The sequence below is a fragment of the Vanessa atalanta genome, chromosome 4, assembly GCF_905147765.1.
Source record: "Vanessa atalanta chromosome 4, ilVanAtal1.2, whole genome shotgun sequence".
Lineage (NCBI taxonomy): Eukaryota > Metazoa > Arthropoda > Insecta > Lepidoptera > Nymphalidae > Vanessa > Vanessa atalanta.
In genome coordinates this window covers 12,252,573-12,396,751 of record NC_061874.1, presented here as the reverse complement: position 1 = coordinate 12,396,751, position 144,179 = coordinate 12,252,573, and the positions used below count along the sequence as shown (strand labels likewise).

The 144,179-nt window shown below is 31.7% G+C and overlaps 2 protein-coding genes across 2 annotated transcripts; one reads left to right on the top strand and one right to left on the bottom strand.

The window, feature by feature from the left end:
• Positions 1-2,166: 2,166 nt before the first annotated feature.
• LOC125077651 (sucrose-6-phosphate hydrolase-like) lies at positions 2,167-3,769 on the bottom strand. Its single transcript, XM_047689639.1, has one exon. The coding sequence runs from the start codon at positions 3,695-3,697 to the stop codon at positions 2,249-2,251; it is 1,449 nt and encodes a 482-aa protein (XP_047545595.1). The 5' UTR covers positions 3,698-3,769; the 3' UTR covers positions 2,167-2,248.
• Positions 3,770-36,694: 32,925 nt separating this feature from the next.
• LOC125077997 (cholecystokinin receptor type A-like) lies at positions 36,695-133,495 on the top strand. Its single transcript, XM_047690131.1, has 11 exons — positions 36,695-36,748; positions 37,298-37,546; positions 43,744-43,858; positions 59,622-59,822; positions 67,308-67,490; positions 96,185-96,300; positions 115,963-116,091; positions 123,200-123,271; positions 129,400-129,572; positions 131,081-131,187; positions 133,461-133,495. Exons 1-11 carry the CDS (start codon positions 36,695-36,697, stop codon positions 133,493-133,495), a joined length of 1,434 nt encoding a protein of 477 aa, XP_047546087.1.
• The last annotated feature ends 10,684 nt before the right edge of the window (positions 133,496-144,179 follow it).

Here is a 144,179-nt window from a genome sequence, read left to right as displayed (position 1 = left end):
TTCCACTACTTTAATCGTATTTTAGTATTTGGACGTCAGGCGTTAGGCATAAAAATTAGGCTATGTCCTTTCTTGGTTTAAAGTTCAAGCTTGCTTCATACCAAATTTAATTAAATTCAGTCCAGGTTTGGCTATCGAAAGAGCAACAGATCCACAGAGTTGCTTTCGCATTTGTAATATTAGATAGATTTCGTGTATTTTAATTATTGAGGAGTTTCTTCGGATCTACCTCATTCTGGAAGAATCAAGTCACGCTTAATGTAAACATTACATAGTCATATGTAGCTATACCCACATGTAAAATTTCGACTTCGCAGTTCGCAGAGGACGGGATTCTGAATAAGTTTTTCAAAGGCTTTATCTAAACAAACAAACAAACATTGCAAGTTGCAATAAAAGCTTGTAATGTTGCTTAACAAAGTTCATAAAATAAGACCAGATAATATTTGTTAAAGTTCTTTTCTAACTCTCTATTGCTCACTCTCAGAGATGTGAATTCGAACTCTTACGTTTTCCCAATTTTATCATCTAGATTGAGTTATCAAAATATTTTGGGAAATTTTCTGTAACTTTAGCCAAATATTTAGCCAAAGAATGACACGCGCATTGAAAGAAATAATACAACTTATTAGTTTACTTAAAACTTTATTGCATACTACAAAAAATATATCGTACCTTAGGAAGTACCAGAAAAAAACCTTTCATTTTTATTTATCTAAAAAAATATTTATATAAAGATATTACTTTATAACAAAAACGTATTTTCTTAACTATTACGTATTTAGAAAAAAAAAAAACAATAGTATAGTATACATACCAAGCTTCAGATGAAGAATTGACCACAATCAGTTTTAAGCTATAGAAAAGAATAACTACAAGATTTTTTTCACTTTTAAAATAGGTTTACAATCTTTTTCCTCTTCGTAGTTAAAATAAAATAAGACGGATTCCCAGGTAAAATATTGTTTTAAAAAATAATAAAGTCAGCATTGCTGAGGTCAGTATTGCTCTATCCTGTTCGGCTACTCGTCACAGATGCCCCAGTGCGACAACTATAAGCAATATAATAACTAAAAGCAATATAATTGAAATTATTTATAAATAACGCTTATAATTACTAACAGTATTTAAAACGGGATATTTACCATGTTTTTTATTTTTATTTGTTGGAGCTCGATATTTCGACATTATCTACGAATGTCTTGTTCACGAGACTGACGTTTGCGGGTAGATGTTGACGGCATTAGAAGTGTCCATATCAGACTACCTCTTTTCTCGTACGTTTGCTGCGTAAACACTGATTACCACTACCACTGTCACTTTCACCCTTACTATATGTTTTATTTGCACTCGAAACTCGATCCCATGTTTTACAAACGAAACTCACCGTATCGATTCGCGAATTTCGTTTACGAATATATTTCATCATCTACATCATACGTTTCAACATCTACCCGCAAACGTCAGTCTCGTGAACAAGACATTCGTAGATAATGTCGAAATATCGAGCTCCAACAAATAAAAATAAAAAACATGGTAAATATCCCGTTTTAAATACTGTTAGTAATAAAAATAACCATGTTAATTTAAAAACGCTTATAATTATTTAATATAACATAAATAACGCTGTTGGGCCGTTAAATATAATATGATTATTGTATCAATCATAATTTTATAATGGCAATGTTAATCAAACTTTACTTAATCTTTCATTGCTATAAGTTCGGTAGATTAGTCGTGATGAGCTTACAACCAAACAGGCCGGTGAGTTACTTTTGCTTGTAAATTATTATCATCGATCGTATTTCGTTTCTATATTATTGAATATTACCTTTATAGTACCATTTTATATTATTGCTTAAATCTAAATTAGATATATTTACATCGTGAAGCTGCCAAGGCACGAAAAACATGTTTGTGTTCAAATACAATAAAATAAATGATCTAATTTCTGTTATTTATATGCTATTACAGCTATCTGAGAAATATAATATTTAATAATATATAATTAGGTAAATTATTGTGAATTAAAAGGCTTCTGTCCAATATTTTTCAAATCATAAAATGCAATGAATATTTATATCTGAATTATTTTCTAACTATTAACTATTTTCATTACCTTACTTTTCGTTTAAATGTTTATACAAACTAAATAAAACGCTTATACTTTATGATATGATATATTAATATATTTGTGGACACCGTTTATCTGTATGCTTTAATTTCACATGTTTTTAGTCGGTCGAAACTACTTCTTATTTACAAAAACAGTACGATTCAAATTTGTTACACGCATATGTTTAACTGAGCTTTTGTCACCTAAACGCACTTGTACTGGCCCGTCAGGAAAGAATCGGCTGGAGATTGTAACTTCACCTTTGCCACAAAATATTTCGATAGAACTGGCGTCGATGTAAATCTTAATTTTCAAATCTCTTCTCGGTTGCCATTCTGTGCGGCGAAGTCCATCGTTTCCTCCACGGTCAAGACTTATTGTACGATGCCGAGAGTCATAATTAATACTAACTGTTGATTTCGAGGAATTTTGTGACTCGATAAACAACTCCAGATTCTTTGAACTTCTTGCGGTAATGCTAATTTCAGCGGCGTTATCATTAAGTGGAACAGTCGTACCACCTGCAGACTTTCCTATGTGAACTGTTTCTCCACGGATTGATTTAATTTCAGGAACAGGTTTTTGAATTATACGACCCCCTTTAGAAAGAGACAAAACTCTAGGTATTGTCATTTGTCCATTAAAACCGTCAAGCTGTTCAGGATAATTTTGGTCCCACATATCGAACCAAGCTATAACTATTCTACGTCCTAAATCATCAATGACGGTCTGAGTTGCATAAACATCATGGCCGTGGTCCAATTCTTGAAATTTAGCTATTGGCTTAAAAGTATTTGTTGAATAATCAAAATCTCCAACGATGTAACCAGTTTGATAAAGATTTCTGTATTTGTCGCCTTCAGGTTTTACTCCTTGGGGTGAAAATAGTAAAATAAAATGACCGTCAAGCTCAAAGAAATCAGGACATTCCCACATGTACCCGAGAAAACCATCAGATTCATCAATAATCGATACTTGATTCCATGTAATTTTGTCCTTCGAGGTGTACAAAAGGACACGTCCAAGAGTATTATTATTAAAAGAATTACCTAATACCATGTAATAAGTATCAAGATGCTTCCAAACTTTTGGGTCTCTGATATCAGGTTGATGTTCTGTGCCCATCAGAACTGGATTATTTGGGTGTTTTGTAACAGTAATCCCATCTGTGCTAGTAGCTAGGCATTGGTGCTCCTCGTGGTCAGGTGATTGTCCGGGATGATTTACATGTCCCGTATAGAACAGATACATGGTTTCATTTTCAACAATAGCACTACCAGAAAACACTCCAGATCGATCATAGTCTTGATCAGGATCCATGGCTATAGGTAGATGTTCCCAGTGGAAAAGATCTTTGCTCTTTGCATGCCCCCAATGAATAGTTCCTGGGGCCAAACTGCTATTAGGATTGTGTTGATAAAATAGATGGTATTCATTTTTAAATTCACAAAAACCGTTGGGATCATTCATCCATCCCTGTGGAGGAGCCAAATGATATCGAGGATAGTACCGATCATTTACTTCAGCGTATATTCTGGAAAGAAACAGAAGAACTGTTAGAGTAGCGTACAAATTTCGCATATTTTCGGTTGAAGATAGTTGGTTAATTTGGAATTTAATGAAAGTTGAATCATGAATAATGTTAGTCCACTAGTCTGCGTGCTTTATATAGAGGCGAAGTCGTGCTTCATTTATATTATCCGTTCTATTAATCTTTTGTTGAATACATATATGTGTTATGCAAATTAGAGATACTTTGCAAATCTGAATCATTCAGATCATGATATCAATAGTAGACTAATGGAAACTTTCCGTCACATGCAGTTGGCATGTTTTAGTGCAGAAATCATGTTTTGATCGTTGATTATCATGCACTCTAGTTCAGTCAATTGTTACAATTGACTTTTAATTATACCTTCATCTGCGAAATTTTATTCTTAGATACACATTGCATTTGCATTTAGATATACTTTACATTACATTTGCATTGTTTAAAAACAGCCGTTGATGTTCTTATGTATTCAAAGAGACATCATAAAAATGTAGTTTAAGCATTAATAAGTAGTTGCATTTCAAAACCTTTAAATATTATTTAGGAGAAAAAAAAACAAAGTTAAAGATACGTTAATCATCTTATTATATAAAGGATAACTATTATTTTATCTAGAATGATCTATGATTTTTATTTTTATTCATATATTATATTGGCCCAAAATTCAGTTGTAAAATTTGACATAATTATTGGTAACAGTCAAAATAAATAAACGCCTGAAAAGGCGATTTCATGCAACAATCATCATGATTTTCAATTTAAATTTTAAAGCTTACAAATAAAAGTGAATGTGAAAAATGATTTTTTTTTTAAAGCTATTATTTTTATTAAATGGTCGTTTCACAATATAATTAACAGTTATGTCCCTTAGGAGTTCCTTTACCGAAGGCCAATCGTGGGGGTATTTAGATCCTCCCCAAAAAAATAATGTCAGATTCATTGAATAAGTGTAAGTGGTCCTAAATCTGCTTGCAAGATTTGACCTAAGCAAACTAACGCATTGGCATTGAAAACATTGCAGGTTAAATAAAAGCTTTTAACTAAAGAAAATTGCTTGTTCGCAACATACATCGTTAATAAAAAAAGTTCACAACATCGCTTGCTTTATTTTTATTTTTTTATGGTGGAGCCGAAATGGCCCTGTGGTTAGAACGCGTTCATCTTAACCGATGATTTCGGGTTTAAACCCAGGCAGGCACCACTGAATTTTCATGTGCTTAATTTGTGTTTATAATTAATCTCGTGCTCGGCGGTGAAGGAAAACATTGTGAGGAAACCTGCATGTGTCTAATTTCAACGAAATTCTGCCACATGTGTATTCCACCAACCCGCATTGGAGCAGCGTGGTGGAATATGCTCCAAACCTTCTCCTCAAGGGAGAGGAGACCTTTAGCCTAGCAGTGGGAAATTTACAGGCTGCTAATGTAATGGTGTAAGTGGTAAACACATATTTTAGTGGGTATTCAGGCGCCTTCAGCGCCAGCGAGCCCCACATGCCTCCCTCCCACATCATGTGGGGGAAACGCGTAATGCGTTTTCCCAGCGGAAAAAAATGGTCGTAAACACATCGATGCGATACAGTAGCATACCTAAGCAATGAAATGTCATCTATTTCAGACGCAGAGTACCCAATGGATTTTTTGGATGGATGAGAGTGCTGTTATTTGGCCGGGAAAGCCCACCTACATTGCCACTTCATATGAGGAATGACCCAAAAAAAGTTTAAAATCCTCTAAATACAGATTTCTTCGACCAACTATCCTCGAAAATCTTTGGAATATTTTTGCTGTTAAACTGTTTTCCTCACACCATACAGAATTAGCCTTATCGGTTAAGTATTACTTGACAACCATAAAAGCATAATTTATAAATTGACTTTTATTTATCAAGTTTTATTAGACATTGGTTTGATTGTTTGTATCTTTTGAAGACATTTAATGTGTCATCTACTGTTTAAAATATATGCATATAATTTACTGTGTACTGCTTAAAATAAAATCTCTTACAATTAATATCATTATTGTTAATCAAATTTAATTAATTATGCAATAAGTAAAAAAATAATTTAAAAAAAAAAAAAAATCATAAGGGAAAATACTCGATGGACGATATTAAAAAAGGGTTAATTCTTATATCAATATTCCCAATTCTTACTACGCATAAAGGAAGATAAATAAAACCAATAAATTCGGAATAATTTAGGTATGTACTTAATAAAGTTTATGTAATTAGATAATACTACTAAGCACTACCTCTTCTCTCTTATTATTTTTATTGAATTAGATAAATTATTTAACACAATGACCATTAATATACTTTTCTTAAACATTACGTATTTGGTGTTAGATTAGGTAAGTGCGTTATGCAAGCTTGTCTGAGCAGGAAACATCCACTCATCAGATGTTCTATTGTTGTGTTCGGCTTAAAGAGTGGGTGAGCCAGTGTAACAAGGTACATAACATCTTAGCTCCTAAGTTTGGTGGCGCATTGGTGGGTTGTAAGGAGTGGTTGTTATTTCTTACAGCGCCAACGCTTATGGGTGTTGGTGACCACTTACCATCAGGAAGTCCATTTGCCTGCCCACCTATTACATAAAAAAAACTTAACACAAGCCCTGCACAATATATTCCTTCATTTACCTTTTTAAAGTTATTGTTAAGTTTTTTTAACTAGCATCTAAAAAACTAACTCTACCTTGTTTAAATGCTAGAGTGAAAAACAAAAAACATCAAAACATCATTATGTAATTGTTTTTTTCTTTCAATAAATTATCATAATCATTAAAGATCTGGTCAAAAGAACAATGTGTAAACGTGTGTTAATATTACAAAACGTATAACCATTCGCACATGTTTAGTATGTTTGTCTTAATTTTTCTAAGCTCGAATGAAATGATAAAAAATTAACGAAATTAGATGAATTTCACCCAATGAGAAATTCTTAAAAAAAAACCATTAAACTCAACTCGATGTTGGTAGTAGTCGATGTGGTACGGTGTGTGAGTAAATTTTTTCAAGATCCATATTTAATGGAGAGATTTTCTATACGTGCCATATTTCAAATCTTATGGTTTCAGTGAACTGGAGAATGAACGATTGGTATTTTGACACATTTTATTACTAGTTACATTGTTATTCATTTGATTTAACGACACTTAACGTTTAGATTAATTATTTTCCTGGAGTTAAAAAAAAATCATAGTACATAGTTGACTTGATGGTACGGCCTCGTGATACGTCTTAGTGCGCACCATTCACTCATCAGATATTTCATCCCTAAACAAAAATACGAAAATACCTACCTATATTATTAATAAAATAGTATCTAAAAAAAAACATTATTATAGTATCCATACTGATATAATTAATGATAAAATAATGAGCACGTGAAAGATTCACATCAATCAGATTACTATTGTTTGCGGGAATCGGGAAAAATAGATAAAAGAAAGTCTAAGCAAAACTTCTATGATTTCTAAAATTGCGATACAAAGGTATCTTTGAGATTTTCTCTATTTATTAATATAGTCAATTAATGAATTATTATTGTAGTTACACGTATGTTTTTATTTAGAAAAAACTATAACAACAAGATAACATTAAAGCCGAGACGGCCCAGTGGTTAGAAAGCGTACATCTTAACCGATGATTGGGGATTCAAACCCAGGCAAGCACCACTGACTTTAATGAGCTTAATTTGTCTTTATAATTCATCTCGAGCTCGACGGTGAAAGAAAACATCGTGAGGAAACCTGCGTGTGTCTAAATTATTTTCTGAATTTCTTAATTATTTTCTTATTTTATTAATTAAATTCTGCCACATGTGAATCCTAAACCACATTGGAGCAACCAGGCTCTATATGCTCTTAACCTTCTCCTCAAAGGGAGAGGAGGCCTTAGCCCAGTAGTGGGCATTTACAGGCTGTTAATGTAAAATTCAATGATAATATATAAAGCTCTTTATAATAGAAAGAGGCAGAGAGAAAGAGAGGATGAGTTCGTCTGGATGGGACATTACGCTTTTTCCTTACGTACCAATTTCTGCTAGAGTTTTTTTTTTTTTTAATAATAATTTTTTTTTTAGTTTAGTTTACTCAACCGTTAAAAAAAACAAATCAAAAATATATCGTTCCAAAAATATATCAATTGATGGGTATTTACATTAAAATAGTGGGTCTCCTGCGAAACTTTGCGTTAATTCAAAAGATTTTTTTAAGAATTTCGTTTCATTGTAAACTGCACGTCACTTATCCAAATTTGGCGCCCAAATGATGAAATCTTTTTCAATTGGAGTTTGTCGACGACAATTCACTTTAAATTTGTTTACGTTTTTCGTTTTTTTCTTATTTACTTCTTTTTCCGCTTTCTAAAATTAATTCATTGTAAAATCGTAACAATTGAGTAAATTGCAATCAATAATCCTCTTTATTTTTCTACACATCTACAGCTGGAGCTCTTCAATATGAGACCATAACCGATTTTTTATGTGCAGCAATGGTTCCATTCCATTTCCAATCACTGGGACAGAAATCGGCTTACGCTATTAATATGTAAGATTACTAGCGACCTGTCCCGGCTTCGCACGGGCGCAATGCTGATACTAAATATAACTACAGAATGTCTTACAACGTGCACAGTTTTTCAGTCATTAGCCAATACAGACCGCTATGTCCCTGCATTTTAAATCAGTAGTATTTGATAATATGCATTTAAATTACTTGCTGTAAAGGCTCATATTAATCTATATTAAATCCACAATTAATGTAAGGTACTTAATTGGATAAGGATTAATTTTGTACTGCTTAAAATCGTTTCGAAAATAAGCCATTACCATTTCTCGTAAAAAGTAAAGGATAAAAAATGGTTATTGTGGGTATCCCTAAGAGATAAACATATACCATCACGGATTTTTTTTAAAAACCTTTATAAGGTGTACAATACTGTTGTACATTATTTTTATCTATCTCGTAGGGTTTAGCCAGTGTTTGCAATGTAAGCGCAAAAAATGTGTTTATTTACGAAATCTATTAAAAAAAGAGCATCAAAATCCCATGTCCAATTTCAAAGATCATACATAGAGACAGACAGCGGTTTGTTAAAATGAAAATTAACGAATACATTCTAAATTTTTTATCATCTATATTAAAAGCTTATTATTATAGTTATAAACTTCTTCATATAGTCAAAAATTTCTTTTCCCTACGAACAAAGCCGGGGCACTGTATTGTGAAATAAGCCACGCTATGAACACGTGTACGAAGTAAACGATGTCTCTTAGCGTTATGTTATATCTATTGTCGTAAGATAACGGGACGTCTGTTTGTTTTATAACAAAAACAATACAATGCGTAACAATTTTCAACAAAAGAAATCGTGTCTGTTATTCGAATCACAAATGAATTGTCATACCGTTATTATATTACATAGATTAAAGATCGATCGGTGGTTTTCTTTGTATGTATGTGTTCAAGCAAGTGTTTGTTATTATGTTAGTTAATGAGCCTGTGTACAAAATTATTATTATTATTAAAATTGTATTTGTTAGGCTCTCCTCTGTGAATTTTTTAATAAGTTTACCCTCTAGTCAAATAATCCTTAAAAAACACAATAAAACCCCTGACTGACTGACATCAATTTTTTTTAATTAATTTTACAAAGACATTATTTCATTTATGTATTATTTACGCGTGACGTATTTTGATGTGATAAATAAAATGTCAGATCTCCTAGACATTATTGTATCATTATTTTATCACTAGGGCTTAAGTGGGTAAGTACACATAACAGTGTTTCGAGAAGCGTAGAGGAAAAACTTCAGAAAGGTTGAATAGCTCATTATAACTTTAATTTTAATTAATGAAATAATTAGATATAATTTTATTTATTTAATACACATTGTTTTAACATGTATTAAAGTCATATGTTTCTAAATAAATGTGAATTATATTATATAAATAGCTGTGCCCGCGACCTCGTGCGCGTTTGAATTTAATAAAAAAGCGCAAATTTATTATTATTTTACATATAATTCTAAAATAAAAGTATCCTAAGTTAGACAACACACTCCAACAACAAGACACTCCAATTTTATTATATGTATGTATAGATGGACTGTCAAAGATAACTTGATATTTTTGGAAGATGTAAAATTTTCTGATTAACATAACTTTGCAATGACGAACACATTATTTTCTTAATTGAATCATTTTAAAAACTGTAAAAATATTACTAATAATACTAATACTTTCTTCTTCTTCCTTCTTCTGGGAAAGAATTTCGGGGGTCCTTTTGGTTGGGGTCTCTTTGGCTAGTGGTTAGGGTCTCTTAAGCTGGTATAACTCGTTTTAGAAAAATAAGTTAAAAAATAATTAATTCTAATTTGAATACGCATTCCATAGTTCCATCGACTGTTATATATGTTATATTTTCTGATTCTCATCACTAGCCAGTCTGTCAAAAAGATCAAGCTAATTTGAACAGGGTATAGTATTATAGGTATTTTGTTTTTTTAGTTTTGCCTTTTCTTGTCCCAAGAGAGCACAGATTATTTCGCCAATGTCACGTGCGAACAGGGTATAGTAAAGTTGTATGACGTTTGGCGAATGTCAAGCGAAACTGTCACGCCGAGATAATAAAGTTGGCCCCTTTTTGTTTTTTTTTTTTGTCGTGCGACACTCTATTTAAATAATTTAAGAGTTAAGGTATAAAAAAGCTTAAAAATAATATATCATATTTTTGTGAAAAGGCTTGTCCAGTTTGTCTTTAGAGCAGTAAAGTTGATTGACATTTATGTCATAAATCCTGTAATATCTCTTAGATGTAACATTCTTTCAACATTTTAATGCTAATTATTTAAATACTCATTACAACTTTAATGAACATTTCTGAGTGCTGCAGCAAGCATGACTTCGACCGAGTTGAGCAAATAATTATCTATCTTAACTTGGTATAATTTAATGTAAAACTTCAATGTGTACTCGCGTATTTGTTCCACTTTACAAGGTTTTAAAGTAATTTGATTCTTCGTTTTCTGACTTAAACTAACATATCATCAGCATAGCAATCTTATTTTAACTCAAGTCAAATATTGTATTTGTATCCTACTTGATTATGCAACCGACCGTCACCATTATTAATTCGTCGCTGGTTTTTTTTTATATTTTCAATAACACTAAACAAAATATTATTATAATTATAGGGGTACCGCAGGGGTAGAACAAGGGTTTATTTTGAAGATTTATATTAAAGGACAAAAATATTAAAAAAGTCTTATTTTTGCGTGCACGCAAAATATAATATAAATCACCGATTATTACAATCGGATGAACAGCTTAGGAACGCAACAAACCTACACACTTTATTTTTTATTTATATTGATAGATAATGCACGACAAAATAGGTACACAAACATACCCCAGATAATATAGCTGACATAGATTACCCTAGACACAAAAAATAATGTGTTCTAAATTGCAATTTAGAAAGAAGATTCTTTCTCACTAAGCTATATAACTTTTTATTTAATAAATATAATATTAGTATATACTCATTTAATACACGTTCTTCAAATATGAAAAGTTAACAGAATGTCGATTTCCGAATATGATTTGATGGAAAATAAAATACACGGTAAAATAATATTCACGCGAAAAAAAATTTGTAGCCTTTGTAGTAACACAAAGATGGCGATATCACAATTTTTTTTCCTAACAATTTCAAATTGTTTTATTGAATAAGCATAGATTAATATAGCACTTATTCATATCTATATTATCAACTATCATTAATTCAGAAATAATACCCTGCCCCAATAAGAACTGGCCGGAAAAATATTGAAAGAAAAGAAGGTTTTATTCTTGTCAAATTTTATAATTGACTAAAAAATTCAATATACAAAAGAAACAAAAACTTGGCAATCATTTCATCTCCAAGATATACGATATGTAATTTATTATCTTTGAACAAACTTTTCAAATTTGTCTTGTCTTTCCTAATTATTAGAAATGATAAGTTCATGTTAATTTTTTTGTATTGATTTTATGATTGTTACAATTTCTCATAAATTCGTTAATGTTATTCCAAATATTTTTAGAGAATATGGACTGTGAACCAATAGTCGATATTTTTCCTTATGGCTTTGTCACCCTAAAGTATGAAGCCGTATCAACCAAAGCAACATCATCGCTAAATAAATACTTTTATATCTTCTGAGATGTTACAATATCTCAGGTCTTATCAGTCAGGGACGTAATTTTTGTTTATGAGGAATAGAATAGCTAGCGTAAAATGAACTTCGAGAGACCTCAATAACAACCGAGGTTGTTATAAGACGCATTTATATAGGACTGAAATGAAGCAATCAACTTAAAATTGTAGAAAATCAAGTCTTAATGACCCGGCGTCATCGTTCACCTTCGTTAGACACAATGGTGCCGCGTTAAATAAGACTATTTGTATATGAACACAATATATCAATTTTATCATTTTCAAAATTTCTTCTTTCTTTTTCTTAAATTTTTAATCCTATTTTACACAACAATTGTTAACACCACAAGCAATTAGTTCCATTTTTTTCCTTGTATTTCTCAATCTATTTTGCAATAAATAAATATCAGCCAAAGGTCATACCCAACTCATAAAGAGTATTGATATTATTTATGTTGCATAAAGAGTGCTCTCAAAAACACCACCAAAATGTTCCTACACCTCCAACCACTAAAACCAATATTGATTACCAATATTGGTTATTGGGTTTATAAGGTAGATTCTAATTCGCCACGTGCAAGTTTCCTCACGATGTTTTCTTAATCAATTTAAAAGTCTCTTATTATTTTAAATACTCTTCAACTGCTGTCAATTAAAATAGAACTTCAACCTAGATAGAATATATCTTGGAAAGAATTGCCAAGTTTTTCAATAAGAAACTCAACAGTTAATATTATCAAGGTGATACTCATACCTTTTTAATATTTGAAAGCACATAAAAACGTCCGATTCACTTTTTCGTCTGACCACTATCCTTTTCAACCGTTGTCAACATAGAAAGCTTATAAATTGGTTTTTGCGTATCGTCTTTGAAATATGTTATAAAATTAAGTATCTTCGCCGTGTATGTCTGTCTAAGCGCACAATATGAAATACGATCAAACAGATTTTCATACATTTTTTTTTAACGAACGATGTGTCTCATGACCTTGGTTTAGGTGAATAATTATTGTGTAAAGTGTAAATTGGCTAAATATGACGATGATTAATGAAGGTAAAAATCACGATAACTTGAAAATAAAAATAGTTTCATATGTCAACCTTAATTGTCAACTTTTGTCGTGATATAAGTCCAAATATCCAATTCAATTTTGACATAGAAAAGTTATTTTATTTAGTCTAAAACAAAATAAATATAGGGTTTATTTTTTGTATGCAAGATATTTTTAAGGCAAAGGCATCTTGAACATAAGATGGAGCCTATATTCTATAACTGAGTGTTGCTTGCCCGAGTTTGAATACACTCAATCACATATCTCTTATGAAAATTAGAGTAACTACAATATATACTTTATGTAATACGACAATAGGTTCATTTTACAATACTGACATGACATATTACATGATGATCCTCCTGGGCGATTCCAGTCATGGCGGCCATTGAAAGGATACTAGCGAACTGATACAGAACATATTATAGTGCACAAATGTGTTAGCAAACATGAGGTGCACTCTCTGTTCTCTCATTTTCATAATTCGATGGGACGGCAAATTCGTCAAGCCACAATAGAGTTCAGGCCCATTTGAAAATTTTGAGAGTGTAGGTACTCATTTACACTCCGGGCTGATAATAAGAATTTTTGCAAAAAAACCCAATACCTCTTCATAAGCCCAACCTGGGTCTTGAACCATGAACCTGCAGCCTCATATCTGGCTACTAGACCAACGAGGCAGTCAAATACACTACATAATATATTAATATGGATTCGTCTGACAATTGACACTTGAATAGAACTCATCAATATAACCTTAACAGCATTGTTGACCTACTTTTTCTTACACGGCTATTAATTCAAGAACGCCCACATCAGTTCGAAGTTCGGGAGTTCGCAATATTACACTCTACTGCCCTCTAAAGTACGTAAATACATCAACACAATCTCTTTACCGCATCAGAATATCGTGTTATCAGACTAAGACAGTTAAGTAATAAAAAGTTCAATAGTATTTGCTCTTGGTTGTGTTTGTTTTTTTACTACTCAGTATTGCAAAAATGATGTTAGTATTTATTTGTAATGGAGGATACACGTGGCAGATTCTTGTTTACTACGTGTTGGTTTTCGCAAAATATTTTCCTTTACTTCCGAGGACGAGATGATTTACAAATACAAATTAAACATAATAATTCAGTAGTTAGGTTTGATTCACGTCTTGCCTTGGAATGGGTAATATTTTTTAGGAGATATGGAAAAACATAGTAGTTATATTATACACGCATAGAAAAACTAATACCGTTGAGTTTTTCATGCAGGTTTTTGTCAGGTCTGATGTATTTTTGTGGATGAATGGACATTTTTAATGGCTCGTTCTTTGATATATATGAAAAAATATGTAAATATATTCTGAACACTTTATTGTGCTGGCTTTTTTCACAAACTTTGTAAATGGTGTAATTTGAAAGATCGAACTAACTTACCCGGTGATGTCCATACTCTATTCGATACTATTTGCTAACTATAAACAAGCTAGATAAGAAATATTTACGTTTTCAATTCCAGAGTATACTATATGAGATTAGTTTCTTTCCCTTTGGACTTTGTACTGCTCAATACTATGTCCTCACAAATACTATGAAACCAGTCTTTGTTCACCTAAACGTTTGTTGTCCGTTATTAATTTGGATGATATTCTTTGCCTTGAAAAGTCCTTACAAAGGTTTCTACTATTTAAAAACGTGAAAACTCATATATGGTGATTCAACCAGATTTTTAAATAGTAGGAATATCTAATTACTTGAAATTGCAACTTACACGTACAGAAATATACACGTGTAGATTTTTTTGAACTGTTTCTTTCTTTTCCCAACGTTGGTGGTGGTTATTATTACACTTGGTGGAAGGGCTTTGTGCAAGCCCGTCTGGGTAGGTACCATCCACTCATCAGATACTCTACCGCCAAACAGCAGTACTCAGTATTGTTGTGTTTCGATTTGAAGGGTGAATGAGCGAGTGTAACTTCAAGCACAAGGAACATAACATCTTAGTTCCCAAGGTTGATGGCGCATTGGCGATGTAAGAAATGGTTAATATTTCTTCACACACACAGTTTCGGAAATAGTGGTTAATTTGACAAACAATATGTAAGTGTAATGCTTAATATTAAATAAAGTAATTTGATTTGATTTATGAGCCTACTCAAAAAGGGATTTTTTTTTTAAATATATATTATAATTTTTTTTCGAAGTTGGTCATTGGCTCTTATGCAGGCTGCATACTACATTGAGCATGTGAGGACGTTATCACTTCAGGCAATTAGTAATCAGTACCTGTATATGTTGCGTAGAAGTATGTAATATAATTGTGTCATCTAGAGGTTTCCCACAATTAAATACAAAGGTTCTTGGACTGAGTAATGTCATAATCAGCATAGCACGAAATATTATTCACAAGAATGTGAAGTTCACGCACACTTAAAGACTAAATATAAAGCGGTTCAATTAAGAAGCTCAGCTGCTTTTATAGTCAAGTCTGACGATATAAATTAATGCTTTTTCATTATTTATTCCGTATATATTTTCGATGTATTACATTTTCAATCGTCTAGAAAAGAAAATGACATAGGAATCTACAATTACAAGTACAATCAATACATAGAAATTAAAAACTGTGAGCAAAATATTATAATATATTCTCATTCATAGTAAGCGTTAATTTTACGGAGCATGCTCTCGAGTAATTTTATTATCAAATTTTACTCTAAAAACTTATAATCTAACTTTTGTATCATTCGAAAATTATATTACACACAAAACATTATACTATAATAACCTATAACAACACTGGTAGTCTTAATATAAATGGCAACTAAATTATGAATCCATAAATAAATACAAGGACTAATAGATACGATTTTTTTTTTTTTAATTTAAGTTAGATGATAATTAAAATAACAATAATAAAAAAATAAAAAAACGAATGGGGACCTCCTTTTTTTGAAATCGGTCAAAATGTATTGTCATCAGATAATTAAATATTAAAGCTGAAAAGTTTTTATTAGTCTAAATAAAAACATAAGTCTATCTATCTGTACCGAGAGACTGTTTACGTAGGAAATATCTATGAGTATGTTTGTGGCACGCCGATATGTGTTCCTTTTATGCAAATTGCGTTTCAATGTATTTTTTTTCTTATAGTTATTACTTATATAACAGCACATTCAGGGTTATTGGTAATTCGACGTATTCCCGCTAGGTAATAGGAGAGATTATTTGTGATAATTTTAACCCCCATATGAATAATGCAAAAGTGAACCATTTTTGAGTTATCACGTTTTTAGCATTTTCCAAAATAAGTCAAAAATGCACTTGCAAAAAAAAAAGTATCAATTAAAATCATTTTTATTCTGATTTATAAAAAAGATTAAACAATGGTTGTTTTCCAATATCAAAACAATAACTATCGGTCCAAATTTAAAAAAGCAAGACAGAAAACAACATTATTTCAATATTTTTTTACCTTTTTTTTCCACAAAAATCCATATGAAACTTAGGACAAGCAGATTATTTTAAAAACATAACCGTTTCCTTAGCTCTCCAAATATGTATAACAGCTACGAACTTATTTAAAAACAACCGAAATAAAATGACCACAAAGGACACTGGCAAACAATTCGTTAAACACAATACCCAATTAATTAAAAACAATAACCAATATAAATAAAACTAAAATACAAATTTAAAATAAAATTTAGAAACAGAAACAGTTCAATAGCTAAGTTATAAGGAAGACATTTTGTAATTTAGCCTAATTAAATTTCTTGCTCGAAGTGACTTCCTCTATTACGCTCGCATTATTTTCCTAAGCTGAGACTCAACCACCGACTTTTATTCCGCATCATATTAAATGCGTTTTTTTAATTCTTATTTTGCCGTGTTCCGACCGATAAATATTTGGGTCACAATCCTTTTAAGAAAACTCGTGAAAACGGCTAATCCAACATAATTGCTCTTATGAGATATTTATCAATTTATGTTCATAATATCCACTTCACAGCCACCGGATGGCTATTTAAGCAAAAAGTAGTTGTTCAAGAATGTTAAATGACATTACCTTATATAATAACATAACCTAAATTATGCATATATAAAAAAAATCAATCTCTTAAAACATAAATAAACAACAAAATGTAGATTAATAGTTTAGACCTTCGGGTAATGGTTTGGTTTGGATTTAAAATAATAATTGGAATAACTTCCATTGCCAAACGTTTTACGTTATTCCAAACACGAGCTGGAACTGTTAAAGATCTACTAATGAAATATAAGGAATGCGAAGGAATCTCGAGAATCTTCTATCGTTAAAACGACGGCAGTCTTGTAGAAATCACTAAAGAATTTAAATCAGATGTTTTAGAATTAAGAACGGATAAAAAAAAGGATATGGGTACCCTTAAAGGTGAAAGTAAAAAAAACCAGCCTGCGAATGTCGCATCACTGCAAATGCGGGTATACATACGTGTTATAATTTTTAGGAACTCAGTAGTTACTATTTATTTTCAATCCTGTACTATACCAAACAAACAATCACAATTAAATGTATGCATGGACAAATATATCTATTTAAATAATATGCAAGATATCGACGTACTAAATAAACATATAGTTTGTGTAAACTATTGACTTTGTTATAATAGTCTCCAATTTTACTTTATACGAAGATAAATAGCTCAATATATTTTAATATTAGAAACGCAAGTGTGGACGCAGCCTTATTTATCTATACGGCACAAGGTGCAAGATTTCAACATCAATTCGGGTGAAATATTGGAGTCTACGGAATACGACCACCACAGCGCCGGCCCCGACCTTGGAAACCGTTCTCTTACTTCAGTAGGGAATCACCTTTAGTTATGTAAATTTATTTAATAAAATTTATATATATATTATAAGTAAATTGACTTTTTTTGGCATCTGCGGCTGCAACAATCGTAACTAATTCAAAAATCATATCAATCGTGACTTTTTCGTATTTCGGAAAAAAAACAAAAACAGATCTTTTATCTCTTTTATAATATCGTTCTTCTTCTTCGTTGGTCTAGCGGCTAGTTACAAGTACATAGATCCGAAGATGCTGTTTTCATACCCAAGGTCGGGCATATAAAAAGTTATTGGGTTCTTCTTTCGAAAATTTATCTGCAAACGCCTTAAGTTGGAAGTCTGGAAGTGAAAAGTTTGTACACTCCCGTACCTTGATATCCAAGTTAACCTGATCGTGTTTTTAAAAAAAAATAATAGAGAATTACTGATCTTCCTATTTACCCCCTTTTAAGCTTATCACTTGTGATAGGAGTGGGGACGACAATAGCCCAAGGGGTCAGGATCGATCCTGCGACTTTTGACGCTTTAGACACTAACCTAGTGCACCGTAGCACGTCCTGATTAGTTGCCTGATCTCCCTTGAGATTGGCCGCACTGGCCGAGATCTATCAGGATGATGTTATACATAAATAAGAGACTATTTTCTATTTTTATTAAATACCTCACCACAATGTTTCTATATAATTTATTAAGCTAAACCAATTGTTTTTTAATAAACATAAATAGAAGCATATTTTAATCGCAGCAATATAAGAACTAGTGGGTTGCGCGCTAAACTTCGCGCTTATTCATCTGATTTTTAGGAATTTCGAAACCTATGACAGGTTTTCTTTTGATCTAGACACGCGGCAGCGTGTCAGCCAAGTTCTAGTAACAGAACTGGCGTGCAGCACCGTGTGTAATATTACACGAACCATTTGGAGCCACTTTTGACCTCCTCATAACTCAAAAACTATTTGACATAAATGTGTCAAATTTGGCTCATATATTGAGACTCGCGAGATACATATGTGTTCCAAATTTCATAAACGCATCTCAAATGGTTGTTTAGATATTAACGTCAAAAAATCGACATTTTTATCACTGACTGACCTATAGATCAAAACTATAACCTACTTCCAGGTGACCTAGAAAGTTGAAATTTGGCATTCAGGTAGATAATTAGGCCAATATAAAGGAAAAAATCTGAAACTGGTAATTTTTTATCATTTTATTATAATTTTTCATTTTATTGGGTCTATAGGAACAGTTATATACTTAAGTTCCTGTAATAAAAAAAATAATGTAAGAACCAGCAATCAAAACTTATGACAGCCGATCTTAATGTGGATTTTAAGGTCTTCACGTGCATATATAACAAGTTGAATACCACCCTTAAGTTTTTTAAATCCAAATATTTCCGTTTTATTACTTATTAGTATAGCCGATTTTGGTATTTATTACGTTATTAACTACCATTTAGCGCACATCAATGGTGCAAAATCTATATATATTCTTTAAAAAAAAAAATAATAGGCATTTCGGTACACGGCGCGCGACGTGACGCCGAAGCAGCGGGATAGAAGCGTTGCGATTAAACCTTAACGCGGACGTGTCTGAGCGAGTGGCAACCGCGCTCATAAGAATTATTTCAATGCCTTTCGATGGAAGCTGCCTAGTCTATTCGACTGCATATTTTTTGTTTGAGTATACTAGTATACAACAATAAAATAGGTTTCGTGAGACTGTAGTAGAGTATGTATATCGTAACAGGAATGATTTAAGTTTGTACTCTAGCGCTACAAACGGGGATCCTTATTGCTTGGAAGAACAGTATCGAGCGAGCATGCTGATGTCAGCAAAGGACTGATGAATGGGTCCAATGGAAAAATAGAGAAAGCACATTGAGGACGTCGACAACAGCAAAAGCGCACGTAAAATAACAATTCAATTTAAACATAATTTTATTTGCGAACTAGAAGCCAAACCAAGTTACAGATATTAAGTAATGTACATATATGTTCAAAGGAAACAATTCTCTATTTGCTTAGCATATTCTACTACTATAAACAAATCACAAGGCCTTCGCCTTGACGGTGCTCTTTTCGACATAGGCTCCTCTATATTAAGTAAAGAGCAGGCTTACGTTGGCCGCTCTAGAGTTAAAAACTTAGATGGAGTACATCTTATCAATTTAGGTCCAAGTCAAATCAAGACACAAGAAAGCTCTATTGTAGAGTACAATCGTCTGCGGGCATTATACCACCCCTACTTGGGCAAATTAAGTATAAACAGAAAACGCCTAAAAAATATCCGGACACTGAATGGGCAATTCACTCGAACATTTCAGAGGTACCTACAAGAAAAATAAGAACGTATCAAAAAAAAGACAATTATACCCCGTAAACATAAGAAAATAGAATAGCTTAACAAAAACCATTTGGTATTAATTTTGTTATTAATAAGTACCTACTAATAATTTATATACAAAAAGTAGTGATATCCCATCAAAAACATAAATGTAAAAATAAGAGCCAAGTTAAATATTATGATATATATACCTTGGTTGTTGTCTTCAACGACAAAAGAAGTGAGATCTAAATTTGTGCCAAGTTAAATAGTCCTTTCTGAAATTTATTTATAACTACATAAAATATCATTTCTTCTTATAACTTGGGATAATATATTGTTGCCTAAGGTCTGACTTGGCTAGTTCTTATATGTTTATAAACATAAATTGTAGTTTGTGTTTAGAATAACAAATTATAACTCAGAACATCTAAGAAGAATGGAGGACAGCTCAGTATTGCTTAATTAGTATTAACGTACATTAAGAGCTGCGATGGTCCAGTCACTAGAAAACATGAATCTTAACCAGATATTGCGAGTTGATATCCAGACAAGTACCATTGAATATTTGCGTGCTTAATTTGTGTTTATAATTCATTTGTAACAGGCTTAGAACTTACGAAGGCTATAATATAATTTGTATATGAGAACTAGCCAAGTCAGACCTTAGGCAACAATATATTATCCCAAGTTATAAGAAGAAATGATATTTTATGTAGTTATAAATAAATTTCAGAAAGGACTATTTAACTTGGCACAAATTTAGATCTCACTTCTTTTGTCGTTGAAGACAACAACCAAGGTATATATATCATAATATTTAACTTGGCTCTTATTTTTACATTTATGTTTTTGATGGGATTTAATTTAATTCTAAATTGATGACGTTTGTTCGCACGTTTTAAAATAGTATTTTCTTTTTATACAGACAGCGCCGCTCTCTACCTGGCCAGTATTTTTTTCCGATCTCTTAAATAAATTGTTTGTTAAATCGTATCTATTAAGTAAATTGCAATCAAGAATTCTCTTTAATTTTCTGCGCATCTACGGTTGGAATTCTTGAAAATAAGACCACAACCGACATTACCATCTTTACAATAGGGCACATGGGGCACGTGCCCAGTGCCCCCATCCTGAGAGAGCCCCGAAGAACCAACAATTTCCTTCACACGTTTCTGATCACGTTGACTGTTGAATGTATATTTTCGAAAGTAATATATTTGTAAGAAATAACTAACATATTTATCAAAAAAGGCTATTAAATAGCCATAACATTGTACAACCAATCAGATTCCTACGAATTTACGAAAATTACTGCACCGTTTATTTGAAACTATACTCAAGGCTTGGCCATAAGCAAATTATTTGTACTTGGTAGTAAATAACTAAGTAACCAAAAGTGCCCCAAATTCATGGGTGCCCAAGGGCCTCAGGATATCTTGAGACGCCTTTGACAACCGATCTTCTACGTGCAGCTATCGTACCATAATCACTGGGACAAACAGCTTACGCTATATGAGATTTATTATTTGATTACCTAAGCTACTTCACCGAGCGTGATATACGTAATTATAAATATATTAGCTATTGAGTTTATTTTGGTACAACCCTTAAGACAGCGTTCTTGTATTTGGAATTCGAGCTTGCTCTAACCAAAATTTCATTAATTTTGGTTCTGTGGTTTGGCCTTGAAAAAATATAGAATACGAGGTAATAGTCATAGGTTCAATCTTTATTTCTTGGTTGTTGACCCAACTCCTATCTCAAGCTTTAAGCTTAATTGGAGGGATCAATAGAAATATTAGTGATACCATATTAAAGTATCTTAATTAATATTTTTAAATAAACATTTGTTGGTGTTGGTTACTGATTTTGTAATTTTTTCGTTTTTCTTCCATACAATACTAATAACTATAATTTTTGTCAAAAGTCACGATATCGCGTCCTATACAGCCGATAAAGTCTAGCAGATTTGGATTATAAGTACCAATAATACCTTTGAATTTCACCTCTGATCAGTTCACTTAGAAGGAAGACGTCGTAAGGTAACTTGCATGTATAAAATTCAGATTTTCGATAAACCACGGCACAACAGCATAGTGGAGTAAACTTGAAAGTTTAATAGATTCTACATGTACAAAAAATTATGATATTATTAAAAAAAAATTGGATTACATTGGAAGCTTAACAAAAACAGACCTGGTAAACCTACTTAAACTTTTTTTAATACATAAATTTACTTCTAGTATCCTGTACCGTAACTTATTGGTTGATTAGAAAAATATATGTATGAAAATAGTAAATAACAAGAAAAATGTTTCTATAATAATGTATTGACACGCATGCGTACGGTGCCAACAACGCCACACAGCTCCACAAGCCAGTTGCTCTTAAACTGTCGAGTCCCGCGTTCCCTCAAACGTTCAACGAGTCGGAAAAGTTTGAAACTCCGGGCGTTTAGATAAGTTTCAAAGTAAAATTTGGAATGTTTCGTGTGTATGAAAAGTTTTTTATAATTTTGTGAATATACTTGTGTTAAAAATAAAGTGATGTGTAAAAATTTATAGTGTGTATAAAAGGTTTTTTTTTATTAATTCGAAAACAATGCATACAACAATGTACGAATTAATAAAAATATGTATGACAAAATAAAGCGCTGTGCCGAAATTAATGTTTAAATATTTAAAGTATTAAACATATATTTAAAGGTAAGAAGTTTTTAACATAAATTTTATAAATCAAATCACACTTAATTTTGCATGATTTTAAGTTTTAATGTCTAAAAAAATGTCTTTATTAACTCGACTATCTTATAAATAATAAATAATAATAATTAAATCACGTGTTACATCAACATATCTAAAATAGTATATTCCTAACTAAAAATATATATAACTGGAACTGTTATGTATTGTAACATTTTTACACAGATTAATTGAATACCTTCAAACTTTTATTAATAATTCTTAATTAAGTATTTTTATTGTATTTAAGTCACTGAACTATTATTATTTTATAAGCTTGTATGTTTTTAAGATATATGTGAATTTGACAAATATTTGCTTCATATTTAGTAAGTCAGTCGCAAATCAACAATTAAATCATCAACGCCTCTATCTTACTAGTTAACACTTTGACAGTAACAATATTTATACTTTAATCTTTTCCAATGTAAATACTAGTATATCATAGTCGTATGTTAATCATATTGTTTGATAAATATTTGAAAAAAATTAAAACTATCACCGCTGCTAAAATCTCCGCGGAGTATTTAATAACTACTACACACAATATATAAATATGTTAAATTATGTTATGTCTAATAATGTAGATTATGTATGATAGTTTTATGAATTATCATGGATATAAAGTATTGAAAATGGACTGTTACTTGAAAGTTACGTTGTACGTATGAAATATATTTTGAAATCATACAAGTTTAAAAAAGTAATGATTGCAACCTGTTATTAAACTGTTAACATATATATATATTATATTATGAAATTTGAAATTCTTTAATTCAATTAAAAAGAGTTAACTAAATATTAACAACCTTTTGATACCTACTGCAAATATTTGTATCGTTGACAAATAATATATAGCACTGTTTGGTTCGTTATGTACAATCAACATATATGTATATTATCTACACGCGTTTGTGTACACACCGACACAACCACAACCCCTGTAAATCTATTTGTGCTATAAATGTATTATGTTATAAAAATTTTTTTGGGGGTTTTATATTGGTATAACACTTCGTACGTACTATGAATATAAAAATAAATAAACAATAGATATGTTATATACTATATTTAATACCTAAAAATAGACGGACAAGAGGTTAAAGATACATCAAATTAGTTTTTACTGTCCCGAGTGTGTAAAATAACAAGATTTACAAACAAAACAGTTTTTTATAAAAAATATTAATAATTAATATATTATTATTATTATAAATAAATCATAAACAAGGCAAACGCTAATTGGCTCAGCTAATATCTTTTAATGGCTAATATCTAAGAACACTCTTGTTTAAGGACACAATTTGAAAATATCTTAATAAACCGAAGATCTGATCTGAGATGTGATTCAAATATTTTTGCCTCAAGCATTTAACTTATTGATAAGTAGAGTTAAAAATAATTTTGGATTTCTATATAGTGCCGGAACCTATCTGATCTCGGATAATATATTCCCTGTACATAAAATTACACTGACTAACTTCACCCTTAAAATCTGAGTTATTAATGCAAAGTATGAGAGTCTGGGCGCCATAGCCTTTCAATGGTTTAATTATATGTCGATTTACTGAAATTCTTAAAGTTTCTCTTCCCGAAACAATTTCAAAATTAAGCAACAGTTTTATGAAGTCCGTTTCATAAAGTATACTTTTATAAAGAATACATTAATGTTCAGCTAGAGGAGTCGAGATGACCCAGTGACTAGAACGCGTACATCTTAACCGATGATTTCGGGTTCAAACCCAAGCAAGCACTACTGAAATTTCATGTGCTTAATTTGTGTTTATAATTCATCTCGTACTCGCAAAACATCGTGAGAAAACCTGCATATGTCTAATTTCAACGAAATTCTGCCACATGTGTATTCCACCAACCCGGATTGGAGCAGTGTGGTGAAATATGATCCAAGCTCCTCTCCTCAAAGGGAGATGAGGCCTTAGCCCAGTAGTGAGAAACTTACAGGCTGTTAATGTATAAAAATGTATGTATGGGGAGTCGATAATAATAATAATTCCCGCTCCTTAGCTGAGCTAATTAATGCAATCTGACAAAGTCTAATCAATCAATTGATTTCATTTTCGGTCTTTGAAAACAGCCAAGTTACATAACATACATTTTCTTTGAAGTATTCCACTTAATAGCAGGTGGTTCGCTTGCCAGTCCTCATATCTATTTGAAATAAAAAGGTATCCGCGTATGACGATATTGTTTCTCAAACATATATTTTACGATTGTTCCTTTAAGTTCAAGTGAGTTGTTCAAGATGAAAGAACTTCAAATGGCGTGTGAAAAAAAATCCTCGCTTTACTTAACTTTGATGTTATGAAAGCTTTTTATTCAACTTAAGTGTTACGAGATACGTAACTATAATTCATTAATATACTTAAGTTAGTAACCGAAAAGGCTCTATTGTTCATTTTGAGCTGCGCATATTTATGTTACCTTTGCACTTATTTTTAACCTTTATAATGAGGTGAAAAAATATACGCCACGATAGTCCGGGAGTTACAGCAAGTGAATCTTAATCGAAGGTTGCGAGTTCAAGTCCGGACAAGGATCATTGAAACTCATAAGCTTAATTTGTGCTTGTAATTAATCTCGACAATCTGTCACACGTGTCACCAAACCGAATTAGATCCAAAACCATCTTCCCAAAATGTATTGTTATTTGGTAAGCTCATAAAATATGCATTTATTCTTAACACAGATCTTGTACCAGCAACATTTCCGGTTTTTGTTTTTAGAACGTATACCCTGTTTCTGCTTTCCATTTAACGTACTGATAATTGTTCTACATACTTTATTTGATGTAACGCTGTCGTGTTATTGGCTCAATTAAAGAAAGCTTGTTTAGCTGTTTGACGATGCTTAACTCTTATCTAGTTCTTTAAGGAATGTGAGCAACTTCTACTACTTCGATCGATTTATAATTAAGTAGCCGTGACTTTAGTGATGCTTCAGCAGCATCTGAAATTAGTGGAAAACCAACTTACTTGAGCTCGTTGGATGGTCTCAATGAATTAGGTTATATGTCCTCTATGGATAATCGCGGGTTAATAATCTTTTGCCTACATTTGCTTTGTAAAATTTAGAAATGAAATAAATAATATTTCGTGAATTAATATTTAATAATCAAATCATTTGAAAGCATTAAATTTCAATGAAATTCGATCGCAATAATATGACCCAATAGAGTAATTGAAGGGTGCTGCTTCTTTTATTCTTTGTAATATTATTAACCCAATTGAAAAGGCCATCTTCTTATTCCAGTGACCCTTACACTTAACTGTAGATGAACCTTTCACGTTAGGGAATAATATCTCATTAAAATGCGATGAATAGTAAGCCATGTCAAATAACATATGAATTAAGGTAATGAAAAATCTAATTTAAAATATACTTTTTTCTAAGTAAACTCAACAACAAGATGTTATAACACCAAACAGTAGTACTGATTGCTGTGTTCCGGCTTAAAATATGAGTGAACCAGGCGTTAATGTCTATTAACAGTGTTGATCACTGACCACTTGACGGTAACAGGTGGCTAATTTGACCGTCCGCCTGCATATATCATAAAAAATATATTTTACAAATATATCCAACCTCCTAATGTCATCGATTTTTATCTCACTAAAAAAATACAGCTTACGCGCTTGTACCATTATTTCCTGCGGTACTTGCCCCGACAACGCTTATGGCCAGTTAAAATGCTCATCGGTCATCTTCGATGGGGTGGAACAGCGGAATCATCCTCCTCTCGCTGTCGCTCCCTAACTTCTATTGCTATGTCACACGTTCGCAGAATCAAACCATATCCTACCAGGATCAAATTATTAAAAATAACATTTCCAATTCGAATTTAACAACAAAATAATTATGTTCATTATATAATTGCGTGTGGAATTAATTTGGAATCAATAATAGCACGAATCAAATGCTGCGCTGGCACCCTTGGAGTCTAACTACTTATTTAAAAAATAAATTTAACGGATATAATGGACTTAATCATTCAGCCATGGATGTACTCCAAACTGAACTTGAACCTGGAACATAATAGAAATAAATAGTTCCCATTTGAGTTCAAGCGAATGCTGAGCGGTCTTGCAAATAAAAGACCGATTTGGAATATTTATGCAATATTGCATATATTTTTATTTGTACTGCGGAATAGGATTTTAATATAAATTAAAATGTAGACGACCTTAGGAGGATCCAATGTTAATGTAGTTATTTCTTATAAAAGCGATATATTGGTTTGGTTTGACTTACTCTGCGGGAGATTTTACTTAATAATAAAACGATTTGAAAGCATTAATACTATGTGGATTGCAATTATATGGCTGTATCGAATAACTGAAGAGTATTCTTCTTTCAATCATTGTCATATTTAACTTGAAAAATATTAGATTGTTAAAAGTATGAACATCCTCTATCATGGATTCAGCGCCTCAGCCCAATAGGAGATATTGGGGATTGCTTTAAAGAATAATTATTTTAATGTAGATTAGTTGCTGTATTTGTACTCTGTTTTAAGCAACTGTTACGATATAAATAGATGGACATGTAATTGGATAATACCTATTGGTAAGTGGTCAACTCTATTGTTAAAAATATTAACCATTCCTTACGGAAATGTGTCGCTATATCCTATATCCACAAAAAAAATATCTCAGGTACCTATAGTACTGGCTCCCTGTTCAAGCTTGAAGAATATCTGATAGTTGGATGGTACCTACCCAGCCGTATGAGTTCAGTTATTTTATCAACAGGTACATCTACAGGTTCGATATATTTCACACCGCTCATAATTCGCTATGACAGAATATATAAATTTTTAGCCCTCAACGCAAAAAAGAGTGTTATTAGTTAGTTAGTGTTTGTGTCTATCTGTGACACCAATCCTTTACATAAAAATTGAAAACGGGTTTCCTTGTTTACCCTCATGAATTATTATATTTCTTCTACCATCAATATTTGCAGTAACATTGATCATTCCTAATAGGTTCTCCTTACTACTTGGTGGTTGGGCTTTGTGCAAACTCGCTTGCGTAGATTCTCTCAACGCATCACGTATTCTACCGCAAAGCAATCTACTTGTAGTTGTATTATTGTGCTCCGATTTTAAGGATGAGTTCGCCAGTGTTATAAAAAAATACCAAGCCCTTGTAACGATACAATACAATAAAATACGTTTGTAAAGCGAATCTAGATAAAATGGAATCTTACTTTGCAGCTGGTAAACAAAGAATAACACCAGTGTTGCTGGTACTTAATGGTAAACTATATTATACTAGATGAAAACCCAGCTTCGCTCGGTTAATATACTTACTTTACTTACGTTAATATCCTTTACTTGTCATATAACATATAACTTTTTCATAAGCGTTGATCTTAAATTTATTGCGGGTCAGGTTCCATCGAGTTTACGGTAACCCTGCACGAAATTATTATTTGGAACACATAAACATCATCCAAATCCAAACATGGCCACCCGTTGAACTATCATGCCCTTCAATTTTATGGACGTAATACGATTGTATTGATTACAAGAATTTTGTGTCGACTAAAAAATCATTATTTTTTAACGATCATTAATTGTATGATAGGTTTCGATTGGGTCTTTTGTAGACGTGCACGAAATTATTAATATAGAAGATATATATACTATTTTACAATCAAATTTCTGATGTTTTTTTTTTCTTAACATTAAGCTGAAAATAATTAAACTGAAGTTTTGATCTCGAGTATTTAAAGTCCGTTGAGTTTAATTGTGATTTTAAATGTCTATGCGAATTTGTTATTACTCTCCTTACGTATCCTTTCAACACAATTTTCATCCAATCTTAACGATTTATTCAAATACTTAAATTTCAATAAAGATTTATATAATATTTTTTGAAGTTAATATAATATTTATCTACGGAATGTTGTTTTAAGAAACGAATACCTAGTCAAGTTTCGGCAGCTTTAAATGGATTTTTTTATGTATAAAATTATTCAAAAAATTAATTAAATTGACTAAAATTACAACTTAATTCTAAAAATGTGGCAGAATTGGATGCCAATCATGTAATGAATTAATAAACTTAAAAATTGTACAAGATAAATTTTGATAAAATCAGTAAGTATACTGGAAACTCACGGGAGGTCTGGTTCCCATAGATTTCTTGGTTGGCAGAAACTGTGTACTGCCCAACATAAACTACCTTACCCCGAGAAGAATTTATTGAACGTTAAGTCGGACTAAGTGTTCAAAACACCTACTATTTACTTTATCTTGCAAACTACACTGCCGTATCACTCGTGTCTATTCAAAGTTGAATGTGTATAAGGTTTAAGAAACATAATTACTGTGTACCAACATAAGCTGCACATTATCCAATAAATGGCCTACTCGTTGTAAATAAAATATCATATTCTAAGTACTCTCTGGCGAAGAATATACCTTGGAATTAATAGAGCTATTGTACCTTTTAAATAACCCTTCAGCTCGCTTGGGTCTTATACGGGTCGTGTTATCGTATATCTAACCTATGCCTTTGACCTTTTGGTCAATTTTCATATATGTTTACTGTAACTATTCCTGATTCATACTTATTTAATATTATAGATATAAAAATGATGTTATTGTTTTATTCCTCTTTTTTTTTCTTTTACTCAAAAACTCTCTGGGATCTGAGTGTTGGATACTGAGAGGCAAAAAAGTTATATAAGCCATTATTTATCCCGAAAATTTCTAGAAGTATTGTAGTTTGAAGTTGTGATTTAAAGCTTTTTGGTTATTGATGGATTTCGTACGAAGGACAGAAATAATCTTCCAGATTAACAAACTGTTTTTTTTAATATTTTGATTCAAGCCGACGATCTTCAAGTAAACTGACGGTTAATCTTGGTTTTATTTGGTCACGTCTAGGATAATTACATAGAGGAATCAAGACAGCTTGTTTTTTTATTTTCATTAAATTTAACGCACTATTTGTTTATTCATAAAACAAGAATATCGGTAAAAAAATTCTGCGTATGTGCACTTATTGACTTTTGGAATATTTGTCAACGTCTATGACACCTATGATCGGCATTTTTGGCAGGATGTGAATCCATTCAACTATTGCTTTCAACCGTCAATATTTTATTTTATATCACAAAGAAAAAATTTGGAGGGTGAGTAAGGAAGTGTTATAAAAATTGACACAAAATAGTAATATATTTCATTGAAGTAAATTTGAATAGTTATTTTACAATCCTATATTTAATGTAAAAAATACTTCAGCTACTGCATCCAATTACAAAATATATGTCAAGTAACTCAAAACCGGCAGATCACTCTTTTCCATACCTTAAATAAAATAAGTTTATATATATCATATGAACGTAAAACTTAACAGCCTGTATACATTCCACTGGTTAATAAGGCCTCCTCTCCTTTTCAAGGGGTAGATTTTGAGCTCCACCACGCTATTCCTACGTGGATTGATGGATTCATCTGTGAAAGATTTTCATCTAAAACACGAGGCTTACCACGAGATATTTTATTTTAAATTAATGTATGAAATATAAACGTAAAGTAAATGAGAAGTCGGTGGCGCTTGTTCGTCCTTGAACACGTAATCTTGGCTTGTCTCGGCAATGTCGACTCTTTCAAATTACCTCGACACTTTTTAATGATCTATATCTCTAATTATTTTCTTTTGTTTTAATTTTTCAGGCAGTATTACAATCTAAATTTGTAATATTAGAATATATTTTTATTTTGAATTTTAGAATTAAAATTTTTCACCAAAGTAAAAAAATATAGATTAAATTTATGAAATATGGCTTAAGATTCCCCAGATGTCTCCAATCGTATCTGCGTACATTGAAGTACTAGTCTATAGGAGATTGCCCCGCCCATTTTGTATATGTGATCTAAAAATGTAATGTGTCAAATTTATGTTGTTACTTCAATCTGTGCGTGAAAAGTTTTTAAATGCGGCGAATTGATATTTTTATTGTAGTAGTTACTTAGGCGGAAATATAGCGAAGTCCGAGTCCACTCATACTAATTTGCTATGATAGATTCTCTCGTATATCTAAGCGGCAAAACGATTTCCTGAAATATTTTAAGAATAATTTTTAAAGAAACAAAAGTTTACGCACGGATACGTTTTTCTACGAAATTTTTAATCTATCTATGTATAAGTTTTACACAAAACTTTATTCTTTGAATTTAAAAATTTATTGAGTGCAAATCATAATTCTCGGAAAGTAATAATTTAATTATGGATAACTGTCTGGATCAATCACTGTTACTCTAATTTATATTATTAGCTAACCCGCTTCTTCCAAAATGTAACTTCATAATTTCAAGGACATTTCAATAAAAAAAATACTCTTAGGTAAATGTCAAAAATAAAATCTCATATTTTACCTCACACACTTTCTTTTTTTTTTATGGTATTGGTTGGCGGACGAGCATATGGGCTACCTGATGGTAAGTGGTCACCACCGCCCATAGACAAAGGCACTGTAAGAAATATTAACCATTCCTTACTTTTTCCACAAAATTATTACATGGTGTGCAAGACAAAATATACATACACAGATTTACGTTCGTACACACTATGTATACACGAACACACACACACTCAAAACTTGAATATTTAACAACTAAACCTATTTTTATAAATAAAAAGAAAAATTACGTATTTAGTTAATTTTTTCACCTCACAGTAACTAGTAACCATCGCCCATAAACATTGGCGCTATAGAAAATATTATCATTTTTTTTATCATTATCAGCCTGTAAATTTTCCCACTACTGGGCTAAAGGCCTCCTCTCCCTTTGAGGAGAAGGTTTGGAGCATATTCCACCACGCTGCTCCAATGCGGGTTGGCGGGATACAAATGTGGCAGAATTTCGTTGAAATTAGACACATGCAGGTTTCCTCAAGATGTTTTCCTTCACCGCCGAGCACGAGATGAATTATATACAGAAATTAAGCACATGAAAATTCAAACCTGCCTGGGCTTGAACCCGAAATCATCGGTTAAGATGCACGCGTTCTAACCACTGGACCATGTCGGCTCTATAGAAAATATGTGATGTTAAATTCGAAAGTGCATTATTGGAATTTGATAAATAATTTAATGTAGAAGTTTATTTTGGCAAAGTTCATGAATCTGAGTATTCAATGATACACAGGATTGCTCTTTATCTAAAACTTAGACCACGTCTATTCACAATACCAATTTTACTGTAGATAACAATTCTCTATAGTTTTGACAATAATTGCAAATTCTTCGTTTCACTTTGTCCAACTATGTTATTAAGATAGCCCTTAGCGTATTTTGAATGTTAAAACAATTAACTATTTCGTCGAAAATGACCTAACTACTTTTTTACTGATGTTATTAATACTTTATCACAATTTTTTAATTTTTCTTTTTAATTATACAAAGGGCGTGGTGGCATTCACCAAAACGTCATGTTTATGGTATTTTTTTTTATGATATAAGGGCCACCGGATGGTAGTAGTGGTATGGAGTGGTCACCACCACCCATAGACAAAGGCGTTCTAAGAAATATTGACCATTCATTACATCACCAATGCGCCACCAATCTTGGGAACTAAACTAGATGTTACGTCCCTTGTGCTTGTAGTTACACTGACTCATCCTTCAAGCCGGAACACAACAATACTGATTACTGTTGTTTGGCGGTAGAATATCTGCTGAGTGGGTGGTACCAACCCAGACGGGCTTGCACAAAACCCTACCACCATGTAAATAAAATAAATATGTAGGCAAATAATAAAAATCTCTTATATTCTTACACTACATTATAACAAAGCTTATTAACCAAAATATAAAATCTTCTAATAATTAAAATGTAGATAGCGAATTGTTTTGACATAGTGTACTTATGAAATTGCTTTAGGTATCCCCTTTAACAATATGAAATGGCTGCCTTTTTCATACACATAGACACGCCGTTTTATACAAGTTGTCGCCCGTAGCTCCGCTCGTTTTAGGCGTTCGTCAGGTATTAGGCATAAAAGTATGCTTTTCTTGAAGTTCAAGCTTGCTTGCAATACAAAATTTCCTCAAATTCGGTTCAGTGGTTTCGTTAAAGAGTTACAGACAGACAGATAGAAAAAGTTTCGCACTTATAATAATATTAATATAGATTAGTAAAATACATTAAATATATTTTTTTTATAATTGTATCGTATTTAAATAATTTATATAATCGTAACTCACAAAGTAATCCTAGTAAGATTATATCAGATCCTATTTCTACTAACAATGTATATTGTGTTAACTACATAATATTAGGAGGACTTGATTGTATAAGGTTGATGTTCTATAACAATAGTGTGTTCCGTCTTCGTTTATTAGTTGATAAAGAGTTTGATACAAGCTTAAAGCTGGTTCACAAAGTTTTTGCTATGAACAACTACTCTTTCTATTTGAGGCAGGTCCATCAAAAATATTTGCGAATCGGCTTCCACTAACATCGCATCCGTGGATTGGATGTGGAAGTTAATTTGTTCGCTTGTTCTAGATATGTCTCGATTTGGCAATGGTGAACGATGCATACATTTTTTTAAATTATATATATCCAGTCGAACATGACCCAATAGATCTAATTCAAACTAGAACTATCGGTAAATATGTTTTGCCAATAATTTTATCGATTTTCATTTAAATGTACAAACCATAAAGATTTGACAATTATTTATCACTTATTAATAGATATGTTAGTCTGTTTATTGCGAACTAAATGCCTCATGTCTACATTTTACGATTTAACTGTTTAAAATGTCTTTGTATATCACTTGAGTTTTCGCACACACAGCACATCCTACTGACTAGTAACTTTTGAGAAAGGCCGTATTAACCGAAATTGGTCAATCGGACACCGTTATCAATATCTCTTATTTATTGTTTATTTTGAGTCGAGATGGCCCAGTGGTTAGAAAACGTGCATCTTAACCGATGATTTCGGGTTCAAACCCAGGCAAGCGTCACTGAATTTTCATGTGCTTAATTTGTATTTATAATTCATCTCGTGCTCGGCGGTGAAGGAAAACATCGTGAGGAAGCCTGCATGTGTCTAATTTCAACGAAATTCTGCCACATGTGTATTCCACCAACCCGCATTGGAGCAGCGTGGTGGAATATGCTCCAAACCTTCTCCTCTAAGGAGAGGAGGCCTTTATCCCAGCAGTGGGACATTTACGGGCTGCTAATGCTAATTATATATGTTTAAATATAACAATATAGATATACCTACGACACAGCACTCCCCTCCATAATAAATTATTGGTGTGCAATAGTATGAGTGAAGCTTGTGCTTACGAGATGTCGTAGTGTGCGTGAGATGAGATTTATTAATGAACGTTCACCCTCTTGAGGGAACCGATCTATTAATGACTTTAGTGGACTATTACAAATTTTACAGCACGGTAATTTAACTATTTACACGACTGCTCAAGAAAGCAGTGTAACGTTCTTAGTATTCCATTCGTTAATTTTTTTTTTTAATATAATGACGAAGAATTTTTTTTGAATATATTTTTAAAGGCATTGTAAAGTTCAAAGCTATGTCCGCGCTTCATAATGTTGGATTAATTAAAAGAATAATTATTAAAGTCTATATCAAACATTAAAACAGCTTATGAAATGATACCCTCATTTGTGTTTATATTGTTGATGTTCACGTCTCAACAATCTATACTAATATTATAAATGTGAAACTCTCTGTCTGTCTGTCTTTCACTGCCAAACCAATGAACCGAATTTGACGAAATTTGGCATGAAGCAAACTTGAACTCCAAGGAAGGACATAGGCTACTTTCTTACCTAACACATGACAACCAACCCCAAAACGCGAGCGAAGCCGCGGGCGAGTATAAGTTAAACATATCATTGTGAAAGACGAAATCAATTGTTATTAAGAACGATATATTTATATGTATTTGTGTAAATTATTTGGAAACTGTGAGCTATTGTACTAACTTATAACGATAACGATACGTTCCCGATTCTATTCCTAGTTAGCCTAATCGTAACAGAACCAAGTTGCTCATTTATATAGAGAATTATAGCTTTGATCGATCGTTGCGTTTGTAGAACATGTAAACGGCTGAACGTCAACGACTATGATTCGATTCGATTGCGACGAACTGTCAATTTGTTAGTAGAATTTGGGCCCAGTAAAGATGGAAGCTCTGAGAGCTCTGTGAGTTCATTATAATAAAACTTTTTCAACTGTTCAAAGATAATTTACAACTCTTTTAAATTTTTAAATCTTCGAGCTAAGTTATCGATGTTGAAATTTGAACTCTTCTGATAAAGTCATGTATACTTAAATTTTTAAGGGATTCGTTTTGCATTTAATCTTCAAGTTTTTAAGTTGAGAAAAAATCTTGGTAAGATTCTATCGCAGTTTTTTTTAAGGCTATGTTTTTCTTTTCGATACTATTGCTTTAGAATATTGGATTTATGTCTCGTATTTACTTAGGTTTTTTGGTATATTACCTTTGCCGTCATAAAAAAGTCAATAATATCATAGAATATAAAATGAGAAGTTTAAATCATTTTTTTCTATAAATACGTTAAATTTTGTTTTTCGACTAGGTTTGATATTTTTTTTTAACTGTATGTCTATGTCGAATAGTGCTTAAACGATAAAGTATCACATGTGTAAACTATTTCAAATTAAAACAGGCTCTCATAAATAATTAATTTTAAAAGATTAAATGCAACGTAAAGTTAGTTACAATTTATATAATTATATACAAATTTACGACCTTGTCAAACTTTTATCATTTCAATCATGTTTTCACTCTGGCGATTTCGCAGCGCGCAATGTATGAAGATAATATATCAAGTGTTATAAGTTATATTTGAACCACTTCCTCTAATTCTACGCAGTTGAAATTTTATAAGTTTCTTCAGTTCCTATATATATATATATAATATTTTTTTATAAATAAATTTACAACATGTTTTTTGGATTATTTTTTATTCGTTTGCAAAACAACACATAATAGTCACTTTCTCTCATTTAATTAGTTAATAACGGATTCAGATGTTGAATTCGAAACGTGTGTTTTCCTCGCGCACTCGCTGCGAATTCATGGCGAGTACTCTTGCTTCGCTTAAAACTCACTTGCAAATAACATAATAACAGCCTTAAGGCTTTTCTTAATTGGGATATTTAAATGCGAAATATCATTGATTTTATAAATGCGGACGTGTGTTCATTGGTTTATTTAAGACCTCCTTGTTGACATTTAATTAGCAAACACGAAACGTTGTTCACCCACGTTTCAACAACCCCTTAAGGTGTAGACAACAGACACGTTATAATGGATGAGGCGTTATAGCAAGTGTCTGTTAATTTGTCATTGTCGCCTATAATTAAGCTGACATGGCTCAGTGGTTAGGACACGTGAATCTCAGCAGAAGATTCAAATCCGACCAAGTATTGAATTTTCAACAAACCAAACCTCATCGTGTTTTTCGATTTAGTATGATTGTTGCCGAAGCATAAACCTATCGCAATATGTAAATCATAATGTGAATATGCTATAATATGCAAATGGCTTTAAGTGTCACTGTACTTTGACGTCTATGTTGTCTACAAAGACAGATAGATAATTAGTTGACAACAAGGCATGAAGTGCTACACGTCTGAAGAACGTGGAATAATTTTTACTGCATATTTGCCCTCTAGTCGGTCTCGACCATTTTAGCTTCCAGAATTTCTAAAATCGAATTCATATTACTTTACTTAGGATATTACTTTTTCGCCAACTCGTACTATATATATCTTATATATATTTTAAGTGAACCTATGAAATAAAAAAATAATAAAATGCTCACAAAATGAGAATTGATTGGGCGGAGGATATGTTATACGCGCAGCATTTTTGTCTTCCAGTTAGTTCATTTGTTTTGTTACTTTGGCTGTTAAGTGGGATAATCGGTTAAAATTGAATTCTGAGAACCCGAGTGTAAGCGTTCCTAGCATTCGTTCATAATATAAGACGTAGACGTAGACGAAAGTGTAGTGTGGGCGAACTTATATTTGAAAGGAGACACCCTAAACTTGAAATTCCGAAAACCGATGGTGTGCTGTATGAATTTGAAATAAATATTTTATATTTGAAGCATTATTAAATTAATTAACCAGATTATGATATGATAAAATTTGATAGAGATTAATATCACTGTGTAGTTTTAATTGTTTTTTTTTTATAACTTCAGTAATATTGTTTTTGTTTTACTCAGTTTTAAAAATGTCATCTCAATGTGTTAATTATAAATAATTTATTCTTTCGTGTTGCATGAATACCTCATATTCACCTTAATAGGTAATGCATCTAGTTTTAGAGTATAATTTTTTTACTAATGTTTACTTTATGTCATTCCCGGATGAATCTAAATAAATCATAACACAAATTTCAATAAAAATATTTTCTGTTCTAGATTTCAAAAATGGAATCCAACATAACTCTGTACAACGCCAGTTCGTTAGTAAGGAAAGCAACTTCGAGCGTCACAAATGTCACCGTTCGGAACGTCAGTATCGTGAGCAACGCATATGAATGGCGTTTCGTGCTACCTCCATATTTCCTGATCTTCATGCTCTCGATATCTGGAAACTGCCTCGTGATAGCAACACTGGCGAGCAATAGACGAATGAGGACCGTCACGAACGTGTATTTGTTGAATTTGGTAAGTATTAAGCGTTGAGTAAAAATAATAATTCGAATACAAGTTTTGCAAATGACATTGAGACATTGGTTTATGATCAAGTGATCATAAGCCTATACTCACACTCTTGTCACATAATATGTTCATGTAAATGTTTAACTTTTAGGCAAGGCTTCTCTTCCCTTGAGGAGAAGATTTGCAGCATTTTCGTGGTAGAATATCATCCTACAAGTAATAAATTTCTTCGTGATGTTTTCTTCACCGCGCACGGGATGACATACAATTTATAAATAAAATACTGATATTCAATATTAACTAGGAAAATTATTAGAAGAAAAAAAACTAAAATTGAGAACATAACTAGTTTCTAAAATATAATGTTATTTATGTTGCATACAAGAGAAAATCGTAAGTTTTATATCATATGAACCGGTTTTAGCTTTGCATTTCATTAATCTTCATAGGCATATAGTGAAACATAAAATAGAGTTTATATTTAATTTATTAATAAACAAAATATTATGATGTAAACACAATTTATTCCCTTTAGCAATGAGGAATAATTTCGTTTTCTAGCAGTGAAAAATTGTGGGATTTGGTATAGATAACAGTATACCCTTTACAAAAATAAATATCAATAAGCTTATATATACAACTCGTATTACTGAGAGCATTCACAATTTACTTTAACAGTTTTGTTTTAGTGTCCCATAAATTACCTTTAAATCTAACACTAAAGGAATTTGTTGTTAAAGTTTAATTCTTATGTGCAAAAATATTAATTAACGACGCAATAATATAGTACAAAGAACTGAAATAACCAAAAATACCTAAGATTTTTCTACACAGTCTTATTTACAAAAGAAAATCTGTTGATTTTAACAATTATTAAAAATTAAATTATCATTTTATGCAAAATATCAAAGCTTTTGTTTATAAAGCAACCAACAGTCCCATGCTTATATTGGATATAAGTACCATATTATAATTTAAAAATGACCTTTATTTTCCTAATACTTAAATCGTGATGCCTGACAATGAAACCGTGTAGGCACACGTAAAGAAAAAAGCCAATTAAAAATAAAATACACCAAAGGCATGGACAACATAAGTCGGTGGAGATATAAAAATAATAATAATAATAATAATCCAGGATGGAAAATGTATCTGAGATAAACTTAAACATAACCTATTAATATTGTAAGAATAATATTAAACGTTAATAGGTAAAAAATATAAAAAGTTATGATCCCATGAAGGTTTTATTCGTGAATACATAGCGTTTTGCGTTTTAGTACTAGTAACATTAACTTATAAGGTACCGGTTTCGTGGAACAAAAAATGAGCCCTAATAGGTTCACAAATACCATTAAGGAACTTCAAACGTAAACCTAACGCTATAACATATCAAAAGTATTATTCAAACATGCCCTTTAAATACTAACTAAAAATATTCACGGAATATTACTAAGATTCACTTCGCTAAATGATAGGAAATTCTACAATTAATTCGGTGGTTTTAATATAATTAATTGTTAAAAAAAAAACATATCTACCACTGTTTCGGAAAGAAGCACCACAGATCTAAGAATAACTAACGAAAGAGACTCAGCGAGACTTTTTAATTTTTAATATATATATTTTTCGACAATTGCATTTACAATGCATTTTTGCATATTTCTATTTGAAACAGCCGAGGCAATCGTTTGGTTTCCAAGGTATGTCCTCATCTAACAATTCATTAGTTTTGTAATATTATTTAACACACTAAGGTTCTTCACGATTTTTTTGAATTCTGCAATTGAATAATTTTTTGTTTCTTGAGATGCTAAGAGATTAAGTTTCTTCAAAAGTATTTTATGTTTTAAAGAACATACTTCGCAATATTATCAAATATATATTGAGAAACGACATAAGAGCGAATTTAAGGAAATTCAAATAGAATACTTGATTTTTTACATTCTTTAAATTGTCAGAATATGGCTTGGCTTCTTTTTACTTTAAAAATCAAAAAAAAATCATTGGCACACAATACGATCTTGTGCATGTCATCCAAATATAAGGATGTCTTGTTAAATCTTTAAGTTCAATTTAATTTTTTTAATAATGGATATAGTATTTTTATTATTTCTACTAATAGCATGTCACGTGTAAATTTATATTTTTTACTCTTTATCGAAATTGATAGCATCACTATACCTATTAGATATTAAAGTGTCATCTGTACTAAAATAGTTCGAAAGTGTATTTCTTTTATTCACCAAACGAGTTTTTTTGACAGCTTGATTGACCTAAAATTATTTGAAAATTATAAATTTTATCACCAGCACAATTGGGACGCATAGAAAAAAACAACCGATCCCAGTAGCCAGGGGCACACGTAAGCTTTAATAAATAAACTGACCTAAAATTTGTCCTTGCAAACATTGCTAGATCACGTACCATTAAGCGACACGAGTACTTTTATTAAAAACAAATAACGATTAATAAAAATTAAATAAGAGTTTTTTTTTTATATATTTTGTGTTTAATGTTGGCCTTTAGGATTTTGGTAGGATGCACTCTATAATTAGGAACATCGTAGGTGTGAAATAAATCCGTGGAAAATGCAAGCTATTTTATCCGTAGAAAATTCACGGCCCTGTTATTACATTTTCATAAATCAGGTTAGGCTTGTAAGTTCATTATATAAGTTAATGTAAAAAAGCAAAGATGGCCTAGTGGCTAAAATACTTAAATCTCAATCGGAGATTGTAAGTTCAAGCCAGAGCAAGCACCGTTAAAATTTGTGTGCCTAATTTGATTTTATAATTCATCTCATGATTGGCGTTTGGAGGTAAACCTAAGGAAGCCTGTATGAATTGTATGAATTAGCAGCTTATTTCAGCATATCAGGTCCTAAATGAAACTTAAATGTAGAGGAAGCCTTAGCCCAGCTATGGGTATTATAGGCTCATAATTACACATTTTTTCGTTTTTATTATTAAATCAGTAGCAAACCAAGCTATCTATATACCATACACCCATTAAAAATAAATATTTTTGATACTATCTTATTCTTGTTATTTAAAAGTGGTGTTTTTTTATTCAAATATCTTGGAATATATCTGTAAGATTCGGTGTACACGCTCGCATAAATAAGTGCGCACTGGGTATTAACTGTCAAAGTATTCCTTCCGCCATTGTTAGACCACAGCTAACTCCATTCGAAATTAATCAATCTAGATTTTACTCTCGATTAAATTCTAAATCATAAACTATTACGATTAAAACTAAAATCATCAATCACTACTCCTTGACGCTCCTTTATATAATATAATATACATTTTTTTCATTTTGATTAATTTTGTAACGTGAATATTTTTTTTGGTTATTCATATTTTTTACAGTAGGTTTCCCACGCTGGTGACTAATTAACTCAATCGTTGATAGTGTTATACTGCAGGATTCGTGGTCCACTAATTATAACCAAACGTGTTTTAAATTAAACGCAGCTTAGTTAAAATGATATCATCGTCATATTATTTATCACGCTTCTGAGATATAAAATAAAATGCATGTTAATTATATACTAGGGAGAATTTAATTTAATTTTAGAAAACGTTTAATTAGATTCATCAATCCATAACAAAGCGACTTGGTCTGCGTATCGGTACATAGCAATTCTTCAACTTTTATCTGTTTTTATTTTTGATAGCCTTAAAAATTTTTAAGCAATCATTTTTCCTTTCTGGGATAAAAATCTTCATAGACGCCTTTGTAATAAGCTTTCTCTGTGTGCGTAAATGATGATGTGTGAATGAAGTTTTATTTATAGTGCTCATACACTGCGTACCCCTTATTAAAAGTCTTTGAGTCTCGTACAAGACAAGTATTTGCATCTGTACAATTAACTTCATCCGGCTACTAAACTATATTTGATATATCGTAATATAAATATGTTATAGCTTGGTTTTTTGTCTTTTAATTCATGTTTCTTTGCACCTTTTATGCTCAAAGATAAAATAAATGTAATGCAATATAGCAAATTTTAAATGGTCATTTTGATTATGAATTCAGTGAAGGTTGGTCGTGTCGTCTAAAATTATGCGCATTTTTCTGCAGATTTTCCGTAACGTGTGTTTATTTTTCTACACATCGCTATAAAGGTGACTTGAATTTATTACAGCTGTGTTACATAGTCTTCGTAAAGGTAGTGCACATTCGTGTTGTTAATACAACTTTCCATTTCTCACTCAGTTTATAAGTTGTATTTATTTCTGTTTGTAACAAATCCAATAAAATTTCGCTCTTTTGTTATATAGTTAATGTACCTTTACAAAGTTTATTGTGAACTTAAACCTTAACGAGAAAAGTGAAATGCTTAAAGAAACTAATTTAGACTTTTTTTTTTATGAGAGTAAGCCATTATAAACCTTAAATGAATTTATTACGTGATAAAAACTCTTATTAAATTGTTATGTTACTAATAATTGATATAAGATCGAAATTGTTTTAACGACTTATATTTCTTTTACTTTGTCTTTTCTTTATTCTATTACGTAATTAAGTTCCAAACCACATAAAAAATTCCAAACGTAATGTAGAATGTAAAGTTACGGACAATTAGTTTATCAGGTAACATTTATTTATTTTTTAATTACTATGTATTTTATAAGGCGCCTTAAGGCTAACAGCATTCCCTCCCAACTTAAAGACGACAACAAATTCCCTGACATATTTAAAAAGTTATATAATATAATAATTATTTACTCATAATATAACGTACAAAAATATATGGGAATATCAATTCTAATTAAAAATTATTGTTTAATACGTCGTTTAAATACGTTATGAACACTGGTTATGTGTCACATAAAAAATTAGACCGAATGAATGCTGAGTAGCAGGTTTTATTGCCGTGTTGGTTGATATTTGTAACTGTAGACACGTTTGAATTTACATGATACAAAAGCGGATTTCAGGCAGGTATATTCACGCACGAAGGTGCGCCATTCCATTTAAATTATTACCGTCGGCGTGCATTAGTAGGTACGACGTACTGACGATAGTGCTTACAAGATATCTTAGTACGCGTGAGACAACTAAGAGCAAAAACAGAAAAAAATAATCATTTCTGTATTTTTTTTTATTTAATAAAATTGACATATTGCCCACTTGGTTTTGTCTATCATATTGACGTGCTCTTCAACTAATTATTCCTCAATTGTTTCATTGCTTATATTATATGAATTGTAATTTGTTGAAATATAGAGTTTAAATACTTATTATAGTTCAAATTTATAAATTTAAAGTGGCTTATCCGTCTAAGCATGACAAACAGATAGATGGACAGACACAATTACTTTCGCATTTATAATATTTGTATAGATAATATATTAATGGTTATTTTAAAAAAAATACACAGGCTCACTCACTCTTCAAAGATGTTAGCGATAGAATATTTGATGAGTGGATGGTACCTACGCAGACGGGCTTGCACAAAATGGAACACTGTTGGAACAAGGTCCGGGAATTAAGGTGGATGTTGCAGACATTCCAATTGTAGCTTATCTAACTTAGCTGATGTTTGTTGTGCAGTGTGAGGTCTTGCGTTGTCGTAAAACCGCAGTGGCAGCCGCAGACCAATCTCGGTTATTTAGCATCTAGTGCTTCCTTCATGGTTTGCAGTTGCTGACAACATATATCAGCCGTAATCATTGTGTCAAAAATTTTACGTCCCCGATTTGCTTTAAGTGGATAATTACAGTTTTATCACTTACCCCGAAGCCTGCTGCTATCTCTGAAGTGCTTTGTGATGAATCCACTTCCATAATAGCTATTATTTCTTCATATTCCACTTTGGTATCCGACCGGCCACGGGGTTGGTTCCGAAGGTCGAAATTTACAGAACGAAAACTTTGAAACCAAATACCTACCATGCTTTCTTTTGCAACACCAGTACCGTACACATCATTAATCCCTCGAGCTGTTTCTGCAGCACTGATACCACGGTAGAACTCGTACTCGTAAATATATAGTGAGTTTTCCATTGTACGGTAATAAGTGACGCCAAAGAAAAAAGTAATGAAAAAATCAAACGAATGACTGTTTTCAAAACTCAAATATACCAGCTAGCTATCTAAATGAATTTATAAATTTGAATTTGGAATTCTTAACCAAAGAGGTCTTTAGGTTTCTCGTACCATAAATACTAATATATTTTTATTTATTTACAGGCAATATCAGATTTCCTGCTGGGAGTATTCTGCCTCCCTTTCACACTCGTCGGACAAATATACAGGCGTTTTCTGTTTGGCGCCGCGCTTTGCAAGTTAATACCTTTCCTACAAGGTAAGTTTTTTCTACAGTTTTGTTGGAATATATAGTTCTATTTTAATAGTTTTATATGAATACATTCATTCGCCTTAACAATTTCAGAGTCAACGTATTTATCGAGAGACATCCCTAATTGGGACACGTCAATACTGAACGTGCCTCCCACATGTGCTCTCTTTTACGATTGATTCTTGTTATATCATAATTCCTAACCCCTGTCGACGAAAATTCAATGGCTCGTTACATCTTTGATCAGAGTTAGATTAGTTCTTTTGTTACTAATTATCTACGAATCGTACGAAACATATACCTTATATATATAGGTGTTAAGTATAAAACTAATACATCAATAAATAGCAACAATATTTGTCAGGTTTTATTTATTTTTAATAGGTAGACAGACTATCCATGAGCAGTTACGTGAAATTAGAAAAATTAAAAGTTCCTTACTTTACCAATCTTGGGAACTAAGACATCTGTTTTATAGTGAGTGAGTGAGTGAGTGTTTTATAAAACTGGTCTATGCTCTATTCAAACCGTAATAAAATTACATTTAATATTATTTAGCAGTCAAATAATAAATAAATGGGTGGTACCTTCTCTGAAGAGCTTGCACAGAACCCTATTACCAAGGCAAACTACTATGAACGAAAATCATGATTAGGTATAAGTAATCAATTACTTTACTCAGCCGTACCAGTTAAGAATTGCATTAGCAGCCCGTAAATGTCCCACTGCTGGGATAAAGGCCTCCTCTCCCTTTGAGGAGAAGGTTTGGAGCAGAATACACATGTGGCAGAATTTCGTTGAAATTAGACACATGCAGGTTTCCTCACGATGTTTTCCTTCACCGCCGAGCACGAGATGAATTATAAACATAGAGAATGAGATGGCCCAGTGGTTAGAACGCGTGCATCTTAACCGATGATTTCGGGTTCAAACCCAGGCAGGCACTACTGAATTTTCATGTGCTTAATTTGTGTTTATGAGTTAAGAATTGATTTTGATACAAATCTTATTTTATCTTTACTCCTTGCGTCCTTAAGACTTACACATACAATTAACTAAATATAAATATTGTAATGTAAAAATTGCGAAAAATTTAAGATTTTTTCTTATCATTAAAAGTTACACATTTTGGTTAAAAAAATAACCCACGATGTTGTATCCATAATATTTATTGATTTATATACAAAATATATAACTACTAATAAATGTCCTACAAAATAATAATAAAAAATAATATTGTATCGTAATTTTATACAATTATATTATAAAATGTAAAACTAACCTCGGATCGGAATATAGATTCTACCGAAAAACCGGAGTGTATTCTTATTAGTAAATTCAATGCTAGAGTTACTCGTCAAATTTTGAACCACGGATGACAAGGTACAGACGGAATAAAATATGACTGATGTACTATGAAAGAGTATGAATAGAAATTTGATACGCTTGAGTGAGGAAAGCAGAAAGTAATGTCAAAAAATACCAAAAAAATCTAAATGTGTAGTTGTAACGTAACATTGAATAGAACTAATCTTAGTATCTTTACATTTGAAACTCGAATGGAATCTTCATTATGAATGAATCGTCTCTAGATGCTTCTGTAACGAACAACCCAAACAAACGGAAGCCTCAGATCCACAGAATGCGGCTGTTATAGTTAGTCAACTAACTGATATTGATACTGCTGAAGCAGAACATTTCGATATGTATGTAGACAACAACAAACTAAAACCTAAACCACCTACCTACCTAAATATTTAAATTATATGCAAATATAGTCGTACTAGTTATCGCTAGTGGCTTTGCTACTGTTTTTAGTCTTGATCATCAGGTGCAGGTATTATACCTATGCCTTATAGGTCTAAGACTTTCAGGATTAATCAGTCTTGATCCTGAGGAATCTCAGTGCGTTGATATTGGTGTATCTGAAACAATTTTGCTCAAATAGTCAGCTTTTTAGGTATAAAAGAGAATACTTAAAAAAATATTTAATAATAAATAAAACACTAAAATGTATGAAAATATTTTTAAAATTAGTCATAGGAAATAGAAAAAATATAAGAACAGAATATAACAAGCGCGACGAGTTGAGGCTTAGGGTCGAGCAAATTTATTTGCGATAAATATGTTCGAGTACTACAATGTAAACATAATAGATTTTTCATTTATTCTAAGATACACGGAACACACAAAATACAATAATATAATTATTATGAGCTTTTAATTACAACGGCAGGTTCTGTTTGTACGAGATTAGTAGAATCCTCTGAAAATGACATTCAAACTGGCGTTACTCTGAACGTATTAATTTACTATTTAGACTTAGGTGATCTCGCCCATGGAGTGTCCTCGTTAAAGTGTAGGGCACGAGGCCTTCCTAGCTGCTTTCTTATTCAAGGCGTCTGAAACAGAACGCGTGAGTCCCCACCTGCCGCGTCTACACCCCTAGGGGTGATAAGATAAGACTCATAGTCTTATCTTTTAGCCCTGGGTTGTAGATTTTTTGAGACAACGCCTTTATTGTTCCTCTTCGGATCGGATATTTCCCGTTCCCGCTCCGCCGTCTACTTCTGGAACAAGACCTTACAAAATGTAACTACAGCCCTCCACGCTGTTCCCTGTTCCGGAGCGTCGCCAACATTAATAACCGTGGACTAACATGTCTAATTTTAATGAAAAACTTAATTTCTACTTTATTAACAGACGCTTCAACTTAACATTTAATAGAAAACAATAATAATCACAATTCCAGTTAAGATAACTAGTATTACTTTGATCGACAGACAAGCAGTCTTTCTAATTTCATTTAAAATTGTTATTTACGAGTAAAAATTCTGTAAAAGATATTTGCTCTTGAAAAACATAATTGACGTTTTTTGTTTTTGTTAAAAGAACTGGAGTATTTCGATTTAAGAATCATCCAGAAAAATCCTCTGCATTCATGCCTGGTCGGTGTAAAGGCCAGAAGTGCCGGCGATGAATTGTTTGCAGTTTTATCGGATTACTCGTCCCATCGAAAAATGCAGATACACCAATAGAAGATTAATTATGAACACAAATCAAACACTCGAAATATCAGTGTTTTCTCGTGTATATGTTATTATTGGCTAAGATGCAGGTGATTTATCCAACATCCATCTCAATTCAGTGATAAAATTTTAATAATGTGTTATTTACCTGGATTATCTATTAAATATATTAGTTAGAGAAGATGAGTTAAGCAATGCTGAGTATATTATTTACATATATATATTTTTTTCATAATAATATTTATAAAATGATGAATAACTTTTTATGGTCTCTGTTACCGGATTGGCTTTGTACGATCGTATAGTAAGAAAAAAAAAACACAAAACCTAAAAGAAACGTAAACGTCTCTCACATTAATTCCCGTAATATGAGTAATTTCTTTTATACCAGATTATATAGAACGCAAGTGGGAAAAAATTCCATTATATCGAGATAATCATTGTTATACATCACTGTCAGTATTCAAATAAAAGATTTAAACATATGCCACGATAGTTGCCCTCAGTTAAATCGAAAAACAAAGAATTTTACTTGTGCTTAATTCTAATTTTATGGTTTATCTTATTGGTTTTATTAATTATCATTCAATATATAATAGTTAAAAAATATATTATACTTCTTATTATTAATTTTATTGCTGGTGTTATATTTGTATTTTCAATACATACATTGTGTAATATGATATTGCATGGTGAGACTACCTGTAAGTAGTAGAACTTTTGCCTAGATAATTTTGAAATGTAATTTATTTTTTAAATTAAAAAATATGAGATCATCATTGTCATAGAAATTGTATTAAATTTTAATAGTTTCTTACATAACGAATTCGCCACTAACCATGGATACTGACATATCATGTTCCTTGTGCATATAGTTACATTGGCTTCCTAACTGTTCAAACCAGAACCCAACAGAACTAAGAATTATTGCTTAGCGGTAGAATATGCTACAATAAATGATTGGTACCTACCCAAACGGGCTTGCACAAAGCCAGTAGGCCCAATTAAGTGATTGTAGAAATATTTAGACCACTGAATGTTTTGAAACGAAAAAACACATATACTAAATTTTTATATCAGATACATTTTTATGTCTTATTTATATATTTTTATATATTGTTAGTTTGACGAAAAAAAGCTGAGTTTCTTTCCCCGGTTCTTCTCAGGTCAGGTTCATTTTCCGAACTGGTGGTAGTGTTTAATTTGACTGTGGTAGCTTTACTTTGATAATTTGTTAAATGACCATTCAAAAGTGCTTGGAAAAGACTACTTGAATAAAGTATATTTAGATTTGATTTGATTTTACTATCAATAAGTAATTGTAATGCTTCTATATTGTATAAAGGAATTTGAGTTTAAGTTTATCGAAATTATTATGCAATATTAAACAAAGCACCAAGTTACCTGTTACATGTGTTTCAAGAAAATAGGTTTAAACATAATCAAATAAAACGTAGAATTAAATAAAAACATAGGTGTCATATAATTTATATAATCAATAATGTACTAATGAAGTGCCAATTAATTAACAAGTATCTAGAACAATTAACATTGATATTATAGTTAATAATTTATAAATTGTACAATATCTAATTCATCAAGGATTGTTAATTCTAAAACCAATTCTATTGTATATCCAGACTATTGACGGATATCAGTAGCTGTTACAAATAATACATCAGACCAGAGACGAGACATCATGCCAGAATATGTATAAGTACATATCGTACATCTAGTATGTCTTTGTGTTGTGTCAAATTTTTTTATAATAATAATTATAGAAGCATTGCTTGCTTGAGTTATCAATTCCGTGTAGTTACGTTACGTTACGTTACGTTTTGTTACCTGAGAATTCTGTATTTTTTTGTTTGTTGTACATCAATCAACAAACATTTTTTTTACAATTGCTATAAACTATGTCTCCTCGCTTAACTTTTATAAGGGCATCATTGTAATTTATCATATATTACGAATAGTGATATAGTGATACGAATACATTATAATGGAGTGCAAATACAGGATTTGTAATTATTAAATTTAAAATTTTACTATAAACTGTTTAACAGGTAAAGGTATTTAGTTTCATAAGAATTATTAACATTAAATCCTTGCATATAGTCACTAACTATATACAAATAAGAATTAAAAATAGTAGCTGTATAATAGCATGACCGCGTGGAATATGGGCAAGAATGCTAGCAGCATTTTCCCTTTGAATCGCAATTCCGATCCTGTGGGCAAAAAACTAATCAGCCCTCCTGTTACCAGTGGAGGCAATAAGGCGAGATGTTATATACTTTTAATGAATCTTTTTGCACTAATACATGTGTAAGGTTTCGGTAGATGTATTATAAGTAAATTCTCATTGAATTATACGTAATAGTGGTAAGTTCATAATTAAACCAGAGGGTTAAATATTGGACAGATAAGTTTTTGCTGTAGAAATAAATTAAATCCAGATCTCAAATAATATAACAAAATGGTTTTTTTTATTTCAAATTAAATAGAATAGGTGCTTTCATTTTCGTTAAAATCATAACATTGTGATATTATAAAGCATTTAGAATTTGATAAAAAACCAAAGAACACTATACATGCAGGCATAAATCTATATTTTTTGGTGACATGACACTTTTCTAACCTAAAAATTCTGAATGTGAAAAATTCCTATTGTATTCAACAGCAAGCCTTCGAAGCTTATGTTACCGTACGTGAAATCATCGTTCGTGCTTCCATTTACTGTTAACGTGCTTCAGGTATCGCTAATATGTCGATTCTATAATAGTCCCTATTAATATATGGGTAAAATTGATTATAAATTGATAATATATGGGAAAAATATTTTGAAGAGGTAAGTTTTGCTTTTTTTATATCTGGTTTCAAAAAGTATTTTTCCAATGACATAGGCTGTGTAAGATGTTGTGTCGAATATTTTTTGGGATTTAGCTCATTATGTCAAACTAGTTGGAGAGAAAATTGTCAACAAGTCAGTGTCAGTAAGGTGATTTAAAAAATAAAAATACGTGTGCATCTCGAAACGCCCGACATAAGTGATAACTTAAACTGTCCTAAATACGACTAGCGCTGTGGGTTAGAGTGAGAGAGGAGGAACCTGCCTACCGCTACCGTAAGCGTAAAAAAAATTGAATCCAGACAGACTGGCGCCGTAACGCGTTACGTAACGAAGCGGTTTACTCTCCTATAGAAAGTAATTGCTTCAAAAACTACATATTAAGTCAAGGTCATATATGTATATCTGTCAAAAGCAAATTCCAGTAAATATTTTTATTATTGAAAAAATGGGAAAAATAAGTACAACAGCAATTTAGTTTAATTTACACAAAGTATTAATAATGATTAATGCTAATTCAAATAAATAAATAATTTTTAAAAGTTTCGTGGACATAATAATTGATTTTTACACTTCGAAGTTCAAACCGAACTGAAGCTTTCAAAAACTGAATGCACTTGTAATTTCAAAAAAGAAGAAGAATAGAATCAAAACCTTTATGCATCATAAAAGTTTTTCTTTTGAAACGTAATTTATAGAAACTTTGCACTTCAATTCAACTTTGAAAAATTGTTCTAGCTTTGAAAAGGTTAACTTAAAATTAAAATAGTAGTTTTATTTTTAATCTCTTGTCACTTTCATTTTGTAGCGTCAGGATCTTACACATTGAAATAAATTTAAAAAAAAGTAAATAAAATTAAATTTTTAAATGTAATGCAAACAAAATCCAATATAAGCAATAAAAAAATTATAAAAAATATAAAAAAGGTCAAATCAATTTATTATTGTTTGAGCGAGACCGTCTTGGCAAGTTTTATTCGCTCACATATTGTATCGCAATAGTTAGTATTGGTACATACCAATTTCCATCAGGTGAGCCTCCTGCTCGTTTGCCACCTTTTGACATTAAAAATAAGGTGAGCCGCCAGCTCGTTTGCCACCTTTTGACATAAAAAAAAAAGCTATTGCGATACAATATGTGATATGTATGAAACCTAAGTCCTACAAGATTAGTCCTATTATTAATCCGTGGGAACTGGAATGTTCCAGTCCTTTTGATGCGTGCCAGTGTAAATACATTCAAAGAGAGCATAATATTAGTTCTCACGGATTAATAATAGGACTAATCTTGTAGGACTTAGGTTTTATATTTTCCTATACCGCTGAGCATGAGATACAAAACATCACGTGTTGGATAGCTTTCAAAAGTAGCACTAGATTCGAGTTGTGTCATTAAACCGATTATCTAACATGTAGGTCTCTGATATAGCCTTTATTTCAACTTTGGCAGTGCCTCGTAAAGCTCTTTAATCCGTCAATCCGACAACTTATTTTTCGATCGTATTGTACTGCCTTCATTTAAATTATAATAATTCGGGAATAGATAAGTTAACTGTATTTCTGTACGTAGTATAATGTATTCCACATATCTTAGCTAATATTTATTAATCAGTACTATATATATATATCATATATTATTATATATGACCGGATTTGTTACATATTACTATTACTAACAATCAATATTCAAATATCATTTTTAATGGAATTTTAAAATGAAAGTCAATCTTTATTCAATATAAAATCGTTAATCGTTTTTTTTTTTTTTTTACCTTAAATATCATAAGGTTAATAACCTGTTATTTTTATTTGACAAGGTCTGGAGGCGATTGCTTCTTGCCCAAACTGTTTCATCATCTAAAAAGACGTTTGTTTTATAATTTTTTTCAGCAAAAAACGTGCTTTAAGGACATTTTAAATTTGACAGTTTTAATATTCATAAATTAAAAAAGAATTAGGTGTCTCGACTATTACTTTTTTGGTCTACCGTTTTCTTGGAAAAGTAGATAGTATAAGAAGATATTAATTGAAGGTTACGGGTATCATATCATTGCAAGGAACAGTGAATATGGATAGGCGATATTTTTTTTTTATAATTCATATCATGCTCAGTGATTAGGGAAGCATGGAATTCTTGCATTTTTTGGATGAATGTCAAATTGAACAATGGCACAAGAGACACCATCACTTATTAGTATAGGTACTTTTTCGTTTCCATATATTTGTTTGTTGTTTAAAAACTGATTCCGAAATAACTTTTTAATAGAATGGTTGAACGGTTCATTTCAGATAGTTCAACTTGACTTTACTTTGAAAATATAAGCATGTTGATAATATTATTCCTATCTTTGTAGTTGAATATTCCCTGAATCTTTTCATATTCCTAGAATCAAAGAGAATTTTGCTTCATAAACTAATTACAGTGCAGTTCAGAATTATAATTAAATGATAAACGGAAAATCTGTTGTTGTTTAAACACTACCATCACAATTATTTGTCGAACAAAGCTTTATATGATTGAATTTTGAATTGTCTATTGAACGAATATAACTTAAAACAAACACATATAGTTATAAAGTTGCCGTCGTTTGAGTTTATTGACATTTTTTTAATTTATGAAATGAAATTAAATGAAACAATTTCAATCAGATAAACAAACCTATCTGCCTTTCTTTAATGAAAAACAGAACCTGTTTTTGACATTTTTTTTAACAAAAGAATATCAGTGTATATCATATCAGAAATATCACCGTGAGTCCTTATTTTTTTATTTAAAATGAAAGGCGACCGTTAACTTTGTTGTCAATATGTACAGTCATCTCAATATTTTAAAGCTATGATATTTTGTTTAATACGATTCTAAGACTTCCAGCGTCAGCGGTTGATTGATTAAAAAAAAAACATTTACGCGAAATATAAATCACTTGACATAATATATAGAATTATAAATTTATTAAATTACTTGCACGGTGTGAATTAATGGAATCATTTGAATCTTTTTAGAATGAGACGACTATGTTTTTTTTTATACCTTTTGTAAGTTCATTCGTCTTACTTGTACATTCGATTAGCTTGTACACAAATATTTTTCTTTTTTTTTAATGATAAATTAGAACATCATGAATTAAAATTAAGAATAATTATGGAGTACCCGTTAATCCAAGCCTAACATCGATTGAATTGAATAAAAGGTAAAAAAATATACAACCTAGTACATTATCCGTAGTTATTAAGATCATTCTTATGAAATCCTATTGAAATTTCACTGCAATCAAACAAGCTAAACTTTAATAAAATATGCAGCGAATTTTGAAGGAGGTTTTAGTTTATAATATTAATATGGTTATTCAGATATTAGGCATGAAAAGTACCCGTTACTTGGAATTCAAGCTTGCTTCATAGGAAATCATTCATTTCATCAAATTCAGTTCAAAGGTTTTGCCATAAAGGAGCAAGAGTTAGATAGAAACACAGACAGACAAAATTTTAGCTGCGCTTTGCGATTATATACGCTTTAAACTTATACAAATTTCGTGACAAACTTAAATTTAATGTATTTGTATACTAAAAGATATGTTTTCCAAAAATGATTGCAATTTAAACTTTAAACACAATATAACGAAAATGATTGATTTTGACGAGATTGTTGTTGTTTTTTTTTTTAATTTAATGTCAGTGAGTGAATTTGAATTGACAGTGGAATGCATGAATCCAGTCCCGAAATTGGACTAGCTGAACGTCAGTCCAATTTTAGGACTGAGAAATACGTTTTTTATTCAATGCGACGGCGTCACTGGAATCGTGTTAACGGCCGATACGGTATCTAGCGCTGGCGGTAACGTGATGCAGTAGTAGAAAAATCTGTTTTTGTTTCCGTAGATATTGATTTTCATATCATATCTGCTGTTGCATGTTTAATTCACTGAGGGATACTATCATCTCACCCATTATTCGCTATCATACTTAATATTGTTGTAATCTAGTTTGAGTGAGCGTGTAGTACAGGCTCATTAATTCTGCTAAATGTTCTATTTTTAAAATTGGCTGATTAATTAAGTTTCTATTTTTTTTTTTGCGCATTCATACTAAGTCTGAATAGTATAAATAATTGTTACCTTGATCCAAATTTAGGGCTTGTATGTAAATGAAGAGATAAAAACGGAAATTGAATTGAAAATTCATTATACATAAATACTTTTCTACGATTCACGACGTACATAAATTAAGTCTAGACACCTAGCGTGTATACCTCATTAACCCTAACCATTCATCAATGACGAACAATAATCAGGAGGTAAATAACCTAGGAGTTTTTGTTGTTTCATTTTAATCATAGAATAAACAATTAATTTATATAACGAATGTCTATTCCTGTAATTTTAGTGAAATATACCTAATTCTAGAAACACTTATCAAGGGTGAGATGTAGTCATATAAATCACACTAACAATACAAAAAAAAATTAAAGTATCGATCGAGTAAACAAACCGTATTGGCGCATCGTGGTAGAATAAGCTACAAACATTCCCCCAAATAGTAGAATGTTTAGGACACTTACTTCACTTTTATATCAATACTAAAGAAATAAATATTTAAATTTTTAGCATTTATGTTCACTATAAATTGCGATATTGCATTCAGTAAAAAGTTTTAGAAATTTGCTACATTTTCTAGACAATAAATATTTTATTTCCTTGTATTATATATAAGTTTCTGATGTGTGTACGGTCGGAAAAAAAAACTGTCGGATATTGAACCATTCACGTTGAACTTTCTTTATGACTTTAATTTACTAAGTGATCCATACAAAATTTAATTAATTATCTGATTATACAATAATATTTTTTTTTCCTTGTATTATACATAAGATTCTGATGTGTGTACTGTCGGAAAAAAACTCGGATATGGAACCATTTACGTTGAACTTTTTTATGACTTTAATTTACCAAGTGATCCATACAAAATTTAATTAATTATCTGATTTTTTATAGGTTGTTTAAACATTTATAATAATATGTCCAGCATACGCCTACCAGAAACTTCTAGCAACGGGGATACTTCAAGTACTATAATGTGGTTTTGTTTATTGATCGTTGCAATGTTATGAAGTCAAGTTATTTATTCAAGTGTGACGGTTAGGTACTTAATAGCCAATGATGTGTGTAACATTTTTGATAAAATAGATGAAAATGGACGTGGCCTTTAATTACTGAGCATCGATCGTCTTGAAGATAACTCTCCACAACATTAACCTTATTTATTTTATTCCTAATGGTAAATAGTCACTACTGCACATACACATTGGTGCTGTAATAAATAATTGTAGATTAGCAGCCTGTAAATATTCCACCAAGCTGCCCCAATGCGGGTTGGCGGAATACACATGTGGCAGAATTTCGATGAAATGAGATACATGCAGATTTCCTCATGATGTGTCCTTCACCGCCGAGCACGAGATGAATTATAAAGACAAATTAAGCACATGAAAATTCAGTGGTGCCTGCCTGGATTTGAACCCGAAATCATCGGTTGCACGCGTTCTAACCATTGGGCCAACTCAAATCTTATAATATAATAAATATTAGTGATTACTTACAATGCCAATGTGCCAACCAACCTTAGGATGTCCCTTATGCCTGTAGTTACACACAGTTACGACTTAAACACAGTCGCTTTAGTCCTATCAGTTGATTCTTCGAATCCGTTTGAATTCGTTTCGTAAAAATAACTACATAAGTCAGACAATTGTTTTATTTTCAAACCAAAGCAACTAAAATTCAAAAGTTGTAAAACTACCATATTAATGCGGCTTATTGTATGGTATTTAAAATACATCAATATTTATTTATGTAAATAAGAATTATTTACATTAAGGCCAAGAAATATTGTATAATGTCTATCTATCTTCTATCTATATATATATATATATTTATATATATAATAAAATTATAACTCATCGAAATCCGCATATAGAAGATATTTGAGGAAAAAATTGTACTGGGGATATTTATTAATGCAATGGACCACAAAAATATATTATTTAGATTTTTTTTCTGCTTTAACGATTTGTATGCGGTTTTCGCTGATGTACCGTAGTAAACTTCGGGTAACATACAGGCTTTGTTTTATTAAAATCGGTTCACAATAATTATGATATTTTGTAATTTCCAATACTGTCCAATGTAAGTTAAGCTTTCATCAATCTAGTCGATCATATGAAATAGAGTTTAACTTATACTGGACATTCAGTTCGTAGCCGCAAGCGTGTGCACGTATTACGATAATATTTAAAACGCTCGCGGTTACAATACTATTTTTAAAAACCAATGTATTGTGCCTCCGTAATATATTTAATGAGATAGCTTAATACGATCTTCATGGATACTATATATGTATATATATATTACTTGGTAGGGCCTTGTGCAAGACCGCCCGCATAGGTACCACCCACTCATCAGATATTCTACCGCCAAATAGCAGTACTCAGTATTGTTGTGTTCCGGTTTGAAGGGTGAGTGAGCCAGTGTAACTACAGGCACAAGGAACATAACATCTCAAGTCCCAAGGTTGATGGCACATTGGCGATGAAAGAAGGATAAATATTTCTTACAGCGCCATTGTCTACGGGCGATGGTGATCACTTAAATCATCAGGTGGCCCATTTGGTCTTCCGCCAACGTATATCATAAAAAAAAAAGTTGGTTAAACTTTGTGTCTTAGTTTGTTCGTTAATTTGGTTGTTGTCTTATAATTAAAAATATTTTATATGAGTAATATTGTCGTTCATTTGAATATACAAGTAGCCTTAATTATTAAATATAATGTTTGTTAAAAATCTGCGCTAACAATAATTAATTAGTTTAGCCTTATAAAATATTATTTTATTTGGATAGTAGAATATTTTTAGGTTAGGTTAGATTGATATTTAAATATGTAGATACATATAACTTTGCTTGGATATAAATATATTAAAGAATAAATTAAACGTTTCTTTATTAGTTAGTAGTTTTCAAAATCAAAATCAAAATATACTTTATTCAAGTAGTCTTTTACAAGCACTTTTGAATCGTCATTTAACAAACTAAAGTAAAGCTACCGCCGGTTCCGAATGTAGATTCTATCGAGAAGAACCGACAAAAAACTCAGTAGTTTCTTTTTCAACATCTAAAAATACAGTCATGTTAGTTAAATACAATTATATATTACGTATTATTAATTATTTATTAACGCAATAGATCACAAAAATATGATTTTTAGAATTTTTGTCTGTTTGTCTGTTTATCTGTTCGTTTGTTACCGCTAATCTCGGAAACGGCTTTACCGATTTGTTTGCAGTTTTCACTGTTTTATTAAAATCGGTAGCAAAAAAAGAAATGTCTTTTTAATAAATGTACATCTACTTAAATATTCATTGTAAAAATGTCATCAAGTTTATTTGATTGAAAGTTTGGTTAACTATTGTCTAAAAAACCGTATGATTAAAAGTTAGTGCGCACACAAAGTTAAAAAAATGTAGATTTCTGAGATTTAGGAATTACAAAAATATACAAATGTAAGTTGAGCTCTCAATAATGTAGTCGGACATATTGAATAGGGCTCCGCTTAGGCTGATTCTTAGCTAATTCGTGGTTTGGTTGTTTCATATAATAAAATCGTAACTTATCGATCGATCAACTGTAGGTACATGGAAGATATAAAAGAAAAAATATTACTGGGTGTATCTATTAACATAATATGTCACTTACCCATTTTAAATTGCATTTGACAATAAATATACTATAAATAGGTACGACGCAGATTATTTTATTTTTAGACCCCGGTTCCTTTTCATTCCAAAGTCGAGTCCGAGTTTGGAAAGAGATGCAAAGATACACAGATATAATACCCTTGATTTTGAAGCTTAAAATCACGCGAACGGAGCCGCTGACATCAGCTAGTTTATAAATATAATTTAATATTAGCTAAAACAAAACAGTAAAAAAATATCAATATAATCCTAAGCATCAGTTATATACTGTATCTTAATGACAACTTAATATATATAAAGCTGATTTAATATATTATATATTAAAGATATTAATGTGTATAGAGTTCGAATAAAGTAGCAATAATAATTAATTTAATTAAAAATATATCATATTAAATAAACTTTGAATTAATTTCAATTAACATTTTGAGTTTTAAACTGAATTATATAACAGCATTTCATGATTCTATTTAATGACATATATACATATATGTTAATAATTCTTATGCAAGCAAATAGTATTTTATGCTTTTTAAGTGTATTTGTTAAAATTTCCTGTAAAGAACCAAATTAGATATGGATACCCGAAGACAGCCGCCCTTGCTATACCATTTCAAATTTCGATTGAGTATTATTTTAAGCATAGCAACAAGGTTAAGAAAGGCGATTAGTCGGGGCGGCCATTTCTAAAGTCACGTGTCAAATTAATGTATTGTACAAGGTTTATTTCGCAATTCATATTACAAAATCGAAAGCTTAAGTACCTGGTTGTTTGTTTCACAAACACTCCCAAACCATTAAACAGTTTATAATGGGTTGCTAATAGAATTTAATTATTTCCTGAACTAACGAAAACAAATGTTATTTTAATTTACTCGTATCAAATTCAGTACTAGTACATATGAATACATAGAGTTTTTTTTTTTATTAAAAATCACTTTTTACAAATCATAATATTGATGAAACAATAAAAATACAGTAAGCCTTATTCATACTTATGATATTCTACCGCCAAATCACGGTACTCAGTATTGTTGTATTCCTGTTTGAAGGGTGAGTAAGCCAGTGTAATCACAGGCACAAGGGACATAACATCTTAGTTCCCAAGGTTGGTGGCGCATAGGTGATGTAAGGAATGGTTAATATTTCTTACATCGCCTTTGTTTATGGGCGATGGTGACCACTTACCATCAGGTGGCCCATATGCTCGTCCGCCAACCAATGCCATAAAAAAAATTACATTTATCAAGAATTTTAACAACAAGTTTATTGATAACATTTTTTTTCGCTCAACAAATGTTGCGTACGCTTTATAAATTACTAAAAACTTCAATAACTATCAATTTATTGTCAGGAGCATCACTTGGCTGTGTCAGTCTTTTTGTAAATCGATTCAAAACTACTGTAGAAGGCGCATCGGATTTATAATGTTCTAAGTTTCAAAAATATCTTCCTAAAAAAATATGTAAGATTTATACCCTAATTTTATCTGAGGTTAAAAGAGTTTCATTCTCACTAAACTTCAATCATAATATTATCAATCTTTCTAGTCGTGTAGCAGCTGGAATGTCCCATCAGTTAGACATTATTTAGAAAACTTACGAATTTTTGGTAACATACACCCTCATTTTACCTCGGTTACGGTTGGGACACGGACAGATGGTAAATTGAATAATTAAATACTTGTCGGTTAAGTGTATATCTATACTAATATCATAAATGTGAAAGTAACTCTGTCTGTCTGTCGCTCGTTCACTACCAAGCCATTAAACCGAATTTGATGAAATTTGGTATGAAGTAAACTTGAACTCCAAGGAAGGAAATAGGCTTTTTTGCCTAACATATGACAACCAACCCCTAAAACGCAAGCGAAGTCGCGGGCGTCATTTGGCTTATTATATTTTTTTCTCTGTATTCATACAATTTGTCTGCTCTGTATGCTAATAAATACAAAGTACTGAAGCACTCGAATGACCGGTAACTATTGAGACAGCAGACGATTTAACGATTTGTTCTTCAACCTCAAAGGAGTGAAAATCATAGTCCATAATAAAAAGGATGTATCTTTCTTCTTCGAAGTATACACGTTTTGCCTTTGTTATTTTTATCTTATAGTGCAGTAACTGAGTTTTTTTCTTCCAGCTGTATCAGTCTCCGTGGATGTCTGGACTTTAGTAGCCATATCTTTGGAGAGATACTTTGCAATATGCAGACCGTTGAAGTCGAGAAAATGGCAGACACAATGTCACGCGTACAAGATGATTGCAATGGTGTGGGTTTTCTCCGTCGCTTTGAACTCACCGATTCTGATTGTTTCAACTCTACAGCCCATGAGAGGAAACGGTAAGTATCTTAATAATCTGGAAGTACTTCTTTCAAACATCCTTCAAGTCTAATTTTAAGTCACACTTTAATATACAAATATTCTTTAACATAATTCTTTTGAAGTGTTTCTGAATTATTAAATCTGTCATCCTGTCAACATAAAAATACACCACTTTCATTTGGAATGAAGATCACTCTCCCGAGAATAGTCTTGCCACTAGAATAGATACGAAAGTGAGCGTTTAATCCGGCCACATTATGCAAATGAATCCAGTTTAATTTAAACATTCAGCAAGAAAATCAATTTATATTTACTTCATAATTATTTATATATGGATGAATTAGGCGGACTGGTAAATGAGCCATCAGATGGTAAGTGGCCAAACGATAACCAACACTGTGGTAAATGTTAATTCTTACATCGTAATTGATCCATGAGCCTTCTAAACTAAGGTGTCAAGCCCCCAGTACTTGTAGTAACAATCACGCTTTCTATTCCAAGTGGAACACTATAATAATAACAGTTATTTGACGGTGGGAAATGTGATGTGTAGTACAGGTCCTAGAGCTAGGATAAAGTACTTATCACCAAGTACATTTTATTCTATATTTATACTACTAGAGTTTTATTTAGTATTTTCTATATCAGAAAAGTCAAACTGCTTATTATTGTGCTTATGCTTGTTATAGTTCTGTTCCTGGTAAAGGCGCGCCTGTGTCCAAGGGTGCACACTAGTTTTTCCGTTTTAATGCACTCAAGGACAAGTTATTTGTTTCAGATTTGATTACAATGTCTACTTCTGTGCTGATAATTAATTGATAGTGAAAATTGCATAGCGCTTCGCTAGGTATACGTAGGCCCTAATAATTCTTCCCTAATAATCGCACTCTACCAACTTTTGAACTAAGTTATTTGGCAGAAAAAACACAAAATAATATGCAAATATTCATACATAAACTTCAATCAAATTTGTATCGCTTCTCATAAAAGCGTAACTTTATATTGGTGCGATACGGCTTCTTCTGATTTTTTATACAAGTGTCAATCATATCACCGAAATCGAACCACAAGGCTTACAGATTTGTTGTCATTACACTTTGAATTAAATTGCACGCTATGTTTTTCAATCTATTTAATCAGCTAATAGAGCGAGAAATATAAATAACTAAGTGCAATTACTTGAGGTTATTATTCTTCTGAAGTCGTGAAAGCTATGTAGTGTTACTATCAGATACAATTTGTAGATAAATAAAATAACAGACAACTTTAACACGAAGCAACTCACAAACGGATTACTTGTCTATTCTCTCATTACTTTGGAGTGTTAGCGGAATACCGCCAAAACTTTACAGTTTGCCTAAAGTACTCTATAACTTTTCTACGGAAAGACAATTTCTTAGTATATAACCATTATGTACAACGAAGCGTAAGATAAATTTCTTAAACATAAAACTCAGTACGGCTCTGACTAACGAGCGGGCTAAACTTCCGTTAAGAAACGATAGTACCAAACGGTTGTTCTTTAGAGGGTTTCGTATACATAGTTGATAATAAAATTCAGACCAGTGAAGGAAATCCTCTTTTATTCAGTAATTGTCACGACATTTATTAATAAAAAAGAAGAGTTCGAGAACTAAAAGGATATAAGTATATTTGTATACGAGGCCAGTGGTCATCACCAATTGATCAGGCTAAATCCTAGTCTAAGCATCAGTGACAGATGCAGGGCGGTGTAAGGGGTTCACACTCATACTGAAGCGATTGAGTTTTATCGCAGGAGATGTTAAAGTAAAGTTACAGCCTGTAAATTACCCATTGCTGGGCTTAGACCCCTTCTTCCTTCGAGGATAAGTTTCGTTGGAACGTATCCCTCCTATGGAGCTACTTCAATGCAGGTGGATACACATGTGGCAGAATTTAATTGAAATTAGACACATGCAGGTTTTCTCACGATGTTTTCTTCACCGCTGAGCACGAGGTGAATTATAAAACAAAATAAGCACTTGAAAATTCAGTGGTGCTTGTCTGGGTTTCAACTCGCAATCATTTGTTAAGATACACGAATTCTAACCACTCGGCAAAAGTGAACTTCATAATTATTTTTCTGATTTAAAAAATTTAAGCACGCATTACACAATCTAAGGCGAAATTAATTATTATGTTGTGTACTTTTTAAGTGTTTACTTTGCGTAAAACCCCGAACCGGGGTTAAGCCTCTCCCAATGAACAATCCTTGATCCGTCACTTCTGGGCTTAAAATTATATTTATATAACTAGGTAAACATAAAGTGGAGTTTTTCTATTATCATTAACATCATTAATGTCAACATTTAATTTGCTTATCGAACGTATAATTTAAAATTAGAACGAGCTCTCGACATTTCCAAGTAATTTAGATTCGTATATTATTTATTAAATATTATGTTTCACGTTCAAATATGATATAAAACTTCAAAATATTAATGTCAAACACAATATAATATAATGCAAAAATATGAAGCAATTTACATACAAATTAAAGCACACTCTTTAGTTCGTTTGAAGAATACATAAATTACTCTAATATGCTTGATAATATTTGCTTTATTTTTTGTAATATGAACGAGATTACCGCTTGGCATCGTAATAATATCAGAATATAGGTATTTTCTTACTGTCTCTTTCAACATTTTTAACAAAGAACATTTTTGTAGACTGTTTACGTGAAAGTAAGTTATCATGTTCTATTCTTATGAATTATTAGTGTTTTTTTTACATTAGATATTTTATATAATATATTTTTTTAGGAAATTAAATACAAGTTTTTTTTTGATAAATAATAAAATTTTATTTGCATGATGTAAAAATGTGAAAGCAAAACGAGGTTTTTTCATAGGGGGAGGATGAGGGTCGGTAGATGATGGATACACATTTGGCAGACTTTTAAAATATGCAAAAAATGAATGATAGCCTTAACAACTTCTCTTGGTGGTAGGGCTTTGTGCTAGCCCGTTTGGGTTGTTTCCACCCACTTATCAGATATTTACGTTTATTTGTTATGTTAATAAACCTATATATATATTCTAATATTATAAATGTGAAATAAACTCTGTCTGTCTGTTACTCTTTCACGGCTAAACTACAGCACCGAACCTTTGAAACCTTAAAAGGACATGATTTTTTTTTTTACTAAAACCTGATAAGTAACCGCTTAAAAGTTAGCGAATATTTACTATTGAGTTAATGAACTTCAAATAAATGATGACATCAATGTTAATATGAGCACTTTTATTTTCAAATTTTCGTAGCTTAGTTTAAATAAATTATACAATTATAAATTTAAATTGGAAATGTGTGAGCCCAAAAGCGGGCTCTTTTTGCTTGTGTTTACTTCCTCCATTTGCTCGACAGTGCTTAAATTATATACCTCTTTTCGACGTCGCTTCAATGTTGAAGCAAACTAGACGGCTGTACATTATTCTTTGCCGTTGCGAAAATTACACAGATTAAATGAAAAAAAAACGAAAGTTTTTTTATAACTTGCTGAATTATAATTGTGTTTGACTTTATATATTTTTCTTAGAAATAAGATATTACTTATAAAATTAGAACGACGATGTTGATTACACGAGACTTTTATTAAAAGATTATACTGGTCGTCAACTTTTATCCTTATCTGAGTCTATTATGGTTAGAGCGCTGGGGAAAATTCAAACTCACAATATATAATAACTTTACTCACGTTTCATATTGATAATGATTGCTTTTATATTTATTAAAATAGGGAGGCGAAAGGGCTGTCGGGCGATCTGACCATATAAGATTTCTAATAAGGCTTAAGGGGTATAAGACTTCTATGCATTATTATTAATATTCTAAAAATATACGTTCAAGATGAAACAGGTTCACATCGTTACTTTAAAATATATATATTAAATACTAATAATCAATTGACGCCGATTGAAAAAGGACGCTATTGTTGAACAGAAAAATCCAAACAGTACCTTACACGCCCATGGCTCGTTTTGTGTATAATGGTTTTAATTAACGACACAATCAAAATTAATTGTTACTTTGGCTTTGTGCAAACCCAGTACTACCCACACCGCCAAACAGTAAAATTAAATGTTGTGTTCCGGTCTTTTTTTTAATGTAATAAGTAGGCGATATATGGGCGTCCTGTTGTTAAGTGGTCACCACCGCCCATAGACATTGGCGCTGTTTGAAATATTAACCATCCCTTACTTCGCCAATGCGCCACCAACATTGGGAACTAAAATGTTATGTCCATTGTGTAATTACACTGGCTAACTCACCCTTCTAGCCCAAACACAACAGTACCAAGTATTGTTTGGTGGGCAGAATATCTGATGACTGGGTGGTCCCTACTCAGATGGGCTTGCACAGAGCCCTACCACCAAGAAAGTCTGAAGGGTGAGTGAGTAAATGTAAGTTGTATCTACAGTGTACTTACAAAAGGGACGGTTAATCGTAAAGATTAATAAATTATAAATAATAAATCACATCTTCAATATATTGTTATACATTATGCACAATTTTTTTAAGTATTAACAAATGGATACAAAATCTTAAGGATTATACATACATTTTGAAGTAAGCTTCACAGAACATACATTAGCTGAAATTTACCAAACTTATTTATGTTGAAGAATATTTTAAAAATTCAAAAGAAACTGGACGATATTGAGCAATTTGTCTTTCGTTCTGTGGATTAGTGTCTGGACCTTCATAGTGTTTCTTTGAAGAATAACTAAATGTGATAAAAGAGGGTTCAATAGTATTATTAAAACTGGAGAGTTCACGTCAAGACTACCAATTTACAAAATCATTGGAGTTACGAATATTTTTTGCTTCACAAAAAGTATGTAAAAAATACAAGTTTAATTTGTATATATTATTACTTTACTAAAAATAAAAATTAAGCACGCTTTAGTATCCGGGACAAAATTTGGGTAAAAATCATACTTGAGCAGAAGAGGTTCGGCCTGATCAGAAAGTATTGAGGAATTAAGAAAGAATATTCAAAACCATACAGAATAAAGAATGTCAAAGAGATTTTAACACAGTCAACAGTTGTTTACTAAGTTACTAAGTATTGTTACACACACATTAGAAAAGTAGTATGACGGTTGGCGTGCTGTCACGCACACCAAGATAATAAAGTTAAAGTACACTATAGTTCTCATTCCCCAATAATTGCGAGTAGATCAAAATTATTTTATATAAGCGTGTGTTATTAGGGTACCATTGAAAACCAGCATTAGGTGTCCACGCCTATTAATGGCTGAATGGTACACCTATTTGGGACACGTCATATATGTTTATTGTAATATAGTATTTTTTTTTTGTTTGTTTCTTTTTACCCTTTTTTTGTATCAATTCATTTTTTATTGTTAATTTTTTTTTTTTATGTTCTTTTGTGCAAATGTTTTGTACGGTCCCAAATAAAAGTGTTCTTTCTTTCTTTCTTTCTTTATTACACACTTATGTAAAATAACATGGAATGGATGGAAACAAACCTTTATGGCCACCTTTTTTGGGTATAATATTGTTATCACACACTAAACTTTGCTCAAAACTACCTCTTAAAACGTGAAATATTTTTATCTCGACTTATTATTCCATAGTATTGAATAGTATTTTTTATCAATCATACTAAACCTTTAAATTCACTATTGGATTTAACATCTATTATAATATTTAAATAATAGAAAATTTATTATATTTCAATTTCGATTAACAGAGCATGATTATTGTTTTAAAATGATTTAGATGAGACGAGACGAGAAATGTGTTCTTTATTGGTCTCGGTCCCATCGTGAGAGACATCTGTCAAACATTAAGAAGAGCCAGTGTCTTTTATATAGTTCCTAATATCGATAGAGTGAGGTCATCGTCCTCGTAGGATGTCAATTTATTGTCAAGATTTTCTTTGAGAATTAATTCAGATGAAACTTATTCCAAGTTTATTTCAAGTTTATTTCAAGTTGTGCTGTTATCGTGTTGTATATTTTGGTAAAATAAAAATGAAAACGTATCAAATATATCATTATGAATTTATTTATTTCAAACAATAAAATATAATTAATAATTACATTGCAATCTTATTTCGTTTTAAATCATTAGAATTCACCACGGATACATTCTGCATGCAGAAAACATACGTTGCTCGAACGTTTCATCGAATTAATAGAAGACTGAATATTATTTTTCATAGTAACCTAACTTTTTAATCTTAAAATTCAATAATATGGCAGCAGTATTTTTTTATTATTCCGTTAAATTTTGAATTTGGACTGACCAAAAGAGCCATTAAATTTCATATATTTTTTTAAACTTGCTATTCATTATAACTTTACTTTAAAAAATTATGTTGATGTGTGTGGGTCATAAACTACTATCACTAAAATAATGTGAGTGTTTTTGCTGCTACAAAGAAGTATTTCTATGTAAGCATAAAAGGTAATGTTGTATGGTCCGTGTAATTATAAAAGTCGTTAGTATCATGTAGGATAAAACATATATTTATTTTAAGATGCAGCAAAAACGAGAACGTGCAAAAATGTGAATCATTTATATTTTCAATTTAACGTGAAATTAAACGTTAAAAATATTATATTAACAACATTCATAAAATTATCAATTAGTTTTTTTTTAAACGAGAACTGTGTAAATAGCTTGTGGATACCCATCCACTTTACTGTTTTACTTCATCTTCATCCTTTATAATTGTAGATGCAAGGATGAAATTTGTTTATAAATGCTATATAACAATTCTTACAGTTAAAGCCAGTCTCGGTCCCAAATCCACACTACTAAGCGACTTACTTCATTCAAATTATAACTTTGTTATTACAAATAATATATATATATATATATATATATATATTAATCACTTGTGGTAGGGCCGTGATTGCGTCTATTATTTTCACATACTCATTAGTTCTGATAAACAAACATCAATACGGTCCACTGTGTTCCAGTTAAACCGATAATAATTGATACCGTGTAACTACAAATACGGGCACATTACACAAAGGGCACGTGGTCGGTGGCGAATTAAAGGTGTCAGTTACTAACCATGAAGGTAAAACTTCAACAGGTGGACGTTGCACGTGTGGCTTCCTACAACGTAAAACCTTCCTCTCGTAAGGAGTAAAAACAAATTAAGACTATTTTACAACAAACCATTATCAATTTTAAATTAATTTATTTTATTACGGATAAATTAAACATAATTAAAATAAATAGGAAAATCCAAACGAATTACAAAGAACAAAGAAAAGACAACCGAAGAGCTGTAAAAGATTGTGCAGCTTAGTTGAGTGCAATGTCTGTCTCGTGAATAGCAATTTTAATAAGATTTACTTGACTTATTACTAACTTTGGTTTTATTTTACAACGATAATGTTAACTTAATGTAATTGTATATTAATTGCCACCAGTCACTGTTTTTTTGCGGTTGCTTATACAAGTTCAGTATAGAAAACTTATTTTAACAGCTTACAAATGCAGAGAAGTTTGGACCGGCCTAGAGTTGGAGAGGGCGTTTAATCTGGGTCTCGATGCTGCCTTGCTGCTGGTGCCGTTTTTCATCATGTCCTTCGCGTACTCCCTCATTGTCAAGAAACTGTGGCGAGGGATGAGACATGAAATACAACACAACTTCAACTGGCAGAAACATCGTGAGTAATTTATACTTTTACTTTGAACATAAATCAGGTCAGTGAACCGTATTTAGTTGAGTAAAATAATTGGCGTTTTCATTTCGAAATCCTATCTGTCACTAGACACTATTGTTGGAAATGCTCCCTTTACACAAATGAAGAATAAAGAAAGGCTGAGAGAATTTGTGAAGGGAGAAGTACGGAGTAAAAAGGACCAATTTATTCATGAACACAAAATACACAATAATATTTTTGCCATGCTTTTTATAACACCGACTTCTATGCCGTATTGTATTGGCGTATTATTAGTACGTGGCGCGTATATAAGTTTTCTTCAATGGCAGTTCTTCGAGTTCTTCCAATAAGTAACATTTTTGATGGCTTACATTTGCCGCACTTTTGTCGATTACGTTACTTTACTTCCCACAAATGGTTTTGCGCACATTTTTTTCAAATTAAATCCTTTTTGTTGAAAAGGATTTATGACACGCAGACAAGTTTAGTAAAAGTCACGATGAGTACGAGAGTTCAAGAGAGATTATTTTTAATGATAAAGTGTTTCTGATTTTCAGTTTTTGATGAGATGATAATACGTCATCTTCAGTTATAAATTGTAGTTTCTAGTTACGTATAAATTATATTTTAGAAAATAGCTAATTTATTCTTGTTGAGCACGTTTTTTAAGTTATAGTCTGTGAGATTTATCTAAGTTATTATTTTTATAAAAAGAATAAAGTTTTTAAGTCTAAGTTTTCCGTTGAACAATTTTTATGTCTGCAAATTCACCATTAAATTATAAAAAAATGTTATAAAGAGTAAATACTGAGTTTCTTGTCGGTATTTTTTTGGTAGAATAACCACTGGTAGCTATACATTTAATTCATTAGTGATCTTACTTAAATAAATAATATTTTGATTTTGAAGAATTGGCATCATCATAATCTTCAATGTATCAAAAGATTAATTATTACCAAAATAATATTTGATATAGATGGCCAGATGAAAGGAGTTCAATCGAAAGTTTTGAAACATGAAATATTGAAGCGTTTGAAGGCAGTTTGATAAGCAATATAGACGTGTGTGTAGGGCCGAATGAAGAGCTCGTAACATAATATATATATTTTTTTTTTAATAACATTGAAGATTTATTCTGCGTCGATAAAAAATACCCATATATTTTACCGGCTCATTCCACTGTCTGATAGCAATGTTTTTATTTCTTTTATGATCTGAAAGGTATAGTGTTAGCTGTACCTTACTTAAAGGTAGACACTTGTATCTCAGTTGTCATGCTTGGCCGCGCAATGATGATATTCATTAGAGTGCTTTGTCTAGGTAATGGTGCCTTAATAACAGACGTATTATTTTGCACGACAATAAAGTTTTATTATTGATGTCAAGACCATTAATAAACAACAAATTAAAAGTGAATATCAAATTATTGTTCTATAAAATACAAATTCTCACAACTAAATAACGAAAGTCATTCTCACCTGCCAACCAATTTATGGTTGCGATTGCTACGATAATACAGAAATAATTACTTTTTAATGATAATGATGTTTTCCTGACCGATATCGATCACGGTGGCTAGTCTTAAGGGAGACCAGCCAACGCAGGATATTTTAACGAACAACTTTCCTTTAATCCGGTCTATTTATAATCTTGGAGCTAGAGACTCTCTTCGGGATGTTTTTAACAAAGTAGGAATACCCACTATTGCATCACAATATATTTACAACATTGATCACTTGGATAAAATCAGTGATAATCATTGTATGTGCACAAGAAGTAAGGATAAGCTTATAACGCAAAGTTTCCGACTCCGAAAAGTCAATAAATCATTCTTGGGGCAAAGTATCAATCCGTTTCTATAATAAAATTCCGCAGACATTTTTAACTTTGCCGTTTCATGATTTCAAATCATTTGTAAAAAATACATTCTTAAAGAAGGCATATTATTCGATACAAGATTATATAGATGATAAGAAAGCGTGGAGTTAATGCTTGTTAACTTCCAGGCAGGATATATTACATACATATATAATTTGTATTTAACTAACATGACTGTATTTTTAACTACCTACTGAGTTTCTTCGGTAGAATCAACATTCCGAACCGGGGGTAGCTTCACTTAATATAGTTTGTAAAATGACGATTCAAAAGTGCTTGTTAAAGCCTACTTGAATAAAGTATATTTTGATTGTTTGATTGATTGATAATATCTTTTTATGGGCCCGACCTAAGATTTGAATCCAGGACCTCGAGATCTGCAGCCTTATATCCAGACCAAACAGACCAACGAGGCAGGCGAGCATAATGATTTACAAACAACTCGATGCAACATTAGGTTCTAATGAAGGAATTTCTTAATGGAACTTCCCATAATGAATATAGATTGATGAAGCGATTAGTCAAGTCAACAAGCAATACCATTGATCAGTGTGGGTGATGTAACAGATAACTGAAGCGACACATCTGATGATTCTTTTATACAATAATGAAATGACTGCACAAGAACAAAGTATTATTATATACCTACATATTTAGCTTGATAGAAAATATAATTAAGGTTAAGGTTTTAATTAAACATCAGCGCAATACGACCCATACCCATGCTAAAAATGAGCATTGGTAAGCAATGGTAAGCAAGTATTTATTTACTCGCGACCGACGAACGAACGATTCGCACCTTTTTTTCACACCAGTGCGCTACCAACCTTGGGAACTAACATGTTATATCCCTTGTGACTTTAGTTACACTGGCTTGCACAAAGCCCTACCACAATGTAAAACAAAATTCTGTGATCACATTCATCAACATTACTAGCCCACTATTTAATTATGGTTTTTTTAATATGTGTGTCCAAATATAAACGACACTTGTTTCACGTAGGAACGTCGACTGTTCGGTGGACTGAGTTCTGTATGGGTATAACTCGCTGGACTAGTTGCGTGATAAATCAGACAGCACTCAGTCTATGGAGCACCGCTGGGGTATTGTTTGAAACAAGAAGTCCGTCCTCTCGCGCGTTTGCTTCAATTGTGATTAGTTGAACAATAAATCCGACCTTAAAGTTGAAACGTCCTTTTTCTTTGGAAAGGATAGTGAAAAAACAAGTTCAAGTAGAAACGGAAAACGTTCCAAACTTATTATGGGTGCATCTCGACTAGCGCCATCTATCCTTAAGAAAATTTACTACGGGTTGTTTTATGTATTGTAGGGTATATATAATACATCTTAATTCTAATTTTAAAATTTCATAAAAATGATATTGCAAAATAACTGATAATCATGCCCTTACGTATACATGAACTTGCGTAGAAAAATTTCACACTATTACCATACCTGATGTGTTTTAAGCTGTAAGGCCATCTTATAAAGTTAAATAAAAAGTATAATTTAAAAATTAAATACATGTAAAACAACATTATAATCTAACAAGGGCTGTGTTTGATAATAAACATAAAAGGACAAAATTAACTCTTCACATTAGGGGTTTTTTGTAAATCCCTTTCATTTTATTTTTATAAAAGGCTTGGCGCCTACTAGATTTATTTTCGCTTCAAAACAAATCTCCAGTCGCGCGTCTTGCGTACTTCAAACATAATTATATTCTATTACATACTCTCAATTCCATGCCACCTTAAAATTAAGAATAATGTATTATTTGTACAAAATGAGACGAAGAAGATACTCGACGGTAATGAAATTTGTATAGCAAATAATATTGTAAATTATTCTCTAGTTTACTTGGTGGTATGGCTATGTGCAAGCCCGTCTGAGAAGTTACCACACACTCATCATATATTCTAACGGATTAATGCAACTTCGTATGAATGTGCTCCAGTTTAAAAGGGTTGAGTAAGCCAGTGTAACGACAGGCACAAGGGACATAACATATTAGTTCCCAAGGTTGCTGGCGCATTCATATACGGCGCATCATTGGTATTACGAGGTATGATTAATATTTCTTACAGTAATACTGTGGCTCATTTTTATGAATTAAAAAAAAATGTATGACGTTGTAAGTCAGCGGGTATTGATATTGCTAGATTAGCCTATTCTCATAGAATCTTGTTGTATAATATTGCTTTGGTTTAAGTCTTTAGACGGAATATAAACTGTATCTGTTCGAGCTATTTACAAACTCGGAACTCAACCTCCCGTATATTTGAATTGAAAATTGAAACAGTGACGAGCGTTGGATTTACGAACTAAAAGTAAAGTTAAACATTAATAAATTTATTTATATAAGAATTATCAACATTAAGTCCTTAACTATATACAAATAAGAATTGAATACTTTATAACTCATGACCGCGTGGAATGCTGGCAAGAATGCAAGCAGCCTTTTCCCGTTGAATCGCTATTCCGATCCCCGGGGCTAAAAATGAACATCAATTCTTTGAATAAACTGACAATAAATATGTACAAGTGGGTCTCCCGCGAAACTTAATTCAATAGATATTTTAGGAACTTAGAAACTTATGACGAGTTTTTTTTTTTTTTTCATTTAATTGCAAACTGCAAGTCACTCATTTGGCTCAAAATTGATGTAAACTTTTTAAATGAAATTTTTTGTGTCAAATAGTATACTCGATAACAAACTTTAATTTTGTTTACGTTTTTATTTTATTTTTTCTTATACAGCCGTAGCACCTCTCTCTAATCGGCCAGTAACCTTTTCCGCTCTCTAAAATTAGTTCTTTATTAAATTGTTACAATTTAATAAATTGCTATCAAGAATCCTCTTTATTTTTCTGCACATCTCTGGCTGGAAGTCTTCAAAATATGACCATAACCGATTTTTTATGTGTAGCTATCGTCCCATAATGGGACTGACCTTGACCCACTGGGACAAAAATCGGCTTAAGCTATGAATATATAAGATGGGGTACAAACTTAACAGCAACTTTAAATGTATTCATTCTTGTAACATATAGATTTACAAATACTTGAAAATTAAAATTTTTATTATGTTTTTATATATTTTTTCATTTGGGCAAAATAAACAGTTAACTAAACCATTGCGATGATTGAATGGCAAATACTTTTTGTAGAGAATATCAATTACATTTTGGTTTGTTTTATATTATTGAATAAGTACATTGCTTTACTGCAATAAAATCGGTATTTATTTTTAATAAATTTAAGATTATTCTTACATCATATGTTTTAATTTAGTTTCGTATTTGCTTGTTTAATATCAATCAATGATTCTGAGGGAAATAACGTAGCGCAAAATAAAATTAAATGCCTCCAAAAATAAAAATAAAATCAGTTAAAAGTGATAACGGTTTTGGTATTTTATTAAAAGCTTTTCTATGTATTCGTACAACAAAACTGTGTCAAAATTCAGGTTTAATTCTAGTTCCGTCAGTTTCTGAATCAAATTAAATCAATTTTATTCAAATAAACTTCATAATTAAGCGATTTTGAATCGTCAATATTTAAACACTACCACCGTTTCGGAAAGCCTCCAGCGACAAGAAACGCAAGAAACTCGGATAGTTGCTCTTTTCGAATAAATAGATTTACATTGCTGTTTTTTTATGTGTGATGGAATCCGAGCCTTAATCCAGGCATTTTTTTTTCTTCTAAAAGTATTCTTTTAATTAATAATATGATTTATGTATTAATTTAGTCTTAATAAACTTTTTAATTATTTTTTTAAATGGTAAATTGATTATATTTCCCTGTTTCACATTATATATGAGTATACCATTACCCAAAAACATTCTCTGTACCGTATGCAAACGGAAAGTAGGTGTTACAAGTTTATTCTTATTTCTTGTATTAAAAGTATGTATCTATGTCAGCTTTTATGGAATATTTATGTATATTCTTCTGTATATTCATTACATTATCATAAATTTATTATGAAACAGCCGTTAATACACCTATTTCTTTAAATTTTTCGCGTAATGATGTCCTAGAGCTAATTTTGTACATAGTTCGGATAGCTCTTTTCTCCAGAATAAATATTATTTCAATATCTGCTGCTTTACCCTATACCAAACTAGTCTGGCAGTACTTATGTCCGTGAGTTTTCGAATTGTTTTTATTGCATAAATGGCACTACTTAGTTTCCCTGCTAGGGCATACAAATGGGTGCCCCACTGAAGTTTGGAGTCAAGGGTAATCCCTAGAGAAACCTTCAACTCAACAAACTCAAGTCTTTCACAATTCAAAATAACCGCAGAAGAACTTGACTTAACATTTGGCAGAGAAAACAAAAGAAGTTTACACTTTTTTGCATTTAGGAAATGAATTTTAGGAATTAGGAAATTAATATCATGACTAACGCGATCGAAAGCTTTTGATAAGTCACAAAACACTGCAATAGAATTTTGTGACTTCTCCCACGCATTATAAATGTACTCAATAAATGCTGTATCGGCATCAGTAGCCGAACGACCTTTTGTGAAACCGAACTGTTGAGAAAGCTATAGCTTTTATTCGAGTTGAAGTATAATAAAAATTGATAAAGCATAATTTTTTGAAAAATTGTACTTAATACTGGCAAAATAGAGATTGGTCTAATTAGTATAATTGTTTGGGTCATTTTTATCACCAGACTTAAATAATGAAATTACTTTACTTAATTTTAATATATCTGGAAAAAAACCCGATTGTAAATATTTATTAAAGATGACAGCTAAATAAAAAGTCAACAATTACGTTGTTAATTGTAACTAGATACTTAATAGATACTTGATAGGTAGGTTTTTTTTAAATTGAATGTTTAAAAATCTTTAATACATAGTACGGAGTTATATTCTCAAAAGAAAATTCTACCTTATTCTTGGGAACGTAACATTTAAGGCGTCATTGGGTGACGCATTAAGTCCTTTAGTAGTATTCACTGGAATACTAGAGAAATATTCTTCGAATTCGCTGGGCACATCTAAATCCTCACCTCCAATATTCCCTTTTATATTAAGGGATAATTGCCCTGCAGCAAACTTCATTCTGCCTGTCTCCGAACTTATAATATCCCAATTAGTTTTTATTTTATTTTTAGATTTTAAAATTCTACGTTTTATATGCAAAGAACGAGCTGTTTGACAAACGTGCTTAAATCAATAATCAATATAACAAAATCATATAAATATTTTTTTAACTAATGTGTATACAAAGTAGATTGTTAATTATTATAATTACTAACTTTCTGTCCCGGTTTCACACGGGTACAAAAAAAATCAATTACATTGAAAATCCTTAAAAGGCTTTTCTCTAATATGCAGGTATATCATACATACAAACGTAAGATATTTTATACTACGTAGAGATAATAATTTGAGACTGGCGTCAGGTGAAATGTATGTTTACATAGATACTCTTCAACCTTTTCTTTTAAATTCTCTAACTATTTACTAACAACTACCCGTTATTAGCCGAGATGCTTTAGTGGCTAGAACGCGTGCTTCTCAACCGATATGTCTGCGTGTTGAAACACGGTCAAAAACAACTGAATGTAAGCTTAACAACGCTTCGTGTTTATTTATTAATTGTATTTTTTTCTTTCTATATATATTTGTACTGTGTGCGTTTCTAAACAATTAATCCGAGTTAAGAAACTTTTCTGAGTCGTTGGCAGTAAGCGCTTAAGGCACGGCTTCTAGCACACTATTATACTAATTAACACTACTATATGCCTATGTAATGCGGCATAATACCTAGGCACTACATAGCTGCATTGACATTATCATTTTATATTAATAATCATAGAATTAAATAAAACGGAAATATATTTCCGTTTTATTTTTGTTATTCTCTGCCGATTTCGAAGCCAAAATCTTCCGTTAACATTATCAAGTTCTAACCACTTACGCATCTCAACTCCAAATAATGAAAAGTAAAGTAAGTGACAAAATTGTATGTTTGGAAAATGAGGTTTACTATCTTAACATTAAACCCCATTTCCGAAAAATATCACTTCGGCGCTTACGACTTTCTTCCTTTCCAATGACAATATTTATTGTTAACATTTACTGTTCTTTTTATAATAAAACAAAACATACACAAGTACAATAGGCTTACCTTTAATTTATTTCATTATCAAAGCACCAAACGAACTGAGGACTAACACTCAGCCCTTTTAAAGTCTCTAACTCTACTTACAATTATAATTTGACGACCCTTATTGATATCTTAAATTTTAATAAATATAGTCAAATCAAAACCATATTTATGTACAATATATCTTTCTTATTTTTACATAGCTTACAGTGTGTACCAGTTTATAAGGAACGGTATCAGCTTTCAAACACAATAAATATCACCAAAATCGTTTTGTACTTAAGCATGATTCTCGAGAGAACAAAGATTAAACAGTTTGAGTATAGTAAAGATATTATAAAACATAGTTCCCCACGGCGTCTGGCTGAAGGCAATAAACTCAAAAAAGGATTTAAATGGTCTTTAATAATGAACGAAGTGATTCTCGGGGAAGTTTCATTTGTATAATTCATTATTGTTTTGAGGCAAAACGCTAAAATATGACGACGAATCTTGAAGTTGTTTATAAAATTCATGACGATTGGAATCTTTACTGGTGTGCGCAGTATGAATTTATAGTTATGTGTATTACTATATAAACCTTTTATATGATCTTTATTCTATCCCAAGAAATCGGAACGGATAACCAGTTCATATTAAAGTATTACGTTTTTAGCAAAAAAGCACTGAATCGATTAAAGTGTAATTCTATGTATAGAAATCTTAAATCTTGGAAAATAAGGTAACCTAAATATTTTATATATAAATAACATAAAGCATTTATTCTAATTGAAGTCGTAAGTTAAAGGTACGAAAAAATTCACCTTACTCTTACATAGTTAAATTTAAGAAAGTAGATACATACATATATATACATATTCTAAAATTTAAGAACGTTATTCCATATTTATAATAACATTTTTGTAATATTATATATGAATTATATATAACAAGTTGCTCGTCCTGACGTCATACAGATAAAATTCGTACAATGCAATATTCTTTAAAGTGACAATTTCCGAAAATCCTTTCTTATCAGATACTTACGTTATTAAAAAACCTATGTTCGAAATTAAAGTTTTCCAGACTCAGTACAGTTTTATGTGAAATACATTTACATACATATGAAAAATAATTATTTTCTTTGTGCCAATATCACCTATTTAAATCGAAATTAAAAGTAAATAGTTAACAATAAATAGTCACGTGGAATGGTCACTAGAAGGCTAGCAGCATTTTTCCGCTGTATCGGAATTCCGATTATCGATGAGAAAAATGTACCACGCTTCCTGTTACCGGTGGAGGCAATAAGGCGAGTTCAAATGCGGACACTAAGGTGTTTAAAGGTATTGCAAATAAAATTAAACTATCGATTATTCATTCGTTTTATCAAATATTGGTCGTTCAATATGCCTGTGTTACGAGAGCTAGCTACGTTTCAGAGAAATAATTTTAGGTCAGCTGGTTCTGATATATTTCTCTTCTTGTCAAAGGTTTGTGGTTGGGAAACGCCATTCTGTCTGCTGGGATCAGTTGCGTTTACTGCGCAATCCATTTGTAATAGTACAAATTACGAACTTTAAAATATTTTTTTGTCGAATTTTAATTGTATCGTAATTTTTATTTCCATTTAGGAATACAAAGTTAAATTACCAGACCAATTTTGCTATTTCTAATTTCGTGCCAGACACTATTATAATCATTACAATAATATATATTTACGAATAGTTTTATTAAAGTAGAAATTTTAATATTATAATGATGCTATCAAAGACACTAAAAAGAATTTACGAGACAAAAATACCATTGTCTAAAAGGAGCCGATTTATCTCGAGTAAATAGTCCGGACAAAATAGATATTTTAATCTACACTAATACGCAGAGAGCTGAAAATCGGTACAGATCCTAAGTATCCTGTAAAAACAAATTACAAAAGAACACCACCTACATCTTACATCGGTTAAATAAAATATTCAATGTTAAAGGTCAAAAGTATTGGTTTTATGCATTTTTCTTGCAAACTTGTGACTATGATGACCTTCTTGTTCGTGTAGTGTGTACGCCGGTTTTCATGGGTACACCAATCCGAGGTCCCGGGTTCGATTAAAGGCCGAGACGATGTAGAAAAAGTTAATTAGTTTTCTATGTTGTCTTGGGTCTGGGTGTTTGTGGTACCGTCGTTACTTCTGATTTTCCATAACACAAGTACTTTAGCTACTTACATTGGGATCAGAGTAATGTATGTGATGTTGTCCAATATTTATTTATTTATTTACTATCGTAAAAATACATTAAGCGTAGATTGTAGATCTAGCAATTATTTACAAACAGTGTTCACTTACTTTTTTTCTTAAATATTATCATTTGAGACATTGAATGACCTGGTCACCTACGTCCATGTATGTACATGTCATATATACAGGCCATCCGGTAAATAATGGATACTCGTGCACTTGTAAACTACAAGGAATTATACTTCAGTTAATTAATGTCCTCATTTATTAAATTTAAAGCAACTTCGCAACGTAGATTCTATCGAAATAACCATTATGCATCCATTAAATGTATCCATCCCAAATGAAAATAAACTCTGTATCTAAGGTATTTAAACACAATCTTGTATAAAATAATAGCCACTATTATTTTACGTGTTAGTAAGTACTGTAACATTCGTTCAAATTCATATCTTAATATTTATAATTGCTGTAAAACTGGTTATAATACTGCGAAAAAAAAAACTTTTGAGGACTCCATATTTCCTCAAACATTCAAAACATAGTTCATTATTTAGTACATTGGATTAATTAATTTAATAAGTATTATGATTACATTTTTACTTAATGATAAGTGGTCACTATTGTCCATAGACATTGGCGGCGTCAGAAAATTTAATCATTCCTTACATCTCAAACGCAACACCTATCTTGGGAACTAAGTTATCATGTTCCTTGTGCCTGTAGTTACACTGCTCACTCACCTTTAAAACCGGAATACAACAATACAAAGTATTACTTCTTGGCGGTAGAATATATGATAGGTATCTATCCAGACGGGCTTGCGCAAAGCCCTACCACCAAGAAAATTAAGTTTCAAGAAAAATAGCCAACATAATATATAACTATATATATTCATCTTACAACTGTACAGACAGTTGAACAGTAGACAGTACACAAAACAAGATACTTATGTAAAATTGTGATGATATTTCAGGCAACCATATTATTTTAAAATTGCAATGCGTCTTCGTATCGTACGTTGAATATGAAAGTAAAACATTTATCATTTCCATCGAGAAGGTTTCAATGTATTGAAATAATACTGCGATATAATATAAAATGGAGTTCAAATAAAATTTTATTACCTCTCTATGTTATATTTATTTATCTTTAAACACACAAACCTGTTACAGATTTATTATAATCTATTATAAAAAAGTATTGTACTGGATTCAACCTTACGCACCTCCTGGACCCTTAAAAATGCCGCATCATTGTCAAATTTTTCGAGACACTTTTCTAAATAAATAAAATTACTCATTCATAGAAAATGTACTAAATATTTTTTAACTATTCATATTTTTTAAGGATTTTCGATAAGGTTAAGAACTTTTTTATTTTTTTTTCGCGTCCTTATTTTGGTGCTCCTGCAAATAATCTGAGCTCTGCGCTGACTCAGTTATAAAAGTAGTAATATGGAGACCGATAAAAGTAGTTAATAAAAAAAAAATTTAAGAAAAGCTTTCTATAAGCTTGATAGCAAAATTTCTTTGCTATTGACAGTTCAGGAGTTTCTTCGTTTGGAGCGAATCATGTCTATACAATCAGATCAAACTTAAAACAAAATATATTTATATCAGAACTGAACTAACATGCACAATTTTAATACGGTAGAATACAATTTATTGGTTCAAAATCAGCTTGCAAGATTTGCCTTCAAAACAATCTAACAAACATTGTAAGCTATTGAGAAGTTTGGAAAATAGGAATATAATATAACGTACGCTAAGTAATTTTATAAGAGCATATAAACTGTATTATCCGAATTGTTTCTGAACATATTCTTCAGTCTGCTGAGAAAGAAATTTAGTAGCCGTAATAAACGTCTGAATATTTTTACATAGATTTCGCATTTTCGAGAATAGTCATAAGAGAATGGATTTATAGCTTAAATAGGAAAATTGGGATTCTTATAATATTTTCCAGTCACTTTCATGAATCGAAACATCTACATATTCAACCCCATAATACGCCGAACGATTTGTGTATGGAATTGGTGTAATTCCTATTGTTTACTGTTACCATTGTCTACATAAACAATGCACGTGTTTATGTAGACAATCATAAGATTGTAGTTTAATTGTCATTTTTGAATTATTGTTTGTTTGCTACGGGGACATTGTATTCAATTAAAATATATTGGATTGGGTAATTTTAATAGCTTGTAACTTTATTTAATATCCCTCGCTTTCAATTAATGGGAATACTTTGCTAATTGCTTGTCAAACACTTTCGAAATTTTATAATAAATTGTTAATTTTTTTTCCGAAGCCCTCGTTTTTTGATAGGAAAGTCAGAAGTTTTTTTTTAAAAAAAAACGATGCAAAATAACTTCCACTTAAGAGGTGGAAATATATAGATAGGTCGTAGTGTATATCGATTGGTCGCTCAACTTGCTATATTTGACGACAAACATGCCCCGAAGAAACCTTACATCCCCAATCTCCTGTAATGAGAAAGATATCACACATCCAACACAACATTTCGTTCACCGACTTATTACGTTAACAAACGATAAAAATGTTTAAAAATATATTCTGCATAAAAAGCTCATGGTTCCTTTAGTATTACGTTACGTATCATTCCAATTAAAATCTTGTTATAGAAAACTAATACTCTATTCCAATGGGAATAGGAGAAAACATAAATAAACAGCTTTGACCTTGAATTGACATGACATTTGAGCTACACTAGTGAGGAGAAAATTATTGAGTGAATGGGTAATGAATGCTAAGGTACGATATATTTGATTAACCAATCAATTATCAATAAAAGTAATTTTATGTTATTTTTTAAATAAATTTTATATAAATTGCTGGTAAGGAACATATTAAAATTTTTAGGTAGCTGCATTTTTAGTCTTAAATAAAAATTGGGTCGTTAGTTTTGATTTGGGTCGTGGTGATTCGCAAATAGCCTTATTAACTTATAAAGAGGTAGTTATTTTCATTGATAAGTCATAGAAACACACTCACTATTTTATTTATATTAATAGATTATTCTTCTCACATTAATAAAAAGAAACATTGTATGTTTCAATAATAAAGTGGCATTTTCAAGACATAATATGAGGTTTTGAATAAATAAAAATTTAAATATATTTCGAAGAAAACTCTTACTCTTATATCTAAAACGACTATGAATATTTTTTGAAAAAAAACAAAATCAAATTAAAAGTAACGACTTATCTTAATCTTCAAACTCAAAAAGTAATGATCGATCAGCGTAGTCCGTGTTGAAGGCAAATCAAAAGGCAAAAGCAAAAGGTCGTAAATAAGTACTAAATTGGTTACAACGTCAATTCGTTTAAACAAAGCCAGGTCGTAATAAAAAAACTTTTGATAATTCCGAATAAGCAACCGTGCACATGATACGAAAAATCAGAGACGAATGTTTTATTTTCAAAACTATAAATTAAGTGTTGCTTTGCATAAAACTGATCAATATTTTGAGATCTATTAATTTCTTTAAAATTAATTAATTCTTTAAAAATTTTTGTCGATACCTTACTATATAAAATAATACTTTTTTTTACGAACATCAGGAAACTTTCTAAATTTTTTACAAATATTTAATATTCTATATTATTATAACCAATAAAATAAATATATAATAAAAAACAAAACTAAAATAATATATTTTGTATCCGTATAAATTTATTCATTTTCCATTCGTTTAGCGAACATCCTTAGTGAGGCCTCCATTTTAAATGATCGTTCATTGAAAAATTGCGTTTTGAATGACGTCAAAACTGTTTCCGTTACTTTAGAAGTAAAATTAAAGTGTATTTACGTAGTTAAGTGAAATATTGTTGTATTACAAATGAAGATATATTAATCAAGAACTGTTTGTTGTAAATCATATAGCGGAGTTATCAACAAAACACTTGTGATATTGAAAAGTGGGGTTTGTTATGGTATTTTCCCATTCACATTGGAATAGAATATAAGAAATGCTAATAATAACAAATTCAGAGGGCACTTTTTGTAATTATTTCTATAACCTCTAATTATTGTTATTGTAAGGAAAAGGAAACGTATGAATGATGTAAGTTAACGTATACACATATATTTGTAAGTAATTCCTGTATTATATAATGTAACTCAAATTAATTTTGTTTTCGTATATCCACTCTTTAAATTACGACTGAGGAATAAATTTAATAACAGTATCGTTCATTAAATTAAATATTAACGGCCTTACTTATAAACCTCTTTAAGAGGATATTTATTTTATCAGATTTGTTCTTTCTGTCGTAGTTGATTTCACAATCGTAAGAAATAAACGCAGAATTGTTAAACTAATGACCCTCTCAGCAATATTTATAAAGCCGTGAGTAATTTATCGCTAACACCACAAGCAATGCGAGCGTGAATTTATGTAATTTTCCAATAACAATATCCGTCCAAGCGGAAACTATATCTTACCAGCATCTTAAACGATTTTCTGATTACCTCAGAAACTAATATTACTTTCATTCCTGTTTACTAAGGCAAAATACAAGTAAATAAACAAATTATAATAGCATAGCTGTTACGATTAAATTAGGTAATGTGAACACCCAGTGAGGAAATACTCGAAGGAAATACTGTAAAAGAGGTCAGGAAAATAGACTGCGAAATATACGATCAAAACATAAAGTAGCAATCTCACGTTCTACAATATTTACAATATAAAATGACAAAGACTGAAAATGACAATCGGTAATACATCGACGAAAATAAAAATCCAATTTTTCTATTCCCATTATAGCTTTTGTTCATTTATTTTTGATTTAGGGAATATTCCACGAATTAAATATGAATATTGTAAAATGAACTAAGTTGTAGGGCTTCGTGCAAGCACCTCTTAGTAGTAAGTAGTTACCACCCAATCAGATATTCCACCTGCCAAACAGCAATAAGAAGGCAGGGTAAGTATTTTGGTTAATATTTCTTACAGCGCCAATATGTCGCCCATATATATAATTTAAATCTCTAGTTCTGATATTATAAATATCGGCAACAGCTGTCTTTCCAGAGTGAGAAAAGAGAAAGAACAGTTTCAATATGTGTAAGGGAATGACTAATGGACTTGTGATCAGAGATTTAAAGTCATTTCCAAAAATACTAAGTATAATTACCAAGATTTTTACCAGCGTTCCTTTGTGTAATTTTTGCAACTTAAAAAAATATAATATATGTATTTACTTGGTGGTAGGGCTTTGTGCGTGCCCGTCTGGGTAGGTACCACCCACTCAACAGATATTCTACAGCCAAACAGCAGTACTCAGTATTGTTGTGTTCCGGTTTGAAGGGTGAGTGAGCCAGTGTAACTACAGGCACAAGAGACATAACATCTTAGTTCCCAAGGTTGGTGGCGCATTGGTGATGTAAGGAATGGTTAATATTTCTTACAGCAGCATTGTCTATGGGCGGTGATGACCACTTACCATCAGGTGGCCAATTTGCTCGTCCACCTACCGATAAAAAAAAAAAAATTGTTATATGCCAGTTCTGAACCATATGGAATTTTACATCGTTATAATAACACTGTTTTTATTTTCTATTTTATTTAAAAAGTGTATATCTAAGTATATCTTATATGAATCGTATTGTATTGTTTTACAATATTGCAAATACCTTTAGCATAATATAAATAGTAGTTTTACTTCAAAGAAAAAAAATAAAAGTATCACACAAAGAACAGACACTAAATAATATTATAATAATAAAGAAATTCCTTCATCCTTGTCTAGACACTTATCAAAAGAGATTAAATCGTAAGACAATTTCGTCATCTGTCGGTATTTTATAAGGCAAAAAATATGTAAAAAAAAAAAAACAAAGTTCGTTCCTATCGATGAAATATATAAAGAAAGCATTTCTCTTATAAAAAAGCAGAACACAATGTCGTTGGATATTATTCCGGGTTGGCGTAAGAATGTGACGAATTTTTTTGGCGAGAGAATTTCAATAACAGCTTGAATCAGGAAATATGCAATGATTATTCGACCGAGCTTGGAAAGCAGACTTAATCCTGCGAATGATATTACCTGTAGTTTCAAACTGCCATCTCATTGGATTATGAGATTGCACACGTTCTTGCACACATATTATATATTTCTTGTAATTTCCTGCCATAGACGAAAATGGGACGCTGCAACCGAAACTGGTTAGATCTAATTCAATCTCAGTATAATGAACCGCGGCTTCACTCGCGGAGCAGGAGTTTGGTAACTATTTTCTATACCGCGAATTTATCGTGGACGCAAAATTTCTTAATGATAAGTTAAAAAATATCATATCATAAAACATATCAGAATAGAATAACATTTGTCTTAAAACATGAATCGTTTCCCAAATAACGAAAGAAAGTCTCTATAACAATCTATTAATGTTTCGATACAATTTTATAGGAGATTATAAAATAAATCGCACGATAAAGTGAAATTTTTACTTCAAAGCGATCGAAGTTGTAAGACAATAAGTTTTTAAATAATAAATAGAAACTTTAGTACTGATATATAATATTTAAAAGTAAATGAATGCCATGCATTGTCTTTTCAAATGTGTCTAATTTTATTCGTAATAAGACCATAATTCAATGGTGTTTCTTATTTATTAATATTATTTTATTACGAATAAAATAATGTCAACATCAGCAGAATATTCTATGCCATCTTATATATCTACCATGTCAATATATCTTCGTCCTGAAACTTTTAATGTCGAGCCTGATACGGCGTCTGCAGATTTGCGATGGTCACACTGGCGGTATACACTCATAAATTTTATCCCAGAAGAGGCTTGTAACGAAACTGATAAAATGAAACTCAAACTATTGATAAATCATTTATCTCCTACCGTGTATCCTATATACGCGATAATAAATCCTACAAGCATGCCTTATCGTTATTAGATCACACATATTTAAAGTCTAAAAATGAGATTTTTGCTCGATATACTCTAGTTGCTTGAAAATAAAGACAGGAAGAAACTATTGCAGAATACGTACGCGCACTGAAATTATCAACACATAATTGTAATTTTAAAGCCACGACTCCTGAAGAATATGAGAGTGAATTCATTCGTGACGCGTTTGTTGCTGGGATCACATCCCAAATAATACGACAGAGACTCTTAGAAAACACTACCTTAAGTTTAGAATAGGCTCTAAATCAAGCGATTGCTTTAGAAACTGTCGAACGAAATTCTCAAGTCCTTATAAATAATCATTCTTTTAATCTAAACGCTCTTTCTAAGCAGGAACAAGAAACGCCAACTCAACAAAACTTAGCTGTAGCAAATTATCGAAGAAAGAAACATTGCTTCTTTTGTAGTGGAAGCATTCATCCACGATTTAAGTGTCTTGCTCGTAATGCCATCTGCCAACTTTGCTCCAAAACAAGTCATTTCGCCAAAGTCTGCCGTAGTAACATAGAAACACTTAACAACGTTGAAAACGAAGATGCACCTGTCGAAGTTGCTATGATTTCTGCCGCCTCACCTTCTGGTTTAAAAGAGCTACGGTATCAGTAACAATTAACGATTACAAAGCCAATGCCTGACAAGATATCCAACAAAACGATTGGCGAAAAAAAAAATTACTCCTTTGCAGTGGTATAGCGGCCATAGGGAACTGTCGGAAAAGTATGTCAAGGTGATTTTTGTGGACGGCTACTCGACGATGATTAGCTATGCAAAAATTAGCCTGATACAAATGGTTGAATTGTTTTATTTAAATTAATGTATTCGCGTCGGTATGGCGGGCTATAAGTCACACCCGAGAAGTATGGCATTACGCTATCGCCTACTTCTTTTTTTTTCGACTATCTGAAAATACAAGCATTTTTGTGGAACAAATCGTTCGACATTCGTTATTTATCCGGAGCGTTCGTTTAACGCCCACGCGATTGGGCCGCCGGTGCGAGCGCTATGACCATCATTTTCCTTTTTGCCTTTACGTAATTAGACCCCTGAAGAACCGCCATACTGGTACAAATGACCTAGAATTTTGTATCATCATCTCCGGGTCTAAGATCACTTATTGGTAATAAGCATTTTCCTTTAAACCTCTCTCTTTAAAACTCTTTAAAGTCAGATGTTTATAAATCTACTTTGGTAGTAGTCGACGAAAATGCAACATTTATGGTAGAAAAAGATGCATCAGAATTTGCCATTGCTTCCACACTCTCTCAAAACGGTCGTCCGGTTGCCATTTCTCGCGAACTTTAACTGACTCTGAGTGCAAACAATCTTCTATAGAAAAGGAGGCAAGTGCTATCGTTGAATCTCTGCGTAAATGGCGGTATTATTAAAGGATAGACATTTCTTGCGTTTAACTGATCAACAGTCTATAGTATTCATGTTCAATCAAAAACATTAAAATAAAATATGTATAAAATAAAACTGCAAAAAATTGAAAAATGGAGACTTGAACTTTACAGTTTTAAATTTGAAATTATTTATCGACCTGGTAAGGATAATACGGTTGCTGACACTCTATCAAGAGTATGTGCTCATGTTAATTTTGATAATAGTCAGTTTAAAGAAATTCAATGTACAAGTAACAAGATTAGCACACTGGTTAAGAACGAAAAATTTTCCATACTCTATTAATGACATAAAAATTATAACTACTTCTTGTAGAGCTGAAATCAAGCCTCATTTTAATAAAAATAAATATGAACTCATTAAAGCTACTTCTTAATTTGAACGATTGAAATGTTTAAAGGATCTTTTCTTTATGTTTGGCACTCCGCTTTATGTACACTCACACAGAGGAGCGACATTTATGTCTGAACAATTGAAGCAATTTCTTTACTCTCTTGGGATAGGTTGTTATCGAACAACTCCATATAATCCCCAAGGGATTGGACAAGTTGAAAGACTTGATGGAATTCTTTGGAGAAACATACAATTATACCTCCAATCAAAGATATGGAGATATCAGATTGGGAAAAAGCTTTACCTGTGGCTTTACACTCCATCAAGTCACTTTTATGTACTAGTACTAATGTAACTCCTCATGAAAGAATGTTCAACCATGCACGAAGAACTTCAAGCGGCGAATCATTTCCTTCTTCGATTTTAAATCCAAGACCTGTTTTAATGAAAAAGAACGTGAGAGCTACTAAGTACGATCCTATAGTTGAAGAGGTAGAGTTACTCCAGCCCAACTCGCAATATTCGTATGTTACATTGCCAGACGGAAGAGAAACTACAATTTCTAACAGACAATTGGCTCCACTACCAAAAAATTTAGAAAATTGTAATGAAAACCATGAAATCCAAAATTCTGAAAATATTCAAGATGAAAATCCTATTCCTAATATATGTTGAATACAATCAACCCCGTGAACTCCCTTCCACGACTTCGTCATTCACAGAACGTTTTTCGACACAGCAGCGAAGAATGCCGAACTATTTAAACGATTACGTTATGTCTTAAGGGAGGGGATGAACGACATATAATATTTAAAAGTAAATGAATGTCATGTATTGTCTTTTCAAATGTGTCTAATTTTATTCGCAATAATACCATAATTCAATGGTGTTTCTTATTTATGTATATCAAGTACCTCTTAAAATAATAAAACCTAACAGTTTTTATAATTAATTTATTTTTTACGTAATTTTTTGTTATATCGTAGAATAATGAAGACCGAGTACCCAATATAAACATAGTTTTAGTTATGTTCAGCAATCAGCTTGGTGTATCAATAGCTGTCGTACCAAGTAGCGGATATTCGGTAATATTTCGTTGTCAACTTCTAATAATCGGGACTGTTACCCGGAACTTCTCGAGAGAAAATACCAATAAAGTTATATTGGACCACCCTAGTAGCTAGACCAACGAGGCAATTATAATATTAAACAAGGAAACCACAGACGTGATTAATTAGAGCTTAATTTTGCAATTCACGGTAAACAAATGAGAATTCCCATGATATACCCTCTCCGAATCAGGTGATTCTAAAACTCATATTTCGATTGCAAATGTGGAATTTGTAATGAAAACTCTATTTGGTATTCAGAAACTCGAAATACGTATAAATCAACACCAACGCCACTTAGTAAGGTTGTAAGTAATACGAACTAATTTTTAGTGAGAACTGTATTATTTGACATTAATTGGCATTCTATAACTCGATTTCGAAATTTAAAAATTAAACTAACCTCGACTTAATACGTCAAATTAAAAGTTCATTAAATGTGGCGGAAGGCTCTAGTGAAACTGTAAATCTATGGGATCTATAGGACCAAATAAAGCTATCTTGGCATGATATTATCACTCGGAAAAAGAGTTTTCCTAATGTATGTAAGTAAACATAAGTAAGTAAATTTTACTTTCAATCATAAAGCATATTAAATCATATTTAGCTTTCAGTGACGAATTAATAATAATTCATTGTTGACAATGAATTATTATTAATTAGATCTTCATTGATGAAGATCTAATTCATTGATGAAAATCTAATTGGATATAGAAAATAAACAAAAACCTTTATTAAGTCTTAGGTTTTTCTTTAATATATAATTCTATTTCAGATGAATTACACGCATTTATATAAAGCTAAGGCTTCCAATCAATACCCATCATGTCAACAATATCTAACTAGAATATAAATAGGTATATATATATAATGGGTAAATAGATATAGTTTACTTCAACCAAACACCATGACAAACTACACAGACAAATAAATGCTATATGATAAAGATTTTGGAGCAATATATAAATACTTGAATTGAATCTTCTTTTAAAATTATAATAGATTCTTTCATACTGTCATGTCTAACTCCCTACACTTGGATATTTAATAATCACACAAAACAGCAAACTATTACAAGTATTTCAAGTCAATGGAATATACTTAGTCTAAAAGGAAAAGACAAAATAAAAATACAGATTAAATTAATGCAAAAGTGTGTTATTAATATAAACATAAATAAGTGCCTAGTGAAACCGAAGGTGGTCCAGGACAGCGAAAGAATTGTGGTATTGTTATAAACGATATTTATTAAACCGGCAGAGTAACCACCTTGCTCAAGTTCAACAATAATTATAATCGTTCATTGTAAATACATCGGCATTTATACAAAATTCAAATAATAATTAATATTGGTAGACGGCGGAAGTAAAAATCATATCACGCAATTAAATATAAGGTTCTAAATATAAATACTAAATTATATACGCGTTGGTCGTAGCGCTGATTTTGACACTAGTTAATTGAAAAATAATAATAATATAGGCATTAATAAATTGTTAAATGTTAGTGTACACTATTTTAAAAAGTCTATTATCAATATAAAAATAAATGAAAAATACCTAATTAGAAATGTTTGTATTCCAATTATTTATCTAAATTAAATGTAATTAATTATTATAAGTCAGTTACTTGAAGAATAATATGTATATTATATGTATATACAAAAAATGTGTGGTACATTTTTTGTGTAGCACCTTCAGGATGCTTTCACAGTAGGTTGAAAATTAAAGAGTACAGTGAATCTACATAGGCATCTACATAGCGGCCAAACGTAAAGATTATATAATTACATTTTATCGATTTCATTCGTACTATTGAATTCCGAACATAGAAAATAAATATAGAAAAATGGGTACTTACTCCATCATCAGGGTTTCATAATAAAGGCAAACGGAAGTAATTAAAAGTAGTAAAGAATTAATTTTCATTTCAATTAAAATCTTGGTTTAAAATTATATTGATTGACATGTTAATCATTTATATTGACATTAATACGTTTTTTTTTTTTATAAAATATTACGCAAAAGTAATTTATGTTCAGACGGATATTAATAAAATGTGTCTGATTTTGCGTTACAAATGATTTTAAACTATAACATAAAATATTTATAACATATTTTGCATGAATTGTGACGTTATTGATTCTTTAAATCCTCAGTTTTTTAGAAATTTCCAATCGGATTTTTTTTTTATAATTGTGCTACAAGTTTGGTTGCACTATATATTCTTACGAAATACCGAATATTTTTGAATTCAAGGTCGTATCGAAATGTGTCCAGTAAAACTGTAAAATTTCATACTACAGTTTGGGGTAGTCCGTAGCTAGGTTTCAGTAAATCTTAAAATATGCTTGCTGGACACCAAAGATTTCCCCTGAGTCAGTAGAAAATGATTACAGAAAAGACTCCAGCAAGATGGCTTTACGTACCACTATGAAATATATTTTGCGCAGTAAAAGTACCGGGTGTTCTTAAACATGGATGATCTTCATTATGGTGATGGGGATGTAAGGGGGCGCAAACTACACCTTGGCGCTCCAAGCCAACCTCACCTGCCCGTGGTGCATCCTGCCGATCAGCAAACGAGGCTCTGGCGACCGACTGATGGCGGTATAACCATCAAAAATAGGCGTAGCCAAATACCACAGGCCGGTAACGGGCAGCAGCGTCACCGGTGCGAGAGGTTGCGTCCTGCGATCGCCAACCCGCCTGCCCAGCGTGGCGATTATGGGCAATACCCCTAAATGGTGAAAACAGGTAAGCCACGGCCCCCAGTTCCCGGCGGTCCCGCTATTCCTCGTCATGGTGGCGACGGTGGTAACGGCGGGATGGGGGGTGCTAAGAATCACCGGGCTACGGGAGGCCACCACAACCGACTGACCCTGGCGACGTACAACGGACGCACGCTACGGCTTGACTCGCATCTAGCGCAACTCGAGGTGGAACTTGGGAAAATTAGGTGGCACATATTAGGGCTATGTGAAGTCCGTAGAGAGGGAGAGGACACCGTAACCCTCGAATCAGGCCACCTAATGTACTTCCGAGAGGGAGACCAACAATCCCAAGGAGGCGTTGGGTTTCTGGTTAATAAGTCCCTAGTTGACAACGTTGTGGAAATCTCCAGTGTGTCGAACAGGGTAGCGTACCTAATTGTAAAGCTCACCGATAGGTACAGCCTCAAGGTGGTGCAAGCGTACGCACCGACCTCGACACACTCGGACGATGAAGTGGAGGAAATGTTCGATGATATATCGAGGGCCCTCCACTCCACCACGAAAACCCACTACAACGTTGTCATGGGGGACTTCAACGCTAAAGTGGGAGTACAGAATTGTAGCGAATCGGTAGTAGGAGCCTATGGATTTGGAAGCAGAAATCATAGGGGGCAAATGCTTGTCAACTTCCTCGAACGAGAGGGGCTCTACTTGATGAACTCCTTCTTCAAGAAGCAGCCCCAAAGGAAGTGGACGTGGCAAAGCCCCGACACTATGATCAAAAATGAGATCGATTTCATCATGACGGACAAAAGGCACATATTCAGAGACGTCTCAGTGATCAACAGGTTCAATACCGGTAGTGATCACCGACTTGTCCGAGGCTCTCTGAATATCAATTTTAAGGCCGAGCGCGTCCGTCTGATGAAGTCTACACTCCGACCATCCCTGCTCCAAACCATTACGGGATCTGAAACGTTCCAGTCAAACCTGGAGAACCGATTCGCTGCCGTGGAAACCACAACAGACGTAAACCAGAACCTCAAAAATGTAGTGAGAATTCTCAGGGAAGAAGGCACGAGATTTTGTAGCATGCAGCGTAAGGGCAGAAAGTCCAAACTTTCGGAAGAGACTTTAGGGCTAATGAAGAAACGACGTGAAAACCCACCGGTCACTTCGTCCGAGAAACGGCAACTAAACCAAGAGATTAGCAAGCGCGTACGACACGACCTCCGGTGCTCCAATACTCTTACGATTGAAAGAGCCATCGAGCAGAATTGGGGGTCTAAGGTGTTCGTACAATCTCTTGGAAGAAGCCACCTGACGAAGTTGACCACAGCAAGTGGAGAAGTCGTTTCTTCCAAGCCGGCAGTTCTTTCGGAAGTAGAGGACTTCTACGGCCGGTTATACGCATCGCATGCATCTCGACCTGATCCCGAAAATGAGGATCCTAGAGCTACATTAACACGCCATTTCACCGAAGACCTGCCTGAAGTCAGTATTGGCGAAATCGAGATTTCTCTTAAACAGCTTAAAAATGGAAAAGCCCCTGGAGAGGACGGCGTTACAACAGAGCTATTGAAAGCAGGAGGTAAACCCGTACTGAGGGAGCTCCAGAAGCTGTATAACTCTGTCCTCTTCGAAGGGAGAACTCCGGAGGCGTGGAGTAGGAGTGTGGTCGTCCTGTTCTTCAAAAAGGGAGACAAGACCCTGCTGAAGAACTATCGACCCATATCCCTAATGAGCCACATCTATAAGCTGTTTTCAAGAGTGATCACGAACCGTCTTGCACGAAGATTCGACGAATTCCAACCCCCGGAACAGGCCGGATTTCGGAGCGGATACGGCACCATAGACCACATCCATACAGTGCGGCAGATTATACAGAAGTCCCATGAGTATAATCGGCCCCTGTGTCTTGCATTCGTGGACTATGAGAAGGCCTTTGACTCGGTTGAAATCTGGGCTGTTCTGGAGTCCCTGCAGCGTTGCCAAGTTGATTGGCGATACATCCAAGTGATGAGATGTCTCTACAAGGCCGCCACCATGTCCGTCCAAGTACAGAGTCGGCAAACGAATCCCATACCATTGCATCGAGGAGTGAGACAAGGGGACGTTATTTCCCCCAAATTGTTCACTAATGCAATGGAGGACATGTTCAAGACGCTGAACTGGAAAGGGCGTGGCATCAACATCAATGGCGAGTACATCTCTCACTTGAGATTCGCAGACGGCATCGTAATCATGGCAGAAACGCTGCAGGACCTACAACAGATGCTGAATGAGCTGGCTGATTCTTCTATGCGCATCGGCCTACGGATGAACTTGGATAAAACCAAGGTCATGTTCAATGAACATGTTCTACCGGAACCGATTGCGATACACGGTACCGTCCTCGAAGTTGTTCAAAAATATGTCTACCTCGGGCAGACATTGCGATTAGGTAGAAACAACTTTGAGGATGAGTTGAATAGAAGAATTCAGCTAGGTTGGGCAGCATTTGGGAAGTTACGACGAATCTTCACATCGTCGATCCCACAGTGCCTTAAGACGAAAGTCTTCAACCAGTGCGTCCTACCCGTCATGACATACGGAGCCGAAACGTGGACACTCACGACAAAGCTGGTCCACCGGGTTAAAGTCGCTCAGCGTGCTATGGAAAGGGCTATGCTTGGAGTATCTCTGAGGGATCGCATCAGAAATGAGGTGATCCGTCAGAGAACCAAGGTCATCGACATAGCCCACCGGATTAGTAAGCTGAAGTGGCAGTGGGCTGGCCATATTTGTCGTAGAACCGATAACCGCTGGGGAAAACGTGTTCTAGAGTGGAGACCGCGTCTCGGCAAACGTAGTGTAGGACGTCCTCAGGCATGGTGGAGTGACGATTTGCGCAAGACGGCTGGCAGGAGCTGGATGCGAGTTGCCGAAGAAAGACCACAGTGGCGTGCATTTGGGGAGGCCTATGTCCAGCAGTGGACGAATGCGGGCTGATGTGTATGTGTGATCTTCATTTCGCAAACAAAATATAAGATATCCATTACTTTACAAGGACGCTATTAACTAGTTTATATTTGCAAAATGTTAACTAGTAAAATAGACTGCCTATAAGCTGTGCTGTACCTACCTGTACTTAACGTCACCGTTGTTTCTGCACACAAATTTATTACTGCTCCTTTAAGTCGCATCGTATACTGCGATAATATTCCGGTACCTCGTAATTTTTTGCACCAAAAAATAAAATATAGAAAGATTTCGTGACACGATTTTAAGCGAACGATGTTGTAAGTAAATCTTTCCAGTTTTGCATTTTACGTTTTATACAAACGAAGATTTCGAAAATTAGTGGATATAAATAAATAATAATAAATATTGAAATTTTAGTGGATTATTTTAATCCATTTTATTGAAATAACGTTGCAACTACGGTAAAGGATTACCATAAAATATATCGCTTTACTAGTTAGTAGCGTTACATTCGTGACAAATATTAAAAAAATGACCTAATAATTTGAAGTTGAAAGTTAGTTCATATGAATAATTGGAATCGTATTTACTGAAAATAACGAGTTTTATTCCATAATTAACAGAATTAGTTGATAGCAATAAATAACATAGTTACGAGCTGCTGGTGTTGTGGGGTGGAGCGATAATTATTTTAGTATTAAATTTATTACTTCATTAAAAAAGTATCGAGTACTATTATCAAGATCATTAATCATTAATTTTCGCTTGGATTTAATCCTTTTATTTCTATCAAAATGCCGAGTTTAATAAACATTGCAAGGAAAAATATTTGAGAATCTATCTTCTACTGGTAAATCATCCTTGAAAATGCTTTGCAAGTTGCCTAGTTTTTCGCCATTATAGGGAGTATTGAGGCTTAATGTACTGTTCGGAAGATTTTAGTTGGCGATTACGATATCCACTAGTAAGATGAAGTGGATCAATTCAACCATACCCAAAATCACACAGCAATGATCAAGATCAATCATCATGATCATTTGAACTTTGCCACTGCGAAATTGATACAAACTTAATTAAAAACTTGACAAAAAAATACGACGGCAATTCCACGCGCAATATATAAAACCGCTTTTGTGTAAATTTTGATGTCCAGGTTTACAATATTATACTCATAAATTTGAAAAAACCCTTGTTTTTGTTTCTTTTAGAGTTTCCTGAAAAACTAAGAATGATGTATAAATTACTAGCGACCCGACCCCGCTTCGCACGGGCGCAATGCTGATAGACTTTTTTAAGGTGTACAATAGTGTAGTACATTATTTTGATCTATCTCGTAGGGCTTAGCCAGCGTTTGCAAAGGAAGCGCAAAATAATGTGTTTATTTACGACATCACATTAGAAATTTCTAAAATTATCTGTGTTTTTATACTATATTATGTGTTTATTATGCATATAAACCTTCCTCTTGAATCAATAAATCTTTTAAAAAAAACCGCATCAAAATCCGTTGCGTAGTTTTTAAGATCTAAGCATACATAGGGACAAACAGCGGGGAGCGACTTTGTTTTTTACCATGTCGTGAGAGCCGAGATGGCCCAGTGGTTAGAACGCGTGCATCTTAACCGATGATTTCGGGTTCAAACCCAGGCAGGCACCACTGAAATTTCATGTGCTTAATTTGTGTTTATAATTCATCTCGTGCTCGGCGGTGAAGGAAAACATCGTGAGGAAACCTGCATGTGTCTAATTTCAACGAATTTCAGCCACATGTGTATTCCGCCAACCCGCATTGGAGCAGCGTGGTGGAATATGCTCCAAACCTTCTCCTCAAAGGGAGAGGAGGCCTTTATCCCAGCAGTGGGACATTTACGGGCTGCTTATGTTATGTTATGTATGATAGTTCTCAGGTTTGGGATGGATAGTATGTAAAAAAAAAAACGATTGCACTCATGCTCGCTGGTAATTCCTTTATTCCTTTATCATATAAAAGTATGTCAGAGGTCATAGTCTGCACGTGAATTTTGCTTTATATAACAATAGAAGGTCTTTCAGGATTTATATTTAAAGGGAAATTTCAAACCATTATACCGTCAAAATGAAAAGGTACCTAACTGAAAGTTAAGCAAAACAGGAAGCAAACATTTCCATTATAACGGCACGACTTCTTTATGTTTTTGACGAATCGTACAATTAAAAAAAAAAAAATCTTTTTCGTAATTCATAATTTGAATTAAATTGGCTTTATGCGTAGTAATAGAAGATGTTTCGGACCTGGCTTACAAATGTAAAACAAAAGTCTCTTTTGCATGTATATGTATGGGTAGGTACCGCCCAATCATCACATATTAAATCGCTGAATAGAAATACTTAGTATATTTGTTTTTCGGTTTGAAGAGTGAGAGAGTAAATGAGTATTATTAGTTCCCGTGATTGGTTACGTAATGCTTATAAATATTTTTTACGATGCCAGTTTATATGATCGATGGTGGCCACTATTTTATATAAAAAAATATCTTACGTAAATGAGTTGGAGCATTTTCCAACAGTCGGCACCGCTATTTGTTAGTAATGCATTAATGTGACCGAATTTTATCTCCCGCATGAGGTTTCCTCACAATATTTGTTCCTTTATTTTAATACATTCTACTTAACAAGATAATACTTATTCTAAAAGCCATATGTTATTATGTACGACTGAGTTGCGAGCTACTTTCTTATTTAGTATTAACAGATATACGTCCAAAGACGTCACCTGATGGGGTCAACACCGCCCAATAAATTGTTATGATATATTTTCTATTGTTTTTAATAATATGTTATTACGGGAACTAAGGTGTCGCGTTTCCATAATTTAATTAGCTTAGTCAACCTTCAATCTGGAAGATGTCAACTGCTATTGAATGGTACAATAATGAATGAGCCCAATGTACAGATTGGCATAAAGTTATTGTACTAAATTATGTCAATTGAAAAATTGTTTGTAATTTTTTTTTTCAGTGTCAAGGGACGGATCTTGCAAAGCCAATCACTTACCACCAACAACGCCTATCCTGCAAGGAAACGGAACAGAAATGTGCTGCAGGAATGGGTGCAATACGAAAAAACTAACCAAGGTACGTGTATACATAAACTACGTTCACGATTTTATGATACTACTAATTGTAAAATCCTATTTCATGTATGGAATTTCATAGTGGTACTTAATTTTCTGCATAGCTCGGTTATAGGAAACAGCTACGGTACAACGTGCATATATAGTTCTGTTCTTAATATAATTTGGCATGCATAAGGTTTTTGTCAAAATAAATAACGTTTGATAGAAATATTCTAAATCACCGATTGTGTGTAAGGTAGTAAAGTCTTCGCTAAATAAATATTACAAAATTTATATTATTTAAATATGCGTCGATGGTAAATACCAACTTACCAGGTAATTGAATAAGACACGTTAACGGACATTTTGCGGTAGAGAAGAAAATATATATAACATATAGGTGATGTACCAGATGAATGCTATCGAACGAAAGAACGAGATACAGAATATGGACAGAACGGTATAAATATGAATTCCGTAAAGAAGAATTATATTGAGAAGAACAATGCTCAGAACATTGCTACTGAGGATAGCATTGAAGACAAGTGTACTATAGCGAAGATTGACAACCAAAAACAATACAAAAAAAACAGCTATCAAGGAATGTGGTCGTAAAGGACGCTATAGTGAAAAACTCTGTGAAAAAATCTAAAATTATTGTTACATTTAAATATGCTTAACTGATTACAAAATAGCGTTCAAATAAACATTTATTCTTATTAATTTTATTCAATTATCGTTTTAGTATTAGTACATTGACACCGTAAATTCTATGTGTAAATTAAATACATTTCAGTACATTTGGTACTCGTAGCTGTCGCTTAGATGCGCATCAAACAGATTTCCCATTTTATGTTCATACTTTAATGGGCAAGTAGATTAACAACATAGTGAATTGCATTATTGTAATGGTCTTTAAAAGCGTCTGGGCGCAATTTGTTGCGGCATTAATCAAAGTTAATTACTTATCTGCTTAATCTGGACGAACTACTGAACCCGTCAATTTGCACCGACTTACTTATTTAATGTTTTTTCTTCTTCCCTTATCTTTCTTCTTTTGATTTTATTTATATTCCTAACAAAGATATAAAAATAACAAAGGGTTTCGAGACTATGATTTTTCACCCCATTTTGTTAAAGGTCGGAGTCGGTCGACCTATCTTTTCTCTGCAAATGCTCAGTCCTAACGCTCGGTGCTACATTAAGGTAAAATTTCGTTGAGAAACCTATAACACAAAAAATATTGAAATTCAAGAAGACATTCGACTTGGAACAAATTTTGGTTAAATATTCTTGAATATTTTGTTCGAAAAATATTTTGCCTTTATAGATTTAGCCGTCGAAATTAATATAGCTGCTTTCGTTATTGCGGTAAAATCACGTTTTTAGTTTCAAATTTCTGTATATTTTGTTTTTAATAATATAAATAATTATTTATTAATGGGCATACCTATAGCTTCAGTTGTAATATTAACGTAAGCCGGGCAATTTTAGACGTCCTTCAATGTTGCCAAGCTTTCGTAATTTAGCCAAAAAAGAAATTCGGTGAGGCACTCAAAGCATTATATCATAAATTTATACGATATTGTAAATCTGTTTTATAATATCTATTTTTTTATTAATTAGTTTAGAATATTTACCGACAAATTATTTTACAAAAATAATTATAAGTACATTAACTACTCGGCCCGTTTTTGCAAGCATACAATAAGGGTCTACATTAAATGGTTACATCATATATAATTCTATTGGTTTACGCGGCACATACTAGTAAAATTCCCAATCGACATGATTTTTACCGATATTCTCAATAACGATGTCATTGTTGATTTATATCAACGAATTTACTCAAAACTAAATAATTAAATGAATCAACCTTCATCGTAAATCATTACGTCTATTGATGAAAAGCATATCAAAATCCATTCGTTAGTTTTTGAGTTTATTCTATCCGGAACGACAAATAGACGCAGCATGGAAATTTATTTTATTAATATACTTATACAGTGCCAGATGTTTTCACCGGCTTCAAATCGTGATGTTATTTATTCTTTAATCCTTCTGAATTAATAGGTTATTGAATAAAAATATTTTATTTTCACATACAGACTGGTAGATTACTAGATTAACGTATTCAAACAAGGAGGTTCTGGTTTATATATTCGTATAGTAGCTGATGCTCCGCACGGCTTCATTTGTATTAAACAAACCTGTTTCGCCCCTTTGGATCGCAGTTGTAAATTGTATATATATATATACAATTTACGTTCATATAGTACTTATATCCAGATACAGATTTAAACAAACACATTCTTCAGATTTATACAATTGTATATTTTGAAACTTCCAAAACGTCAAATATCAATGAATAAAAAAAAATTTAAATTCTCTTTACTCTTTAGGCAAAATACGATTGTCGATATACGTAATCGTATATAAAAAGAGGTGTCTGTTTGAGTTTAATAGAATTTGACACTGATCACCCTTAAACACGGCACGGAATAGATACAAAATATGAGGTTTTTATACTATTAGCTTTATAAATTTATCACTAGATGGCGCTGAAATTGCTTTTGTTTAGTTACTTTTTAATTAATTGATTTAATCACACAGACATGAAAAATATTATCATTGGACGCTTAAATTTATATTTATAAATTAATATATAGGACGTCTGCCAGGATTAGCTATATGTAATGTATAAGTTTACTCTATTCTTACCTATATAAAATATCCGATTAATTCCAACTTTATCTGGAACATATAATGTATGTTTGGCTAATACCATCTACTATGTATATATACTATGTATACCTTTAATGATATCATATCAAAATGACTACGCTTAAAATGTGGCCCTCACTGGAGCCCATGGTAACCTCGATTGTTATTGAAATAATTTACACCTAATTATTTCGTAAATTATTTAAATAAATTTGTAGTAAAATAAATATAAATAGCAACGAAGTAGATACATAGTTTACCCGGCGAGAAGACTTGACGAAATAAGAGTCGTACCGTCGCGGCAAGCCAGTCGGTCATACTTCCGCCGCAAATAGGTGCTTCACATCAATTACATCGTATAAATTGTATTCTTATATTAAGATAAGGAACTTGATGGTGTATGAAAAATAAATTACATAAAAAACCGAACATTATTTATTATAATCTTTTCTAGGCCAAAATAGCCTCCAAAAGGTTAATAAATTGGCGTGTATTGCCTTCGTGCTGGCGTCACAGTCACGCGACATAAACAAGGTTTCTCAATAAAATATTGATTGATCTTTAAATAAATTGCCCCATTTCTTATTATTACTAATAAGTTAACGGCATTTTTTATTTGATTTGTAAAAGCAAAAATTGCGTAAATATATACGCATTTATTGACATAAAATGATTTTAGTAAGATGAGCCGAGATGGCCAAGTGGTTAGAACACGTGCATCTTAACCGATGGTTTCGGGTTCAAACCCAGGCAAGCACCACTGAACTTTCATGTGCTTAATTTGTGTTTATAATTCATCTCGTTCTCGTCGGTGAAGGAAAACATCGTGAGGAAACCTGCATGTGTCTAATTTCAACGAAATTCTGCCACATGTGTATTCCATCGAGCCGCATTGGAGCAGCGTGGTGGATTATGCTCCATACCTTCTCGAAGGGAGAGGAGGCCTTAGCCAAGCAGTGGGAAATTTACAAAAGCCAGTAAATATTGCTGGGCAAGGGGCTGCTTTTTGCTATAGAACACGGTTTTGTAGGATAAAATTCTATGCGTGACATGGAGATTTGCTCACGTTTTTTTTCTTCGTCGGCAACAGGCTGAACCATACACTATAACATTCATTAGTATAATAGTTATAACTATTAGTTATCCTGTTAAATAAAACTAGAAACGTATCGCAGAACTCAATCGTGATGTTAAAAAGTGACTTGACATTACATGAAACATATAAATAATTAAATATAATGTTTTAAAGGATATACACACATAGAAAAAGTGTATCAACTTGAGTCGTTTTTCAAATATTCACAAGTGATATACGAATTGAATTCTTACAGAACAGCACTGCAGGTCTTCCTAACGATGTGTCATTCCAAATGTAAAATGTACCCGGAAATTCTTAAAATATTTTCTTGACGAAAATCCACACCTTTTCTAAAAATATTTTCTTATGCCACGTTGACAGACAATCATATGGGCCACCTGTTGGTAAGTGGTCACCATCACCCATAGACAATGGCGCTGTAAGAAATATGAACTATTCCTTACATCGCCAATGCGCCACCAACCTTGGGAACTAAGATGTTATGTCCCTTGTTTCTGTAGTTACACTGGTTCACTCACCCTTCAAACCGGAACACAACAATACTATGGTACCTACTCAGACAGGTTTGCACAAAACCCTACCACCAAGTAAACTTACTTACGTAATCAGTAATATTTATTGTGGAAAAGAACGATATATGACGAAATGAACAAACAAATAGCACTGCGCTTGTATTTAAATAATTACTAATATTAATGTTTTATAAACACTCCTTTTATAAAGTCTCAAGCTTTGGCTAGTAATAGAGATAACAATATCCCAATGGGTCGGGAGACTCCCATCGCTTTCACAAGCTGGGCATCCATTGTGCAATACGCTCAAATCATTTTGTAATAATAAAACATGTATAACAATATTATTTCGACGTGGTACTATAATAATAAAATTAATAATATTATTCATTTATTCATATAAAGAGGGTGGCAACTTAATGGCGTCATTGGCTTCAATATAATCTGACACAGGGACGCAGATTGAAACGCCACATGATGCTTTTGAACATTGCATTTTTAATTTCCTCATTTTCGCTGTACATTTATATGCAACAGTATTTATCATGGCAAATTTCAACCGCTTTTGTCGATAGATTATGAGATACAATTTTTAATTATGCAAATATCAGACCTAATGGAATTATCAACAGATAATTTTCACTATCTGATGATAATTCCAATTACCTTGTGGGACTTCCCCTCTAATGCTTAATATTTAATTATTATATATAACATACATAAACAAATGTCGATGACAAAAAGGATTTTTTTTTGTATGCAAATCAGCATATGAGCATAATTTTATAGGGATTTTTTTTTGTCGGATTTTGTCTACAAACTGAAGCATGGTAATGGTCTTGTAACGTAACGCTCTTCCGATAATCCTATTTGGATCTACGGATGTTTATGGATTATCGCAAGAAATACGTCTCAAGACTATGTTATGGCAATACATCTTTGTGTGAAAACATTATTCACTTCTGAGACTTGCGTTAGATTAACATTGGATTATAATTCTGTTTGAGGGTTACCTCTTTGGGATCAGGTTTTTAGTGGTCACTGATCATGTAAGATGTATTTCTATGTAAAATTGAGGAAGAGGAAATTTTCGTAGGTAGTTGTTGGAGTTTAGTTAGATGGTGGAGGCAATAAATTTAGAGGGTGTTTTCAACAATAAATTTATAAGCATCCTAAGGGTATGAAAACATATATATATATATATATATATATAAAAAAAAAATATATATTATTGTATTTACACCGCCCGCAAAACGTGCCATTCATGCTTGTTCCTATAGTGATCTCGGTTGTTATAATAAGTTTCAAAGCAATTTCAAAACATTAACTCATAAAACTTCATCAAATGATTATCTCCAGAAAAATAATGAAGAAATTACGCTTAGAATTAAAATAAATGATATCAAAAACTCGACTTCGGTTGCTAGAGGTTTATTAAAGAAGGACATAAACAGTTTTAATTAAAATTAGTGATTCTTATAGATCGGTTTATATTCAGTCAGCGTGGCATCAGCGTCATACAATAAAGTCATAAGCCGACCTTTATGACTTTTTTGTATGACATTTGCAATAGAACAATAATAGTTTGCAACAGTGTGAACTCGTAATTTGATAAAATTTAACTGATATAGAAATTTAATAAATTGAAATACAATTGGATAAAATCAGTCCATAATAGTATACTTCGCACAAAAACATAATTTTCTCTACCCACAAACAACTCACATCCCATGGAAACAAACTTTATTGTTTTGAAGTAATATCCATTTAATTGGATTCTAATAAATCGATTGTACTACATCTTATCTATTGTTGTAAAAATATAATAATTCAAATTTTATAATACATAATTTACGATAAAATAATTGAATCTATATATCGGAAATTAAAAATTTCTAAAACAAAAAACATTGCAATTCCGACGAGAAAACAAACAAATACAAGGAAAGTTATTGTATTGTACTATATCTCTTGTTATATGACTTCTTTTCATTATATTTAAAATTGATGATTTACATAAAACATTAAAAGTTATTACGTATTTTCAGAGATAAAATAATTTAATTTGTTTTAATTATTCAATCGCCGGACTGAAAAATATGTTAAACATTTTGGAAAACAATTAGGCCTCTTTATTACAACAGGGCCCTTAAATCCGGTCCTGATGTAATTAGTGAAATAGTATGCTCAGCAGAGTTTCTCATTATACTCTTTATGTTTCGTTTACGAAATTTTCTTTATCCAAAACTGTGTTTAAAAGTTACATTATTATATAATTAATAATATCGGATCTTGGGTTGCGTCAAGCTCTATGGCAAGATTTGATTGGATCTCGAGTGGCGATATATATATATATTGTCCGGGTAGGCATATGATTTCACTCCACCTGAAGTGGAAGTGAAGTCCAAACGCGCATACGACTAGTACAGTCAGCGAGAATGAGCTGTAGTACAGCTCTCGCCATGCCGGCCCGCAATATGCTTTTTTACGCCTCGTTTATAGGCACTCAGGTTATAAGAGGAGGGGCACACGTGTGCTGGTAGATAGTTCTATTTTTTGACGGTGCGACAATGTAAAGAGTTGCCAAATTTCTTTTTGCGCAATGGGATCGATGATATATAATGTCCTATAATTACTTTTACTATATATTTTTTTATCCATAATACGCTAGCGTTTGACTATTATCTTGCCTGATGTTAAGCATCAACAAGGTCTACGATGTAGCACGCTTGCCTAGAAGGTATCAGTTAACTCTAGATTTGAAGTCACGAAAGTTTTACTTATCGGTAAATACAGGCAAGAATACCAGTTACGAGTATAGGCTAGTGCAAAATTTATTATCTAGGGAAGGATAGAAAAAAATCAGGTTTATTATTTTTCTCCTAGTATTAACTAACAGTGCGATCGAAGTTATAGGGTACATAATCATACAAAGTTATTCGACCAAGTATTCTTTAAAATGACGCTTAGGTAAAATAAATTTACAGTTATAATATTATGCAAAGCATATTGACGGAGGAAGACGTTTGATGTGAATGACCTTTTTAATTTATTTTTTTTATAATAATCACAAATCGACGGGGAGTTCCTAAATTTAAAATATTTTACAATCAGTTCACTAAAATTACAATAATTAGGCAGTTATATTTACTTCATAGTCGCAAACACCTATCGAACAAACATCGAAGTAAACTTTGCTACGCAAATGGACCAATCGCTGATCAGTATTCAACACAGTGCGTTTGCATAATAAAGCATAACTTGAGTATTGTTTGCTTAAAAGGAGAACACAGCAAAGTTACGAGAGATGTCTTATTTTAATTCCATACTGACCAAAGTATTGTTGTGTAAGAGATTTAGATATGAAGCAATACTATTACACAACATTTAGATAAAAAAGAAACGAATTACAACTTTTAAAATAGCGGTTTTAAATACGTCTTAATTTACATACTTTCTCGGAAGACGACACCTATTATACATAAATAAGTTTCGGGAGTACATACGAACATGATTTCAACCCATTCATGAATTCAAAATAATCCTTCTTCAACTACAAGTTAAGTTTTTTTAAGTAATAAGTAGACGGAACGGAAAATGGGCCACTAACCTTGGGAACCAACCATTCACCAACCTTGGGAACTAAGATGCATTGTGCCTGTGGTTACACTGCCTCACTCACCCTTCAAGCTGGAACACAACAATACCAAGTATTGCTGCTTGGCACAGAATATCTGATAAGTACTTGTTGGTGGGACTTTGTGATTGGTATCTTCACAGGCAGGCTTGCACAAAGTCCCACCAACAAGTACTTTATATTTACATAGTCAAAGTATCTTTATTCTCATACGAAATGCATTATTTTACTGTGAACATACAAGTATCAACAATGTATATTATGAAGTGACATTTTATGTATTGCCTAACTGAAAAAAATTAACTACTAAACCAATATACATAAAACTTATACAGGAGTTGTGTTCTGGTTTGAAGGGTGATCGACAGTGTAACACATATACACAGGAATACAAAAACGGACAAACGGACAACAGACGCAAGCTATGTTGTGCAAGCGCACAAAAACCTACCACCAAGTCTTTTGATACAGATATTCGATCAACATTGCTATACCAATTTCAATTCTGCTCAAGGAGCTTTGATTTTCAAACAATCAGTTTTCTATAGAAAAAACACCGACTACTCCTATAAATACCTATATAAACGTATATACCTCTTTATTTGAGCTCATATTTAAAAGTCATTCAATTATTCCAGACAAAACTCCTTAATATTCTTACGTTTTTCGAAATACAAGCGAAAAGAAAACTAATGTTAATACAATAGAGCTCAATTTCACGTGACAATATAAAATACCTTTACTTAGAAACAAATGACGTGTATATGATTGATGAGGTTTATATGCATTTGATAAATTCTATAATGTTATATGTTACCAATAATATGCGTTAGAACTCGTCCTCGGTTATGATTACCTATCACGCTACATTCGTTCAAATAACATTTTATTATTGTTGAATAAATAATGATGATATCGCCTTTATCGTTTTTGGCCACGGCAGCCTTTTTCAAGGGAGGCCTGTGACGCTGGACATATTATAGTGCACAAGTGTGTGCTCAAGCACAGGTGCACTCTCTATTTCCTAAATCTCATAACCCGATAGGGCGGCAAATTCAACATGATCGAGTTCAGGCACAGGAATATCGTACTCTACACGGAAAGCGTACACGCTTCCGACTCCGGGCTGGTACTGAGAATTTTTCAACCGAACCACCCAATAACATTTAATCGGCCCGACCTAGGGTTTTTAACCAAGTAAGTACATCAGGATTTGCGGCCTTATATCTTATAATAAATAGCAATTAAGATAACAGGAAAATAAATATTCACTTTCAGAACACTTCAAATCTAATAGCATCTACTGCTGCATACTGTAACCAACCACAAGAGGAGAAAAGCCAAATAAACAACATTTGGCAGCAAATTATCGCGATATCATTGATCGAGAGCTTCATATTCACTAAAAATTTGCGAAAATATGGCGTTTAGAACATCGACGAAATTATTGGAATTTTGGAAATAAAATTGAAGCGTTATAAATAAAGATTATTAATAATATATCGATTAATCATAAACTCTTAATAGTGCACAACATAGCTGAGGTATTAGCAAATCGTATGAAATACGTAAATCCAAGGTTTGTTTATCTTTTTCCCTGCTTTCATTGGAATAGGCTATACGTAATGTGGCTTTAGTACTTAGAGTAGCAATAGTTATATGTACGTCTATCGTAAAATTATTATTCGAACATATTTTTAGCCCACATTATTTTCAATATTAAATAAATAAAAACAAATATATAATTGGAACAAATAGCGTACAATAATTCAACACACATAAAAGACAAATACTAGTAATTAGTAATCGCAAGAGGACTGCTTCATTTTACTAAATACATAATTAGATCGACTCTTAACAACTTACTTTTTGAAATCTTGTAACGGCGTTTCAAATAAATCGAATCACACAGTAATTGAATCACCTCCAACTGTAAAACATCTTATTTAAATAAAATATTATATAAAATACTTTTACACGTGGCAAAAATGTAAGTTAGTAAAAACGGAGCGTACGATTCGTTGGACATCTATACAGCTTTCTCTCTAGTCCCAGAAAATATCATATTCAAAATAGGTTTATTCCAATGTCTCTATCATACATACCGAGTTTTTATGTAAACTTTTCTCGACATTTTTTATCAAACCTCTTTTCAGGTACTCGTTGCTCTGTAATTTACCAAAATAAATAATTTCAACTAATTTATTGAATAAAGATATACAATATATCATTCGATTCAGATATGAAAAATTCGTGCTTCAATAGAAATTGATTAGATTGGGGTAAGATAGGACGTTTGTCCTGAATGTCGAGACACAATATATTATGTGGGGCATGTTTTAAGGATATATTATACTCCCAAACGAGCCCAAGTAGATCAAAGTCTGAAGAAATGTTGTAGAATTTTCTATTATGTAATAAAATTGGAATGTTTCAATACACATACATAATTTAAATTACATATGCTTTGGTTGTAATGAATTCGCTTTATATCAAAGTCAAATGTATGTATTTCAGCGATTGTATCGTTCGGATTGTATCATTTGGCTCATTAGAAACCTCATGAATATGATTTAAATGCATTTTATCAGAAAATTTACTACAAATATAGAATATTTTAAATTCAAATAGACACAAAAGTAGGTTTGAATCATTATGTTACAGTATTGAATTAAATATAATCTTCCTACCGACAGTTTCATGTTGATTTTAGAGAAAAACCGGTAAGAAACATAGCGGTTAGGTTCTCTTTTCCATTATTTTATGTATATACCTTTAAATGTCAATGAAATATAATTATATTTATAAATATTCTGTCTGAAAATCAACAAACAACTTAACCCGTACCGTTGGATCAATGAAAATTATTCGTGTTTTTTTGTAAAACCCTTAAATAATATACAAAAAAGATAAAAATATTTCGTGCTAGAAAACAATGTCTCTGTTGACGTTACAAATAAAACGTATGGGCACACATGCTTCGTGTGCTTATTACTTGCTATGAACACGAAATTATCATCCTACGAAGATTAATTTCCCTAAAGACCGATTATCATATATATTTTTTTAATGAAACCACTTTAAATGAAAATGTAGCAGATATTACCACCTGCTTAAGAAATATGAACTACATATAAAACAGAGGCTTGAAACCGAGACGAGATCTTAGCAAAATTTTGTCCCTTTTAACTGGTAAAATGCCAAAAAATTGTTCGAGTTGATTCATCACTAAAACACATTATACTCTATTACTCCTCATTAAACTACATTACTCCTAAAAAACATACGAGACTTAAATAATATATCAAAGTATTTTTTAATGTATTATAGGTCTGCTGCAGGCTGGAAATACTCATGATGTGGCAGAAGATAAAGACAAAAATATAATAGCATACTCCAGCACTTCAGCTTTTCTCAAATTGGTTGTGCACGTTAAATAATAGTTGCCAAGGTCCTATGATAAAAACCAAGATTTAGAGGTTTCAACCAAATATGGATGGTATCCTTCGATTCGTTTCACGATTATATTATAAACTCCTATTAAATTTCACTTGCTACTGATTCCGGCTTCACTCGGATAGAATAAGAGTCTGCATGATTTTTTTCCGACATCTTCAACAAAAGTCATGTTTCAGACAATTTCTAAAAAAAAATATGAATCACACTTGAACCTTCTTATACATCGCTTCATCAATTTCTGAAATCGTATGAAAATTGGGTTGGTACTTTTTAACCGACTTCAAAAAAGAGGTCCTGTATTTGACTCGTATATATTTGTCCAAGATATTCTCAAAAAACTACTGATTCGATTTGTATAGGATTTCTCTATTACTTGTATATTATTTCGGCGAAAGTTTTAATGAGAGAGGAGATAGACAATGGAACTCATCGTTAAGAACATCAAATGACCCTCAATCGCTGCAAATTTTATTTTAAATAACACCTTACATAATGCGTTGTCATTTACATTTCGGTTGCTTTGAAATAAATTCCTAGTTGTTATAAATTTAAGGAAACGGTAATGTTTTTAAAAATAATCTGCAACACAGGTTTTATAACGTTTTTTTTTTTGTTTTTAAAGAATTTTTGTGACAAAAAAAAATATATATTGAATTAATATCGTTTTCCGTCTCGAATTTTTTAATTTGGACATATAATTATTGTTTTAGAATTGATGAATAACCAGAGTTTAATCGTTTTTATATATCAGAAGAATAAAAAATAATTTTAAATTGATACTTTTTTTTAATAAATTTTTGACTTATTTTGAAAAAAAACTAAAAACGTGTTAACTCAAAAATGGTTCACTTTTGCATGATGGATATGGGGGTTAAAATTAGTATCGCTAATCGTTGCCCCTATTACCTCTTAGCGGGAATACGTCGAATTACCAATAACCTTGTATTTATTTAAGTCAGCGCCATATTTCGTTCCATGCCAGCCAAATATTCAAATCTGAAATATGTCTAAACTAGAAGCATATTAAATATACGTCTGTTACAAATGTACTCACACTATCAACGTGTTATAAGTCTCAACATAAATAGCGCCAACTTCAAATATAAAATTTTAAAGGTAAATTTAAATATAAAATTTGTGTTTTATAATTTTAGTATTCTGTAGACGTAAAATATTGTTTTAATGTTATGACAAGGTGTTATGTAAAATAAAATGTATAACCTATTTTTAAGTTTATAGCAAAGACAGACAGAAAGACAGACAAAAGACAGCGGGGGACTTTGTTTTACAAACGCCGTCATGATATGCTGCCTCGTCGTTTTCAACTGTCTATTGAGTTCTCTACTAAAAGCTTTTGCTACTTGGTCGAATTTGAATCAACTTTTACATTTACAGATACATTCAACTGATTGTTATATAATTCATTGAATATAATTATAGTAACAAGTAATAACATTTAATTGGAAATGTTAGAGTACATCATTTTCGATGCTCAATATTTGATTGGCGAATTTTAATTAAGGCCGAAAAGGTGCTTTGACTTGCTCATATTATATATACGTTTCAATTATAAAAATACTCTCATAAAATTTCTATTAATATTGATAACAAACAGAATTAATCAGCATTTATTTTAGGTTTCATAAATCAAGTTCATTTCAAAGAAATTAAGATAGCGTTAATAGTGATCGCCCACTCGATATCTTTAACAAACTTCTTATAACGAATATTAAATAAAACATATTGTTCGTGTCATCAATGATATACTAAAAATAATTATTATATTTTTCGTTGTTAGTCAACAACGCTGGTACTGACAGAATAAGAATTAATATTATTAATAATATATAAAGAAAATATTGCTAATATTTCAGTGTTTATTTGGTAAGTTTGGTGATTGTGAGCTGAAGTATAAGTAAAATGACGGTAACGGATAAGGCTTTGGTTGGAATCTAATCGACTCCGATAAAAGTTTCTCGTTGATGTTTCTGATGAATATCTACGTGGAACGCTCTTCTAGCACCTATTGATCAAAAGATAAGATCAAAGGCATATTCTATACAAGAATATACCAAAAGGATAGATCTAATCATAATTCTCATCACACAAAACGGTCACTAGGTACAAGACTACTTATTTAAATCATTTATTCCAGATTTACATACCACATACCTTTAGATAGACTTACTTTAGATAATAAATGCGAAAGTAACTCTGTAAGAAATATGAGAGTGAAGGCTTGTGTGCTATATAGATAAAGTTTTATAAATTTCGGGTAAAGAAGCAGGTTCAGCTATATGTGTGTTCACTGATGCTCAGATATTACCACTTCACACAATGGTTTTTTAAGTGTTAATTAATTAAGTTTAAGAATTTGTTTCTTGTTATCTTGTTTCATTTTTAGTATCTACGTAAAATGTAAAACGCTTTATTAAAGTAATAACCCTTTCTTCTTGCTTCACAAAATACCCGGAACAAGTCTTTGTTCAACCCCAACAACGTTACAGATTATACAGTGGAATTGAATTCTTAGAAGATTCATTAAAGCATGCACACTTCTAAGAATATGATGTTTTCCTTAAGTTTCAGTGCTTGAGCTTTTTACAAGAAATGCTTAATTTTAATTAAGATGATCTATACTAAATTTTCATTTTTTTATAACGAAGGAGGTATGAAGGCATGTACACAACTTTGTTATACAATAGTTAATATATATCTAACTTGAATGATCTACGACATTATAAATTGATGAAAATGGCGTTTTGCATGACTGTTTTGACCTAGTGTAACATACACAAGGGACATAACATTTCAGTTGGTCTCCAATTTCTTGCAGTGCTAATGTCCAAGGCAAGTGGTGACTACTTACAATCTATTGGCCCATTTGCCAGTCCGATATAAAAAAGCTACTTAAATGATTAATAATTTTATATAAACCTACGCTTTTCCAACCCCATAAAATTTAAATTGATAGTTGTATTATATCATAAATTTATAATGTCTAACGTGTGTTATTGTTTTTTAACGTTTTCTATGTTTCTATGTATTGTACAGATCATATAAGTATAACCCAGCTGTGGTTTTCATGAAGTACTTAAAAAACCTGAAATTCCAATGCTAATGTTCATTGCACAGCTTCTTTGGAAATCTTACAATTTCTTACAATATTTATTCGCAGAAAATAATAAAATGGTTGCCGGTTAAAAGAAGACCTATTTTATTCGTACAATATTTCCTTTGTGGCTGATAAAAAAAAAATAACTTACTAACCACAAGCGTTTTTTACCTCTCATAACCTTGGCTGCATGCAAACCATTTCTTATATTGCATTTTTAAATGATATCAACAATGCATACTTTTGTAATACGCTTGCTATTTTTACACAATGTGATGGAACGGGAAAATTCTTAAGTTTTATAAATGGCAAATATCACGTAAATGTAAACCGGGAAAATATAGTAAGTACAATCAAATCTTCACCGATAGAGATTTAGGTCACAAATACAATTAATTCGACTGATTCTGAAAAAGGTTTTTCAAATATTAAATAATGTTTATCTTTCCTTTATTCTGGACTTTTTGCCTAATCATGTTGTTTTAGGATTTAAGTTCAATTGCCAACAAATACTGGAACTGTATTGTTCCGATTTGAAGGGTGAGTTAGCCAGTGTAATTACAGACAAAAGGACATAAAATCTAAGTTCCCAAGGTTGGTGGCGCATTAGCGATGTAAGTATTGGTTGTTATTCATTAAAGTGCCATTTTCTATGGGCGGTGGTGACCGCTTATCATCAACATAACTTTTGACGTACGGCTTTACGTAAGTCTACTTTTTGTAATTTGAATAAGAAAACCAAACCTCAAATACATTATTATCGACAAGAAAACTCATATATTTTTTGGGATCAAGATGTTTAATTAACTATGGTATCCTAACTTAAAAACTTCAGCATTTCCAATTTGACATATATGTACATCAAATCGTCGATAGGAATCCAAACAATATAACAATTGAAGAATGAAATTACGATGTCCCAAATTCCTAATATCCTGAAATTCCGAATTACTTTGTTTCACATATTTCTGTCAATACTCAGCTATTGATGTTGGTCCTCCCACATTTCAATGCTCATGAATGAATCATTATTAGTTTTCAACTTTGAGGACGATTTATGGCGTTATAATAATAAATATATGAGATTAACTTATATCTCAACAGATTGAATTTAGAATATATTTGTAGATACAAATATTAATAAGATTTAATTTTGTTTTTTGGTTGCCAAATAATTACAGATCTTTTTTTATGAAATAGTAAGTAATTCGCAATTATAATTCGACTGGTGACTAATCTGTATGCGTGCTTTGCGTGTTTGTCTTTAATCTAATCCCTCTAAACATTCACTTATTACGCAGTAAAAATTTTTAGAATTAGAACTTTTGGAAGACACATCCGAGAGCATCAGTTTTCGCTTAACTATTAACTTTTGGCGTGTAATCTGTGAAGCCGAGCGCTACTTAGAATTCCTGGAAATTGCCATTTACAAAGCTCATGTTGTGCTAACATTTTAAGTACCTTCGAGTGCTGCTGAGAGCTGTATTTATATCAGCACGATTTAATCCTGTGGGTTGTATATATTTTAAATGATAGAGCGCTCACTGAGATTTAAAGGCAGTGATTTCATAATTATTTCTTGACTGTAAACAGGTTATAGGGTTTTTTTTTTGTATTGCAAAAGGCAATTGAAACCATATTAGTAATTAAAAAATAGAATTAAAAATCAAATGGATTTCGAGGATATCGATGGCACTTCTTCCCTTCACTTCCAACCGGGCGATAGAAATCTTAAACAAGAACTTTGTCGTTTCCTCATTTCCCAACTAATAACTATATCTAGTTTTGAGCACTTCAAGTAGTGTTCAAGCTTCACAATTTGAAGATTAAGGTTATTTATCTAATTTGCAATGGAAAGAATAGATAAAAGTATGCAAAGATCCAGCAATCAGATCTGTGCGAAATCCTCTACACTTTACTATAAATGTTAAAACAAAGTTGGATAATATATTTTGTAACTATTTTTAATATACATATAAATTGATTTTTTTAATATTATCCGGGTAAACATATGACTCCAATCCCAGGTGGATTGGAGTCATATGTCTATGGTAAGTGGAAGAGGAGTCCAAACGCGAAGAAAATATAATCAATTATACAATCAATTTAAGTTAACGTATTTAGGAAGTATAGAGAAGGATAATGAAAAAAAGTTAACTACTATGTACTTTGCCACCATCACACCACGTTATTAACAACTAGTCTTATCTGATCTTATTTATTATTATAATATCCAGCATTAAGAGTGCATAGTCATTTTTACTAAAGGCTTTAGCAAAATTCTATATATCATACTTATTAAGCGATATTCCCGCTCATCCGAGCTTGGTTGCGCTCTAATTATAAGTCCTGAGTTTGTCACCATATTGAAAGCCAAAATTTTGAGTAAGAATAAGTATAGGTAGTTTACTGTGGCTCCTCGAACAACGGATATAAATTAAGTGTACCGACATAAGATAATAAACGAACAAAATCGCTATCTTTGCCAGTCTGTCGTACTTTTTTTACTTTTTCCTTGCCAACAACATAGCTGATCCTTTAATTAATGAGCGCTTCTTTCATTAACAACCATTCTTGAACACGTTAGGAATAAATTAAATGAGTGACTATGACATTTTTATTTTTTATTATATTCGGATTTTAACTGTGATCATACCTTGAAAATTAATTATCGCTTTTTAGATTTACCAAAAAATTTTGTACACAATATCCAGCTATCGTATCAAACATAAGTGTATTTTCTTGTTAACTATAGTATCTTCTTCGTAGTTAAGCAGTTGAAGCCTTGACCAAAAAGGCATCATCGTAATAACATAAAATAATATTGTAATAGTGCAAGAAACCTTTTAACCTATTAAAACATTTCCTTTGAATAATTGTGAATTTCTGATAGGATATCTAAATTACAGCAATAATCATAAAAATGGTCCTTATAGAAAAATATGGCTATTAATAAATGTATTATTTACTTTATTATTCTATTCTTTATAATTTAATTCTTTTTTATTCTTTTGTAATCTTTCTTGTAATTAAACTTGATGATACCTTATCGTCCCAATAAATGGGTGGAGCTTTTTACCAAATTATTAATGATGATGTCGTTCGAGTGACCGATTTAGGACAAGTCTGCTATTCTCAAAGGACCGACTGAACTAAAGTAGGGTCGAAATGAGGATGCAATATCTTTGACGATTACTATACTATTATTATATTCTGTTCATTGCATATAAATTATACATTTTTCAACATTATTTAAGGCCATTAATTTTTCAAAATCTTAAAGTTATCGTAGTCAAAAAATATATTTTTTATAAAAAATTATACTAGCAAATACTATTGCGAAAAATTAAACTATTTTATAAATAATAGTTGAATCAATAAATATGTTTAAGTGTATGATTTCGGATTATTAATTTTAATTAAAGTTGTTTCACCTGTCTACTTTTTTTTACGGTGAACTTATCAATATTTAAACGTGTACGGCTAAGTCCTTTAAACGAAAAATTTATATGTGAGATGATGATGTCGTCCTAACCGATTCCGGCTATGATGGCCAATTTCAAGGGAGACCAGCCAACTACGCAAAATATATTATCATGAACAAGTGTATGTGCAAACATGGGTTCAACAACAACATATCCGACACGAACAGAAAGAGCTTAGATGCAGGACCAACGGCTTGATGTACTTTACGAGAGTGTATACACTTCCTAGTCCTAGAAGAGTATCTTTTATTGAGTACCTGATAGCTTTTTATTATGTTAAAGTTGAGAAACGAGTTCTTTATTTGTAGCTACTAGACTAACGAGGCAGTCAAGTGAACAGAATACGTCGTAATATGACAAAGCGTTGAAATTGATAATTGGGCAATTTTTTTTTAATACAAAAATAAAATCTTTCCAAAATACCATTAAAACGATATCTCTAAGGCATATCGTGCTGAACCGTTAATGATAAAAATATAGCAAAAACATATGGCATAAAAATATATTTATATTGTTAAGAATATCTGTTTAATAAAATATAATTTTACGTATTTTTATCGTTTCTTATTTAGATATGCAAAAAGGTCACGCGTTACTAGATTACAATTCGGAGCCAAATCTACTAGCAAGTTATCACTTTATCGTAATCGAATCGAAACATAATCGTTGCCCTTCAGTCGTTATCATATTCCACTAACACAACAATCTAATTGCGGTTCGATCGAAGTTGTACGAAACATAATCCGGATCGTTTCCTAACCTATAATAATCGTAACTAGTAAAACTTGTTACGTGTATGTACACGAGATGCGAGGATGAGCTTATAACGCTAAGTTTCCGACTCCGCAAAATCAATAAATCCTTCAAGGTATCCGTTTCTATAGTAAAATTCCACATATTTATTTAACTGTGCCGATTCATAGTTTCAAATAATTTGTAAAAAAACTTTCATTAAAAAAGCGTTTAGCTGACGCTTTCAGGCAGGATATATAATATATGGCTAACATAACTTTGAATTTTGAATTGTGAAAAATAACTACTGAGTTTCTTGCCGGTTCTCCTCGGTAGAATCTACAATCTGAACCGGTGGTAGCTTCACTTAATATAGTTTGTAAAATGATGATTTTAAAGTGCTTGTAATTGCCTACTTGAATAAAGTATATTTTGATGTTGATTTTACTAAAATTATGTTTCCAGGAATTGTCGAAGTCGTATCGGAATAGAATCGTAAACGTATCCTAGCCGTCATAAGCTTGTATAATCGGTCTCCTGTTTGTGTTCATTTTTCTTTTATTTTCTTTAACTTCGAGGTAAAGTCGAAGTCAAAGCGAGCGAGTTATGTGTGTGTGTGTTTATATTAAGTTGCACCGGGACAAATATCTTAGCAAAATCGTTTGTTTGAAAGGAATACCACTGGTTATGAATGAAATAATTATATTTTAATATGATGATAGAACTGGGTGACGCAGTTAATTAGAATTGCAATATCGGGAAAATGCTACTAGCACTAGAGATATCAATGAACGAGACTATATTATTTGCAGTATTATTAAAAAAAATTAACCGTATTTATAGCATTTAAGCACGTCATTGTAAATTACTTTAGATATATATCTTTATTACGTAAAAAAATATGTATTTTTTTTACAGGACAGTGAACAAAAAATGGAACAAAACTCAGAAAAAAAGACGCAGAACTGTTGTATACACACCGAATTTGAATTCAGGCATGTTGTGAGATCAACTCACATAGACAAAAGCATCGAAGCGAAGCGAAAGGTAGTTATTTCAAATATTTCATTTCAAAGTAAACCTTTTTTTATAAAATATTTCAGATTCAAGGATTAATTATTTAAAAAAAAAACTAAAATCTAAGAAATTCGTCTCACATTCTCTTGTCTTTGTTTTAATTCCAGATTTATTATTTAATTATTTAGTATATTAATTCATTGTTTTAGGACGTATTGTTCTAAATCTTTAAAGTTACAATGCTTTTACAAAATAAAAAAAAATCTCTTCTTGATTTGATAAATATACGTGTAAGATTTACTTAAAAGTGCGCTGTCATTCGCCCAATACAGTGGTAGTAAAGCCCTCTGAAGTCTATTTCTTTTTTTTTGTTGGCGCAGTCGGTGCCAGTAAAATTGACTTGAATGCGTTCTTCCAGCTAGATAAAAAAGCGTTCTTTGATTTTGATCATAATTTGAACATAGGCGTGTCATATTCATTTCTCAACCAAAAATAATTACCTACTAATAAAAATTTTATTTGAAACTAAAACTACCGATGATATACTCGTATACCATGTACAGGAGTTGATGAAAGTAATATTCAATTACTGGCGTTAATCTCAGAGTTATTGTTGTTTTGTTCCACGAGAGAATAAAGAACATCGCAATTTTAGTACAAATGCAATAAGCCAACATGTATATTTATATTTCAAAAGAATAAACGTCAGTTGGAATTTAGTTGGGCTAAAAGAACTAGACTGTCGACGCGTTTACATCTGACATACACAAATGTTTGCGTGTATATGTAATTACACGTGTAAACAGTGTGTGTGAGAAGGCATATTCCAGGAAATATATCATTCATATTTTGATTCGTTATTTACTATTTAAATACTAATAATACCTAACATAATACACATATGTAAATATATATATGTATATTTATTATATTTATTTATAAATACACAATTTATATACATCCACATCTAGGTTCTACTCTATTTTTGTTATATATAAATGATCTTCATTTTTATGTAAAAGGTAATTGTGACATTGTATTGTTTTGCTGATGATTAAATTTGTCAGGAAACCTAATTATCACGATGTAAACAATGCATTATCACTGATACAAAGTTGTTTTACAACAAAAAATAATTTAATTTTAAATGATATAAAGACAAAATACGTTTACTGTTTCACACAACTAATGTAAGAAAGCAAAATTTCAGGCTAACTTTAAACAATGGTAAACTACCCACACTATAGTATTTCTAGGAATCACTTTAGATTCAAAACTTCAGTGGAATCCTCATATAGCGACAGGGAGACCCAGCTCCGCACCATACACTATACTATGGTTACAAAAGTTAAACAACTAACTGATGTTGATACAGCTTGATTAGTAGAGTATATTTGTTTGGGAGTATACTTTGGTTACTTTCATAGCATTAGGTCTTACGACGTTTTGCTTTGGGGTAACACTTAGGATTCAATTCAAAATCAAAAGAAATGCAAATTTATAATTAGTACATTTTCATATTCACACACCTTGACAGATGCACAGAATTTACATATTTATGACTTAAATGTATGTTTATACAATTTGACTCGACATTGTAGCAATGATTTATGTTATTTGACATTAATAAATTAATATATAGATTAGAAGGTGACATGGGGTACTATTTACCTATCGATAAAATCCAGAAAACACATTGCTAATCTAATTGCTTACAATATTAATAATTATTTTATGGCTAATGTTACCAAGGATCATTTGTATAATAAAAATAATAATTTAATTTATACTAACACTGATAAAAGAAATATATTAAAATTCATAGCTTAAACTAAATAAAATGACAAAATCTATACCCTCTTACTTAAATATTATACATCAAAATATGCAGGGCATGGGTGGCAAAGATCATGAAATATAATTATTTTACGTAACATCTTAGTTCCCAAAGTTGGTGGCGCATTGGTGATGTAAGGAATGGTTAATATTTCTTACAACGCTATTGTCTATGGGCGGTGGTGACCAATTACCATCAGGTGGCGCATTTCCTCGTCCGCCTACCGATAAATGAAAAAAAAAAAGTTAAAGTTATTTGTGATATAGTGTTGTTTGCTGACGATACTTCACTGATTTTCAAGGTCGACAGGAAAAAACTGACTATGACGATCTGAACGGTACATTATCGCAGATACACGATTGGTTTACAGTAAATATTTTAGTTTTGAATGCTCAAAAAACAAAATGTGTAGTTTTTACCCTACACAATGTTAGAAAGAAAAATTATAATATATCTGTAAACGGTGGCCGTCTTGATGTAGCCGATACTACGGTGTTCTTAGGAATAGCATTGAATTCGAAACTTACAGGAAGACTTAGCTCCGCAGCATACGCGGTTAGAAAAGTTAGACAACTAACTGATATTGATACCGCTCGTCTAGTATATTTTGGTTATTTTCACAGTATATATCATATATGATATCATATGGCATATTGCTTTGGTTAATGCTGCTGATATTGAATCTGTTTTTATTTTACAAAAGAGAGCAATCCGGTCTATTTATAATCTTGGAGCTAGAGACTCGCTTCGGGATGTTTTTACCAAAGTAGGAATTCTCACTGTTGCGTCACAATATATTTACAACAATATTATTTATATTTACAGTAACATTGATCACTTTGATAAAATCAGTGATAATCATTGTATGTGCACAAGAAGTAAGGATAAGCTTATAACGCCAAGTTTCCAACTCCGCAAAGTCAATCATTCTTGGGGCAATAGTATCCATCCATTTCTATAACAAAATTCCGCAGATATTTTTAACTTTGCCGTTTCATAAATTCAAATCATTGTAAAAATACATTGATAAAGAAGGCATGTTATTCGATACAAGATTATATATATGATAAAAAAAGTGGAGTTAATGCTTGTTGACTTCCAGGCAGGATACATACACATATAATTGTATTTAACTAACATGAGTGTATTTTTAGATGTTGAAAAAGAGGAACTACTGAATTTCTTGCCGATTCTTCTCGATAGAATCTACATTCCGAACCGGTGGTAGCTTTACTTAATATAGTTTGTTAAATGATTATGATTCAAAAATGCTTGTAAAAGCCTACTTGAATAAAGTATATTTTGATTTTGATTTTGGATATTAAGACTGTTTTCATACTGAAAAAAAGAGCTGTTAGGTCTATTTATAATTTTGGAGCTCAAGACTCGCTTCGGGATATTTTTAATAGAGTGGGTATACTTACAGTGGCTTCACAATAATATAGTAACAAAAATATTATGAAGCGGCGACAATCATTGCATGGATACGAGGAGGAAAGGTAAACTAATTACACCTAGTTTCCAACTTCGCAAAGTTCCTGGGGCACTAATGGGTAAATACTCGCCGGCTCACTCGGTAGAATCTACATTACGAACCGGTAGTAGCTTTAAATTTAATTCAACACTGTAACGTTGCTTTTATGAGCCTACTTGAGTAAAGAATATTTTGATTATGATACCTCTACCTTTTAAACTGATTGTCTTACCCTTAGAACTAGATGGCATCACACATAATACCCACAAAGTAAATTTCAATTCTTGATACATTTTTATTTTGCATGCTTATATGCAAGACTTTGAAATGTTCAACATTTTAATTAATTAATTAACTAACGATACTTTCAAGTTAATTATATTTAAATTCTATTTTATTAATAACGAAATTATTAATTACTTACCTACCTGTTCAGATTTTATCCGGGTGAAAAATAATTTTATCCTCTATTGTTTAACGTATCAAATGTAAATATTTGACAAGCGGCTGATTCATACTTACTGTACTTAGCTATTGGTTTAAATTGAAAATCCTGCGAAGCAATCATTATGTACTCAATACGTTTAAAATGATTATATTATTTTAACGTTTGAACTTGATGAGAGATAAAAATAAAACGAAAATCGTCGTAATATTTTTCCACTTTGTAAGCATATGAATGGTGAATCTAAATTATATGTCAATGATAGTTATTTAACCACTGAGCCGAGATGGCCCACTGGTTAGAACGCGTGCATCTTAACCGATGATTTCGGGTTCAAACCCAGGCAGGCACCACTGAATTTTCATGTGCTTAATTTGTGTTTATAATTCATCTCGTGCTCGGCGGTGAAGGAAAACATCGTGAGGAAACCTGCATGTGTCTAATTTCAACGAAATTCTGCCACATGTGTATTCCGCCAACTCGCATTGGAGCAGCGTGGTGGAATATGCTCCAAACCTTCTCCTCAAAGGGAGAGGAGGCCTTTATCCCAGCAGTGGGACATTTACGGGCTGCTAATAAAAAAATGATAGATATTATATACATTTAGGGATTATAAAGACATCTTTTATAGAATTAGTAGCGACCCGCCCGGCTTCTCACGGGTGCAATGCTGATACTAAATATACTACAGAATGTCTTACAACGTTCATAGTTTTTCAGTCATTGGACAATACAAACCACTGTCCCTGCGTTTTAAATCTGTAATATCTTTGAAAATATGTTACATGTTGTAAACGCCCATATTGATCTATATTAAATGCACAATGTATTTAAGGTACTTAACTGAATAAGGATTAATGCTGATAAAAGCTTAAATATTTATCGTAAAAAGTAAAGGATAAAAGATGATTATGTTCGGTTATCCCTAAGAGATAAACATATATCATCGCGGACTTTTTTGAAGACCTTTAAGGTGACCAATAAGGTGTACAATAATGTTCTACATTATTTTGATCTATCTCGTAGGGTTCAGCCAGCGTTTGCAATATAAGCGCAAAAAATGTATTTATTTACGACATCACTTTAGAAACCTCTTAAATTCTCAGTGTTTCTCTACTATAGTGTATTTGTATTATACATATGTACCTTCCTCTTGAATCAATCTATCTATTAAAAAAAACCGCATCAAAATCCGTTGTGTAATTTTAAAGATCTAAGCATACATAGGGACAGATAGCGGTAAGCGACTTTGTTTCATACTATGTAATGATAAAATGATTAGAGTATTTTAATTCGATATCGACGGGATAAGTGTTTCTCCGAAATCATTTATTAAGTTCCTCGAAGTTGCAACATGAAGACTAATATTATAAATGCGAAAGTAAGTGTGATTACCTGTCTGTTGCTCTTACACAGTCAAACCACTGTACTGAATTTGATTAAATTTCCTGATTAAGCAACACTTTAATATAAAAAAAAATAAAAAATAAAAATTAATTTATAAAACTTGCCGAGATGGTCCAGTGGTTGGAACGCGTGCATCTTAGCCGATGATTTCGTGTTCAAACCCAGACAGAACGTGTATATACCACTGAATTATCATGTGCTTAATTTGTGTTTATAATTCATCTCGTGCTCGACGGTGAAGGAAAACATCGTGAGGAAACCTGCATGTGTCTAATTTCAACGAAATTCTGCCACATGTGTATTCCGCCAACCCGCATTGGAGCAGCGCGGTGGAATATGCTACAAACCTTCTCCTCAAAGGGAAATTTACAGACTGCTTATTATTATAAAACTTGAACCTATACCTAACCTAAAACATAGAAATAAAACGTACTCTTATTAATAATAGTACGATTTAATTTAGGTACTCACTTATTACCATAACGTTTATTCAAAACATTAACTAAGGGCGGTGTACTCTATTTCAGACTCATAATAATACCTTTTCAAAGTAACAGGTAAGAATGAAACCCAAAATAAATACTTTCAAAGAGAATAGTTCAACGGCGTAAACAAAACTCATTTGCATAAAACGCTTTTGAAGTAGACCAAAATACAACATAATTACTAACTTAAACATTTAAATTGTATAGACGTCCCAGTGATGCTTACTTGTGTTTAAGCTATAACATATGCGTAAATATTTAATAATAATAATATTAAAAGACTTACAAAATGTATTCTGAAAAACGACATTTAAACGCCGCTAAAAATTTAACGTAAGCTATCACTCGTTCGGAAAGTAAATCAATAATAATCGCCAATGAACTCAATTGTTATGTTTTGAAACATACAATTAAATTTATACATTCTATTAAATCACGGAATACTAACTCGAAGCTTTTTTATTATCTACAGTATCACATTTAACATAAACCTTAAAATATAACGTTAGCCTAAAATTTCGACTGTGATGCTGCTTGGAAGTAGAGGAGCCATGATGATCTATTGGTAAAACAAATAAACCTTAACCGATGATTGCTGGTTCAAATATGGACAAGCATCACAGATGTTTCATGTACTTATTAATTATATATAATTAATTTTGTGGTGAAGGAAAACATTATGAGGAAACCTGTATGTGTCCTGAACCTGCAACGTGTATCCATGTATACAACAAACCGTACCGGAGGAGCATTGAGAAATAAGGTCCAAATCTTCTCCTCAAATTGAGAAGAGGTCTTAACCGAGCACTGGAATATTTAAATACCGTTAATTAATGGATACCGTTTTAATTAATGGATAATAAAAACACGATAACAAAAAATTATAAATAATCAAAAAAGGTACTCCAAAGACTCTATGGAGATGTGTTTGTTAAAGAAAAAAAAAATCAAATTGTTACTTAATAATAAAACATGTTGATTTTATTCTTTTAATGTTTTACTCTCTCAGTAAATATTTCGCCAAACGTAATACAAATTATTATCATTTCTTATATTTTCTTTTGCATCGACTATGAGCACTCAGAATTTGTTCCTTAATGTCATTGGTTCATTTGTTGTTATTCATACTTAAACAAAACATTCGATTGAAGTTGATATTGTTTGTTAGTATAATAACAATTAGAGTGGGTAAAATTTTAAAGTAAAATTCAATATCAAACGCCTACTCAGTTAACATTCAATATGCTTTTAAAATTAAATAGAAATATCTGCAAAAACAACCAAGGCGAAATGGCGTATAAATATAATTTAAAAAGATGATATACAAACATTTGTTATTACGCCTGGTGTAGCTCTATATATTTTTTTACTTTTCTTAGTAGGATTAAGTCTGCTTGTATTTTCATAATCAAAACTAGTGATTTTCTAGGAAATTATTGACTATTTATCAGTGGTTATTTCTAAGTTTAATATGTTATTTTCTTGTACAGGTCATTCGAATGCTGTTCGTGATCATTTTGGAATTCTTCGTTTGTTGGACACCTCTGCACGTCATCAATACGGTAAGTTAATCTTAATTTCAATAAAATAATGCATAGTTAGAACTACGTCTAATTATGTAATATATTCAAAGATTTTCTCACGAACTGGAATTTAATAAGCTTCCAGAGAGTATTCAATCATAAATGAGTTTGTCAAGAGTTGTTATATTATTGGCATTTGAATCTTTAAATGCTTTTAATTAAATAGTTTTAGAATTGGACGATATTTATAAATAATAAACATCAGCGTCTGGTAGAATTTTCATAGTCATATAAAGTTCTGAAGCGCATAAAGATACTTTGGAAAGATGGATGATAGCTATCTGTTGTAAATAAAGCATTATTCTCTTTAAGAACTTATACTTGATTACTAACATATTTAAAAGAACAAGATCTTATAATTGTTCACATATCTTAAGAGTTAAATTATATTGCTATAAATTAAAGAAATGTACATTATTTAAAGCCTTGTAACATGCTTTTAAATTATCAAGACTAAGTATCGAATACCGTATAATTTAACGATTCCTCATCAAACTTATCTGATTATAGTCAAGACAACATATTTTAATCCTTTGAAAGACGCGAACACTCGTATTTATCTAAGCTAAAGCTAGCTAAGCTAAGCGTAGTAAAGACCGATTCTTAGAAGTTTAAATTATTAAACTTCTAAAAATCGGTCTTTAGTACAACTTAATGTGAATTAAAAATAAATGTCCGATTTAATCGGCTTGGAACAAATATTTTATTTTTCATTTTCATTAGCTTGATTTATGAAATTTTCCCAAAATTTTCGTTGATATAACATATTTTCATACAAAATATTATTCAAACCAATTTCAAGTGTTTTAACCGTAGACGCAGTATTTTATTTTTCAAGCTACATGAATTTGCATTCTTGATTAAACGAGGATTCTCACACGGAAAAAAGGATGTACCTTTAGTTTATCCATATAATGCGTCATTGTACAGCTTATTCCAATGGAAGTAGGAAAAAACATAAACAAACCTTAGATTTACGTATTTCATGCAATTTGCTAATAACTCAGCTATGTTGTGCACCACTAAGAGTTTATGATTAATATATCTTTATAATAGAACACTATTACATTTAACCACTTATGTTCACTTCTACTTCCAAAATTCCGATAACAGTTTCGTCGACGTTCAAAACGCACTTTTGTCGCAAATCCATAGTGTATATCATAGACTAATCAAGCTCTCGGCCAATGATATCGCGTCAATTTGCTGTCAAATCTTGTTTATTTAGCCATTTTCCTGTTATGGTTGGAATAGAGTATAGTTGGAATATTTCATTTCAGCGTCATATTTCATGGAATTTCTGTCATTTAATTAATTATTCTGCTACTAGTTGGACCCGTGACTATGTCGGCGTTAGTCTTCTAATCTTGAACTCTGCTGCTATTCGTTTTTTTTTTTGTAGTGTTTCATAAAGACGTTCCTATAATACATACAAACAACATTAACAGTCACTTGAATTAAAAAAAAAATTATCAAATACAATGTATGTAGTTTTATTACTAGAACCCAGAATATAAAAAATAAGTTCCCTCATTTATCAAACCTCTATATTGAAGAACGTCTAGCTGACGGCTGAGCCACCAGATGCTGTTCTAGAATAATGGTATTGCAGACTACTTTTACTTGAGAAGTTTTTGACCTCAAATCTTCATCAGTATTGCCTTAATGTTTTAATATAGCGTCATCTGGCTAAAGATCCCAAATCCTTTTGATTTAATGAAAAACTTTTACCTCACAACCATACATGTGACATTATTAAATATATGTGTGTGTGCGTATATTATATCTTTTTTTTTCTATGCGCGTCAATCACGTGATACTTACTGAAAGTATCGATATGAGACTATGACCAATCAACTAGCTGGTTATTTCATAAATTCCGTTGGTCTTTTCTCCTTACTTATTTAAGGCACAGCGCATCGGGCAGGTACAGTCATATTTAAATTACAATTGCTTTAAAGTTATATCGTTATTAAGATATTTCAATATAATATAAAAAAATTGTTAAGTGTACCTCAAATTTAAGCCAATATTATGATGACAATTAAAACTATGCAAAAATGAATATATACCTAATATATTTTATATGAAATTGTCAATTGTTTTATGAAACTATAACTTAATCGACATTTTTTTGAGCTGAGCTAACTTCTTTCTCAAGTTCAGCGGATTCTAGAAAAATAATTGTCTAAATATCTACTTGAAAACTAAAAAAGCTTTAACGAACGTTTGGTAATGAAGGTTACTACATTTGCAACCAGACAAATTTAAGACAAAATAATTTTTTTTTGTGTCTATTGGGATAAAAATAATGATCAGTAAAATCGGCGTATTATAGAAAAAATCTTTGCTGTTGTAAAGTTGACTGTGATATAGTTACGTGCATAAGACTTCACTTAAAGCAGTTGTCAGTCTTTTTTAGGCCGTGTCAGAATGTCGTCGTATAGTAAATGAAATTGAGGTTATGAAGACTGCACCTGTGTTTCCACTGGGAAATCTGCGTTATAACACATCCTGTGCTAATCTTCGCTGAGAATGGTAATTTAGGCAGTGATTGTAGATTTTAAATAAATATTTTTTGTATGGTTATCTAGAGTTTGGACACCAAACCGCCGAATGTAATAACTTCAGCACAACGACGATAAAAATAACACAATAATCTCATAAAAAAAGAACATACAGACCAGACTATATTTTATATAGTGTATAATAATGAAAAGAAGCAAATTTCTTTGAACGGGTTTCATGTTATATTATTAATTTTATAAATTCTTTTGCATAATATTTTCGGTCATTGTATTTAACTAAAGGTTTATTTTTTTAATAAAATAGTTATTGAGTTTTTTTTACACGAGACATTGTTCGCGCGGACATATTAATGACACTTATTCTTCAAAGCCTTTCCCTATAACCTTTTACTTTATTGTGTGGGTGACGAATATATAAACAGAGATAATGTTACCATATTCCAACATGAAAACGGTTACTGTCTCAGACTTAGAATATGCTAGATACCGCATGTTCATTAGATAGTTTGAAAACTGAGCGTGGCTTCTTTCTTATCACTTCGATGACGTCACCCTATCCACACTTGAACGTCATAACGATTAAAAAATTAGTAACAGATGTTTGAGCAAGAAATTTAAAAAAAGAACAGAGATGGTCCAGTGGTTAGAACGTGTATATACCACTGAATTTTCATGAGCTTAATTTGTGTTTATCATTCATCTCACTTTCGGCGGTGAAGGAAAACATCGTGAGGAAACCTGCATGTATCTAATTTCAACGAAATTCTACCACATGTGTGCCATCTACCCGCATTGGGCCAGTGGATTGGAATATGCTCCTAACCTTCTCCTCAAAGGGAGAGGAGGTCTTAGCCCAGCAGTAGCAAATTTACAGGCTGTTACTGAGCAACTAAATTACTTATAGGTATTATCGCGATTTTTTTTTTTATTGGCTTTGATTGGCGGACGAGCATATGGGCCACCTGATGGTAAGTGGTCACCACCGCCCATAGACAAAGGCGCTGTAAGAAATATTAACCATTCCTTACATCACCTATGCGCCACCAACCTTGAGAACTAAGATGTTATGTCCCTTGTGCCTGTGATTACACTGGCTCACTCTGGTGATTTAGTTTAGTAATATCCTAAAATAGCTAAGCATTTTACAATTTTGCATTTTTATTCTCCACGACACAACTCGCTTCAGTCAAGAAAGAACACAAGTCACAAACAAAAGTAGAATCGCGTCTAGTTTGTGCATAGTACAAACTTGGAACATGCTTGGTTGGAGATAATGCGGTGTCTAGTTTACTATTAATCTATGCTTACTGTTATTTACTTTACTAAAAGTTCTTCGTCCGTTACACTAAAGGGTAGAGACGTTTTTCTGTTTGACTAAGTTAACATGTAGCTAATGTAACTTAGTCATATATATTTATATAACATACATACATGTATGCTTATATGAGCTGTGCGCGTGTATGTCACTGATGGTTTACATTTCATTTGGTAAGTAGCGTTGTGATCGGGTTCCAGGATTTTTTTAGGAATATAATTAAGGTTCTCATTTCACCCGTACGAAGTCGGAGCGGATTAGTATGAAGATGTTGTAAATATCAAATTATGTATTTTGAACAATGATCTTGTCAATGTATAAAAACTATCATATATAATAAAGATTAATCGTGATTATGATTGTACAGTGATATCATGACCATATTTGACTGTTTGTATTTCTATTTTGAGCAAAATTTTGTTTGTAATGATATGCAATCCGACCCGATCGGAGAGGGATTCGGAGGGATTACGCAGAATATAATTTACAATATTTAAAACGATCTTTATTTATTTATTAAATACTAGTTGTGACCTGCAACTACGCTCGCGTTTTATGTGTTCGTTGTCGAGTGTTAGGCAAAACGCATATCCATATAAGCATATTACCCATACCCCTCCCTTGGGGTTTAAGCTTGTTTCATAACAAGTTTCATCAAATTTAGTTCAGTGGCTTGGGCGTGAAAGAGCAACAGACAGACAGACAGGGTTATTTTCGCAGTCGTTATATTAGTATAGATCAAATGTTTTCTTCAGATTAAAAAAAACATAAGATGTGCTTAAGTCTAAGATTAAGTGAATCTTTTCATATCTTTTTACAACAATCATCCCTTATATTATATGAATTTACTTACTATAAAAATTAATAAATAAAATATATCATATAAATTAATGAATACATTAATAATTATTAATTATTTATGTATCCCAAATAATAATAGTAATTAAAAAATAATACATTAAATAATTAAAATTTCAACACGAAACATACAATAATAAAATAAACATAAATGCATATATAAGTTTTTCTTTTATTATAATTCCCGCTACTAACATTAATGTAAAATATCAAATTTTGAAATTGATGGATATATTTTATTTGTAATAAAATATATCCATCAATTTAAATTTCAAAATAGATATATATATCATATACCTATATATGTCGTTTCTTTTCTGTTGTTCACCGATCCCTCAAAAACAGATCGATGAATAGCGTATAGTTTACATCGACCAAATTTAACAATTAGAAATTTATCCTTTCATTCAAATGTTTTGTTCAAACAATCGTTTTCGTTTTGTTTTATTTCTAACAACGTGAGAACCGATTTCGATAACGGGAAATGGCATGAAACTCTCTTATGACGCTACTCCACCGTGTACACCCCGCATATACTATATTCTCAGTATTTATGATAAATTCTTTGAATAACAATCCATTTCGATGATTAATATCTTGGCGCCAACTGGCATCTGAAAATTGTTCCGTTACGCCGCATGATTTTTTTCACTCTACAGATTTTTTAGCCGCGCCTTATTGAGCTTCCTTTTTCAAATTAATTTGTATTATAATATTGGCTGACGCTAACTGAAATTATTTATAAATGGTTATATTACGTATTCACAAAGCTTGCTAGTAATCGATTTTGCCGCGCGGAAACGGGAATTCAAGTGAAATGCCACCTCACTTAATCAATTACTCTTAAAACGTCTCAAGTACAACCATTAGGCACGTATAAATTTTCAGCCTTACCTGTAATATAAATTATCTTTAACTTTTACGAAACTGTTTATTAATAATAAAAGTTACTACGTATAAAGTTTTTAAATTAAGAACGTCACGCATGATTCCACTGAAAGGATAAGTACTAACGAGTTCATTCGTGTTTTCCACGATTTAGTCGTAGTTCACGTTCATGTTGATTAGAATTACAGAATTATAGTAATTTGATCACGCTTTGATGATTTTAATACAATTGCAACTCAAATACATCCACTATTGTAGATGATATAAATTGTAAGCATATCATGATGTGACGATAACCCACTGAATATCTGTCACAAGTATGCCCAGCTAGAGGTATTTCTGACCAACACTGTTGTATAATCTTCTATACTAATATAGGAGAAGACTTTTTTTTTGTCTAACTAAAAAAAGTACCAAACCTCTATACAGGATCGGGACTAGCGTGAATTTGAAGGTCTTGTTTGACAATAAAGTGTGGTATTTCTGAAATGTTTATTTACAAAGATACTTTTTCACAGATTTATCTCTTCTATCCTGAGGAGCTGTACCAGTATATTGGGTCAAAGGGAATCGTGTCACTGCAGCTCCTCGCTTACTGCTCGTCCTGTTGCAACCCAATCACATATTGCTTCATGAATAGAAAGTTTCGTCAAGCCTTCATTTGTCTTTTCAAAAATTGCAAGTTATTGCGGTAAGTATTATCATTTAAATTAGAAAAAAAAAACATCCATAAATGGGCTTGGTGGTAGTGTAAGCCCACCTGGAGCGGTACCACCCACTTATCAACTATTTTACCGCTCGCAAACCTAACCAAAGAGTAGAAAGTACTTAGTATTCGGATTGGAAGGGTGAGTGAGCCAATGTAACTACAGGTGCAAGGGCTTAACATCTCATTATTTTCCGAGGTTGGTGGCGCAATGGCGATGTAAGAAATGGTAAATATTTCTTACAACGCTAATTTTACCACTTACCATCAGGTAGACCAACAGAACTATAAAAAAAATCTATACAGACACAAAAAGTGTTTATGTCGGTACTTCGTTAGATTCAATGAAATTCGTATATTTGAAACTACTATTACTTGTAATAAATATGTTTGCCTCGTTGCTCTAGTGGCTTATAAGATTTCGAGGTTCTGAGTACTAACACAGGGGCGTAAAAATAATCATGTCTCCTTAAGAAGTCGCCAAAATCGGTTAGAATGCCGTTATCCTAAAAAACTACTACACATAGTTAAAATTTCATTGGTACGTTTTTTCAAGAACACGGGGAAAATATTTAATTTTGTTATCGAACCAAGTAGATGTTTTAAACATAATACAACAGGACAATGAATGAAAATCTTAGTAAGGAGAGATATAAAAGGAGCGAAAAGTTCTAGTCAAACTTATGGCTTTTTAAGTACACGTAGCGAACTGTGCAGGAGATATCATTGTATCCAAGAATATTTCGCATTATATAATTTGAAGTTAGTCGTTATAAATTAAAATACATTTACATCACAATATTAACAAACACAGGAGTTAACGAGATTAAAGCAAAGTATTTCAAAAAACTTTGTAATAAGTTATTTATAGTCCTATTTTATTTGATCGTGTTGTTTCAATTGTTATCAATGAAATCGATGCGTTTAAATTACACTGACGAATATATTTATATATTTTTTATTTATTTATTTTGTTATGAGTATGTTATTAATGTGATAAATTATATGAATGCAATCATTAATAATAATATTCATTGCATAATTTTTTAAATAAATTTTAGTATAAAGTATAATTTTTGTATATTGTACATTAAAATGCTAAATGTTATTGCCGTCTTAAAGAGTCATACTGTACATTAAGTTTTAATATGTTTTTATTATTACAATCATGTTGAATTTTTTCTCTTATCGTCATATAAATAAAAAAGAGGAACAATATATTCTCTAAATTTACAATAATTAGGTCATGCCTAAGTATTTTACTGGCAAGACAATAGTGTCATATAGGAAATCTTCCTAAAAAAGTAACTCAGCTCTCACTTCTCATACCAAGGCAATATACTATTCGCACATTTCAAACTCATATTTTCACTATTAATCGCCCGAATATATAATTTAATATATGAAATCTAAATTTCCAGTGACCGCAATGAGAAGAATAATTTCACCAGGATTGTCAAAAATGTATCAATTAAATGTTATCAGTATTTCAGGTGCTGCTTTCCACAGAAATCAGAAAGTGGGAAACAGGTGACTCCGCCGCCGTCGAGCCAGGAGGTTACGGCGTGCGTTATAAGGGGCAGCCACACTGGACGCACAGGTATAATCGTATTGATCGTAATTATCTTTTTAACTACCACTTCGTCCCACTTAGTCTTCTAAACTTGCATATTATATAAGCATTTGCCTTTCCTTGGGGTTCAAGCTTGCATGATACAAATTTTCATCAAAATCAGTTTAGTGGACCAGACACATAGACAGACAGAGTTATTTTCGCATTTATAATATCAGTATAGATGATGCCAGTTGAAATATTCATAAAGCTTTTTATATTTCTATTCTTAAGTTAAAACTCATTGTCAGTAAGATCCCTATCGAGTTGCTTTCGAAAGAGCTTTCTTTATTTTTCCGTTTATATAATTGTTAACAACAGATACGAGTGTAAATTCTTGTATTGTGTAGGTCTCCTTGAATATCGTTTGTTGATCATATTCTATAAATAGCCTTTGAATGAAAGTTACTTTCTCGAGGTACAGTGAAAAGGATTCAGAATATCGTTGAACACACTAAAGGTACAATTACAACAGACACACAAACACACACACACTAAAGGTAAATTTATATGTGTATGTAAAAGTGTCTTAATCAACGACATACGGTGAATTTATTCATTAGTTTGTTTACTTATAAACAGATTCCACTTGAAGTGAAAGTTTTATATTATGACACTTAGTTATATAATGGACATCTCTACATAGTATAAAACATAGCAACTTCTCGCCGTCAGCACGCTTAGATATTTTAATTACGCAACGGATTAAAAAATAATAATAATAAGGTTTGAGTTCAATCTAAAATTCGTATGTAGAACCTCATTGTACAAGTGCGAAGTCACGACGGGTAGCTAGTATACTATATATGTTTATTACACTTTTTTTACTAATACTTGTTTTTTTTTTGTTTTTTTTAATATTAGTTTTTAACTGTTATGTTTTGCTTAGTCACATAAATTAGCAAGCTGTAGTCTCCTGTAATTGAAAGAGCACAATTTTTGTAACATTTACCATTGCTTTGTTTATAATTGTATAATGTGTATTTGTTGTATTGTATATTTTTGTTGGAGATCCTTATATAAATAAATAAATAAAACATAATATCTTTAAAAAATGTTATATCCGAGCTTAATCTATGCAATACTATCAAAACTATGACGGACGATGTCGTATTTATAGATCACCAGAATATCTAAAAAAATACACGAGTGCACAGTCAAACAAATTCCCTCTTTATTCATGACCAAATAGTTCTATACTTTTGCTTAACCCATCAACACTTTGCGATACGAACCAGTATTTTGAGGTTTTACAAAATATTCAATCGAATGAATGGTAATTACTTGCGGCTTCTAGTAAAACGAATTAGTATACGCGAATAGACCCCCCAGATTTACATACTCGTAGATCGATACTGAGAAAATTATGCTTATATATTTTTTTTCTAAGTAATGTATCAGCATTTTATCACACTGCTTGGCTAAGCCACCTCTCCCTTTTAAAGAGAAGGTTTAAGTTAGAAACATGTAGGTTCCCTCGTGATATTTTAACACGAAATTAATCAGAAACACACGTCTAACGTTACAAAACATCTCTTCATTAAATGTTATCATTTTATAGATGGTGGTGATTACTTACCATCAGATAGCTCACGTGGCCATCCACCGAAGTATTCCATAAAAAAAAAATACCATATAGTGTTACGTCAGAAGATCATATAGTGTTACCTACGTTTGCTGCTATATATAATATCTTATGTATATTTATAATATCGATATATAAACTATGAATTCGAGGAATTATTGGCTAAGTGGTGACATATAAAGCTAATTCGATAATCCAAACACACAGGCACTTGTCTGTAGGGCTGTAATTACGATGAAATTTAAGTGGAATTTTCACATATTTAGTTTGTGTATTTAATTCTTCTAAAACGATGAAGGAAGACGTAATGAGTATCAGCTATTATAAGGAGAAACAAAACGCAATTCGTTCTTTATCGTATCTTTAATGGCTTTATAGATGATAGCACGGCTTGGTAATGAAACGATCGCCTCCAGGCTGGTTCAAAATGAATAATTTATCATTATAATCACGAATATCAGCCAAAAAATATATCCCGCTGAGTTTTATACGCCGTTTATACCGGTAGATACACCACAAACAATGATAAGGTGTAAAACCTTTTTGTAATATATGTAATATAAATTTGAATTTGAGTAAGCCTGCGTGAACCGGACGTTGAATTATCTACAACCGCATTGATGCAGTAATGGGACTACGATTATTTACTTTTACCAAAGTGTTTATTCTTTCATAGAGCTGGATGGACTAGAAGGAGAGGATTGTGTTTAGCAGCGGTTCGCAAAGCACTGCTTTGGGAAGCGGCGCGCACCCCGCCCTGCCCGCGGTCGTCGTTTCAAGACCCATTACTCAAGTAAGACTAACAACTTCTTTACTAAGAAATTTATATCATCAATTTTTCATTTTCATAAAAAAATACATTTTAATAACACAGTGATACCATTGAATAACGCCTTGCCGAGAAAAAAAAACCGTGCTTTTTTGGTTCTAGTCAATTTATTTAATATTGTTTTGTTTTATTGAATGAACATATACATTAGAATTATTAACAGCCTTAATTATACATAAATAAAAAATAGTTACTGTACAAACCATGACCGCGTGGAATGGTGGCAAGAATGCTAGCAGCGTTTCCCCGTTGAATCGCAATTTCGAACTTCTGGACAAAAAATTTAACCAACTCTCCAGTTATTCATTGAAAAATTTCTTATTGTCATTTAGAAATGTATGTAACATGAATATTGTACATTGTTAAGATCTTGATATACGGAGTAAAATTAAATTATAAAGACACTAAATTAGACACTAAAAATTATCCGGTTTCTCTCCATATTCAACATATTGTAAAGTCGTTTAATGTATTTGATTTAATAACTCTATGCATTAAAATAAATGGTGAATACATTGTGTGTATTCCGCTTTAAAATGAATCTGTAATTATACTTTATTTTGTTAGTAAACCAGTACACAATTACCACATTGAAAATGTATCATTAACATTATATATTTTCTGGCTAATTCAACAAGCAGTTTATAAAATTGCCTGGACATTTTCTGTTCCAAATCTAAAATTACATAAAATAATATTTTATATGTATGTAACATAGTTATAATTATTCAAAAACTTCATTATAAAAGATGTACGTATTATTTAGACGTAATTTAACGCAACTTACTGATGAATATTTAAAATGAATAATTCTTAACCGAATAATAATTCCATAATAATACCTATATTCATCAAGTTATTAACACTATTTATTATCAATTTGGTCAAATTGCAAAAATAATAAAATAATACTCGTTAACTAATATTTTATTATCAGATCAAGTTTATTGAATATTAAACACTAAATAATTATTCGATATAAATACAAATTTAATTCATCATCTAAATAAATATCGCATATAAATTACGTAGATAAATATAATAAATCAAGTAAAGTTTTAAAATACATTTTTGATTTTTATAGTAATTGTGAAGACACCGCAAAAAAAATTGTGTCTTTTATACTGATTGTTAAATAACAAAATATTTACAAAAATGATGTCCCGTTTCAGTGTCGATGTGTATTTTAAAATAATATTTTAAATAATTTAAGGTAAAATGAAAAAAATAGATCGTTAATGAAGATTTTAGTCAACCATATTAAATACCAAAGAGTAACAAGAAAAGTTTAAAAAAATCGCCTTCGAAATATTTACCATAATATCGATAAATTTTAAAAATAATATCTTTGGTAATATTTAATAAATTCATTGATATTGGTTAACGAAGTTTTATATTATTATTTTTAAAAACAAAAAATGATTATCTTGTTATATGCGTTTATGAAATATACAATAAAAATGAAGGTTAGTATGTTATGACACACCATTACTCTTAAAATATATTAACGAAGGTAGATAAAAATAACAAATAATAACAAAAAAAATATGACAAAACTGCTACTACTAACCCCAACCCCATGAATTTTTACAATTTAGTTTAATAGAAGAAGAGTTAGCGATTAATTAATATTAATTTAGAGACGTTAATAAATTTCAAAAATACACAAATGTTAATTAAAACTAGTAATTGTGTAAATCTTGACCGCTTGGAATGGTGGCAGAAATGATAGTATCATTTCCCCGTTGAATCACAATTCCGATCCTCTGGGCAAAAAACGAACCAGCCCTCCTGTCACCAGTGGAGGCAATAGGTCGAGTTGTTTTACTTTTAATGAAGTTTTTTGCATTACTACTACTAACAGCAGAAGTTATTAATCATTTAATATCAAATAATAATTAGCATATACTTTTGCGTCAGAAGTATCTGCCACATTCAACTAATTTTAATTCCAAAGGTAAGTTCAATATAATAAACTCTAGTGGCTTAATAATATCGATAAGGGCACAAAAGCGATTAAATAGGGTATATAAAGTCAGATATACTGTAAAATGAGAACATGGAGTAGATATGCAGTGCGATACTGTGAGCAATCACTTCGTATCACTCGTGAAACATTGACAACTGACTTACGCGTGATACGCCATTTCGATACGTATATTCTATAAAATTCTGACATTTCGAGCTCGTGTTCCGCGGTGAGTTTCGAGTTTCTTATTACAGAATAGCCTGAATGTTCAGAATTCCAATCTGAATTGTCGACGATAGGACATAATTGTGTTTCCACCCACGCATCCCGACCTCACATCACGAATTCACACATCATGCAGAGCAATCGCAGATCTTGTCACTGATACGGAATAAACACATTACACCCGTTTCACTTCGAATAGCCGCCGTCGTTCATTCTGCATGTTCTGTAAGATTGGTACTCTATTCTAATACAGAGTAATGTATTGTGTAAAGTGATTTACAAACACGTATCTATAATTATAAATTTATGTCGCAGCGTCAGATAATTAAATACTTTGATTGTAATCTCTTAGTTTTGAGATTTGATTCTGGATGGCCAGTGAAGTCAATCACTCTTTGTCACGTTAGAAAAACATAAAATGTCAGTTGTCAAGAAGAATAAGACAGATGTGGTCGCGGCCAATGAAATATTGTAAAAATCAATATACGATAATCCAGCTATCGATTTGTTGTATTATTTGTGAACATGTATGACGAAGATAGTAACCCCGAAGCAAACAATATTGCCGGCTCACCGTTATATAATTAATATCAATCTCTTAACTTATTTTAACTTTTGTTATAAGATTTGCATTAAAACTAAATATTTGAAAAAAAATATCAAAGAACTGTTTGTCGGAAAGTTAAATATCCAAGCAAGATTCCAAGTTTATGAGAAATTTTGATAAGTTAACATTTATTTATATCCTATAATTTTAAATCTGTGCTTTTTAATAGTATTGACTTATCAACCTTAGCAACTGCAGTGCGATTCTTAAAGAATTAACTTCGTATCTGACTTGTGAAATGTTGACAAACAATGTCAATGTCGCATATTACCTTCTGACATTTCACATTGTGTTCTGTGATTAGTTTTGAGTTTCTGCTTACAGAATACATCTACTTATCAGAAAATAAAATGAATAAATAAATATAACTAGAAATAAATGTCCATTAAAAGCATATAAACGTTCATAGCAAATTATTCGATACTCTGAAATATTAAAGTTTTAAATGAATTTTAATTAAATTACTTGTTGTAACGTTAATACAATCTAGTGATAAGCGCTGTTTCGAAAACCAGACGATTTCTTCAGACGTCCTAAACGTCTGAAGAAATTACAAAGTAGTTTGTAGGACGTGCACACTATTCTGTAAATATCTTATATGATAAAAGTTATTTTAAGAGTTAGCCTCTAGCTTTATATTAAATATAATAAAATACATACAGTACTGGAAGCTAGCGTATAAGTTTGCAGATCCCGAGGTCGTAGATTTAATTTCCGGGTCTGTCAATAAATCGAATTTTCCTTTCTATTGGATCAGATTCAAGGAATAAAGAGTGCCACTATTTTTACTCAAATACCTGTGCACTATGTTTTGTCAGTCAGTTTTCCTTTGAGATTAGCCGCCAATACAATAATTATCACGACATAATACTAAACACAAGGCAAAGTAACGGCTTTTTTATTTATATTTCACCTTCAATTTATTTCATATATCATTCATTATAAAGTATAATTTCACTTCTTAACATGCACCCTCTGAGGATATTCTTCAATGCTTAATGTAATTTTTTCTTGTCCAGGTAATCGAGACAGGCGAAGAGGGGAGTCAATTCCTATATCGAATATCGTGGCCCAGAAGCGGACAATCAAAGAACGCTGTGCCAACAAAACCCCTCTATGAATAAGACTTACGTAAAAGTGAAAATGTTTTAAAACATCAGTGAAAATAACGTTCTATGTAAATATCGAGTTTCATTTCGTGTGACTGATTTAAAATTGACGTGTTTTTTAAAACTTATTAAATGTCAGTGAAATGTATATTTAATAATAATGATATTTTATGTAATGAAAATGTCTGTAAATATTGTTCTAATTGTATATAATGAGGTACTTATCTTATCGAATCGACCATAAATGATATTTTCGTTCAAAAGCTTTCGACGTGTTTAAACTATTTCAAACGCACTGAATGTAAGAAATTTAAAACGGAAAAATTAAGAGAAGAGTTTATTTTAATTTTTTTTAGAAAACAAAACAGACGTTAAAATGGATCTGACGGTTATTTATTTATAGAGACATTAAAGACAATAGTATTTTGACACGATTTTAACCACTTCTTACATTAACATTCAACTGTCCAATTAAAGTATTGTAAATTATGATTAAATCAAATGGACCTACCTAGTCTATGTATAAGATAACAACGAAAAAATTTTGCATATAATAAGAACTTTGTGATCAATTGTTCTAAAAATCACGGTATCTGAAAAGGTTTACACGTATAATATATTTGTACTAATTAAATTTACGAGTATGTGATGGTTGTGTACAATATATCTTACATACAAAACTTACTGGTCTATTCGACTAATAATGAATAGTCGTTAAGTTTAATAGATCCAAATTGGCGTAAAGTGTATTATATTTCATAGGACAAGTGTTATTCGTACAAACTATAGCGGTAAGATATGCTTACAATAGAAGCAAAACTAAGTTGGATGAACGTATGTAAATTAAGTGCAGGGTAAAGGGTACACGCTTAAGGATACGAATACACAATTTTTCTGTCACATATTACGTAAATAGTTGTAATATTCAAAATTAAAACTCGATTCGAACGATAATAGTCGTTAGTGTCGATTATGAATCGAGTTTTATTTAATTTTAATTATTTATTAAATCGATGTTATAATTATGAATACAGTAATTGTGATAATGTGAATTAAAAGGTTTTAGTGAATAAATTATATATATAAGGAAGGGCACTCACAAACTGTAAAATTATTATTCGATAAAATATTTTGTACATATTATATTTCGTTATTAATTAATAAATCTGTTTGTATTGCTAAGTGAAAAATATTTGAGCATTTTTATTAATAATTGACAAACAAATACATGTTTACACAAATTATGAGATTTATCGTTTATTTCTTGCTCCGATTATTACCTAAATGCAGTCGAAAGTTGAAGGTAACGATCGAGAATGTTTTTTAATAAATTTAATTGAAATCGTAGTTTTTATAAAATATATTTTAACCCTAAATACGTGTGAAAGTGAATAATATACTGTAAACCCCGTACACGTTGTCATGGCGATCCCTTGAACGGTTGGTATAGAAGTTGATGTGTTTCAACGTCAACTTATATAAAGCAAAATTGTTTGCATTAAAACCTTCACAATAAAATACATCTATCTGCCATCTTACACGGTATTCGATCGAGCGATGTCAAAGTCTAATATTCTCAAACTTATGTATTTATATAATCATATATATAAATGGAGTTTGATAAATTAAAACTTTACAACTTATATTCAAGTTATTTTCAGATATATTTGAATCAATTTATAGTAGCGATATAAGCATTGAAAAAGTTAACAAATGTAGTTAAGGCCGCTCACAATAAAAAATACAAAAATAGCGTATTGGTCAAAGTTTTCCGTTTACATAAAAAAGCTTGCAGTGAATTTTATAAACCACGATAGTTCTAGATAAATCTATTTTTGAGCAAACAATATGAAGAGAATATTTTCAAACAATATAAAAGAAGCCGCACAATAACGTAATATACAATTTCCGTTGTAAAATAACCAATCTTAACATTATAGGAGTGTATTGGCCTTAGTCGTACTGTCCCTTATAGATTCACCGAGAGGGCGGTCAATTATTAGACTTCGCCATGAATTCGCTCCAGGGCGGAATCTGAATGACGTACATATCCTGAATCTGTCTCCTATGAGATCTAAATTGAACATTTAGCACATACCAACCGAGGCATTTCTGGCTATATAGAACATCCGTGAATATTGTTTAATTTCGACATAACTTCGACCTACTGGTATTGTTCAGTATAAAGTTCAATAATAATAATATATTAATAATCTTATATTCCAGGAACTATTATAGAACTTACTGGCTCAGAAAATCTCTTAAGCCAAGTGAGTTATTTGTCACTATATTAGTACGAATGTCTTCAAAAATTTGCGTTGCTTTTTGAACAACACTCTAGGAAAAACTTTTGTTTGTAGCCTTCAAACAATGGGACTAAATCTTCGGTGAACGCTTGTAAACTGTTAAAACGATTTGGATGCTACCATATACGCTGGCTCGCTCACCCTTGAAACCGTAGTAACTACCCAGACGGGGTATGTACTCAATGTGCTCGTTAAAAAATAATGACTTTTGACATTAAGAGGTAAAATGGTAAATTAATATCTAAATATGAAATAAACGTGCAAATTTCATATAAATAATATATTATACAAAACGAAGTAAATTACTCAATCAGTACTCTTAAACATTGACATAAAGCAATCAACACTTATATCAATTGACAGATAAGCGCGATAAATTTTTTTTTTCAACGTATTTATTGAAATCTAATATAAAAAACAGGCTAAAGGTATCCTAATGTAAATCCTAGCTATTCTATATAAAAAAGCGAACGAATTAGAATATATAAATACAATTGTAAATTATTGGTACACTCTACAACTAAAATGGTGGAAAAGAGTAACTACTAAGTTTCTTGTTGGTTGTTCTAGGTAGAATCTACTTTACGAACCGATAGTAGCTTTATATTTTAATAATGACTATTGTTTTAATGAGCTTACTTGAATTAAGAATTTTTTGATTTTGAATATTAAAAACAAAAATAAATGCTAAATACTCGTATATATACATACTGAGCCGTGTATTTGGAGGTTGTAACAACTCATGTTATTTAGTCAGCTCTATGTAAGTAGCGCTATTTATTTCCATCACTGAAGATTATTGAATTTGATTTTGCATCGTGTCGTCAATGTCATATCAATGTGAGATTACGATAATTAACAATTATTACATCGTATAATATATTTTACTGAATATATTAACAGTATGATTTGACTCAGAGCGTTAGTTAAATTATCTCAATCATATCAATAGATACTAAAAAATATTACAATACCAGTTTTCTCCCGCGGCTTCGTCGTAGGTTTAAGTTATTTAATAGCCTATGTCCTTCCTTGGGATTCAAGCTTGCTTCGTACTTAATTTCATCAAAATCGGTTTAGTGGTTTAGCAGTGACAGCGTAATATACAGAGCTACTTTTATTTATTATATATTTATTATAGATTTATCTGAGTAATCTATATTTATATAGGAATATGATACCGCTTTTCGAATAATTCAGATATTACGCATTTAAAACTTACAGAGATTGTTTACAAGATTTCCCTCTATGATATAAATACGCGGCGAATAAAATCAATATTCTTAGGATCATTCAATTCGTTAGAATACTACTGAAGGCGCGCATAACGCAAATATTCTTAAGCGTTGTTAATTTATTTTATTCTGTCTATTATTTAATAGATAATATATAGCAAAAGAAACTTCTATCTACAGGGTGTCTCAAGTCACCTCTCGTTTTTTATTCATATAAGTCTATTAAATCACGAAGGTTATATTTAAGGCGCTTTAATGGAATGAACTTAACACATCTAATTTGTATTGTTCTGCTTTCTTTACTCTCAGTCGACTCACGCACTCTAAGACATATTTATTCTGGTAAGCATGAGTCACTCACTAAAAATCACGCCGATAATAAATTGGAGGGACTCAACTTCATAAGTGAATTATTATGTAAAACAGTTACCACTGCTTTGCGTCAGTCGTGGAAGAGTTTGTTTGGCTTGTAAAAAAATATTCTGTTATACACCTAATCCCTTACATATTTAGTTTAGATTAAATTCAGCTCTTTGTAAGCGTGGACGCTAAAATACTAGCGGCTACTAAAGTTCTAACACTCCGCACTTTGGATAGCTAAAATAACATATTTGTCGTTTTTGTTAGTGTAATGTTTTTGTTTTTGTTTACGCCAGCTGTACCGCTAACACTGGAGGGAACAAACTTAGAAAGGATTTAACAAACGCATGTAGCGTGAAAATTTCTGTATTGAAATTCAGGTTCTGAATCCTGCTTAAAGTAAGTTATCTTGTAAAATAAGTCACTGTTATAACACCGATAACAATTAAAAAATACATATTTGCATTATACCGTTCACACTTTTGACAAGTGCGATATAGACACGCTTAGCTCATAGCTCGGCTTGTTACGAGCCCAAAATACTCTGTTAACAGCAAGAGCCGAGAGTCTTACAAAACTTTTGATTCGACAGCATTGATATAAAAAAAACACAATTTGCCAAGTCTCGAACAAAAGTAACTCTCAAGACTTTCATCTATCACTCAGCAATTCTACATAAGTAGGTTTTTTACATATCAATGTTCGACAGTAAAAGAGTTATGCGCTTACTTGTCTACACACTTGGCCTTCAAAGGTAATTTTTGTAAAAATTATGATTGTTGGGTTAATTGTACATTTTCAGTAATGATATCAAATAAAATCAAAATATACTTTATTCAAGTAGGCTTTTATAAGCACTTTTGAATCGTCATTTAACAAACTACCACCGGTTCGAAATGTAGATTCTACCGAGAAGAACCGGCAAGAAACGCAGTAGTTACTCTTTTTCAACATTTAAAAATACAGTCATGTTAGTTAAATAAAAATTTAGCCTAAATTTATAAAGCCTAAATCTCTCTGGATTTAGGCTCGGTTTCCATCACAAGACACTAATTATTCTAAAAAAACAGCATTGTAAATCTGTTTATTTGAAAAGAGCAACTATGCGAGTTTCTTGCCGTTTCTTCTCGCTGGAGGCTGCTTTCCGAAAGGGTGGTAGTATTTTTTTTTAATGGCATTGGTTGGCGGACGAACATATGGGCCACTTGATTGTAAGTGGTCACCACCGCCCATAGACAAAGGCGCTGTAAGAAATATTAACCATTCCTTACATCACCTATGCGCCACCAACCTTGGCAACTAAGATGTTATGTCCCTAGTGCCTGTGATTACACTGGCTCACTCATTTCATTTTCATTTTAATATTGACGATTCAAAAATGCTTCGTTGTAAAGTTTACTTGAATAAACTTGATTTGATTTGATTTGAAATACAATTATATAATATTAATACATTACATACATATTTGATACCTTTGTCACATTAATATATTATGTCGGCTTTATATATTTTTATTTTAATCACAGAATACATGAACGAGACTGAAATGCAGATTTAAATGTTAGATCTGAGTTAAAATGAAACAGTTTTTTCTTATTTACGTTCGAACCAGAAACGAAATTTATGAAAAGCATGAGAGAAAAATATATAAAACCTTATTCTTTTAAAGCCAGAAATAATTTATCATAATTTTATTTCACTTTATTTTTGCATATTCAAATGATAAAATATAATATTCACTTAAAATGTAATTTAATGACATATATTTTAAAATATGATATTATATTTCATATAGTCCGGTCAATCTAGACATTCAATGATACATAAAATTACAACAAGCTGATAATTGAAAAAATTGTTCAATCAAATTGTATAATTTTAAATAAAATGAAGTTCCCCACCTTTCCTGTGTATGGATTTTTTTTATTCAAGGTCAAAGGTAAAAATAATGTGTTTTTCGCGATTTTCAGCAAAACGGTAAGCTTTATCATAAAAATACCTCAGAGAAGTTATAACTATAAGACTTTTAGGTAAAATTAACATCTTCATCTTCTGATATTTTATTTGACGAATTCACGACAGTTCCAAATATTCAACAGATATTTCTTACGAATACTCACGACAAGTCTCGGTTTATTTTAATGATGAAAGAAAAGTTTACTGCTGATTATTGAAATATATTAATAAAACAAGCTGATTATGATGCTGATGAAAATATTATTGAAAAAGCAATAGAGCAATTCAATGTAAATAAATATAACAATTGCTGTTGTTGGCGAAGATGTAGACTTACTCGTACTCACTGCTCTAACTCCATGTGCAAAAACTATTTTCTTAAAACCAGGAAAAGATCAACGTCAATCGGAAAGATATTCTTCAAAAAGTTTATCTACTTTTGCAAAGAGTCAGAATCACGTACTAATTTACACACAATAACTGATTATGGATACGCCATCTGCATTTTACAGTAGAGGTAAATAAACAGTTTTCAAAATGTTTGAAAAATAACATTTAGTATAGATATCGCTTTAATTTCTCCAATCCTGGCTTATTTCCATTATTTTGCAATAGTTACAAATTAAACAGGACCATAACTGATTTGTGAAATAGATCTACTGGGGTAACCACGTTAAAAAAAAACTCGCTAAGTACACTAACTCATACGTGGCATGGAAACATGTGCATATTACGTATACAACTTTTACAAATTGAATCGTAATATCTCAGACACGGTGGCTCGTAGGAAAAAAAAGAT

Excerpts from the sequence above, each read along its gene's own strand:
- LOC125077997 (XM_047690131.1), top strand. The coding sequence starts at position 36,695 with ATGAGAATTGATTGGGCGGAGGATATGTTATACGCGCAGCATTTTTGT. Across the intron at positions 43,859-59,621 it reads GTTAATACCTTTCCTACAAG|CTGTATCAGTCTCCGTGGAT; the intron begins GTAAGTTTTTTC and ends TTTTTCTTCCAG. Across the intron at positions 59,823-67,307 it reads ACAGCCCATGAGAGGAAACG|CTTACAAATGCAGAGAAGTT; the intron begins GTAAGTATCTTA and ends TTATTTTAACAG.
- LOC125077651 (XM_047689639.1), bottom strand. The coding sequence starts at position 3,697 with ATGCGAAATTTGTACGCTACTCTAACAGTTCTTCTGTTTCTTTCCAGA.